We start from the raw sequence: 144179 nt of genomic DNA on the forward strand, positions 1-144179 counted from the left end.
ATGTTAAGTGATATATCTAGTTTTGAAATCATTCTCCATGGGTAGGAACAGGACTTTCCTTATTTTCTTGCCACAATGGGAAGCAAAAGAGCTAATTCAATTTCAGGCTAGAAAAAAAGAAAATAACTGTGTATATATTATAACACATACCAGTAGGTAGAAGAGATACTTAAGAAAAGGAGAACTGTGCTTATAACCACAAAACTTAGGTGTTAGCATAAGTATTGGAAATACACTCCAAATTTTAAAAGTCATGAAGCAATTACTGTAGTATCTATTAGAATGTATGCTTTAACTACTCCTGTACCTACAATGATCACTTACAAACTTGTACTGTTACTTACACATCACAGTGGTTTTGGAACTGAAGCCATGATGATTTTTTGCCTTTTCTTTTATACCCCTGTTATACCTTTTTTACAGCTTCTGTATTCTTAGTGCTTTTTCCCTACATTCCTGGACTCGCTTGTTCAGCTAGGAGACTAAACATTTTAGAAGCTTCGTAGCTAGGGATCAGTGTGCCCCAGACCCCAAGATCCTCTCCAGAACACATTCTGTAAATGAAGATAGAACCAGCCAGGGGAAGATTCCTTGGGGAGGGGGGCTCATTCGAGCTTCTCATTGGGGAATTTTTGATAGATATGCTAATTAGTAAAACCTATAATGTTATACCAGATCTTTTGGGGGTGCATTGTGGTGTGCATTTTGGTGCATTTGAGCTGGATGTAGTGCACCTAAGGATCCTTAAAATAAATACCAGCGTAAAATCCCTTTTTCCCTTCTAACCATGTTTGACTCTTGATTTTAAGACCAAGGAAAGGTATCAGAACGATCACAATAAAACTAAATAAATAATTATTCAGGAAGGCACATACACTACTCTACTGATATGAATGGAGCTATTAATTATAAAAACCTGTCCTGATTTTAATATTCCTCTCATACACTGAACCATCCAACCTGAAACTGAACTGAAAGGTATTCCTCTGTACAGATTGGCAATTATTGAAACCTTACCACGATAAAAAAGGTTTGGGAGCAGATGTTTCAAAACTGGTTTGCTGGGCTTAAAGACTTTTCTAAACAATGGTGATGGGTTACCTGAGTTGGAGCACTCCTACACCAGCAGCTCCAGCTGATCCCTGCTGTGTCACTGCTTTGTGCCTCAGAGATCACCCCTTGGCAGCCTGTGTGATTTGCAGCCTTGGCTGCAAGAATACAACCAGCACTGGAACCTGCTCTTCAGGTTCAGCACGTAAAATCAGGGCCAAGGCAAGGCAGCTGGCTTGGAGGAGGGGTCCAGAGGCTTTATATAGGCTTAAGAGTACAATAGCATTGGCCAGGCAGCTGTGTCTGAATGAAAGTGCACAAAGAGAAGGCAGGACCTTTGTGGCGGTGCTCTGGCTTTATGGGGTGTCAGAAGAAAGGTGACAAGAACAGGAGAGAGATGTTAGACTGCCATTTCACACAGCCTGCATGAAACTGGAACAACCAGGTTTAAAAATAAAAGCCACCTGGTAAAAGAAAACATTGGAGGCCAATTTAGGGATACAGGTTAAAGGGTATTTGTTCAAAACAAGTCATAAACCAGTTCTATACTGAGTTGGTCAAGCGGGTAACTGAAAGGAAAGAGTCCAAGAAAACCTCTAATCTTACGTCCACAAAAAAAAAATATATATATTTTAAAATTGTCATTACAAGCTATGTAAGTGCAGGTATTTTTATAGCTAATTAAGAGTCCAAAAAACTCAGGAAGAAATTTTGCCCAGAAGTTGAAATTGATTTCTGAAAATGCAGTTCTGTGGGCCCGAATGTGAATGATTCCACCATCTACTTAGTGTAAAATTTCCTGTGTGTTTATACTCCCTTCCAATTATCACTTGTATTGATCACTGTGATTTCAATTCTTGGAGGGACCAATATAAAGCACCCAGTCATGATTTTTAAATTAACAGTATATCTGAAAAGCATGTACATGGATCTCTATTAAAGCAGTGCTCAGAACAATATTGGTGTTCAATTTAAACAGCTGCTGAGTGCAAATCAGTGATGTCAGCACTAGCATGTTATACTGCTCTAGCAGTATAGAACCTGAGAAGTTGTTTCCCGCTACGTTTATGAGTCCTGATAATCAATACAAAAGAGATCCTGAGATTAGCTTAGTTGTTTAGAGCATGGTGCTCATAACACCAAGGTCATGGCCTTGTATGGGCCATTCACTTAAGCGTTGGAATTGATGATCCCTGCGAGTCCCTGCCAACTCAGAATACTCTGTGACTGGGAAAATCACACCTGAAACCTCCATCTGCCTTACTGCTACAGCTCCATATTACAGTGCTTGCTTACTGAAATGAAATTATTAATTGGGACAGTGGAAATAAAGAATCCAACTAGCACAAACAGATTTTAATCTCCTTCCCAATTTGAAAAGCAAAAATACATAAGAAGGACAGTGGTGTAAGAACTGGTAGATTTTGTTACCCAGACTTCTGATTACGACCCATTTTCTACCACTCTTCCCTTTAATTTAAAGAAAATTATATACAGAAATTTTCTTTTTCCAAACTCTTGAAATCCAAATAGCGTGTCTCCTGACTTTTGTTAGTTTTCTGCTAAATTTCTGCCAGAGAGCATTGTTTGTTCTTTGTTTGAAATTATCAGCATCTTTTAGCCAAGTCTATCAACTGCAAGGAAATCTCTCAAGTTTTGAGCAATTTCTCTTCCACAAGCCATCTTCTATTAGGCAAAAAAACTTGCTGGGATAATTCCAAACTCCCTCTTCATCCCTCTGGGATGTTTCTTAAATTTCTGCACCAGGTCCTCAACAAAGAAATGAGCTCTTTCTTTTGGGATCAACAAGAATAAAGTGTTTAGTTTCTTAATTACTAGGCTAGGCTCTCTCCAAAAGTGTCTAAGTTTGGAATTCTTTTTCTGGCTACTTTTTCTAATCAAGAGCCAAGCATTTTCTGCTCCCTGGTTGGGAACATAATTATTTTCATTTCTTTTGAGCTTTTACTGTCTTTACTTGCAGCTCAGAACTGCCTTATATTCAGGAATACTGAACTGCAGACAGATATGTAACAACATTGCAACAGCTACCTAGAGAGGACTCTGATAATTACCAGCGCTTTTTACATTAGCAAAAAAAGCAAAAGTACAAAAATGGGCTCTGTAAAAGCAGTGGATAATAGAACACTAGAAAAGTAAAAAATTGTTATTTTTATGTTCTAGCATTTATAGTCTTCACCAAGACTTTAAGCATTTAATTTGCAGCCTCCAAACTCCACACCAATCAAGCTCAATTTATTCAAGTGCAAATCCCACAGCAACTTTCAGCATTGCATAAAAGTAATTTCCCATACAGAAGCCGCAAGTGACTAGGATCAACTTGGAAATTTAAATACAATCTAGTTCATAAAAATCCTTTCTTCACCAATTCAAATCCTTTTTGCTGTTCCTCTGTCAAAAGTCACTCAATTATTTGTACTACAATGGCATTGCCCGGGCATCCAGACTGTGTACAAGCGTCTTCTCTGAAAACCATGAATTTCCTCCCCTCCTGAAGAAGTTTCTGAGTCCTTTCTAAGAGTTGGTTCTGGGATTTGAGGTGCAGTAGCACAAATGACATTACTTTATACTTGCTTCATCTTCCTGTATGTTAAAGAGTGAACTCTAAATTGAAAACACTCATTTGGATACCTTTAGAATGTTTCCAGTTCCTGCCAAATACACTCTATTCCATATAAAGAGTTGGAACAGTTTAAGTACTTGAGAAATCTTCTATTCCCCAAGATTTGGGATATATCACTTACTGCTCTCTGATAATCCAGAGCATTCCACAGTGACCTTTTCCTCACTTTAATTACAGTCCAAACAATATATTTTATATATTTTGTTCCCAGTGTTTTACATTGTCTGCTACAGGGGAAAGCTATGAACTCTCTTGACCTACCAGTGGGATCAGAATTAACACGTCCTCCAGTTTTGGTCATACTTGTAAAAAATTATTACTGTAAAGGATGTCAAATCAGCTGATTGTTTAGTTTCTTTTATCTTTAGGTGATACACCATAAAATCCTACAGGCTGACTTTCTGTCAATAACATGCTATGGCTTGTCCTAATACTGCACCACATCAAATCTCTCAAGTTTTCAATTAGTTACGATTGATGCTTCCTGCTTTTTTGGCTTGCAAAACATCCTCTAGATCTTTGACTCACATGAGCTTCACAGCTCTTGTTTGGTGATTACCTTTACAGAATAAGCTGCAATGAACCCAGGATCCTTGGTCTGTTTTCTGACTGGCTGCATCTTGGTCAGCCTCAGTATTGTCAACCATACATTCCTCAGGAGTAGAGCTCTCCTGTATGGAGCAAAGATTTTACTTTCATGCCGGTGCATTCACTGCCTCAATTCAACACTAGTCCTATGCACTTGCATTTTTGTTTCATTTAATTTGCTCTTAGAAATCTTATCTAGTGATGACCTTTTCCATATGTTGTCCCACTGACTTTACAGGATCATTTTGCCATAATTAATCAGAATACTCTATGTGTAAATGCTGCAGAATTCAGCCCTCACATGCTCACCGTGTCCTTCCTACCTCATGCCATGTTTTCCTTTATTCCTTGCACACCCTGTAAGCAACTGAGCTTCCAGACAGGGCAAAAAAAAGGTCAGCACAAATATTTCACATATACTTACAGCTTTTAAAAGGCTTCAACATCACAAAACAGTATCCCAAATTATAAGATATTTGGACAGAATTGATGAATTTAGAACTAGGTAGGACAGACAAATTACATCTACATGAAAGCAACCACTAGATAAATCTAAAGCTAAGTGCCTTAGCTAGGCAATTTCACATCATTGCTGTTATTTGACTTAATGAGATCTGAAACAATATCAGCCAAGAGTTGAAGGACAATACAAAATTTATATTCCTTTCACTAAAATGAAAATTTCTACTAATTTCTCTTCTAGAAAGCTTTCATGCTTAGACTAACCAGATTCTTAGAAATGTGGAAAAAAATTCTCATTCCAAAACTTCATCAGTGTACTGTTTTTATAAAGATCTTGGAGGAACACATGTCAAACACTTGGTTTAGGTGAGTTAGAACCAGTAAGAGTGTGCTCTGCCAAAGGAAGACATTTTGACCATCAAAAATGAAAACATTTACAAGGTCCTAAGGGATTTTTAGGAAGTTTTTTCTTGAAAAATGAAGTTGATTTGAAAACTTAATTTTGTATGAAAAACAAATATGACCAAAACTACTTGATCACTTTTGTCTCAAAGCATGGCAACAAGTAATGAATCTATTTCCAAAGACTTCTGACTTACTGTGCTGCTGCCTTGTTCATCAAAACTGCAGATATCCACTAACTAATAAATCTAGGCAAAATTTTAACATACATTAATTTTAAAAAGTAATTTAAGTTCTAGTGTGCTTGGTGCTGCACAAACTTTAACAAAAATAAGTTCCCTTCACAGTCCTACAGTCTCATAATTTGGATAAGATCCTAAGAATACAATTCCCATTTAATTCAATGGTAAGCACATAACTAAAACCCCGTGCAAGGCATTGAAAATTTAGCACAGTATTCACTAAGTAGATCCAGATGATGGGCCAAATCCAGCTCTGATGTAGGTGGGCAAAATGCCATTTAAATCATTTGAGTTGCAACACTAGAGCTGAATTTGACCTTATATTTTTTGAACATGATGCCAAATGACTGCAAAAACAATGTAGTTTTTACTCAAGTGCAAATGAATGCGGTGGTTTCATCCTAGACCCTGGAGGACATGTATTCAGAGCACAAAAGCATCACACAGTTTGGCACAGCTTGTAACTGCTTTTCCACAAAGATCCAGGACTAGAGTGTTTAGGGCGTTGCAGGTCATGAGCAAAGGAGGCAAAGCAGCATAGCCGCATGGACATGGCTGCACACTGTCTGCCTCTTGCTAACCTCTGGCCAGCACTCGCTTCCTCATTTTCACCATTCACTTTAGTGTTTCAAGAACAACATCAATTTGAATGATTCTGAAGTCTCAGAGGATGGGCATTGTTCCTCCCCAGGGTATACTGAAAGGCAACTCCATAGATTTGTATTTATGCTGATAAAACCACAAACTGAATTTGTCTTAGTGTGGTTATTAACACCTGGCCTGTGTAATGTTTTACTTTTAAATATGTGAAGGATCTTTTCAAAGGAAAATTTTCAGAAGGCAGTGATAAATAGGAGTAGCATTTATAATACATGTACAAGCTAGTTCATATTTTCATATTTAGACTTTGGCTTCCAGAATTAGCAAGAATAAGCGAAGTTTATCAGTTTCCTCTAGAACTATATTCCTCTATATTTAGCACAAATAAGCACACAACAAAAAAACAAAACAAAACAAAACAAAACAAAACAAAATCTAGATAGTCCACAAAAAGGCTGCCTGAATCATGAGATTCAGCAACTTATCCCACCACTTTTTGAGGATATTGAGTCCATTTGGCATCAACATCCCCTTACTGCTTATTTTCTTATTTACCTTTTCAGTCTTGAGGTAATAAAAAAGAGAAAGCTTGCCATAGAAAAAGGAGGAAAAGGCACAAAAACATAGTCTGGTGAAAAATTCCTCATTTTGAATGTGTGTACATGTAAGAAACCGTTGTCCAACAAGTTGAATATATAACAGAAGAAAAAGCAAGTCTTCTAATTTTGCTGGTATTTCACAAGAACAACTTTTGTTCTCTGCTCTTTGTTCATCTCATCTGTAATCTTTTGAACTGTACTGTCACCAAAGACAGTTTCCTGAAAGAAATCAGAAGGATAATACCCCAGGACCAGAGAATAGCCAAAGAAATAATCTGCAGTAGTACTTTACTCACATAGAAAATGAGAAAGATAATTTGTTTCTGACAGCCTTCACCTTCACTCTCATAGCAGTTTTTATCACCAGTTTAATTCTTCCTTGCAGCATTCTCTGATCTATTCAAACGAGAGACCATAGCAGTGTTGGTTTTGCAGCTGTGTGGATCCCATACCACCCAACTCTGCAGACCAAAGCCAGCCAGCAAACTGGGCAAGCCCAAAGCAGACCATGCCAGTGTGAACTGAGCAGAAGAAACACTCAGGTGTAGCTAGACTGTAAAGCAGCAATTATGGCAAACCCAAATGGAGACTAAGAATTTATCAGGAACTCTTTTAAAAGCAAATTAAAAGTCTAAATTCATTAACCTGGTTTTGACAATCTTGACTTACTGCTATTCAGGCTTTTGATTTGGGATTTTTAAATCTAATTAGGAGTAGATGCAGTTCAGTGTTTTCCATTATATTCTAGATGACAAAGGTTCAAATCTCAAAATTCTTTTATACGTCTTTCAATTATTTTATTCAATCAATAGCATCTAATGTTGTTATATCTACATAAACTTACTTCATCTGGTAACAGTGACATCAGAATTAAATTCTTCAGAAAAAAATTGTAAACTGCTGCTGAGAAAACATTTTAAATTTATCTTCTGGTATGTGGCAAATATACTTTTTCTTATCCTTTCCCTCCAACAGATAGAAGGAAATTTAAAAAAAATAAAATTGTCTCCTACAAACCAAAACCAAGACTTTTCAAATAAAAAAAGGTGCAACATAGTTCTTTTCAAATCATGCTTTACAACCTTTTATTTCCTCCCTAACTCACTTTTCTTTTTCAGATGTGATGTCTGGAAAACTGTAGTAAACTGGCTTTCAATTCCAGTAAGCCCCCCTAGGAAAGCAGCTTTCAGTTCCAGGAGAAAATTTTTACTTAGTGGCTAAAAGACTTCCAAGTTCATGATCCAGAACAGGCCAAGAGCACTTATAAGTCAACAACATCATAAATTAACTAAGTAAAACTAAAGTACTGAAATATCTGAAGTTAATTTCAGGGATATCAAATCGGAACTTAACTCAGACTTCCAAACCCTGCTTAATTTGCATAGAGAATTTCTGTCTCAAAAAGCCAGTCTATACCAAAATACTACGTCCCACAAAACCCACCACTGAAACCTTGAACAGGCTTTTTCATTACAAGTGCCAGACATTTTTTTCCCCCTTGACCAACTTTTTGCTAAATCAGACTTCAAATAGAGAGCTTTTCTTTTTTTTTCTTTTTTTTTTCTTTTTTTTTTAAAGACATTCACAAACTACCCCCATCTTAGATTGACTTTGACATTTTATAAGGACATTAGAGCTAAATCTAGCCAAATTTGGGTGGAAGACTTCCAACCCAGGATTCTGCGGCGAGTGGGGCTGTTGGATAGGTCACATTCTTTCTTTCAGCCATAGAAATTGATGTCCTAATATGGTGCTAGGTGGCATTATTCTGTGAACAGATTCTTTTCCTAATAAAATAACTCTTCATTACCAAATACCACTGTACTGTTTGACAAAATTGTGCCATTAACCCATTCTTTAGCAACTCCAGAGCACGAGCTATCTTAGTCCCAAAGTAGTTTCAACCACTCTGTTTTGGTTCAGTTCATAAATCAAGCTTCTTGTACTTCTGCTGTTAGAGAGGATATAGGTATTCATGTATATTTTGAAGATGCTTTTGCTTTCAAAGTAGGATCACATTAAAGTTAGTGAAACCTTTGAAAACGTTCAACAGAGAATTCATTTAGAAAAGCCCCATGGGTCCCTTAGAAGAAAGGCTCCAAATGGGTATGAAAATTGTTTAATGATACAAAATTTAAAGTCTTTGCTCTGTGCCATAGGTAATTCAGACTCATGCTGCCCTACTCCCTAATATACTGATTCCTTCAAAAATATATGGCTGATTCTTTCTTTGCAGGGCACCCTTTACACCTACCTTCTTCCCCTTTATTTGCAGGCATCACTGATGTACAAGGATCTAAGAACAAGAAATCACTGAGACAGGATACCTTTTGTTTATGGGACTGAAAGCCAGAAACTTGGACTATAGTCACACACTTACATTTTTTATCTGTGTACCTCAGTTTCATCTGAAAGAAATTATATGTCTTGGCATAACTAAACTGTGCATCCAACTGTCTCTTATAATCTGTTTCATAGATAAACAGAGTTTATACAGGCAAGAAGATCTGCTTTCCCAAAAAATGTAAAGCAGCAATGAGAGGGACAAAGATTCCACCCCTTTTCATGAGAAATTTCTTTTAGTGTCTTGGTGTTGCTCTTGCTTAATGTAATGTAACTTTCAAATGATACTTCCATCTGTAGTCACTTGTAATTACCATGTCAGCCCAGAATATGTTGGGGTTACTAATTTCTTGTATTTAGCTTTACTTGTTAACTGTAGCTGTAGTCCAAGATTTTTAAACATAGCAGCACTCACGACCTCTAATAAAAGAGAGTCTATTTTAGATTTATTTCTTGCCATTCATTTTACCAGCAATTTGATGACATTCCAAAAAGTTGTCATTAGGCATGCAATGTGATTAGTCTTATTAACAATGATGTTCTTAACTACTGCATGTTATTGAAAAAATCCTCTAATAATAGACAGCCAGTTTTCATGACAAGAAGGCTGTGGAAATCTGTAGATATTAAAGCTGTATTTTTGCAAGCATTTCAAGTTCAGCTTATTACAATAGGATATCTTTTTAAGCTGCATTCACAGGTTTACACTGTCTTTATAGGGAGTATAATACACTACAAAAGAAAGGTATCAGATTCATCATGAACACATTTCATAAAAATGAGCTCCCTTGTTATTAAGTACCAAATGAAACAAAGAAACAAAATCAGGAAAGTGGGGGAAGGGGTGAGGTCAGAGTGATTTTGTTTTGTCTTTTTTCCACACTCCCCATACTGCTGCTTTATAGATTGGCTGTTTACTTGTATATTTTGTCCTGCATAAAGGTATTTTTCATTCCACTTCCCTGGTCTCCAATTTGTCCATCTCACATGAGAGATAACATGAATGGGACAGGTAGCAAAGGCAGAGCTTGCTCTGGCTTAGACAGCACAAGAATTACCCATGCCTCCCCTCCACAGGACTGCAGCCTGAGCAACTTTGCCTCCGTTTTATATGGGCAGGTTATGGGCAGGAGGAGGGGCAGCCCCCAAGAGATTCACATTCACACTCCAGTCAATTCGCAGACATCAAATAGCTCCATGGGGTTGTTGTACTAACAACTATCCCATTTGTTGTTGTCTTAGGCTCTGTAGAAAACTTTTGAGTAATGCTGGGTTTACTTAGCTGCAGAAAGTTTGGCGAACTTCAGTTCATTCTGAGGCCTGTTAACAACAGGAAAAGTCCAGCCTATAGTTACAGAGGATTCACTGCTTGATGACACTAATAAGATCCAGATCCAAGAGGTAGAGACAGCTGTGATCTTCCATACTAACTCTGCCCTGCAGGATGAGTATGCTAAAGCTTTTCATCCTCTTATAATGTTCCCCCTGCCCACTCAAGTGCCTACGGTAAGGGGAAAACAGGAGAAATTAGTGCCCTGTTTTTGCATTAGTAAGAATTTTTAAGTCTCTGCCAACCAGATAAAGCTTAGAGACTTCTGTAAAGGTACTCCAGATTCAACAACTTTCGAACAGATATGCTCATTATGAATTAGAGAGAATTAGAAGCTATTTACAAGTAGCAAAACCTGGAGAAGATAAACGTATGCATAAGGAGGCTGACACAGGAAAGGTTCGTTTGAAAAAGTCAAGATAGAGGAAATACAAAACACAGCATAAAAACCCTGAGGATCAATCAAGCTCCAAACATGCTTCGTGAAGGTGTATTTTTTTGTATTAAAGTAAGAATGAGAATTTAATGAACTAACACAGATATTAACACAATTTTTAATAAAATGCCTTGGCATTTGTACAAAATACCAGCACCACAACTGAAAAATATAACAGAAGTGTCTGATGGTAAAAAAGCAATTGCCTCTTTAGCTTTTCTGCCTTTGTCTTTACATAAAATGCTTCCATTTCTAATGTGAACAATTACATTAAGGGCAATAGTTTGCTTAGTGTAAAATATCAGTTACACATGAGTTATAAAGGAAGTGACTGCATGCCACAAGCTAAATAATTTACATTCACTATTCCAAAAAACAGAGGTGGTCCTATTCTGAAAATCATGGCTTATGGGTAAGAACCCTTCACTGATAGTATTTCTTTGAGCAGAGGTTGGCAGGATCAAGTCCTACTCTGTGCACCTGACATCACACCATCAAGAAAACTCTGCAGATGTTTATCTTAAAACTTAACAGCAACACACACAAACTGCATCAAGGAAAACACAAAAGCCCTTTTGAACTGTATTTATTATTGTCAGGAAATACATACCTTTCATCTCGTGTAACGGGATATTTTGGTTTATTAAATCTAACTTGAACAGGTGAAGCAGTAAGAAATAGTTCAGTTAATAACTTATCTTTTAAATTCAGATGGCATTGCTATAATTAAAGGGAGTATCAGTAGAAGGCACAAAAGATAGAATGAACAGAAGTCATAAGAGACTGAAAGACATATTTGTTACTGCATTAGACCAGTAGCTTCCAGCAAAATGTTTCTTTGCTTATTGGCAGATAAAAAACTAATATCACTAGTACCTTCTTAGTCATGAGTTGTTTTACTATCCTTATAAAAAGAATTAGTTATCAAGCTCCAAAATAATACGGAGATTTGTATGTACTACAGAGATTTAACTGTATAAAACTTGAGTTCAGGAGGAACAATTTTCTCTAAACAAGTATACCATCTGCGATTTTTTGTCTCTCTTCTACAGTTCTCACATTTCCAAAATGTGCATGACCTACAGGAAGTTTCAGCAGTTGTCTGGTTCAGAGTTGCTATCCATGCTTGGCCTTGACTTTAGTCTCGGTTGTATGCATGTATCATGCCATAGAGGAGGGATCTAATTTAGGTGCTGCATTGTCAGCATTGGTAAAAAAACAAATTGCCTTCAGAAAAATCAAAAGAATAAAAAAAGCATTTTAACATGCAGAAAGTTCAAATGTTGCAGATGGTTCCTATCAAATGACAGATATCTGGATATAGCTTTATTGGAAAGCTAAATATTTATAAAATAATTTGGGCTTGGATTTAAAGGTCATCTAATTAAGCAAATAAGTAACATTAAATTAGTCACAAATGTTCTTAAAATATGGGTTTTGCCATTTACAATTAGTCAGTAGAAAGTTGACTCACACTTCTCACATCTGACAAAGTGTTACTTTTGACTTTTAAAGCAATAAGAGGTTTTAAGCTGTATCAGACTACTAATATTTAAATACAAATTGAAAATTGGCTTTGAGTCATATTTGGCATGATCTCCCACTTTTCTTCCCAATGGTAAAAATTATTACTGAATTTCTCAGTAATTCTCATAGCAATGTTCTTTGGACAGAATTGGAGAAATTCTACAAAGATTTATACTCTGGAATCCCAAACGGAGTCAGTAGACATGCAAATCATGGCCCAGAAGCTATCTGCCAAAAGGTGACATGCTGTGATGTGTCTGTTTGCCATCAGGATACTGCTGTGGTAAAAACTAATATTAGAGTTATCCCAAACACCTTTTCAAAGCCACTGCTCTTACTTTGAACATTTTGGTGGTGTTTACTTCAGAGAAACACTAATCTGAATGTATGGAGAGGTTTTGATCCCTGTAATTTAGCACTTTTTTAGTGGAGCATTTGTAAAGGAACAGATAACTGTGGTTTCAGAGGAAGGTTTTTAATGAGACAGGGAGATGCCTTTTTGGTTTTTAGAGGATGGAACTAGTTGTATCTAACCACTGTACTATCCACTATCCTTCTGTTGGTGTTGACAATGGCTGTTTCAGCTTTATTTGATACCTTCTTGATTTTTGTCTGCAGGAAGGGTGATTACACATAGTCCTGCACTTAAATGTTCACCCATTTGCTGTATGATGGGAAATTAATTAATGAATACATATTAACTAAAGTGTTTCCCTAACTCTAACAAGCCACCAAACTAATAGAAGTTCTTAGCCTAATACCATGGTCCTGGAAGGATTACACATGCCAGTTTCAATTGCTGCAGAATTATTTTTACTTCAAAGTAGTTTATGCTTAGAGTACATTCAGCTTTAGTTTGCAATGCTCAAATCTATGATCTACAGCAGGTTTTGTTTTGATCTAAACTTCCTTCAGTCTGAAGATTGTTTTTCATCATAATAGAGAATCAATGATTTCTCAATTTTAATTGATTCCTCTTTTCCATTTTGAGCATAGCTCTGCTCCTGAAAAAAAAAAAAAAAACTAGACAACAAGGATGTACAACATATGCCCAAATCTTATTCTGTAGCACATGCCAAATAGTAAAACATGGATTCTAGTTCCTGCTCCAGTGATAGTCTGCAGCATAAATCCCATGGGTAGAAAACCACATTGTGTCACGTCCTCTTGACACAATGTATAACAGTATCCAGCAAGCTTAATATCCTTGAATATATTTCAACAGCAGAGCCACAATTATTTTTAGACATCTAATTCTTTAAGCCTTTCTGTGTTATTGTAGGGAATTTTGGCCATCCCCTGCACCGCCAAAGTAAGCTTGAATAATTTCTGTCAAGAGTTCAGAACTCACAACAGAGCAGGCTGGGAGATTGCCATCAGCCCCAAGAGTACAGAATTCTGCCCACTAGTGACACAGAGAAAGAGGCTGAGATTTTCAATTTTGTACAAACTTAATAGCCTTAAAATATTTGCAAAGGCTGTAATTCATGTATTTAATAGATATTTAAATTCATGTCAGAGAGCAAAATATGCCTTCCTATTAAGGCTGTGTATTTTCCCAAGGATTTCAGTCCTTCCCTAATTAAAGGAAATTGCAAAACCCCTGTCCATTTCCCTAGAAGGAGAATCAAATCCTCTCATATCTTGACCAGGGACTACACCCTGTGATGTTTTAACATAAGAATCATCAATATCCAAATGTATTTTTGCAATGGAATTAACACAAAAAATGAGGCCTCTATCACAAAATCCAGAGCAGAGTCAGTACTGCTTGCTCAAACCCTAGCATTTGGACATCTTATTTAGTCCCAACAGGCTAGTTATAATCCATCTCACAGGCTTCAGGATTCAGGAGATATCCAACGGTCAACAAGAGCTGGCTGAAAAAATAACAAATGTGCAAGTGGAGTAGGGCATCCCACTTGTTTCATTAAAAGCCTTAAGCATACACATTCTTGACTGTCATGCATGATCACACCCTAGGACATTGCAGTAAGCAAAGCAGCTCTCACTGCAGTTGCTTCATCCCTTATCAGACTGTGCTGTCTCTTCTGACCAGTGAAAACAGTCAAAATATCTGCTTAGATATATTTTACAAAACACTAAAATCTCGGTATACAACCTTTTCTAACACTTCCATAATTAGCTTGAGCTGCGGCTTGGAGGGTGTTGAGGAAGGAGCAGGAGGAAAGAAAAAGCTGCGTGTTAAATATTGTTAAGACTTCCGCTGTTTTATATGTAACATCAGAAAGAGAGAACTTCTGCATAAGGTCGTTCTCATGGTTTTCATTATCGCATATAGTTAATTAAAAACACTTCAACCCCAGGCAACCAACACACTGCAAAGAGAATATTAAGAGGGTATAAAAGCATCCTACTCACTTGGAAACTAATTAAATTGGTTAAAAATGAAACAGTTTTTTAAAAAGTACTGTAGTGTCAGGAAGGGCTTGTTGATACCTCAGATTTACTATGTGTGCGCAGAAATGAAAGGCAATTTTGCTTCTGTTGAAGGTAATGGCAAAAGTCCGTCTCTGGGGCAGGCAGATCAGGCCTTTAGCATTAGACTTAAATGTTGAAATAAATAGGATTGCTATATAGTGTTAAAAATAGGCTTTAGGTGCCTGATGCTAGTTTGAGAACAATTTAGGCATTGAATTCCAAAATAATAGCCCTGAAAATCTTTCTTCAACACCATCTTTAATTTTGCAGAACCTCTATTATTGTGAATATCTATCTGCACTTTGGAATAGATTAAAGAGCTTCTTTCTTAAGTGTTATGTATTGATGCCTACTTAACTTACCACTTTTCCATGGCCAGATAGAGACTGGAGCCAAAACTCTTCCACTGAGCTGTGGGGGTTTACAACACAGGTGCCCCATTCTGACATTGCCATCAGGAATATTTCTATGGTCAAGGGAGATCGTGTCACTATAGGTAAAAGAGTTCAGGCAAAACTTACCTTCTCCCAAGGTTTGCTCAGAACTATGGTATAAATTCTACTCACTCTTTTGTCAACAAGACACTTACTTCAGACATTGATGCTTAGAGATAGGTAAAAGAACTCTATGGATTCGGGGTCACTCTTCCTATTTCTGTTAGCAAGCATTCATTCTCTGAGCATGTCTACTGAACACCAGTGGAAGCAGCACCTTCGTAAAATGCAGTAGGAAGCCTTTCATTTAAAAGATGTCTGGTATAGCTGCCTTCTCTTTTACTCTCAGAGATCAGAGCACAGATGCAGATTATGAAAAAATAATTTTCTATCCACGCCAAAATCCTCCAGGTATTGGCTAGTCTGATGATGATGCTAGATAAAGAATTGATGGTTTCTTAATGAAGACCCTCTTAATGAAGCTGCTCCAATGAACAAACAAATCAAAACCAGAAATTTATTGAGTTGGATGAATACAGCAAGAAGCAACATGGTGTGCAAATCCCTAGTCTCCTGAGCAGACTCCAGGAGCAAGCCAATGCACCCTTTCTTTTCTGCAGAAGATTTGCCTCTCAGCACAACCCACATCCCCACCTCTCATGAGATGGCCATGCCTGAGTGTCGCACCCACTGGGCACTCCACAAGCTTTTCAAATTGAGATCCGTTTCTGAAATACTAACTATAATACCTAAAGCATCCAAGACCAGAACAAAGATACTACAGTCAACAGCACTTTATTCAGCACATTTCACCTAGACTAGCTTAGGTGACTCTAATAAGCTGGTTTGGATTCCATCTTGAGTTTTTTTGCCGTATGGAACCAATATTAATTCCGGATTATCTTTCAGGCACCTGTTTGATAAGAAGAATGCAGCTTCCTTAATATGTGCTCAGCCTCTGCCAATTTTAGGCCTGACCTTGCAATGAAAGTCTGCTGTTTATGCCCTGTATCTATACAGGAAGCCAATGAAATTCTCAGCAAGTGCTTTAGTATGTTATAGGAGCTTCTGAAGAATGGAGGCCATAATTTTAAATTTTCCCTTGCTGACACAGACTAAAATAAGAACAGGCGACTGAATAAATATTTATTTTTAAAAATTGGCATCAAGTCCTACGTTACAGGATTATTAGACATAGCATCACAATTATTTAAACAAGGATCACAAACAGTACGTAATAGGTCAGAAGTCTAAAATTGTTACTGATGCTTATTGCATACTAGGATATTTTAAGTGTTATTCTGTTGCACTGATTAATAATAGAGCACATGACAGTGGTTTTCGTTACTCAGCTTTCTCTCACATGAAACTAATCCACACATACATTATTGATAAATAACGCACACCTCTCCTGTTCACATCATCTAAATTATGCAGAATTAGGAACAGCTGACAAACTAATACACATAACTGTTTATCCTAATAGACATCACTGAAGTTGTAGCCAGCATACTTGGTGAACTGCAATTTTGGGTAAAACATGAAGTTTATATAAATGGAGTATATAAATGAAGTATAAAGTATATATAAATTGAGTTTACCCATAAATGTCAGAAAATTTGGCTTTCAGCCCTTTCTCCTTAATTTTTTTCAGAAAAAAAATGCAAAAAGAAACACTTGAAATAATGCAGCCTTATAAAAATAAAAATTGTTGCAGTATTTTGAAAACATATCAGTAATACGTTGCACTGTAGTTGTCCCATCAACAATAAATAACCTTCTACCAATGTTCATTCCTGCCTTGCTTTTACCAAGCAGTGCCTATTTTCATCTAGGAATGAAACACATCATTATCAAGCAACATCTCTCAACAGTCATGAAATAGCACAATATTCACCTGAGAGCATCACCTAGTACAGATTTTCAAAGCAATAATCTTAGGTTACATTTGCATTGGGTTTCCAAGAGGAAGTATGAGTTTTCCTATGCAGATACACAAGGGCAAATTCACCTCATCAGTTCACTTAATTTACAACAGAAATGAATTTGGGCTATTTGCAACCACCTGAAAATACTGACGGTGACAGGATCATTAGCCTAACAGAAATGCAGCTACACCAGCTCACATAGCATGGATAAGAAGCAGGAGTCATTGTGCAGCAGGAAAAATATTACATAGTTGCAATCATGAAAAAGTGGTGGTAAGACTTGCACAGCTGGGATGCTCTATTAGAGGGCTATCCTTCAACTGTGTTGAGTCATATTTGCATCTTCAGCTTTATCTAGATGAAAATAATTGCCTGAGAAAAGCCTCACAGTATATTTATTGTTTAATAATGCAGTTTTACAGAGAAATAAGCAAAATTTGGCATGAGGGTCATTATATACTATATGTTCTGTCAGTTATGACTGGACAGCTCAGGTGAGCAATTCATAGGGCCAATGACGTACATTGTGGGGTCTGAGGCTTTTTTGATCACTGGGGCAATACAAGTACGAGACAAAAGCATAAAACCCTAAAAGCAAGCCATTCTTCAAATACTGAAATCTAAATCCCATTTTATTATGCTGTCAATGAACTGCCGAGATTCTCCTTTGCTTGTTAACATGATAGCAGACAGATGAGAAGAAATAAAAAGTACTGGCGTGTGAAAGGCAAATCAAAAGGGGAGATTGAAGGGATTTCTCGAGTTACTCAGGTGAGTCTTTAAGCCCCAGCCAGTGACCCAGCCCATGGTCAGAACGGTGCAGGTTCCGTTTGGTTGCTCCGAACGCTCAGACACGGTATCCAACTGTCTGCCCAAAAGGCTGAGAATTTGCAGTTTCTTTGTAAGCTTACTGCACAATTAACAAAAGAAGGGAATTTGATACTAACTAAACAGAGAATGAATAGTCAATAACATTGTATAAACTTTTTCAAGTCACAAATCTTTATGCAGCAGGAGTGACTTTGCATGTTACTGCAAAGATTGCTTCTTTTTGTTCTCTACACTCATGTTTTAGTTGTTAAATATATTTTTCTAAAACAGGACCCTCACCTGTTGGCAGATAATGGCATCAAACCCCTAACATAAAAAGAAAGATAAACCACAGACTAAACAAGTTGCAGTAAATGAATAAAATGAAGAACACTATGATAGTGTTTAAGATAGATCCTAAATATTCCGCAGAACTGCAAAATAATTACTTTATTACTTTCAACATGGCTAGCATAATATTTATGAAAGAAATTATTCCAGTAAATAAAAAGTATATTTTTTCACTGCCAGATTTCTAATTCTTAAACTTAAAAAAGATTTCAAAGTACCTCAACCAATATTCTGAATCAAAAAATAAAACATGAAACAAATTCCATTCTATCATAACTCAATAACTATGAAATGAAGTGGCACATGAAGAAGAAATGAAGTGGCACATGAAGAAGAAATGCAGCAGACAAAATGCAAATACAAGGATATTTGTAAAACAAGTTTAAATGCAGTTAACTAGAGTTTATAAACCTCAACCTCAATACTCTTACAGTGGAAACATTATTGTTTGCATGTTGGTGTACATTTCTCAGAATGGACTAGTTGTCAAATTTAAGTAATACTTTACATACCCTTTTTGTAACTGCACAATTAGCTTTATGAAACCCAGCTGTTCAAAATAAAGCCTGGACCAGCAGTGCCATCTAGCATCTTTTAAAAAACAACAACAAGATCTCTGTGCACTTACAGAATTGGTTGATTAGCATTTATTAAGACTATCAATCTTTGTAATAGATCTATGCATCAAGTCATAACCCTCAACTGAGCAACAAGACATGTTTTGATAATCAGTGTATTACCAAATATAACATCTGTACACGTCACAAACCATCTGGACAGTAAAAGTGTCAGACAAAATTCTTTAGCCTTTGAAAGAGCTCAACTGAGACTGGGAAGAAGGGGACTGCATTTATTCCTTCAGTGTTGGATTATAATACATGGATAGTGTGAAACTGTGACAAAAATGGGAAGAAGGAACAGTAAAGTTTTCTTTTGGGAACAGAGGCCAAATATGCAAACTGGACTCATTTCTTAGGGAAGATTATGGACTGTCTGGGGCTCAGGTTAAAGATGTGAAAGAAATCTTCCTTCTCCGGGACCATTCTCTAATTATTGTCCATTTTTCTGTTTAGAAGTGCCTTTATTCTTGCATTTGCAGGGATTGATGAGAGAAAAATCAGGGAGACACAGCAGATCAATACCTGTCTCTGAGCCTGGTGTAGCCAGCAGAATTTTGGGGGGTTTTATCCCAGGTCAGTCCATGTGGCACTAAGCCTCGCAACAGGAGGGCCACACCTGTCTCAAAGGGGAAAAGGATCTTTGTGCAGGAGTTAGTAGGGCTCGCTGAAAGAGCTTTAAAGTAGATTTGAACAGTGAAAGGGATAAAATCAGGCTCCCTAGAGTAAGCCTGAGAGTGGCATGCCAATGCTAGAGGACAGCATGCTAGCAAAGTCCTTCAATCCTGCTGTTTCAGTGGAGAGAGAGGGGGTGGAGATCCATGCAACAGCAAAGATGCAAGGGTTATTGATCTGTTAGAAACCATGCAACTACCTGAAAATGGTGACAAAGGAATTAGGGCTTCTAACTCCAAAAAGATGTTGGGATCAATAGCCCAACAGAAGTGCAGCTACACCAGCGCACATAGCGTGGACAAAATGCAGGAGCCATTGAGAAGCAGGAAAACTATCACACAGTTGCCGTCATGAAAAAGTGGTGGGAAGGCTTGCACAACTGGGGTGCTCTAATAGGGATCTAAACTCTTCAGAGGGAATAGGCAAGGAAGAAGAGACAGTGGGGTAGCCCTACATGTTAGGGAGTGTTTTGATTATCTAGAGCTTAATGACGGTGACAGTAGGGTTGAGTGTTTATGGGTAAGGATTGGAGGAAGGCCAACAAGGCAGATATCCTGGTAGGAATCTATTATGGAGAACCCAGCCAGGATGGAGATAAAGAAAAAATATTCTATAAACAGCTGGGAGAAGTATCACAATCACTAGCCCTTATTCTCATGGGGGACTTCAGCTTAGCAGGTTCTGCTAAAAATATAAAACAAAGGAACAAAGGTAACAGCCTAGAAGGTTCTTGCAGCATGTGGAAGAGAAGCTCCTGTCACGGTTTAACCCAGTCGGATGGTTTAGACTGGGATATATAACTTTATCAATGATTTGAACAAGGAGATCAAGTGCACCCTTAGTAAGTTCATCAACAACATCTGAGCTGGGTGGGAGTGGGTGGGAGTGCTGATCTGCTGGAGGGATCAGCCTCAGGCTCTGCAGAGGGATCTGGACAGGGTGGATCCACAGGCTGAGGCCAGTGGTGTGAGGTTCAACAAGGCCAAGTGCTGGGCCCTGCCCACGGGTAACAAAAACCCCAGGCAGCGGCACAGGCTGGGACAGAGGGGCTGGAAAGGACCTGGGGGTGCCGGTGACAGCAGCTGGACATGAGCCAGGGTGTGCCCAGGTGGCCAAGGAGGCCAAGGGCATCCTGGCCTGGATCAGCAATAGTGTGGCCAGCAGGACTAGGGAAGTGAATCCTGTATTCAATTTTGGAAGGAAGACATTGAGGTGCTGGAGTGAGTCCAGGGAAGGGCAGTGGAGCTGGGGAAGGGTCTGGAACACAAGTCTGAAGAGGAGCAGCTGAGGGAGCTGGGGGTGTTTAGCCTGGAGAAAAGGAGGCTCCTTAATGCTGGAGGTCTTTGAAAGACTCATAGATGTGGCACACAGGGACACAGTTTAGTGGTGGGCTCATCAATGTTAGGTTTACAGTTAGACTAGATGATATTAAAGTTCTTTTCTAATCTAAATAATTTTATGACTCTATGATTCCACAATTTCTTAAGCAATATAAAATATATAGAATGTTTCAGATGACCCAAAAAATATTTTCTTGTGCCAGTAAACAGAAACATCTGCTTTTCATGGTTTAATAAATTAACTCCTCATTCTGACATCTGACAGACTTCTGCTTTTCACAGGTACATATCGACATGTAACGATACATGTGACATATATTCATTTGCTCCTTTCTATATGGAGTTAAAAGAGTTCAGATTTGCAAAAGTGTAACAGTGAGCAAAATTTCACCCACTTTCATTGTTTGTTGAACAGAATGAATTGCTTGGCATTGCATAAGACAAAACATGAAAACAAATACTGCCTCTCAGACCCTACAGTGTAGAAGACAGGCTCTGAAATGACAGGATATACTGGGAAGCCTTGAAACACATTCATTAATTATTGTCATTGTTAGTAGCAAGCCTTTAGAAAGAACTTGAGTGCAAACAAGGATGGGAACACTGTAGCATATGAAGCTCAGAGAAAGAGAAGTGAGATATTATTCCAAGTTCAACCACAGTAGCTCATTGGCACTACACTATATAGACAGAGATATAACCACACATCTTAGCCCTATAGCTAAGGATAATTTCTATATTGCATAAATCAGATTAATTAATTACATTATAGAAATTATAATGAGATTATTGATCTTTCAGTTAAAGCCTCTGAAGAATCATTACATTCTGAAAAATAATGTCTTGGTGACTTTTAAACAGATTTCACCTACCACTATTTTCCCTGTTCCTGTGCATTTTTGTGTGGATGTTCCCTGAGAAAGGTTTTGTTGATACAAAACTCTAAATTTAAGATAAGTGAAATACCATAGCTTGAAATACCATAGGTTATTCTGCTCATGAAGGAAAATTCTCTCTGCACCCCAGCAGAGTTTTGTTGGGATAGAAATAAAAAATACAATGCAAAGATTTAAACAAATATCTTTGGAACAAAAATAACCCCATCAATTATAGATGCTCAGTAACCGAGTTCAGACAACCAGTGTGATCAGTCTGTGAGACATCACCAGCAAACTTTGTCTCTGAAGAAAAACATACAAAACAAACCAATCAAGACAGCTTAATATACATTCTGGTTCACATCTCAGAAATAAAATTATGTAAATGTAACGTGGTGGCCACTGTAATATCCTCTCCAACTATCTCAAAAACTCTTTTAGAAGGCCTAGTAGAAAAATTCAGTGGCTATATAAATACACATTAAGTTTCTTTTCTTTCAAGGAACAAGTATTTTTTCAGCCACACTTCACTATTATCTACATATTACAGCTGGTATTATGTAAGGTTTTGTGAGCTTCAGCTATGGCTGAGCATTCAGTGGAGTAAAGACTCAAACACTAAATATATGTGATGTTCTCATTTTTTGTGTTAACACTTGGACTGTTTGTTTATTTTCCAAAATACATTTTTTCCCAAAGGGAAATCTTCTCTGTAAGGAGAGTTATTTTTAAAATGTAATGTATTTTCAAAAAGACCAGCATGCCGTATACAGAGAAGTGAAGCAACAGACTGTCAACACAACAGTCTGATGTTTTTACCTCTGTAAAGAAAAAAATAAAATGGTGGCAGCATGCTATGTGGTTTTCAGTATAATCACCCTAACCCTGGACCATTTTTGCCATTTTCTAAGAAACTTTTATTTTCCCTTCTTATTTTGTTTCTGTTAGAGCATACTGGTGTGATTGTAAATTCATACCCACTGTGTGAGTCTCTGTTTCCAGACTTAGGGAGCAAGACAAGGTCCCTTGTATACACTAGAGGAGCAATTTATGCAGCTTTCATCAGTTTATTCACATCATATCCCTGCTTGATATGAGTGTGCTCCCACTTGTCAAGCATCATCCCTTTAATTATTAAAAGTAAGAATGTTTACAAAGGAAACAAGTAGAGATTAAAATGGGGGGAAGAGGCATGCTACATTCAAGCTAGTCTCTCACACACAACTAACCCACTGGTGCAAAACTGATTAGCTGCCTAAGGCCACTGAGAGCGTAGGCACAGGATGTTTTCCTAAAGGGAGGAGGGGCAAGCTTGACCTTTAAATTTATAAAGGGAAACCACACACCCAGGTGTTGCAGCTCTGCTCACAAAGAACAATTAGGACATAATCTGGGTTGTTTATTTTGTTGGGTTCAGAGGTCCATGCTGAAAGATCAAAAAGGTCTTACAGTCATTCAGTAAGCTCCACGCATGTGATGTTTTTCAACAGCCTTTTGTGTTGGTACTATTTAGTTATTTGTTTGTTTGGAAAGAAAAAACAGTCTCTTTAAGTAGAAAATCCCACTTGAGCTACAACAAGACAAATTGCCCCATTCATGTTAAAGCTGGATTTTAAAGGAAAAGAACAGCTTCCTCAGGAGGGGAAGTGGAGGGGCAGGCACTGATCTCTTCTCTCTGGTTATCAGTATGCGGGAATGGTGTGAATTGTGTGTCAGGTGAGGTTTAGGTTGATTATCACCCAGAGGGTGGTTGGGCACTGGAACAAGCTCCCCAGGGAAGTGATCACAGCACCAGCTTGAAAGAGTTCAAGAATTTTTGGGCAGCGCTCTCAGGCACATGGTAGGATTCTGTGGGGTCCCTTGCAGCTCAACATATTCTATGAGATTCTATGAGAGTCTTTGATAAAAGAAAGCACATAGGCATCAATTACAACAGGTACTTTAAGGGACTCTTCTGGGCAACAGTGACACCAAGTTGCACAATTACCTCTGCAGCTTTCTCATAAGGAAAGAGTCAAGCTTGCATGGCTCTTCTGACCCAAACTGTGCCAGCAGGACAAAGTTGGACAGTGTTTCAAAAAAAACAATAAAAATATATTTCTCAGGCTGTCAGCACAGAACAAATAGTGAGAGAAATAGGAAATACTGCAGCGTACCCAACCTCTGGGATGTTGAATCTCACTGAAGATTTAGAGGTGCTCTCCTAAAACGACTGCCTATTAGCAGGGTCTCAGGTTTCTTTAAAACAGTCCTGCATCGAAGACATCAACAGTAGACCCCTTGGCCATGATACTGGTTCAGGGATAAATCTGACTGTAACAGCTTGTGTTACCCATTTGTTTTTTATAAATGGAGGTGTAATAGAGTACTTCAAAGATAATTTCTTCTGTCAACCTCCCAGGAAATCACAGTCCCTCAGCAGGACTGTCATTTTTTATATAGATACACAAACTTTAGCATAATGTAATGCATTGGACTATCTTCTAGCATGAAAGAGATTCTTCCCCTCTACTGAAGTGCTTGGTAGTTGATCTGTCATCAACCACCCACAAGAGAGTAGGCGGGTAAAAATAGACATTCTTCACAACAAATTCCTTTTCAAATCTTTCAGATTGCCTGTCAATGCCTTTTCTGTGGCTGCTGTTCTTGCAGCTACCGGGAACTTTGGCCAACCGGATGGCAGGCCAGCCATACACTGGAAACTCTCAGAAATCTTGAAAATGGCACAGAAAGATGTCAAAACTCACCATCAGAGTTACTTTACTGCAACAAATAACCGGCTGGGATACCACAATCTCCCAAGGCTGGGTCACTACTCTTGCAAAGAACCTCAAGTTACACACTGATTCAGAATACACACATAAGAATGGAGACATTTTTCCAGCTGATGTAACAGGCTGTAGGTTCAGAAATTGTAAACAGCCTTTTGTCTGACTACCATTTCTTTCCGTGTATGAATTTAAATCAAAAAGTTTATGACAGCAGCACTTTCCTGGGAAGGTTGGTATATGGCATCCAAAAGCATTAGAAATGAATTAATACTCGGTGCATTTTTTTCTTGCGATATTTGGTTTATTTCTAATGGTTGCTGACATTTAAACTTAACAACAAGAAACTTTAAATTAAGACAAACTGGCTGTTTGGTCTTGTCTTTGCTATAAAGAAACTTCCTCTCTAGCGTTTTCATAGGGAGAAAATAAAACCGAAGCCTAACATCTCAAGCGTCCAGAACAAGCAATAAGCCTGTAAATGTCTGTTTCCTCTCTTTCTGTTTTTTTTCCTTTTCCCACAAAATTGGAGCAAGTAAGTTTTTCCAAAGAAAATGGCATATAAAAAACATTAGCATTGTAAGATCTGATCTAGTGCAACATTTTGACTAACACAAAGACCAGTGAGGTAGAGATGTGAGGGCTCACTTTATCTGACCTTAATATTTTCCACAGGTTTGATGCTCTAAGACAAAACTTACAATTGAATCGGTTTTTTTATCTTTAGCTTTACTGAAGAAAATCTACAGCATTCTGTAGGATTAGAACTAATCTTTCTTTCATCAGAGTTTAAAACTAATTTTCCAGGACACAAAGAGCAAATAGAGATAAAATCTGTTTATGAATGCATCTGCTGGTTATGAACACAAATTCAGCTTTTTGTTCTTTTTAAGTGATGGAGAAGATTAAATTGTCAAAAATACAGCAAGAGCAGAAAATAAAATATGAAAGTTTCTACATTTTATCCAAAAATAAATGTTCTGAACTTAGATACCAATTTTACTTTCAAGTAAAAAGTTTGCTTACCAATTTTACTTTTAAACAATTACCAATTTTCAATTTAAGTAACTGGAACATATTTTCTTTGTATAAATGTTCATTTTTGCGGGGTAAAGCTATTGTACAGATTCATAAATTTCTAGTCCAGAGGACAGTGGATGTCATATTCAAAGCATGTTCCTTCTTATAATGTTGACTTGACTCCACTATTGGAGGCTTTTGCAAAGTTCCTTTTAACCACAAGTTATTAGATGTAGGAATTATGTGGAAGATAGATACAAGAAAGAGGAACTTTCTCCAGCATATGTTAAAACACAAGATTGAACTGATAGCCATGATAGTTACTCTTGGCTCTAGTATTTATGAAAAAAACGGAAGCTTTATCAATACTGGATGTAAATTTGTTACCATATTTTAAAGAAGGCCTACCATGTACAAAGCTACAGACTTACAAGGCTGGTAGTAATTTAAAAAGAAATATGTAGTTGAGAAATAGAAAAGCAAATTCAATGGTTTATTTCTTAAAATTTTAGACTACATCAGATAAGCAAAAGAGCAATGAACAAATACACAGATGAGCAAAATTTTATTTTGTCGGATATTTTACAATTCCAAGTAAGTGGACACCATATGGGAAGAAAGAATGTGCAGCATAGATGAAGTAGCAGACTTAGATTCTGGAGATTTTGCTCTTACTTCTGTTACTGGCCTTCTGAGTTGCCTCAGCAAGCATAGCTTGTAGCTCAATTTCATAGCATGTAGCATAGATTTCCTCTGAGAAGTATTTTAGTGATGTCTTGGTAATGCTGTCATAGTTCAATTGTATTGTTTATATCTTTTACTGTGATCTTACCCTTTGTAAAGACAAAATATAGTTTGGGCATGTGGGAGACAATTTATCCCCACCATACTCCCCTTGGGCAAATAATGTTAAGCCAGGGTTATTTGCAGAATTCAAAATGGGATTTAAGGCAGATTTAGTAATCCAATCAGTTGAACTTTTGAAAGCCTTTGCTCAAAAATTGTTTAATGCTTCTAGGAGCATCAGGCTTCAAAAAAGGTGCATTGGCACCTACAGATCAACTTCTAGTGTGTTAAAATGCACCTGAGCACTTAAAACTGGACAGGACCAAGGAACTATGCACACTAGTACATACATATCGTACATACATATATATCATGGTGTCAGCACATGTCCTGCTGGAGTTCTAACACTAAATCTCCTTATTTCCATGAGATATTCAATCCATTGAGTGTTAACAACCAAACAAATTGATTGAAAATTAAGACACTTTGAATATCAATGCCTGCTTGAACTGCTGCTGATTCATTTTTCATTAGGTAGTCATAAAATGCCTGACCATACCATGGAGCAATAACTGGAACCCAGATCTTCTAGAGGAAAGGTTTAGCCTTAGGCCACAGCTGGTGTTTTTCTGTACATATGCACATAAAGTAGAAAAATTACATTAGAATTGATTCAGAAGAGAGATTTCACCTAACGTGATTTAAGCCCTTTTTTTGTACTGTAGATGCTTTAGGAAGAAGGATTTGAAACAAAAAGTCCTATCACATTAGTAAGAACTGTGGGCAAAAAGTGATGACCACTTCTGTTTTCAGATCTGTTTCAAGTTATTGCTTCCTACTTAATTTGAACAAAGATTTACCTGAAGTGCCTATGAATTCAAATGAGAAGAAGGGATCTTCCTGTACAGAAACAGCACCTTGGCCTCCTACAGAGGGGTAACTGCAACAGAATGCTTTCTCTTATCTATACAGACAACAAATTAGATGCATCAAGCTGTAGCTTCTTCTAGGGGAACCGAGCATCTGATACTTAGGGACTGTGATGACGAACATGACAAGTGCTGAAACCCTTTACTATGAACAGATGCTCACAGTAGCTGCATTGCACAGAAACAGAGCTCACTCTTGACATGAAGGTGCCTCCAGATACCATGTAATTTTCGGCAGTTCTTGCAGTGTTTCAGCTCAGATTCCAACTTTGTAGTTCATACATTTTCTCATAAAATGAATGTTTTATGTATCTTACCAGTAAGAAATGACATTCTGACAGTCAAGTTATAATCCACAACTAATCTGAGTCAAACATTGTATGTGTCTAGTTCAGGTCCTTAGTACCTTAATCTGCTGTCACACTTATTACAGCTAATTCCTAGAAAGTTGCAAAAAGCTACTGCTAGGAGGGGTGGGGAGTGAGGGTGTATGTATGCACAAACACTCCTGAAGAGTTTGATTCAGTATAAATTGCAGCTTCCTGAGATTTTATTATTGAATTATTTGTTTAAATGCTGGATATCTGATTATGCGATCCTTGGTGTAATTCTCTGTTTCTCATATCCATTATCTTCATAGAAAATAGCACAAAAATCTGGCTCAATACCATTAGCACGGTCAAATTTTTGACACAGTTCAAACCCGCAGAGGTTCTATGAGCAAAGAGGCTTCAGAACTGGTCTTGAATGACTTACAGGACCTGGATTGGTAATGTGCCTTCAGTAAGAGTGGCAAATAAACAGCATCATGACATGAGAAGCCACTCCGAGTAAGATAGCATGTTGATATCTTGGAGATAGTGACTAATTATCCCCTTTCTATGAAGGCTAATAATATCACCAGCAAAAGATTCCTCCTCTAGCTCAGTACTAGGGGAGTTAAAGGAACTTAGGCTACCTACTATTATCTGCTACCACCACCCCCAGCTAAATACCTTGGTGCATCACACACAGCTCAACTTATGCTGTCACAGCAGACCCATGCCCAAGGCAGCAGAACAAGAGTAGTTGATGAGGTTCTCTTTTTCTCAGCTCTAAGGATGCATTCTTCAGACTAATTGGTTACAAATGTTCACTTAACAAGCAAAGTTATTCATATGATACAGTAATGCAATAGTTAGTCTTGAGGACTTTAAATGTTGTTCACTTGTCTTTCTAAATCAAAATCACACAGAAAGTATTATGGAAAAAACCAGTACTTAAAGCAAATGTCATTTTTAATCTAGGGGAAATTCATGTCCTAGAATTTAATGGATTGTTAGCATTCTTTCCTTTTTTTTTTTTTTTTACCAGTGAGCAAACCCTTACTTAGCTAGAAAAAACCCCAAGGATTAGAAATAAAAAAATAGAAGCCTTTTCCTGTTACAGTATTGATCTTTTTCACTAAGATGTGATCAAACACTCATACTGTCTCACAAGTATTCAGCGTACTGTGTAAAACAAAATGCTAAATCAAATTCTTAGTGGATGTGCACACATGACACAATTATACGACACTGGAAAAAATGCAATTCTAGTGAAAAAAAGAATCAGCATACATTGAATGAGCAATAGTTACTGTCTTCCTTAGTCAGTACTGGGAATTTCCAGGGAATTTCTAGAATTGCCACACACTGATGTATCTTCTGCAGTTTGGTCAGTGCAGGAAAACCACACAGAATCTGTTGAAGTCATCTGCCCAGCATCAACTGAAATTTGAGTCCTGTTTATTCTCCAAGTTTAGCAGAATTAAGAGTTTTAGAGAGAGGATCCTAATGAGAAGAAATGGAAAATAAATTATTGTGAAAGGATGAGAGAGCTTGTTCGGTTCTTCCTTGGGCTGTAGTTTTGCAGGAGCTGTCACTTAGTAATGCAAGCATTTTGTTAAGCTTTTAACTGAAATCTATTTGTTTTTTTCAAAATCGGAAAAACTATAGATAAAGAATCCAGCAATCATTTAAACAGGTCCTTACACCAGATCAGGTCAACCTAGAACAACCCAACAAATTCCTTTCTAACTTCCTTTTGAAACTTCCTATGAAAATGATCATACAACCTACTAGTTCTTTCCAATGCTCTCCAAAATAATTGAACACTGAGCACGTAATAATGAATTTCTCCTGAGAGGATACATATAATGGCTAATTTGATACCATTCTTTCCAGTTATGAAAATGTTAGTGTCTTTCAGACTTGAAAAAGTGCTTCTCAAAAAAAAATTTTCTGAGTCTTTCATTTTGGGTAATTTTTGCTATCTTAAAAGTCTTTATCAACTCACTCCTGATACCCAGACTTCTGGAAAAAGAATTCAGCATCTGAGAAACTTTTTACAGGCTAGCTGGAAGTATGAGTAGGAAATTATGAATAAATCTGCCCTAAGAGTACTTAACTGCACATGTAGCTTTGAAAATGGGTGCTATCATGTTGAAATTTACTGGAATATGCAGCTGCTTAAGGACAGGCATAAGAACCACAAAGAATCTCAGAATGAGTAAGGTTGCAAGGGACCATGGTGGGTCACCTGGTCCAACCTCCCTGCTATACTTACAACATGTTACTCAGGGTTTTGTCCAGAGGGTTCTTGAGTATCTCCAATGAGGGAGACTCCAGAACCTCTACAGGCAACCTGTTCCAGTGTGTGGTCACCTGCACAGTAAAGAAGTTCTTCCTCATGTTCAGGTGGAACTTCCTGCGCATCAGTTTCTGCCATTGTATCTTGTGCCCTCAGACACTGCTGAGCAGAGCCTGGTCCCTCCTCTGGCCCCTCCCTGCAGACACTGACAGACATTGATGAGGTCCCTTCTCTGTCACATCTTCTCGAGGCTGAACAGGCCCAGCTCCCACACCTTTTTCTCATAAGAGAGATGCTCCAGGCCCTTGATCATCTTTGCAGCTCTCTCCCGGACTCACTCCAGGAGTTTCAAGTCTCTCTCATTCTGAGGAGCCTAGAGCTGGACACAGCACTCCAGACATGGCCTCACAAGGGCGGAACAGAGCAGCAGGATCACCTTCTTTGAGCTGCTGTCAATGTTCTTCCTAATGCACCCCAGGATCCCACTGGTCTTCTTGGCCGCAAGGACACACTGCTGGCTCAGGGACAGCTTGTTGTCCACCAGGACCCCCAAGTCCTTCTCTGAAGACCTTTCCAGCAGGTCAGCCCCCAGCCTGTACTGGTGCATGGGGTTATTCCTTGCCCATGTGCAGGACCCTGCATTTGCCTCTGTTCAGATAGTTCTCTGCCCCTGTCTCCAACCTGCTGAGGTCCTTCTGAAGGGCTGCACAGCTCTCCAGGGTACCAGCCACTCCTCCCAGTTTTGTATCATCTAAGAAATTTTCTAGAAGGCTAGCAAAGATCTCAAAGTTTTGCAGGGCCAAGCCCAGTTTTGGCTAAAGATTTCTAACAGATTAGAGGACCTTATTTATATCTTCTATGTCATGATTTCGTGAGTTGACTTGTATTTACTTTTCTGACATCAGTCCCAATAGTGACCTCTTCATAGATATGGCTTGTATACAACACTTGCTCCTGTTGTAGAGGACAATACGTTTTACACATTAGCTGATGTTGACTGATTTGCTTTTGTGAGAAGTCTAGTCTGGATGTAGTCAATCTAGGTGGCAGGCCACTCTGTGCTCCTGGCTCTATTCAGTGTTCTGAAATGGCATCTACATGTGTCATTCATCAATCAAAATATTGGGAGACAACATCCCAGCCTCCATTTCTCTGCCAACATTTCATGACAGGAATAGGATAGGCTGTTTTCAGGGTCCACAATACTGTGAGTTTCTAAACATGTCTTCAAAGACAATTTTGGAGGATGCATGGCTACTCCCTAGCTCCCATCTGATGATATTAAACAATTGCAAGACATTTCTTCTGAAGGCCACCAGGGAACACTACAGTTATGCACAAGCTACCTGTCTTAGACTTCTGGAGGAGCACAATTTACTGCAAACCACAGAGAAACAAAGAGCTTTAGTTCCCTCTTGTCCTTTTCCTCAGAAAGATGACTTCTGGTGGTTTATCTGATGACATGATTTCTTGACAAAATCATATGCATGTCCATAGGAGGCCATGATTAGAAAGATTTTTTGGTAATCAAATTTTAGGGTTTGAATCAATACATTATTTGTAAATGCTTTTAATTTTTTTTAATTGCCATTTAATAACCTTGAACCTAGCTAGTTCTCTCTCATGCCTAGAGTTTTTAGTAGGAAATTAATCTGTCACTTTACTAGCTAACTAACTAAGTAACTAATAGAATTGTTAATTAGCTGAAGTGTTTTCTGCCTTTTGATGTATATCTGACACAAGCACCAACAAGCAAAGCCAAGCTGAGGCAGTCTGAAGCAAGGGTCACCACTGTTTTGTTAAACTGTTTGTACAACAGACTCACAGAAGTTCAGAACACATTAAAAGCACTGGTCTTAGATGCCTCAGAAGCTAAGCAAATCTTTTTACCCATATTTAATCTGTGGATGTTGTAAATTAGCCTACCTATTCAGTCCTTCCATATGCTCTCTGCTTAGAAAGGATTTTGAATGTAAGTAGTGCTTTTTGTAATCAACAGTGAACATTTGCCACAACTAAATAACTTGCCCTTTTCTGTTTATATCATTTAGATAGATAGAAATGGCTCCAAGATTACATTCTTTTCATAGCAATCACATGAGTAGGAGAACTTGATGATTCAGAGCTGGAGGGAATATGAGAGGCAAGGCAGCATCACAAGCAGAGAAGAGAAAGAATGAATGTAAACCCTCCTTCTTTGACGTTCTCGGTTCTCTGGGTGCATGAAGTTCTCGCACACTTTTGAAAGCTACTCAGAATGAGTTTATACTCTATATACAGGTTTCTATTGCTTGTTATGATCATTAATGTCTCTTGGTATTACAAATCCCAGTCTGCTTTAGGGGATACATATCTCTGAGATGTACCAAAAATGAAAAAAAAAACCAAAAACCAAACCAAACCACCAAAACCAACCCAACCAACCAAACAACAAAAGACCAAAAAACCAACCAAGCAAACAAAAAAACACCAAAAGAGAAAAACTGCAGCAGTATTGTTTGTATTTAGAAATATCCAGGGAAGGTATTTTACCAATTATTGGCATGCAAAAAAAAAAGTTTGTCATTTTCAAAGTTCCTTGCTTTGAACTACAAGTAGGATACATGATATATTATGTCAATTTTACTGAACCTGGGATTTAGGAGCAAATCATTATCATCAGTAACTGGCAACATGGTAAGATCTGCAATGATTTGGATCTGTGTGGCCAGTTGTTACCCATATGCCATAAAGAAAAATAATCTCCTTAAGCCTTGAAGAATGGATGACTGCTCTTCAGAGAGTTGCTTAAATCTTTAACATGCTGCAAACATTTTAAATAATGCTAGAAAGAAGATACCATATTGTCATCCTCTGTCTCTATGTTTGATCTTAATAAAAAGTTAAATAATCTGCTAATAAATACAGAACTAATTAAGCTGCATTTTCAAAACTATAATCAGCAGTTGGAGAGTACCTCATAACAGACAAAAATCATCTTTTAAAAGATCACAACTCAGCAATAAACTGACTTTGGGGGACTCATTCTTTGATACAGAGCCTGGAAAGCAGCAGAGTCTGGCTACCCTTTTTGAAATCCAGGACTAAATAATAAGAGTGTATCTAGCTGGGCAATTATATCTGAGTCATCATGTTCTTACAAACAGTATTAGGGGTACTGGTATGTCCTAAGCTGCAAAGCTTTCAGGAAAAAATCCCATATGTTCAAGCTGACTCCACTTTTGGTTCTTCCATGTTACCTTTGGTGAGACACATTTGTCACTTATATGTGAAAAGGTATAGTTTTCAGAGAGGTGGCGTCCAACTCTGCACAGGAATTTTGTGGAAATGCAGGTGGAATGTACCATGTGAGAGACCCTGTGCTACACATCTCCTGGGTGATGCCATGCTCGGGAAAGCTGACACCTGCCCAGCCTGGCTGAGCAGCAGCTCCGCGGGAGCCACAGGGAGCTGTCCCTTCCTTCTCGGCCATGCCCCAGTCTTCTCTGCTAGCCAAGGGCTTGCTTCCATCTCCCTTCCTCACGCTGAGAGGTGCTTACTCACAGAAGTTATCCCAGTGACTGCTACAAATTAACTGACAAAGAAGAGGCAATGTGTGAGCTCCCCCTGCAATGTGTGAGCTATTAACCAGCTCAGAGGGAGCCCAGCTGGCTACCCTGGTCGCCTGTGGTGAGGCAAGCGTGTTCAGCTGTTGGGCTGATGTTCCTAGCTGTCAGCTCTGTTTCAAATAGTTCCACGAGCAAAGCCTGGAAGTGACTTATTCACTCCCTTTCAGGAGCACTCGAGAAGGATGGAGCTGTGGAGTTTTAGTATGGCTTTGCTGCCTTTCTGAAAGGGGTTGTGGTTGGATCCAGGTAGAGTAGTGGACAGTTAGCACCTTTCAGGGTACATCCCCCTGTGTGTGAAAAAGTATGTGTAACTCTTTTGGTTTTATCTGTCACATCCTCCACAAAAAAAATCACCTTTTTTCCAGTAAACAGACACCACTCTAAGATCCAAAGATGATATTTGAGTACCAAATTATCTCTGTTTCTGGAAAGTTTTTTCCAGGGAATGGAAGCTTCAGTGTCACCAATGAGCTGACACCTTGTTTCAGCTGAATGAAGTTCCTTGATCCCGGACTAGTGAAAATGTTTACGGTGTATCTTGAGAAAAAGTTGTATAAATAATTAGATAAAACAGTAACAGGGAGGGGAGGGGAATCATTACCACTAACATTTTACATTACATTACATTACATAGAATATTCACAGGTGCGTAGATTTATGTGGAATGTATGTCAGAATGCAGGAATTATTTCCTCAAAGCTTTGGTAGGATTATCCATTGAAAATGTAGGCTTAGATGACACTGAGTGGGAGGAGAAAATAATTTGCCAAGGTCTAATGGACATTTGTCTCTTCTTGGCTGTTTCTGGCTGTTTTGTTATCAACTGCTCACATTTATATGAGAATCTAAGTGGTCCCCATTCATAGTAGTATGAAAACAGAAAAACAAGTCCTCTAAGATTAAAGTACCTCCTTGAAAATACTGCCTTTTTGATTATATTTGTGCCACAGAGAGGCAAAACTGGCTGCCAGCGGACCATTACTAAACACAGACATTGTCCAACCCACACACATAGCTATTTATGGTGCTGCAGCTCAGTGTCTGGGGGTCTGTAAACTCCTCTTGCTGACCTTCATAGAATGCATTTTTTACTTAGTCTTCTCTTAATAGCTGTATTTACCAAACAAAAATCATACAGTTATTTTCAAATGTCATACATCTCTTTGTAATTTTGGCAGACACTACGTAACTATAAATGTATTTTGAGGGAATAACTATAATAAGCATTTTAGAGAGACTAAACCCCTTTCTTAATTTTTTGCTTGAAGCACAGCATTCAGACAGTTTTGCCAATGCATCCATGAGAAAGACACACATACTATTAATCCAAGTAACGTGGCAAAGCCCTCCTGGTCCCACAATTTATATGTCTATTCACAAGATGATGACCTGTGTAGTCCTAAGGGCTGCTACCTTGTGTTTGTGTTTCTCAAAAGAAAAACATGGAACAGGGTATATTCCAGTTAATCATTACCTATCACCTGTGGAAGTGCCAGCCTAGCCAACTCTTTGTTCTTCCACCGGATCTCAGAGAGTGAGTAGTGTCTCACTCATATGATAGAGGACTCAGCCCTGGGCAGGGCACTCGGCCTTTCTCACCACTGACTCTAGGCTGGAACCAGCTCTGGCTGAACTACATTTTATCTCAGACACATTTTCCATATCTCTGTTACATCTGACCCAGAAACGCAAGTGGTTTTGAAATAAAAATGAAATGGTAAAACATTCATTTTATTAACTTTTGCTAAAGTCTGCTTGAGTTCTTCTCCAGTTTTGGATATCTGGTTGGAAAGGAGTGTACACAGAGGAGCCAGGGAGTATGCTCTCACTACCAAGTCCCACTACAGGCCGCTAAAATAGTATTCCGGTTTTATATGTCTTACTTCAGCTACAAACACACAGATGAGTTACACCACCTCCAGTCTTTATCTCTGACAACTTAAGAGTTTATCTGATCCCTCATTCTGTACATAATGTTGGAATAATACCAGTATTTTGACACTTTTTTAATGCCACAGAGGTACATAAAATGGTAACACATAGAGATTAAATTGTCATTTTGAAGATTTTTCAGAAGAAAAAATTTGGAATTATAATTTTTTCTCTCAAGCTTTAAGACATATTTTATCACGTAAAATGCAGTGGCCTTCAGTCCCTGTTGTTAGGGGGCATGAACTGCAGTGTAAATATTTCAGCAAGTAGCACTGTATGTCAAACCAAACAACTTGTCTTATTGATGGCTGGTGCCATCAATTTTCTTCATAATTCAGAGACTGAGTGCTACAGGCACAGGGCAGAGTGGCTGGAAAGTGGCCCAGAAGAAAAAACCCTGGGGGTGCTAGTTGACAGATGAGCCAGTTGTACCCAGGTGGTCAAGAAGGCCAATGGTATCCTGGCCTGGATCAGCAATAGTGTGGCCAGCAGGACCAGGGCAGGGATTGCCCCCTGTACTGGGCACTGGTGAGGCCACACCTCGAGTGCTGTGTCCAGTTCTGGGCCCCTCATTGCAAGAAGGACATTGAGGTACTGGAGTGAGTCCAGAGAAGGTCAGGGGAGCTGGGGAAGGGTCTGGAGCACAAGTCCTGTGAGGAGCAGCTGAGGGAGCTGGGGATGTTTAGCCTGGAGAAAAGGAGGCTCAGGGGAGACCTTATCACTCTGTACAATTGCCTGGCAGGAGGCTGTAGCCAGGTGGGGGTTATCTCTTCTCCCAAGTAACCAGTGACAAAAAGAGAGGACATGGCCTTAAGCTGTGCCAGGGGAGGTTTAGGTTGGGCTTCAGGAAGAATTTCTTCACAGAAAACGTGATTAAACATAGGGATGGGCTGCCCAGGGAGGTGATGGAGTCACCTGGAGGTGTTTAAGGAAAGGCTGGACGTGGAGCTCAGTGCCATGGTCTGGTTGACAAAGTGGTGTTCAGTCATGGGTTGGACTAGATGATCTCAGGGATCTTTTCCAACTTAACTGAATCTGCGATTCTGTGATTGTGTGTTTTACAGTAACATTGACTTCTGCAGTTTGGAATTGATGTACAGAGGGAGGCATCTGAGCCATCGATGGCATTTGGCATTCTACATCTTGTTTCTGGCACAGCTGCCTCTCTGGCAGTGGCAATCCTGGCCAAAATCCCTCTCAATGAAATCACTGGCATGTTTCCCAACACCTTGAATAAGAACAGGATTGGGTCCTATGACCCAATGCATGTGCATCTCTCATCATACTGTAAGCAGCAAATGTTCATGATTGCAATCTAGCAATCTAAACTGAGGGGCTGGTGACATCTGAGAGTGAGTTGATTATATTAACACTCAAAGACATACACAGAACTTATTTACATTGCAAAAAAAGATAAGGCCTTGGCTAAAGGAAATAATATTTATTCTAACTACATTAAAATATTCCTTGTCTGATTCAAGTCACCTACTGAGCAGGAAAAAAAACCCCAAAATCTAACCCAAAAAACCCCAAACATCCCTCCTTGCTGATCAAAAGACAAAATCATGACATAAACTACTGCCGTATTTTTTTTAAATTTTGCCTATTTTTCATTAATATTCACTTGTGCAACTCATTTCCCTGAACATTCTTTAGAAAGAAAACAGCTCAAAAAGAAAATTCTTAAAATATATTTTCTACTTTTTACAAAGTTTTTTAGAAAGTGTTTTCTTTATTTCATTCTAGATGGGTCAATTTAATTCATCTTTTATAAAACTGTAGTGCAGGAAATATTTCACAGAATTTTACAGTGGTAAAAGGCAAAACAGAAGCACTGTTTTTGAAGCAGCAGGTACCATTTCTAGTCCAGGGCTTGTACTGAAGGTAGCTGCTTTTCAAGCTTAGCAATGGAACAATTAATAAAGAAACCCATTAAGGTCTGATTGTTGCTGCTAAAAAGGAAGGTTGAATTTCAGGCCTTTGAAGTAACTGAGAATGATTCAGGCCTCATTACAGAGATATAATCTACATTCATACATTTATGTTAGTGATTCAAATCTATTGGGACAGATTGAATTCCGTTAAATAGTGCATCTTTCCTGTGGAACTTTTCTCAGGCTTTCTCAGGCTAACCTAAGAGGTGACCTGACAATACAAAGTAGTGGGGTATTTAGGGATTCAACTGTGCTATAAAAGAAAGGCTATACAGAAAGTAGAAAAAAGAATGAGATATAATCTAAAAAGCTATGTCAGCTTTTCATTTGGACTCCGTTTTGTAAATGCCCCCCTTGTCATCACACAGGATAAAAAAGGACTCTATGCATTGCAGTAGTTTCAAGTACTGCCCTGAATACTGCAGCTGGCAGAAGCAGATTTTATATGAAATTCTGCACATGTTGAACTTTCTGCTCTCAAGCACAAAATCTTACAACCAATATATACATAATCACGTTTAAGCAGAACGCTTCTTGAGTAAATTCAAGACAGTACCTATTTTTTCAGGGTTAATTATACCTGTTTAACCCCCAAACTATTTTTAACTCCCACCGGAGATCCTAAAATGCCAATTCACTTTATTTTCCAGCATGTGACAGGGAAAAAAGAAAAACAAAAAAAAAAGATGTCTTCAAACCTAAAATTTTAAGATATTATAGAAATTGTTTACAATTTAAGCTGTTGGAATCAAAGTAACTTCAATTTTAGAAATAACATGTTGTATCCAGGCAGGACTCAAACATTGACATAAGCTTTTTAGACACACATGTAAGCTGTCAGGCATTCACAGAAAGGAGGGGTTTGCTTTACATTTTGTTTTGTTTCTCTATTTTTTTTTTTAATTAATTACCAAAAGGAAAAGCCTTTGGCAAAAGGAAAGCCTAAATCGGATTTGCAAAAAAAAAAGATTTCTGAAATGCCTTGCACTCAGTGCAAATACATGCAGAATAAATACTCTGAAGTACCATAAACAACGTTGTAAAACATATTGATTCTAACAGTTAATGGTTTCATTTCTAAGGCTGTTTAAATGTCACCCCCAGCAGCTGAACACATAAATTTAGGAACCAACTCTCTCCAGAATAAACACCATAATTGGACAAAATAATTTCAAATTTCTGTTGTGAAGTTAACAATATATTTAACATCCTAATCTAATGAATCTGTCTAATTTTAGAACGGTTTGTTCTTTCCTGCATTTTCTGTTGTTTAAACTAAAATTTACTCCAAATGCCAAATGGAATAGCATAGGAGGTTTTCCATGAAATTCCACTGATCTGAATTATTTAACGGCCTCTATTTCAAAGAAGTTTTGGGTTTTCTTATTGAGCTACTCACTGTGTTTCTGTGCCTATTTCTCTGATTCTCCATTCTCTTAGCAAATGATCCATCCACTTGTGTTCCAAAACAGGTATTTAACAATGCTGAACACTGATTTAAATATAATATATTGCACGCTGGCCATATCCTGTCAGTTCCTGATGCTTTATTCTGGTGTTAAAAGATAATACGTCATATGGAACATGTTTGTTAATTACTGGGAAAGTTGACAGGTCAGTGATGGGCTAGAAATATGAATCTGTCATAACATTCAGTATGTGAAATGATACATCCACTAGAAGAGATGCAATCATAGGAAAAAGCAACAACATATGCCCCTCCAGGAAAATAATGGCTTGAAAAATTGCTTAAAATAGCCTTGAAAATGGAAAAATTGTTCCTTTCTGGCAAGGGAAACTGCATTAGTTTAAAAAAAAATTAAAAAGACAGAAAAATATTCAGGCAGATTTTATGGGGAAACCTTTGCAATGCCAATAAAATCCCTTTTGCTCTGAAGTCAGATGCGTGATTCAGTAAACGACTCATGTTAGCAATTAGAAAATGGTCATTTAGGGCCCTGATTTCTTTTGAGACAAGGAGAGTGAGGGTGGGGAAAGAGACACAATAAATCTTGAGAGGCTTAAAAGGAAGAGCAGGCTAAAGTGTGAACTTTTTATTTCAGCAACGGAAGCGAGAAATCAGTGATTCATTGAAGGAGGGAGAAAGACCTCCATGGAAGCTGGCAGAGAAGAAGGAAAAGGAGCTAATTATGTCTCTTCCCTTTTTACTCTCTCTGACCAGCATATAATCTGCTGTTCCAGGGTCTGCCTGTAGTATACTCCTTTCCAACCTCTCCACCCAACCCCTCCTCCAGCGGGGGGGGGGAGGGGGAGATCTAGCAGGCAACAAGCTCCAGGTGGCTTTCTCAATCACTTCTCTGCCAAAAAAAATAAAATAAAACCCTCTGCTAGAAAATAAATTGGGGTTTTGGGGGATTGGTTTTTGTTAGTTTGCAGAGGGGAGGTTTAGGGGAGAAGGTTAGTTGGTTGGGGGGCTTTTCTGGGGGGAGGGAGGGAGAGTGGGGGAAGAGTGAAGGGGGAGGGAAGCCGCCCTGGAGGGGATTGGTTCAACTTGGAAGACAGGGAAATTAGTAAAGCATGAGTCTCTAAGCCATGCTGGTGGCCGGCGCTCCGAGAAGGACGCCTTAGGAGCAATTAGCAGCCAGCCGAAGGCGGCGGCTGCCACGGCCGCCGCAGCCCGGGAGGAAGCGAGGGCAGCTCCCGGGGCTGCCTCCGCAGCAGGCACCGCTCGTTCCAGCTGCAAAAAGGTTTCAGATGTCCCACCGCTGCCTGACCCCCTGCAAATAAGGGCTGACCACCAGAGGCACATCCCACCTCTGACTTGTAATCGCTGACATTTAGGCTACAGCTTCCAACCTGTTTACAACCAAAGGGGGAGGGAAAGGAACGGAAAGGAAGGGCGGGGGGACAAGTTGGGATTTCTCCCTCTCTCTTTCTCTCGGGATTTTTTTTTTAATACTGTTCTGGAGAATTCAAAGCAAAACAAAGAAACTTCCTCCTCTGGGGTTGTCAGTGAGAAAAGGACGAGTTGTGCAACTGGTTTGGGATTTGCAAAAAGGCAAGAGGGTGGGGATCAGAAGAAGGTGCAAAGCCACAAAGTGTGAGTGCGTGTGTGTGTAAAGGTGTATGTGTGAAAAATTCACTCCAGCACCCCTATCTGCTGGTTATTATTTATCTTAGTTGTTATTTTTGTTGTTGTCATTGACTTTGCTGTCATCTATTTTTCAGACCTTTCTGCATCTAAGATGGTGAAGAAAGGAGTGAGGAAGAGAACAAAATAACTACTGGAAAGTCTCAAACCAGGTTGGGGAGTGTGTATGCATGTGGGGGGGTGGGGAAGGGAAAAAGGAAAGAGGATTAACCACAGCAACCCCCCCACCTAAAAAAAAACCAAAACAAACCAACAACCAGCAGCTCTTTTTTTCTGAGGGAGGACTCGAAGGATTAAAAGGCAGCAACTTCTGAGGCGATTTGTCCCCTGAGTTATGGATGTTGGTGCACTTACTTCAGGCCAGATCAGAGCTCAGAGGAATCTAACCAGAAGCAGCAACCACCGTCTCTCCACTTGCCTTTTACCAGGTTTTACCCTTCCAGTATGTTTCATTTGATAAGACATTTTCCAGCGCCCAGAGTTTCAGTACAATGTGCAAATGGATACTGACAAATGGTGCCTCAGCCTTTTCCCACCTGCCTTGTTGCTGCTTGCTGCTGGTCTTCTTGGTGTCTTCTGTGCCTGTCACCTGCCATGACCTCGGCCAGGACATGCTGTCCCCGGAGGCCACCAACTCCTCTTCTTCATCATCCTCCTCCTTCCCCTCGTCCTTCTCCTCTCCTTCCAGTGCGGGGAGACACGTGCGGAGCTACAATCACCTCCAAGGAGACGTGCGCAAGAGGAAGCTCTACTCTTACAACAAATACTTTCTCAAGATCGAGAAGAACGGCAAGGTCAGCGGCACCAAGAAGGAGAACTGCCCCTTCAGTAAGTACGGCTCTGCCGTCGCTCCGCCGAGCAGCGGCCGCTGCGCTCCCGGGCGCGGCTGCCCCGGTCCCGAGCGCCCGAGCCCCCGGCCGGGGAGGGAAGGGAAGGGAGAGGTGGCGCCGCGGAGGGGAGGGGGCGCAGGGCAGGGTCGGGTGGGCTCAGCTCGGCTCCTCGGGGACGCCGCTGCCCGCCAGCCCGCATCTGCGAATCTCTCCGGTTACATTTGTTTTGCAAATGGCCTTGCCGAGCACCGTTTGTTTCTTCGCCTAGCAGAGGAGCAAATTAGAAAGATTTGCAAGGAAGTGGCGCGGAGTGTGTGGGGGGACATTGTCTCCTGAATCTGAAAATCATTATCTCTTGTCATTAGAGTGCCTTGACGAGAGCGCTGCATTGGAACAATTAATCGATTGCCCGTGCGCGCTTCTGTCCCCGAGCCGCCCGCTCCGCGCTCCCTGCTCCCCGCTCCTGGAGCAGGGGTGTTTATTCCTGAGGGCCGAGGTCTTGCCCGGGTGCGCTCTCCGCAGCAGGGGTGCCCGGCGGCGCTGGGAGCCGGTGCGCGGCCGCGCTGCCGCCCGCGGTGTGGCGGAGGCGGTGCCGTGCTGCGCCCCGCCAGTGCCGGGCTGCAGCGACGCTATACCGCTACTCGCTCCATTGTAAACATCTGGGGCTGCCTTCCCACAGACCTCACACGCGTTTCATTGTCCTTGTCCCTCTTTCTTTCTTCTTTTTTTTTTTTTTAATAAATTATTTCAGAGCAAAAGTCATATGGCAGTCTCCACAGCTGAAGTTTCGAACTTTTCTCTAGAACTAATTAGACGCTTAGTAATAGCATGCTTCTGGTAATGTATTTTTGGCTGTTAGTGCTAGAAATGTAACCTTTACTTGGTTTTTCTGCCTGTGCAATCTCAAATTGAACTGTACTAAATCACAATATATTGCTTTCTCTTGAAAATCTTAAGTGACTATGTCTCACTATAGAAACATGCTGAGAAAGTAAGCTCTGTTATGCAACTCGAGGAAATCTCAGACTTTCCTTTGTGGTAAAGAACCACATTTTGGTTCTTGTGTTGTTTTACATAAATTCAGATAAACCTGGAATAAATCTGCTGTTAAATTAAAACAACTGAAAGTGAATTAAGCAGATCCCTTGTTGGGTAATGTATAAAATATGGAGTATTTCAGCAGGTTGCCATGATAGATATTGCTGTTAATTCAGCTGTATTTCTAGTAAATACTCATAATATAACCTTACAAACAGTGAGAAAGGGACTGGAGTATCATATGTTGCTGCTTCACTTGCTCCACCTTGCAACTTCATGGTTTATCATGCACTCTAATGTTTGTAAATGCTTTAGATGTCAAAGCAGCTGAATCTTACCACCTCCCTTTCTGTATTTCATAGAACAGCAAATTCTTTAAAAACAGAGCTGTGAGGTAGGCTTAACTTTGATGAATTTGTGTGGAATGAGGTCCTAGAACTACGTTTCTTAGATTACCTTTGGATTTGGAGGAGAATGGCACCCGTAAGATGGGATTCTGAAAGCTTTGTGTGCATCTCTGAGACCACCAAACCATTCTATGTAGAACACTGCTGCCAAAAAGGGTAAGGTGCCCACTCTGACAGCACTGTACTCAGGGAAGAAACTACGCATCTGGGCAGTCCCACTTAGCCAGCAGAGTTGCTCAGTGGGTAATCTTGTTCACATGCTTGAACTTTTGCAAAATCTTGCCAAGAAGAGGTAGAGTACACTGAAATGCACACAGACATCCTTGTACCTTTTCAGGCTACATGCAAGAAAAACCCCCTGCAACTATGGGAGGGGTTGTGCATGTTGTGTCCTGGTTTTCCAGTCAGTGCAACAGAAAAAGAGTTGGCCTTCTCAGTGATGTCATGGTTATTCTCACATCTGCAGAGTGTCTGCTGAAAGAGAGGAGAATGTCATTTGTTTCATATAAAAGCAAAACAATGCCTTTTTTATACATAATTGTATCCTATCACTGAAGATGATGTGCAGTGAAGAAAGGACTGCTGTCATCTTAAAACCTGTAGCTTCCCTACTGCATTTACATCACAAAGGCAGACCTAGTGCACATCCTCCAGTACAAAACAATTACCATCCAGTTGACAGAAGTCAGAGTTCTGTGTTGTTGATTAATAGTCATTGTAATATGCAGTGTGAAATTTTGTTTTCTGTAAAAACAGTCTGAGACCATTTAAAAATATATTTATTGTGCCTTTATTCAAGGCTGTTTGTGTAGCAACATGTTGTAAGTGAATTCACTAAATCTATGTTTTTCATAGCATCACATGCAGCAGTGCTGTCATAATACTGCTATTCTCCCCAGCTGGACTGATTCCATGCAAAGATACTGTATCTTTCATATGGTCTGAAATAAGCAATTACATGTGAATAGATTTCTGCCATGCATAGAGTTAGCCAGACAGGCCACTAAATCGTAGTCTGTTTAAATTACAGGCTATTTAATCTCTAAAATTAGTTTCTCTTTCCGAAACCATGTTTTCCTAAACAAATATGTGACTATTGGTGCACAAGACTGAAATATTCTAATTTGGAGGCTAATTTTCCCATATGCTAATGTTTAAAATCCATTTATGCTGCAGTAAAGCCTTATCAGTAGGTCTGTAAGATTGTGATATGTTGTGTGATTAGACAACAGCTTTCATGGCTCACTGCCAATTAAGCACTGTCAAGTAAAAAGAACAGTTGAAGAAAGGCAGAATAAACATCAGAAAACAGAATTTAGTCTCCAGCCATTAAATGGCTCAAGCAACATTCATAGATTTGCTCTATAAATATTGTGTAGAGTGCACTAAATTAAAGTTTACTCTGGCAGCTGTATTTCAGCTTGAATCCTTGGAACTATTCCATCATCCTTTTTCTACCTGTAGACTACCAGGTGTCTCCTGACTGTTGTATCAGAACACTGGTGGAACTTGAAGCACTTGGCATAACTGGAGGGTGTCTGTCACTAGATAGATGCAGGACTCTTTATTTTATTGTTCCTTACATCTGGAAGTTGGTCCTCAAAATACAACTACTACCTTGTCCTGCAGCATCACAGCTGTGAAGTCCCTTGCCCATGTTCTTGACAGAGTCATTTGCAAGCACAAATAAAGACAGCTGTAGTGTTTTCTGGAGGCTTATATACTAGCTGGGGGAAAAACAAATCCAAAAATCCTCCAAAGAGCAATTACAAAAGCTTTCACTATTGCTTGAGCTATGGGATCACCAAGAGAAGTTTATGCCATATATTAAAATTGGAAGGGAACTGTGTGTGTGTGCAGATTCTGATTTTGCTCTCACACAGACAGTTCTTTTGATTAAGATAGAGAAACTCTGGGATTAATGGATGGCATGCATTAAAGCTACATGATATATGATAAACTGGTTCAAGAAAACTTGAACGTACGTCTCAGTGCTACACACTTTTCAGCTGACTTCTAAGGCAAATGTTCACAGTACTATAAAGCACACAAACTTCAAATTTGCAGGACAGACCTTATTAGTTGAAGAACAATAACAAAATACACGATACTTCGTTAGTAGCAGTTAACCTGCAGTCTGTGGAGGGAGTTCTACCTGAGCAAAGATTGCAGGATCAGGCCCTTGCTTAGGTACGTGTTTAGGGAGTGCAGTCTGTGTCACTGAGCCTGAGGATGAGTGGGAAGAATTGCTGGAGGGATTACTGCGGGCTTTGGACCAAGCAGTGCTGTTCAAAACCTACAGTAGATGGCGGCACAGCCACTGCCTGGTGTCACCTCTGCTCCAACGAGTTGGACAGGAAGGGTCTGCATCCTCAACTGTATAAGCGGATTTAGTTTGAGCAAAGCCAAAAGGGCTTGCACCAGCAGATATTCTATTAATTTGCGTTCTGACCAACCTAAGGGGACTAATTCAAGCAAAGGCACTCCATTGCAGAATAAAAGTGTATGTCAGAGGAGCTAGCAAGAAATAATTAGGTACTTCCCACAAGCTAACCTATTACGGGCTTTTCTTCTGACTATTCAATTATCTTTTTTACAAAGCACTAAGGACTCTCGAAGTCCCTGATAGACTTTGGTTTTGCTTTAGTTAGCGTGGGATAAGCTTAACAACATAGTGAGTGAGAGCAAGAAAGTTTTGAGCCTCATTCTTTAGCCCAAAAGATTGTAAACAACCACTCTTAACTACTAGAAATGCTGAACATTACTAATGAGGATTTTAATTGTGCCCATATATACATGATATATAAATAGAGATTTGTATTATAGATTGGGCTATATGCAGAAAAATAGCATTAAATGTGTTTTGCTAGAGTAAACTTCGTTTGATACTCATTTTTTTCATCATACCTCAGGTGCAGGAAAAAAATAAAGTGCCATAGGTACCTTAACATCAGTTATGAAGCTCCAAGCAGATTAGAATAATTGGTAAAATACATTCTTTTGCTACTGTATATTTTTTAAAGTAACTGTTTGGGATTATTGACTCTTTATCGTACGTGTTTGTAAATTAATGTGAGAGCTTTTCACTGCTTTTCTGAAGACTGATTAATGTTTTGTTGATTTACTCTCCAAAGAGTTCTGTTTTATGGCTTTATCAATCAAAATACTTAAAATAGCAAATTATAATGAGTGAAGTAATTTGAAACATAGGTTCCTTACTGTGAAATGTATATGTTGTTAAGGTCATGATTTCTCACTTTCAGTTTTTTCTTTCTTTTTTTTTTTTAATTGTCTGTAGGACTCAGTTATATAATTTATAACCAGCAGTATAAAACCATAGGCACTTAGGATTTATGAATGTGGAAAGAATTGTACTATTTAATGTCTACATGACACTCTCCTGTTACCGTTACTGCATTCCTGCCTTGTGGACCCTCCATGCTGATACTGTAGCCCTGTCATAAATCTTTTCAAAATACACAGTTGTAAGAAGTCTTTTTGTCTTCATAAATCTAACTTATAGCCACTTCGAAAAAAAAAATTGAAAGAGTTAGGAGCAACTGGAAGTTTGTTCTTAAAATCCCAGAAGAAAGAAAACAAGGGGCATACAGGTTTATAGATGCCATGCTTCTGTTTTAATGGGAGGGTTCACAGGTAGTGGCTCGGTCAAAACTTCCCTTGAAGATGGCATTAGCTGAGTGAGCACTATAGAATGTGCTTACACTTCTGAAACATCTTGGATGCATTCACTCATAGGATAAGATCCTCTGTTTTGAAATAAGGCATTTTAAGATGACTTTCAGATGTCTTTGAACTGTGTGTGAATAGGGGCCTTTTCACTTCAAATGAGAATCAGATCAGATCCTGCAGTAGGGGAGTATTCATTTATTGAAGAGAGCCTTTCATTTTAAAAAAAGAAAAACCTTTCTATGTGCAAATCTTGTTAACAAGTGTCTTAAGTTAAAAATTACAGGTACCTGTATGAACATAGAGCAACAACTCATGTGGTGTGGATTGCTGACTCCTCCTCTGAAAAAGTAATATAATTGCACAAGGGAGATTCTAAATAGGAAAAAAATGTATATGTAAATAATGTCATTTTCTGGTTTTAGGCTTAGTATTTGGGCTGATAGGAATAGTGTCAACAAAGCAGAGAAATTATGTGGTCAGCTTGGGATTTCTTATATGCTCCCTTCTTGACATTGATATGCCATAACAAAACATTGTTTCCTGTTTTGTGGAGAGCTTTCTGAATCAAGCTCTTACAGTCTCTTGTTCCCTGAAGTAGCACAAAGTTGAAATTTCAGTTTGCTCATTTTAAACACTTGCTTCTACTGCTTGCAATTGCATGCATCACTGAACTACCTTATTCTAATATTCTGGGGTTTATCACCTAATCACCTCTTCATCACTTGGAACAACACCAATAGTTTGTGTATCAGCATTGCCAACCAGTGTCAGCTTGATGAGGCTGCATGGAAAAGTAACCCTTGCTTGCTTTGGGCTGTGGATACCAATCTACCAGATCAGAACTGGAGGACAGGTTTAGTTAACCTTAGCACATGTTTGTTTCCCAGTTGGTAGGTGTATTAGTGCCACCAGTCTAACTGTGTGTACCTGTCAAACAAATTTCCTTTCTTTTGCTTTGACAATTTATTCTGATGTGATATTTTGCTGTCTTGCATCCTTCCATTGCTCAGATTCTTTAACATGGAAAAGTAGTCAATGGTGCTCGCAACGTTGGTTCTGTTAACTAGAAGGATCCTTTCCTAGCTCCCCTAATTGCTTCTGTTTCTTGTGCCAATTTGTTGTAAAACATCTCTGTTGGTGACAACATAGTAAAAAGGAGACAGGAAACAGTGTTTCATGAAGTTTTGAAAAGTCACCCTGGGAAAGCTCTCTGTGTTTATGAAGAGAATTAAAATCTTCAAGAGTATGAGTTAGGAGGAAGTGGCTAAATCTTTAATCACTGAATGGATTTTAAAACTGAATTCATTAGTTGTGCAGATTGATAAAATTGATTTTGGTGCTTTGTGAGTACAGTGCAACAAATGGAAGTTGCAGGGGAAAGAAATGGTTACGAGTAAGCCAAGTCTCATACTAAATAGTGGCTTTAAAGGCACTGTTTTTAAATTAGGTCACTTGTGTTCTTTCTTTGAACATTCAGTTCTAATTGCAACAGTAAATCAAAGAATACACTCAAAGTAGATTCCCATGTAAGGTGGACAACTGGACAGTGCCTTTTTACTGCTACTAACACGTGCATCCAATTACTGGGTTGATATACTCACAATGTCAGCTGTAAAGCATTCCCTATTTTATAGTTAGCCTAAAGAATTATTAGCCTGTCCCCTTTCACATTTACCTCTAAATAATCTGTCAGTAGTGTATATCTTCTACAGTTAAAGAGGAATTTTCACACACATTGAAGCTGACTTTCAAGAAAAAAGGAAATGTTAAAATTACAACAAAAAGTTTTATTTCTTTTCTCTTTCCCCTCTTCCATAATTTTTGGTGTTGTGCAAGAGAATAAAAGGTTACAGATAGTAGAAAAATGAATTATTATGAATGTTATATAAAAATAAAGATCTTTCATAAATCTAGATTTAGGAAAGCAATATGATGCCTGCTCCTTTCATGGTGGAAAGCATATGTGAAGGACAGTAAGTTTAGTTGGTTTTTGCAGTTCCTGACTCGTCTTCCTTCATGGGGAGCAGAAGTGAAAATGAGGGGGTTGCAGAGGGGGAATTGTGAGGAGTCTCATTGCTCTTCTTTCTTCTGCCACTGATACTAGATGTTCGAACATTGCATAGAAATAAATGAAATGTGCGTTTTCTTTTAGGTTCCTGACACACAGCTGTGCAGCTGTAGTCAGCATGTGTGGGAGTTGGGGAGGGAATGCTGAAGCATTTTGGAATCGTTCAGGATGTTATTTAATTGGAATTAAGGCACAGTGCTAAGTGGAGGCTGGGTATAAATCAATGATATTGTGCCCGCATTAGAGGAAGTGGGTGGGACGTGTGACAAGTACCAGATCAGTACTAGAAAGGATGACAAGAAAGAAATAGGGGCAGCATATGTCATGAGTGGGAGAGAAGTGGGGAGAGGGGGAGCATGGCTGACCCCTTTTGGCAGCTGTGAACTGCCAGTGATGTTGAATTGTGTTGTCTGATCTTGTTGTAACATCTGTTTGCTCACAGACTGAAGCTATGAAGACAATAAGGTACCTTTTGAATTTGTATAAAAGTGTGTTAGGGTACGAACTTTCCACTCCCAATTTCATTGTGTCTTCTCTGATCCTATTCTGTAGATATTAGGTACTATTTGGTACCTGCTCTAGGGTTTTCTTCTACATTTTATCCTCTTCAAGAGGATTAATAACTTGCTTTATTCTTAATATCAAATTCAGTATGGACAACTTGCAAGCAAAAGGGTGGGTGAATTGGCCCTTGAAAGCAATAAACTATTTGAAAAAGCTGCAAGTTCTGTATTAAAGAAAAAAAAAAGAGTTGGGGTTTTGTTTGGTTGGTTTTCTTAAATTTTTCACTATTCTAATACTATGCACTATATTTGTTAAGAGAAACAAATACCTGAAGGATACCAAGGTATCCTAGAATTCCAAGTGGTTTGATTTTTGGAGAATAGAATAGGGTGGAATAGGATGTTTTGTTTGGTTGCTGGTATGTTTAGTGTTATCAAATATTTCATATTTTGAGAGGTCATCATTAAGATTTGAAGCAGCTACATAGTTACAAATTTGGTGCTACAATGAGCAAGGGAAAATGTGTGCTCTGTAATGGAATAGGAGATGACTGCATTTAACATGATTAACATTTTACAGGACTGCAGGTTTAGTGTCTTCACAATTTTTTTATTACATTTTAGGGGATGCTAAAGCTTCTGATGTTCTCTGAAGCAATCTTTCAACTTTAACAGACCAAAGTTTTTTTCTCATTTATTTCCCAGAGACTTACTTTTTCTCTATGTTTTTTCCTGAGTGTAAACACCAAATTTATAAACCATGTCATAAAGCCATAGAACTGTATAATATCCTGAGTTGGAAGGATCTCACAACAACTATTGTGTCCAGCTTCTGATCCCGCACAGGGCAATCTGGAAGTTGATCTGGAAGTACCTCTCTTATCCACATGAATTATCTTAGTACCTGTGGCACGTTTCCCTTGGAGACAAGCTAATGAAAACCTTCCCCTGAACTGTAACCTGGGCTCATGACTCTGCCCCTCTGCCCTGTCTCAGAGGAAGCAGGATGGTGCATGTGGTTCACATTCTGATGACAGGACACCTTTCCCTTGTCAAAACACTAGTGCTAATAACTGCAACACAGAAATTCTGTGCTCACTGAGGATCTGTAACTGCAAAACTAATGGTAACATGAAAAGAAGAAGAAGAGTCTAGAGCCTACCTCATCATCCAAGCTGGGGTTGCTGTCTGTTAACCTGCTTCGGTGTCTAGGCCTGGTTACTCTGTCTCTTCTGATGCTGAAAAGATAACCTGCCATACAAGATACATGTGTGGTTTTGGTGTTACCCTTACAAGTAGATGGGTGAATAATTCATACTTTGGCTGAAGGGCTGAGTCAAGGCACCACCATGTGTAAACTGGAGCAGAAAATTGTCACAAACCTAGTTTCACTGGCCGTTCTGACATTCAGACCATTGCAAGCTCTTTAAATTTTCGCTTCACTAGTTCTGGCAGAAATACCTTAGAAAGCAAGTAGCATGTAAGAAATGGAAGGAAATTATGACTGTTGCAGCTTCTTAGAGGTGAGGATGCTGATGAAAGCACGAGCAAGTACAGTTCTTATGAATGGTCACATTTAATGTCATGTCTGATAGCTTTTATTGATAAAGCAGCATGACCTCTGCTTCCAAACACTCATGAGCACACATAAGGAATGACTCACTTCTTAGTCCAATGAGTTGTTTATACCACTTAAGCAGCTAATAGAAGATTCAGTAAGGTAAGTACTGGGAGGTAAAAGTTATGCCCTTTCTGAGGCTTAAAAGTAGAATCAATGTAAGCAGTTTTGCTGCTTCTCTTGGATTTTCCTTTTTCAGCAGCCCTAGTCTGAGGCCAAGAATGATGGAGGGAGATGCTGAAATCATGCAGACTGGTGATTTGATCCACCCTGGAAATGATGATGTTTCCTATTGCCAGCACATGATGGGAAATACTGCAGGACAGGGAAAAGGTGACAAGGCTAAAAAAAAAAAAAAAAAGATCAGTGCTCCAGGTGCTAGGAACAGACCATTTCATTCACAGCTTCCTGTGTCTGAATATCTGGAGAAGTGGCAACTGGAACCCAGCCTATACATCCCATGGCATTTAAACTACATAGCAACTCTGTATTAGTTATTACTTGGTACTTCCTTTACTCATGACATAAACCAGTCAAAAATAGTGACTGCTGATTACTTCAAAGCTGATGATTATTTTATATTAAGGAGCTACAAGACTGAATGCACTGACATACTGAAAATATTTTAAGAACACTCTATGGAAGGCAGAAAGATTATTGTCAGTAAATGTAGTGTGTAAAATACCTTGCTGTAGGGCTTTGGATGATAAAATGTTTTTTATCTGAATGATATACCTCACAGAGCAGCTACTCAGTTGAGTTTGGTTGGCAAAGAAAAGATCAACCATCTTGCTTTATAGAAGTGGTTGCAGGGTATTTGAACATTAGAGAGATTCTTAATGACCATGGTGGATTTTTGTCTCAAAACTGGACTGAAACAGATAGGGGCTGGAGTGGTGATGTAAGATTGTGGGAATGATTGTCCTTCACCATGTGCTGTGAAGATACTGAGGGAATAAAGGAAGCTGAGGGACTCTTTGGAGTTCCTCACGGTCCTCATGGTGATTGTCAGGTAGCATAGAGGAGGAATCTGCTTCAGGGGAGAGGATACAAGACTGGACAACTTGGCACAAGGATAGTCTACATGAATCAGTCTTTGAGTGTAAGAAATGCTGTAAAGTATTAGGAAATAATAGGTCCTATATGTTTGTCATCCACTGTACATAAAAATTTCTAAGAGTATTTGAGTCTAATTTCTCCTTGGCTCTTTGCTGCCTATAAAATGAGGTTAGCAATACTTCTGTATGAGGAAGGGTGTTATGAAAGCCAATTATTTGTGAAACACACCAGTAACACTGTGATGTGTGCCAGGAAAAAAAAAAACCACCCAGAGGGTAATCATCCTCTTCACTGAAAGGTTTGGATATAAGGAATAGTAAGGGCAGTTTTGTCTTCCTATAGGCTACTTCTTAATTCTGTCAGACTAAGGTATTTTTGTCTGTCAACAGGAAAGAAGTTTAAAAAAAAAATTGCTCTATAACCCTTCTTGCAAGCATTCTGTCAAGATTACCCAACAGATTTTTTTGCATAGCATAGAACAAAAATTAATGTCCACATAGCTCCTAACCAAATAGCATGAGTGGAGGCACATACTGGATCTGTCCTGTCAAACTGAGCTCTAGATCTTGTTCCACCGCACGAACATTATAATCACAAGCAATGTTAAAATTTCTTTTGCTTTGAAGGTGTGAACATTAGGGTGTTTCAGCTCAAGGATCAGGCCTATCAGTAAAAGAAATTTGAGCATGATATCCTCCTAATATTTATTTTATTAATGTATTAAATATTTCTGGAAGTTCCTTAAGTTCCCCGAAATGCTGTCAATGTACTGGAGTTAATCTACTAGAATTATTTGTTCGCGTTTTATTTTTTTTCTACCATCTTTTAAATTATTGATACTTCCCCTTTAGTGTCACAGACATTATTCTTTCAGTTTAATTTATTACAATTACTTTTACATGTCACAATTTTGCTTTGAAATGACAGCCATCCAAGCTAAAGTCTTTTCAACTTTAGTGAAAACACTTATAATGAGGCTGACACTTGGCTCATGTGGAATTAATCTGGTCTCTTGGTCATTTCTTCAGTTTCTCCTGCTGCAGTCAGCTCTCAAAAAGACATATCTGCAGCTGGGGAGTACATAAGATTAACTTCCGCCTCTCTGTGGCTTCTTGCCTCAGACCACACACCAAATAATTCCTCAAAGCATTACCCAGATTTGCTCAAAATTCACCATGCTTGCTTTATTCCTTTAGTTCTGCCACACATGCATTTGTGGACTCTGCTTACAGCTGATTCTGTTTATGAAACAGGAAACATTTTGCAAAGATGAGTATTTAGAGACAAACACTATTGTAAAATATCTATATTAATTTTTCTACAGAACTCTTCCTTTTTTTGGTTTCATTAGTTTTATACATGTACACAGTAGACCATAAAGTTCAGCAAGACATAGCCTTTTTGTTTCCAATTGTAGTAAGGACATCATAAAGACTGATACAGCTTTTCAGTACAGACTGACTCATAATAACTCTTTCACCCAAAATGAAATTTAAAAAAAACCAAAACACAGTGCTTATATTCCTGAAGAACTTTAGTGCCATCTGAACTATTAAGTTCAATAATGCTATAAAAAATTGTCACTGGAGGAAGTGGAGTCAGGTCTCTAATCCAGGGACCTCCAAACCTTAATCACAGTTCAAAATCTTTAAAATGGGGTCACAGATGTGAGGTGTACATACACGTGCTCACACAGCAGTGCAGACTCAAAAAGTATCTAATGATTAGCAGAAAAAACAGTAGATAAAAACAATAATTCTCTCTATTACTTTGTGCTTCATGCAAGAAGTTCTAGATGAGGTTACCAGACTCTTTTCATTAAACCCATAATGGGGAAGGGAACTTAGTTTCTGTGTTTGAGTCAATTGCAGTCTGGCATTTTCTAGTACTTTTACTGTTGGGTTTTCAACTAAATATTTTTTCATGGAGGTTTCAGAATGTTTCTGCTTTCCAAAGAGCCAGTTATGAATATATATATATATATTTGTATATATAAACTCTTCATTTACAGATGTGTTTTGTGTGCTAAGCTATAGAAGTTCTATGTGCAAAATACCTCCTTTTACAGATCTACTAACAATGCAAAGGTAGATTGCAGGACAATGCAACTAATGTAGCACGTAAGATGAAGTTTCCAAAGAATCTGTAGAGGCCTGACTGAAGAGCACACTTATATTTTGCCCCAGCACAAGAAAGAGATTTAGGTCTTGGAATGAGTCCAGAGGAGAGCCTCTAAGTTGATCCCAGGCCCAAGACACCTCTTGAGAGTAAGTAGAAATATCTGCCATGGTTGCAGTATTTGAACACATGAATACCTTCAGAAGGACTGTAACAGATGCTTTACCTAGAAAAGAATGACAAATGTGAGAGACTTCTAGACATCTAATAACAATTTCAGAGTTTATGTCAGTTAAAGAACTTATCTGTTCTTCAGTTCTCTTGTTCTGCTGGTAATGAGTCCTAGTCAGCATGACCTTGTAGCACAGTTTGTTGCTGTTGCTATTTTTTTTCCTTCTTCTTTTTTTTTTTTTTTTTTTTGCATTCCTTATCCAAATGGTAGATTTGTTTTCTGATTCTGAAGGAGAGCTAATACTCACAAGTCATTTGTCACAAGCCACTAAAAGTGTCAAAGTCTTACAGCAGGTCCTTGGTGGCTTGTTAATCTCTCCTTTTTTACCCCCCTCCTTTTTTTAAAGGAAACAGACTAATTCACTTAAGCATAATGAGAGCCATGCTTGCTATAGCCTACTTGGTCCTACCAGCCCAAGTAAAATCTGCCTTGTTTCTTCATGTCCCTTTCTTGGCTCCAACAATTAAACACAAAGCTGAAAAGCACAGGCTTTTGTGGCAGAGCTGTTTCATATGTCAAATGAAAAATTGAGGCTGCCGTTTTCATAACAGAAAAATATACAAATGTGCTTTTCCTTTATGCCCCCTCCCTTCTAAATTATCATCAGCAACATGTAAAAGATAAACCTCTATGTTAAATAGGGAGACCAGATGTATGTTTAACCTCTCACCCTCATTTTTCTAACTGGCTTCCATTAGGAACAAAAAGTTAATATATTCTAAACAAAAATAACTGATATGGTAAGGTGAACTTTTCAACTGGGTAAGAGTTCTTTAGAAAGAGACAATATTAAAGAGTCCTGTGTTAGGCTAACAGTCTGTTTTACTTTAGTGATATTCAGAACAATAACCCCGTGGTTACTCTTGATAAGTAGTAGTAGCTGAAAGTTTGTTGAGTTGCAGCAAAAACAATTGTAACAAGTACTTAAATTCTAATGTGTTACAGAAAATCTAACAATATGTTATAGATCCCAGGTCCACTATTCCATATTAGATTTTTTCATCTCTACAGTCATTCCCTAATCCAAACTTGAAATATGGCTGTGTTATTTTCCTCTTCTTTGGAGACAGGGACCGAGGCAGAGAGTTTAAAGATCAGTATTTTTCTCTATTTTATCTTCACTCAAACTTATTCCACCGTAAATCCATAGACTGATGATTCTACTCTGTTTATTATTTTGTGTTCACAATACAAAGGATGATGTTCTCATTCTTAGTAGAAAGGGGAATTAAAAGATAAATACTCTTCATTTTGTATAGCAGAATATTTCTCCAACCTAGATGTACATGTATGACAGACTAGATGACAAATTCAACACTAATTAAAGATATAGAATATAGAAGAAAAGTCTACAAAAGTAATTAGAGAAAATAGACAATTCTGTTTAAATGCAGTGGTTTTGGAAAGTGTTGTCTCTTGGTAAAAATGCCCATCAGACAGTAGAGTAAATAAAGTTGGCAATGTCTGATAATTAGGTGTTCTTAATGAGCAAAGTTAGGATCTGCGTGTAACCCGTACGGTATCCTATGGAAGACTTTGGGAGCTGAGTTAATTATCAGGGAAGATATATGTTTATAGTGCTGTTGAAATACTCACTACAGATACCACCTGTAGAGGGTCTGTCTTTTTGAAATTAGTCCGAAAACCAGCAGATTTTGCATATGGATTCTAATCATAGTTTTAATTGCTTTCTTTTCATACTGTTAACCTTGTATAGGTAGGGTAATGTTTAAGAGAGATGTAATAGAAGAAAAGATATTCACCCAGGAATCAAGGAGAATTGCCTACAGAAAGACAGGAGAAACAGGTCTGAAGAGAGACTGTTGCAATCAGGAAATCATTACCAGAAGTGAGTAGAGGAGAAGCCCTCCAGCAACTCGTTCTGACTCCTCAGCTGGAGGTTACTAAATCTCACCAGCTCATGTTAGCATTTCAAATCTTCCCACAAGCAAAATCACACATCTTAGCTTTACTGGCATAAATACAAGATTTCAGCCATTCTGAATTATATTACCTAAAGCAAGAATACATTGGAGTGTTTGCAGAACAGCTAAGCTCCATCTGGGGAAATAGCATAAAGAGTGGCTGGTATAGATTTTTTTTCCCTTTAGGCATGATTTATAAAGGGGATGTGAGATGTTCTAAAAGGAAAAAAAAAGTAAAGTGACATTTGAAATAAAATTACCAAAATCATTTACACTCTGAACAGAGAGGATGGTGTTTTGACCCAGTCCAGAAACTCAGGATTTCAGTTACACATTTCTAGTGTTTCTCTGAAGTTGGCAGTGTAAAGTAGTCAATTTATTCCCACAATTTCTATCAAGAGTATCATTTCAACACCTTACAATACCACCTTAGAACCTAGTCTAGGAGTAAATATCCAGTTGATTTCATGAGTTGTGCCAGTCCTGGAAAAAGTTGCAGATGTCAGCTTTGCAGAAAGCTGAAATAGCCAAAGGAAAAGGTCACTTGTGGGATAAAAAGCAAAAGGAAATTAAAAAATAATTCTTTGTGCTGCAAGATACAATGAGGAGGTAGGAATACTCTGAATTCGTACAATAAACTCCTCAATTTTTTGCTCCTTCCAGCTACTGTAGAAACTCTGTCTTCTCATTATCTGCATAAATTTCAAAGGCAAAACCGTATTGGAACCATTCTTATTGGATAGTTCCAGCAGGCAGTTTCTGTGGAACAGTATGCACAGTACCAATTGCCTCTTTACCACATTTCCAGGATGCACTGTCATCCACAAGATGGGCACTCCCAGATGGCCTCTCCCACCTACAAACATCTGTCTGTGGCTATTTGGGAGCTGTGGGTAGGTGGGAAGTGGTTTCTGGCTCTTGCTCTAGAAAAGGGAAGTTCTGCAAAGCCATGTAATAGGTTACCAGTGAATTTACCATATGAAAAACAATCTTTGCTTATCTTTCCCTCACTTCTTGTAACATCAGCTTTTAGTGGATCACTTCAAAGTAGCCAGGCAGGCGTTGTGTCCCAGGATCAGGAAGGAAACAGCATTGCTCTGTGATTTATGATGATTGGGGAGCTCTGTTGCAGGAACAGCCTTGACATGGGGATTTGTTATACTTCATAACTGTGTGTCTGTTAACTAAAAATGTGTCAAATCACAGAAAAGGAGGACCAAATAAAACCTCCTGGAAACCTTAAGAAAAGCTCCTGTTATGACCAGTGTTCATTTTATAAATTTGTTGAGAAGTTTAACAAATTCAGTCAACGCTGGGTAGCTTTGCTCATCATGTTCCTTGGATATAGGCTGTTCCACACTCTCAGTCCTCTAAGGGCTACGAATAATTTTAACTTTCAACCAAAATACTGTCAGCACGACAAGAGGAAATGGCCTCAGGTAGAACATCAGGAAGAATTCCTTCTCTGAAATGTTTGTTAAACATTGGAATGGGCTGCCCAAGGAGGTGCTGAATTCACCATCCCTGGAAGAGTTCATGAAAAGACAGAACATCACACTTAGTGCTACAGTTTAGCTGACAAGATGTTCAGTCAAATGTTGGACTCAATGACCTCGGAGGTCTTTTCCAGCCTTGATTCTACGATTCTTTGATAATCAGAGCTGCCCTTTCAGTTCTTTTGCCCAAGTAGCGTCTTTAATTGACCCAAAGACTTTATTCTTTACAGTTTACTATCAAATGTACATGTAGGAGGCAGTTGCATTCTCTCCTTTTCCTTTGCTAAATTTAATACTCTAAGCTCATTACTAAACAGAGAAGAGTGTGCTAAGATACAGCCCCCTGTCCTGACCCTGAGCTTAGCTCTGTGGGTCAGAGCACAGTGCTAATAACACCCAGGTTATGGGTTCAATTCCTGTATGGGCCATTCACTTAACAGTTGGACTTGATGATCCTTGTGGGTCCCTTTGAACTCAGAATATTCTGTTATTCTGTGATCTTCCTGTTGGTTCTGAATGCAAAGCAAGGTAGCATTCACATAGGCTAATAAGCTATGTGTCTTGTTGGAGCATTTTAATTACTATGTGGCACCCTGAAAACATAGACGTCTTGTTTTCCAATCCCAGGTTTAACAGCTTTTCTGGAGCAATTTCATTTGAAGTATTTCTTGTTGATCTTCTGGCTGGCTCTGTCTAGACATACTCTTTTCTTGTGAAGTAATGCTTTCATTTCATGTCTTTCAAGAGATGCTTCTAGGTGCCTGGCCTTAAACTAGAACTGTGCACCATGTCCCAGACCTAAAAGAAGAATACCAAGATTGGCAAAACTAGTAAGCCTCTGAAACAGACCTCATTTCTGCCACTTCATAACAGCTACTTTCTGCCCAATTAGTAAACTAAGTATGGCCCAGACCTGGTTTACAGTATATTTGACAGGGCAAAATGTTGAAAAGGTTGAAGTACTCTGTCAAGATTGATGGTCAGAACACAGTGGTGTAGACAAATGAGTGATGTAGACAAAAGTGAATTTAAGGCATTTATTGTGTAATGTCAAAAATGTAAATATCATTGATTTGCATATAAAACCACTTGAAATTTGAAAGGACTATGTTAGTTAATGGATATTTTGGGGAAATAACTTATTTTCCCCACTTTCTTAAATCTATTGAAATGCCAAAGCATTTTCCAAATAGAGTAAATAATAGATATTGAGAAACATTTTCTTACAAAATCAAAGTCCAAAGTAATGTCAGTTTAGATGAAGCATGACATTTTCTGGGAATTAGTTAGAAATATATAATGAAAACTGTCCAAATTAATTTTTTTTCTCTATCATAAGTTTGACAAGATGTTTCTCTGTTTGTTTTAGAAATATAAAAAATTAATTTTATCATATTATTTAGAAAGTTGAATCGCAAATTTGTTTGAAGCCCATTACTTCTATGGGGAAATGAGATTAATTTAGTGATATTTTCAAACGAAATAATGTTTGGTTATAAAAGTTCCATGTACAGCTTATTAATTCAAAAGAGGAAAATAATGGAAGAAAAAAATAAATGCTCAGAAGACAGTTGTAGTATTCTTTGCCAAAATAATCAAGCTCTTCACTGACATAATGCTAAAGGCAGAGAATGACTTTGTTGTGTTTTGCACAGGCCTGTGTCCAAGTTCTTGGTCCAGGCAAGAAGTTTCACAGTTTATAAAATGCCTAAGTCAGTACTTGAGGTTCAAGGCACAGATGCCTGTATGACTGAAGGAGTAGACATTTCCAGCCAGTGCTTAGGTAGCTTCTGTCTCTAGAGGTTATTGAATTAGAAATACTAGAGAATTGCAGCACATACCCATAATGGCTTAACACGGTACACAGAATTGTTGATTTTCTTGCAGAAACCTCCTGTGGGTCATTCTCTCTCTGTCCCACATGTAGAAGGGAACAGGCAGAGCTCTACCTTTACTTCCTTTACTTCCTTAGCTTCATTCCTCCTACTAAATCAATGGATTTAGTACAAACATTAAGAAATACGCTTGCTTGCTCCTCCCCAAGCAAAGCATTGTTTTTCCTGACTTTTTTTTTCAGGAGAAGCAAAGACAACTGCCTTTTATTCTGGATATAGTGCAAGCTGAGCAACCAGGATGATTTTTCGTGAATTTGTATCTTTTCTATGGTAGAAACAGATCTGTATTTATTAAAGAACTTTAGGAAACAGTGTACTTGGTGTAGTTGTGTGTTTGCATGTGACATAATGCAGGTCTCTTGCTTGTGTGTTGATGAAGGGAGAGAAGAATACATCGACCGTTGTGGGTTTTTCCATATTGTGACAAAAAATTTTATTTCCTGAAGTCTTTAGGTATAATTTCACCTGTTCCTGTCATTCTAAGATGGATATATCAGCCAAAGCTATTCTTAGTCCTCCCCTGATGCATCAGGATGTCGCAGAAGAAGTGTGGACTGTTGCAGCTGATACATAGAGATAATGGGCACCACATGACTATTTTCTTTTTCTTCTGTTTTCCTTTTCTTTTACTGTCTGTATGTCTGGCTTTAATCAGTCAGTTCTCTGTGAAATGTTTCAACTGGGCCTGAACAAACTCTTCGCTCTTCTGTGATATGGACCTGTGGATTATAGGTGAAACTACATTAAGAGGCTGCAGAGGTTAATTACGCCTGAAAGTTTCCAGTGCTCTCCACATCAGTTGACACTCTCAGCACACTACATAAACAATCTGGGATAAGCTATCATTAGCAAAGCATGAGAGCTGCACTTGCCCAGCCCCTGCACTTGCATTTGGAAGCTTTCATACATGCTTGTACATTTTGCATGACTCATTTATGCATAGAAATAAATTTGTAGGTCAGCTGCATAGCCTCTCTGTGATATTTCCTTCATCTATATAAGCAAAAAGATTCCTACCTGTCCTACAAACATTTAACAGCTAAGCAGTCCTTTTTAAAAAGTTCATTTTTATTTAAAGTACTTAATCTTTCTTTCTTAAATAAAAGCTTGTAGTAAATTTGGTAGAACACCTGCATATACTGTTCTTGTCAAGAACTTTTGAGGTTCTGTAGGCCCATTTTTTTCAAGTTTAAGAAATTTTTTTTCTTTGTTTAGCTGAAGGCTAAATTTCATTGGGAAAATATTAAAACTGTTTAAACAGAAGTGTTGTCAAGAGTGTGGTGCAAACATCCTGATAAACCATCGCTTTCTTTCTAATAGAATACATGTAGATGTTATGTTAAAAACAGCATAAGGTTTTCAAACAAACACAGTCCTCAGGAGGATCGTGTATCATTTAAGATTACTTTAGTTCAGACCAAACTCCAGTTAAATCAGTTATCTCTTATGCAAAACAAAGAAATGAAAGGGCAAGTAGCCGCTTCCCTTTATCTCTTGTTATAATGTTTTCTTACATTCCAACACCATTTTCTTTACTGTTTTTGAAGAGAGGAGGCAGTTTTATGCTTTGGAGTGTGCAGGAACAAGTTGAGGAAGGGTTGGAAGGTCAGCCAGTGGGCTCAAAGTGTGGCAATTCACTTCTGTCTCACCTCATTCTTGCTTCTTCAGAGCAGCAGCACAATAATCTTTTAAATCTGTTTGATATGGCTTGTATGCTTGAAGCAACTTGGACACTGCTGGCATAGGAGCTGTCTTGAATTTGCCTATATGAGGTCACAGAAAAAAGAATCATAGAACACTCAAGGAATTCTCCAGGTTGTTAGATTTAATTACCAGAATTTCTAAGGAATTCTTTTGTACCAAAAAATGATTGGATCATCATTTTTTTAAGTGGATTAGATACAAAAATATAATGTAAAACAGCCATTACCGTGAGGTATGATGTGGGACATTTTTAGCTGTCAAAATGTGCTTAGAAATGTATAACAAATGCCAACATGATACTGTGAATTGTGAAAAGAAAAAGACATGAGTTCTGCTGTTTGCTGTTGCCAGTAAATGTCTACTTTTGTTTGGACACTATTACTACAAAAGCCAAGATAAGATTTTGATTTGCCAATTGTTGCATTGTGCTGTCCAACTCTGGTTTTGAATTAAAATACACATACGCCAAAAATTATGTTTATAAAATTTAGTATGTTGTGTAATAAAAGAGTGTTAGGTAGTCCAGTTAATGAAATTATTAAATTTTGGCAGAGTGTTGTTAAATTAAGTTTATATTTAATATTCTTTTAGGAGAGTGGGTGGAAGGACAGTTGAATTCTATTTCATATTAATTGAAACTGACTAAGCTGTTGATATAATATTGCCTGTAAATAGCAATTAACTAGATTGTGACACTAGTTTTTTCTCAGAGGGCAACATGGAAAGTGCATGCTTTGAAATAGAACAGTCTTAAGTGGAGCTTTTATTCCCTGTAAGCAAGAGCCTGTGTAGCCAACATCCCTTTTGGACGTGTTAGATGTTGCTGGTCCCAGGGGAACCACATACTGGGGAAAAGGTCTTATAACTCATAATGCAAGCCAAAAAGGAGAGTTAAATATTCAGTGCTAGAAGCTGGCCTGTGGGATGTAGCACACCTTATTATCATATATCAAATGAAGTCTTGATTCTCAAAATGAGTGCGGTCTTTTCTGGTTTTTTAAGTAGAGGACATGTACAATTTTAAGGATCACATTCTTTATATCAAGACCCTATTGTAGTTGCTTGGATAGTTTTCTTGAGTTTGAATATTAATTGGATGAAGGAGTTTGCAGGATCAGCTTGCATTTCTTTGTGAGTTGCCCAAGCACTTTCAGTTGAACAAAATCTGTACCCCCCAACTTTTATGAGTTGTTTGTTGTTTATTTTTCCATTATCAAGATGACCAGTTATATGTTTCATAAGTAGGTTTAAGAGTGTGGCAAACTAGCTCCGGTCGTCCCTTGTTTGGTTTGACACACTTCATGGACACTAACACTTAATTAGTCATTGTCTGATCCAAAGAATTTGAGTAGCTTGTTGGTTTTGTTTGTTTACTCCATTCCATCCTTTCAGTAAGTAGAGAAGTGTAAAACATATCTGGAAACAAAATTATGTGAAATGTCCATGCTGAATAATTTCTCATCATAGGTAACAAAAGCTTGACCATTGGACCATTCTTAAATTCATGTTCATTGTGCAATGAGAGATGACGTTTGCAAAATACGTATCAGAAAAAGCTAGGGAAAGACTGCAGTTGTAGTTACGAATATAACAGAAAACTGAAAGTGAAATTAGATACTTACCTAGGCAAAAAGAAAGTCAAAATTTGAAAATGTAATCTACTTAAGATAGATTGAAATAAAGTTCTCTGGAAATCAGCATTAGGACTTCCAAACGCTTTGTGCTGTCAGTTGAGACATATACTAGTCTTTCTTCTAAACAGGTTTTTTTTTCTAGTTTGGGTTTTACTGAATAAAAATGTTAAAAATATTTCCATACAGACAAAAATGCCAGCTCCATTCCTTTTTGAAAGACTTGTATAAACACTTGCAACAACTCAGTCCCAGGATGTTCATTAAAGTCAACGTCTGCTAAGCCTCAAAATTTCTGGCTTTACTGTGAATATTTCCATTTGTTGCAAACTAGGTAATTATGGGGTTTTTTCCCTTTTAACATAGCATATTTTGCTTTAGCAATAAGCAAAGAGGCAGGTAAAGAAGTTTTAAAGTATCATTTTTTGATCAATCCAAGCCAAACCTTTACAGTTTGTATTTGTATGAAACCTTTCCCTTCATATTTATTTTAAATTAAAAGAAATTTGAAACCTTTGATGCTAGACACTAAGTCTTTGGGTATATGCTGATAATGCCATGTCCAAATGTGCATATCTTAATACCTTAAACAAAAATATCACCACTGACATACAGATCATGAACATTTGCTTAGCAGAAATATTTATATAAGATGACCAGGTCTTACTGCCCAGCTGTAGGAGGGCATTAGGTGCCTTGTAGTGTTACGGGTGTAGAGAAACCAAGAGAACTGAAAAAAGTTGAGGGGGGGTGCAAGATATCTTACACAAGGTGGTTTACTTCAAAATAAGAGGGTTTTTGGCTTTTTCTGCGTTGTGTCAGGGGATTTTTTGGTTGGTTTGTTTTTCATTTCAGTTTGGTTTTGTTTTGATTTGGTTTTCTTTTTCATTTAGGTGTTGTTATCTAGCTGCCTGGTTTTGTTCTCCTGGCTGCAGTTGTTTTTCCCAGATACACACATGCATGAACATATATTACAGGGAATTTGGAGGAAGGATTTACAGTAATTTACAGAGTTAGCCACATGAAATAAAAGCAGGGTCATTTCTGTTAGAAACCTGGCTTCAACTAGTGTCTGCCTAACCACCGTTGAGTCTAATGAATAGCAATGGAGCCTGGTATTACGAAGTGCAGGGAATCATCAAAGGTAAAAAAACTGAGATCAGACCAAAGCAGCATCTGGGAGTGAAGTTTTAAGTAGCAGACAGGAATGTGTACTAATTATTGCATTGTTAATATGTTGCATGTGTTGGTTGAATAGAGATGGTGTGACTAAGAGCAGGCAGTAGCACAGCCAGTAGCCCTGGATTTTATCCATCACAGATTCCATATTAAATCTCCAGCTGCTTTATAACTTTCCTAATGCGACATATTCCCATGCAAAACCTGTCTGTCCAACTGAGCACACCACTTCTTTCAGATGTCACCAAATTTATGTAGCAGCCTCGGACCACTTGGCTTCCTGCTAAACTGGATTGAAAACTTAGAAGAGACAGCTGGACAATGTTTCACTGCTACTAAAATATTTGCATTGTATACATCAGACACTCAAGTTCACCAAAGAGCTCTGATGGCTCCTTTCCTATATATACAGGAGGAACATTTAGTTGTGATGATGCTGCAGCACTGGATTCAAACACAGCATTCCAAAATGTCTTTTATCCTTGAGAAGATTGTTCTTTCTCTATATAAATCATGAGGCTTTGGAAAAAGTATTGTTTTCTTCCTGGCATAAGGTGTGCCAAAAAAATACAAAACAGGCACACTACACCAATCAAAAAAAATCCTCTTTATCCTGAATTTTACATGTCTATTATTTGAAATATCAAAACTGTGAAATTAAATTTAATACCCATCAACCTGTCGAAGACAGTAATATATAGTAATTGTACTTCAAATTTTCAAAGCCATAGCAGCATAAGCTAATTAATGTTCTGGAAGCACAGGAAGCAATAAAAATCCTGTAGTGCTTTGAATATAATGTAGCAGGATAACATAATCAGGTTTCTCATGTCTGCACGAGAAATAGTCTTGAGTATTAGCTGAAGTAATAGTGTGGCAAGTGTAGTCATCATTTAACTCTGTGTAGTCTTCCAAATTTCAGGCTTTTGCCATCTCTGCTGTTTAAAATGCTTAAAACTCACCTGTTTATAAGTATTCTGAAATGGAGTTTGTTTATCAAGGGCCTTTGTAAAATGAGGTATTGAATACTCCACTGTCAGTCTACTAATGTAGTTGGAAATCTATGATGAAAACTTTTGTTTAGAGTTATGGAAAAGTAGAAAGGCACTGAAGGAGCTCCCATCACCATTTCTTTGACCCAGGAATGGAATTGCATCTATGATTTGATCAAGAGCACACATCAGAGCAGTTAGATTTTTTGTGGGTCCAGTCACAGAGCCATCAGGAAAGAAGGCAGCAGGGCATAGGCCACCAGCTTGATTATGGTGCTCTGGATCTGTTCAGTGATATTCAGTCCCAAACGATCCAATGACCAGATCCTATCACACTAAAGAACTTACAGTTGAGAAGAGAAAGGGGAAGTGTGGTGTGGTTCTTCTGGGCTTTGTTCAATCCCCTGTATGCTGTTTTTGCCAGTCTGTCAGGACTGCAATAAGATGTTCCCTATCCAAGTTTTCTTCTCTGATTCTAGGGGCAGAGAAAGTCTTACATTCAATTAATTTTTTTCCCGAACTCTCTAGATTTTGAAACCTATCTTGTTACTATGTATTTTGCTCTGTACCATATGTTACTTTGGACACAAATGCACACCTACCTGTTATCAGTGGTAGCAGTAGCTTGGTCAGCCTCCATGGTGCAGAATGGGAACATTTTGGAAATCTGGAAGTGTTTCCTGGGCTAGAGAGATGGTTTCCCACCCAGCTCTCACTAGCAGTCACATATTTATCCATGGAATCCCCATATGGCTTTGTGGGTGGTAATGTGTGTAGAGGGCAGATTTCCCACCACAGCAGTTTCCCTCAATACAGTTTTATTTCTCTTTTGCTCTGCAGAGTTTTCAGTCTTAATCACTGCTAAACTTAGGCCTGGTGTTTGTATTAGCTGTATGATGAAATAGTCTGTATTGAAACTTACAGCTCTTCGGATACCCATTTGTTACTTTTGTCTTTAAAATTGGATAATTATTTTGAAAGTTTCCTCATCCTGACTAGAGGGAGAATAGAATGTACAAAATCCTGGCACCAAGACTTTATTTAGAAGCTCCAGCCTGGAGGCAAATTGGTGACTCTGAGGGTTGAAAACCTTAGCCATGCAGAAAGAAAAGAACCAACAAAAACAGAGTCCTCTGGCTGACTCCTGCAGATGAGAGCGCTGCACTGCTCTGTGTACATAGCGGGGGGCAGAGAGCAGTCAGCTTTTGGCTTCTCTGTCAGCTCTGAAGTCAGCACTCCTCAGAAATTCATGGCACAGAAATATTAGAGCAATGGGGTCATCCTGAAACTGATAAATACCAGTTTGAAAATGTCTTACATTTTATTATGATTGGCCAGAGCCAGCCTGAGTGTGACATATTTTGCGGTGTTAACTTGTAAGCTGAATCCAGGAATTTTAGATGTGTACCTGACTTTTGCTATTAATATACTTCAAGGGGCTGAGAAGTTTTTTGCTTCCAGTCCAGTACAAACAGATCTTAGCTCAGTTAGAAGATAACTTTCTGGCAAATATTGTTTATTCTCTTATTTTGAGGAAATACTGCTATTAAATTGTTGTGGAAAAGCAAAAGAATAAGGAAGGCATGGTTCATTTGAGACCTAGGATGCAAGAGGCCTTTAATACACACTGTGACTTTGCTTGTGGCCTGGTCCAAAGGTAGATGCCCTGGCTGGAGATAGCAGGTGACCTCCTCTTCCCTTGCAGGGTGCATGGACTACTGTTATCCCACTCTTATCATATTCATGGGGCCCAAGTAAATCATAGGCATTGCTGTGCTAGGAGTTTTTCTCCATTTCATGGAGCTCACGGGAGGTTTCTTACCCACAGGCCAAAATGTTTTTTAAACCAGTAGCTTTTGACAACATTGTATGATTTAATATAAAATATAAAAGCTGTTACAGCTATTGGTGTCCATGCAGAAACCTCACAGTGGTACACCAATGTGCATCATCTAGCTCAATTCTGAGTTTTTGCTTTTAAGACTGCTTTCAAAGCATTCTCTTCCCTAAGTGCTTAAAATTACATGAACATTGTCATCATCTCACTGTGCTGTATTATTCCACAAGTGCTACTGCACGGCAAAACACTTGTTGACTACCTCAGCCTTCTCCTCATCTGTTCTTACCAGTTTTCCAGCATTGTTTATCAGAGGGGGTTACACCTTCTTTCACCTTCCTTTTCTGGGTCACATAGCTGCAGAAGCCCTGTTATTCCTTGCATCTCTTTCCAGCTTCAGTTCCAGCTTGTCCTCGGCTTTCCTCACCCCATCCCTATGTAATCGAACTCCGTCTCTGTATCCTCCCTGCACTGTCAGTCCTGGCTTCAGCTATTTATGCATTTGCTTCTTCCTCTAGTCTGACCAGCAGTTCCCACTCAGCCATATCAGTCCCTTGCCTTCTTTGCCTGGTTTCTTGCCCCTGGGGTTGTTAGTTCTTGCACTCTACAGAAGGTCCTTTCACTTGAGACATGGCAGAAGAGGCCAACTCTCCCCTGGCCACAACCTCTTTTCAGGCAGTTGTAGAGAGAGATGAGGTCCCCTCAGAGCCTCCTTTTCTCCAAACTAAACAATCTCAATTCCCTCATCTGCTCCTCATAGGACATGTTTTCTAGACTCTTCTATTGCCCCCTGGACATGCTGCAGCATTTCAATGCCCTTCACTGGAGTGAAGGCCCCAAAACTGGACACAACACTCAAAGGTGTGGCCTTACCTGTGCCCAGCAAAAGGAGACAACCCCTGCCCTGGTCTGCTGGCCACACTATTGCTGATCCAGGCCAGGATGCCATTGTCCTTCTTGGCCACCTTGACCACAAATGTCACTGGGTGATTTCCGGCCACTCTTCCGCATGCCTGTAGCACGGTTTGGAGTTGTTGTGACAGGAGTGCAGGACTCAGCACTTCACCTTGCTGAACCCTGGCCTCAGCGCATGGATCCAGCCTGTCCAGATCCCTCTGCAGAGCCTTCCTGCCCCCCAGCAGGTCAACACTCACACCTAATATATAATCAAGCAGCTAAGGCATGCAACTTCCTTCTTCCTAAGAGAACAACTTGTAAAAGAATCTGATTTTCAGCTTGTGCAATTAAAAGAAAGATTTCCCTGAATTATGTATGTTTTGTAATTTAAAGACATGAGATAGTTCTCCTCTATAGTGGCGTTATACTGATTCAGTCTTCTCATTAAAAGAAATAGTGAATATTTTTGAAAGGACACTGAAAAGAGGTCAGGCTGTCCTTTCATGATTTCTAGTTGTTTATAGTGATTTGGGGCAATTTTCTTTTTATGAAGAAGCTGGATTCTGGGACCACAAGGGCTGGTTTTTGAAGTGCTGTACAAGCACTAACAAAAAACCACATTTTCAGTACAAGTCTTCCACCTGTGTCTTTAGATACAGCAAGGACAAGAGCAGGAAGAGGACATGTCATGAACTCTTTTCAGACTGGTGATTTCAAGATTTGTTGTAATAATTGTAGGACCTTAACCTTACAAAATGAGGCATTTGCTCCTATTTTAGGAGTAAAACATTTCCTTCTCCAGTTTTAAGTTTAGTGTAAGAGAAGATTGAGTAGAACAACTGCAACATGCTCTGAAGTAAGCTGAGCCCAAAGCACTTTTGCCAAGTTTGTTGAAAGGGATAAGAGGAGGCTAGTTCTTGATGAGAACTCAGAAAATTAGATCAAATGAAGGGAGCTGAGCACTGAAAAGCAGTAGAAAGAGCCCTTGACCCTCTGTTTGCTTGAGTAACTTAGTGGCGGTATATTAAATATTACAACTGACTGCAAGGGAAGCAGAAAGTTCAGCAGTTCATGCATGTTAGTGCCTTTCATTTAGAAAAAAAAATTCAGAATAAACCTTAAAAGAGAAAGCAATAAGCATAATTCTGATTGTTTCTTTGGTGAAAAGCACTAGAACACTTCTAGAACATCTTCTTAAATCCAAGACAAACATTTTCTTTGTAATGTAAATTAAAGTTGTCTTTCCATGACACTGTGATGCAATATCTTATCAGTGATAGAGTAACAAAATAAACTCTTTTCATTTTCTTTCCTAAGTTGGCAAAAGTTAGTTTTTTGACAGAGACAAAGTCATTATCATGTCATCAGCAAATTCTATGCATCTGTTTGCTGTATTACACCACAGTAAGAAAGTAGCAGCTGGAATTGCAGGAGCTGATAATGTTCTCTTTCAAGCCGGTTGTAGTTTTGCTATTGACTTCATTGGGATTAAGGCCAGTTTACATTTCTCTAGAGTGTAAACCACTGATTTCTGGAGAAGAATGGCACTTCTAAAGCAACATTTGAACTACCTTTCACAATCTTCAAGTGTTAAAGAGTGTCACGCAGATTTTATCTCATACAAAATAACCAGTTGAAGAAATGGTGCTCTCGATGGTCACTGACAGAGGCATTCCCAAGGGTGGTCTTTGAGCATAGCAGATCTCAATAGAGATTACATCATCAGCAGCAACGAAAACATTAACTTTTTTGTCTTACAGTGATATTTTATTTTAAGCAGCTACTGCAATAGTGTAGCAATGTGCAAACTGACAAATATGAGACTGATTCTTACATGCCTTGGTTTCAGGCTCACTTATCTCTTTTGAAGTTGCTGAAACCATTTGTATGTGTATGTGTGTTTTAAGTAGCCTCTAAATTTGGTGTCGTAGAAATAAAGAAGAAAAACATTTTCAGGACGTTAGTTCTCTGTGGACTGCTAGCAATGTTCAACAAGTGACAGAAGCCCTGAGCATACATAATTGAAAGTCACTAAATCACAGAAATTCCAGAAATCAAATACTTCATTATTCTGTTATGATCCAACAATGCCTTTACACATCATCATGCTCACAAAGTCCAAACGACCTCATATTCAAGAAACTTTTTATACTACCCACATAACATTAAAAAATGGTGTAAAGCCTATAGTGACATAAAAGAGGATCCTCCACTGATTCCAAGGGAGCAGCTTTGATATCAAGTAGATGAGGTTTTGATGCCTTTATTTTACCAAGTTACTTAAGTTTTTGCTTGTCTTTGTGAGTGAGAAGTATTTTGCTATTTGGTTTTTGGTATTCAAATATTTCCTTTTTAGAGGTCAAATAGGAAGTGTCCTCTTGTATATGTTTGCTGAGAGCTGTTGATAGAGTGATTATAATTTTTTTCTTTGAAGAAAATATGTCCTTCACTGTAGATTGATTAAAAACAACTGTTGACTGCATTTGGCACAGACATAGTTGATCATCAACGTACATTAATACATAATTTTGCTATGTTTTATCTTACAGACATTTTCTGTGTTGTGTGTATATTTTCAGATTGTGATAAAGTAATATATATCTAATTAAGAGTTGAGTTTGAGTTGCAAGGAAATGGACTTCACTGAGATATGTGCCACTAAAGGATCCAGACTGAAGTTCATGGAAACTTTTCCACTGGCTCCAATGAACTTTAAATCTGATACCTAATGAATTTCTAATTAAAATTGCCTTATTTTCTTAGATTACTCAGAAATACTGTCCTATAGTTTTTGGTTGGAGAATACCAACATTTAGCTTAAGCACTTGAATTTCGATTCTCCTGTGTAAAACATTATTTTATATGAGAGAGGTTTATTCCTACATTGATAATGTGATATTAAAAAGCAGGTACTTCTTTCTGACGTGGGGAGATGGGAAAATATTTTGTAGAGCTGACTTCTATTTTGTTTGACCTTTGAGCCTTTTGTCTTCAAGAGCTTCTTTAACTTTTAAATGGGACTTTTAAAATCACATTTAAATGCAGCTCCAGATAAATCAACTTCTAGCATGGCTGTCTTGGCAGAATACCTGTTTTAAGTACAGTTTTCATAGAGTACCCCAGATGTATGAGTGTGTATCCTCTTTAAATGATCAAATTATATCCCACCTCTCCACTCACCAGTCTCATAAAATGCTTCCTGTATTCTACAACTGCTTTTTTTTCATTAGAGTTGTCATTGCACTTCTCTTTCAAATATTTCCCCACCTCAGCTGGGTTCTGAATTTGTTCAGGGGGGAAATTCCAGGCTATTGGGTCAGAGAATTCCTTCAGGGTTTGGCCCATATCCTCCCATTCCCCACACCACTCAGGATTTTCCACTCCTGGGTCAGGTGTCTCATCAGCCACCCTGGAAATCTCAGCCCTGATTCTAGGCAAGCTGCAAGCCACATAGAGGAAGCCTACCAGATAAAATACCGGGAAGGTGGTCTCTTTAACATCCAGGGGAACATTCTCGAAAGGTGACGTACCATATTTAAAGGGGAAGAAGACGAAAGGCTGGGAAACCCCATCCCCTCCTTCTTCTGTAACAAACTGGGTGCAATTACTGATAAACCCCCAAAACAGGCTACTGAAACTAGGACAGAGACTAGGATGGGAAAACAATAGATCATACAGATTTTGAGCAACCCCCAGTACCTCTTTCTAGAAATCATTACTACAGAGCACAGCAATATAGAAATCTGGATTCTGCCCCTGCTCAGTAAAAGTTACGTACCAGGGACAAAATTGAAGCTATCTGTGGATAGGCAAACAAGCCTAGGGACTAGAAGGACAGTAGTACCTCAAAGAGGCCTAGGGACCCAAAAGACATTAGTATATCAAACCAGAGAGACATTATGAACTCAACCAACATGGTGACTACTTTACCCTAGTACAAAGTAATTAAAACCAAAATGTAATTATCACAGTTTTTCACTTTCCTCTGCCCCCACATTGGGTACCAAATTTATTTGTCCTGGTTTGAGACAAATTTGGAGGAAAAACGTCCAAAATGAACATCCTTCTGTTAGAAGGCCGATTTCAGCAACCCCTCCCCCACAAGGTTCGTAAAGAAATTCCTCAGAGGAAGGTGAAAAAAACCCTATTTATTTAACAAGCAAAGTGCACACAGGCACAGAAATAAGAATGATGTTAAATAATAAAGCCTCTCGCTGTGGAGAAAACCTGGTAAATTCAGAGTCCTTTGTAGGCATTGCTCTGCTCTCTCTCCGGAGCTGGGGTTCGACATGGGCCCCTCTGGGCCACGGTATGGGGCCTCCCGGTGATGTTCTGGTGTTGCTGAACAGCCCAGAAGAGAAGAAGAAGCCAAAGTCACTAGGAAAAAACTTTCTTGCCTCAGCTAGCAGGCTAACTAAAAAAAAACGAAGTTTAACTCTCCTTCTCTCTCCTGAGAAACAGAGACGAAAGCTGGCTAAAAGCAGGGAGGTGCTTCCTCCACTCTGCCTCAGGAATGCAGGGGAGTGTGTGTCCTTGAGCTCTGAAAAATTCACCTGGCTTCTCTCCCCCTCTCCTGAGAAACAGCTTAAAAACACAGAAAGGCACAGAATTTATGTCTGACATAGAGCAGATGATAGGGGATACACCACCATAAAGTCACCCCGAGACATTATGTATGCCATTTTTCAATGTCTCACAACCAAATTTAATTTGTTGTTGTTCAGGTTACTACTGAAAGCATGGAAAATGTATCAACTCTCCTGAACTCCAGCTAGATAGATTGTATCCCATTTATTTTCCTTCTCCAAAAAAAAAAACCAACCATCATCAAAGTCATCAAAGGAAGTTGTCAGATTACTTTGACATTATACGCTTTTGGAAAAAGCATGTTAAATTTTTATGCCATTTTCCATTTATTTCCATGCATTTTAAGTGAATGTAGAAGAGGAGAATAACTTTATACCATGATTTTTGTGTTATGTCAGCATTTCTAAGAGTAGTCTTCTTACAGAAGTAAATCCCAACACTGCTGGGTGGCTTTTTTTCTTGCTAATATCCAGTGGTAAAGCATTCCATTTATATTTTTATTCCACTCAGTACAGAATATGTAAATGACAGGTGTGGCCAGCTACCTACAAAAATTGTCCTACACAAGCACACAGGCACTGTAAAGAGTCACAGTCTGTCCTTGTTTATCAACAGATGGAAGTCAAATTACAACCTTGCTGTCTTCATGCAACCCAAATGTGCATGTAAATGCATAAGTAGGGGATGAATATACTAACTGAAAAAATAAAGAGACAAAATTATTCCTCTTACCTTGTAATTATGCATCATCTGAACTTAATATATACAAGGATTTCTGCAATTCCTCCAGATGTCAGAGACCAAAATCTTTGAGGACAGCCATTTGTCCAGAAGGACCCTTTGAGATAAAACTCAAAGTTCAGATTAAAATGCTGGCAAGGTTGAGTTCAAAGTCATGTCGAAATTGCTATCTAAGATCATTTTTCAGGAGGATGTATGCTTGTCTCTAAGGCAAAGCAAGAAATTTGATGCTTTGTCATCTATCCCAAGCATACAATAATTTTTATGGTTCATTAAATCTTGGAAACACAGAATGGGAATCTTCTGGGGTATTCTAAGAAACAGGGATATGACCATCTCATCTTTTCAGCTTTTTTTTTGCAAGCTAAACCACATTTTAATTCTTAGCTGTCCTCTTTAAATGTACTCTGCATACCATTATGGGCTAGGAACAAGAATATTTGTTATAGACAACTACTGGTTAATCTGAAAGCAGGATTTCAGCATACATCTACATCAGAGAATGAATAAGAATGCAGCCATGAAAAATATAAACACAGACTTGTAGTGTTCTACATTACAGAGTTCCTGCAGAGGTAGAGCAGTTGTGGTTCCATTCTGCCACTCCTAAGAGCTCATCTGAAATTAAATGCATTATTTTAGCCAAAAAAAAAAAAAAAGGTAACTGAGGCAGACATGAAGCTGTGAATAGCTCTGTAATGGAGAGGCACAGTTTTAGCAGGAAGTCTGAAAAGAATTTACCTGTTTAACCAAGCAAAAGAAAGGTGAAAGAAGATTTAAGACTTCTCTGTTAATGTGTCCAAGCAAGAAGATAAAAAGGAGTAACCCCACAGATATTGAATGGGACAAGATGACTGTTTACACTAAGAGAAAGCAATGATACAGAAGAAAATGGATAAAAACTGACCCTTTAAAATTTTTGCTGGAATTTTTATTTTTTAACTGTACCTACAGGGGATTGAAATACACTTTCAACAAAAACGTAAGCAGGAATTACTTTTTATCAGTTTATAAAATTACTGTATGATGTGGCTGCTTCACACAAGTAACTTAACTCAGGTTTACTACCACTAGTTCCTTCTACAACTATGATTTAAAGCATCCAACAGGAACGTGTAATCTAAAAAAAAATCATTTTTCTTTTGTTGGTTTTAGTAATTTTGTTGGCTCTTAGTGTTTGGTACTATTTAACACTCTTTTTGCTAACCACAAAGTATCTGCAGATTTGTATATGCATAGTTATATGACTTCATGAACAGCTACTCAGATTCATAATTTTTCATTTCTGGTTTTGTTAGAAAATGGTGGATGATAAGTTAGTTATTTGCAAGATAATCATTTACTTATGGCTTTTGTCAAGCCACATTTGGAAAGAAATCAGCATGTGACTAAAAAATTCAAACCCAACAATTTAACATTGTTTTGTTAGTTAAATTGCTTTAAATGACATTATGTTGGATGCATAAGAAGTACGTTCTATTGGAAGCATAAAAATTTGTCAAAAATTGCTTTGCATTTAACTAACTAATTTATTAAGCAAAAGAAGAGCAAGCAGATAGTTACTAAACTAGCTGATTCTAGTTACAATTCCTTTTTTTTTTCTTAAGTAGTAGAACTCATCTTCTGACACCTTATTTCTTATTTTTAGTCATGGATTTCTTTTCTGTTACAAATTCCACTATTTTTCAAAATCCCAATCACTTCTTAAATTTGAATGGATGACTTACTGTCATGAATAAGTTGAATAAACCATAATGAAGTTATTTTCTCTGCTAAAATTCTGATCTAAGGTATTTCATGCACGTCCTTTACTGCTTAAGTGTTTGACACCTAACTTTATTAGCAGGTGCATTGCTCCATTTAATATCATGATTTTAGTTTCAGTCTTAGTATGTTGTCATACAACTAAACTTTCTTACTAAATAATAGAATCATAGGGCTACTTAAACAACTTCCATTAATTACTTCATAGAATTAGTTAAGCAACTTTGATGATTCAAAAGCTCCACACAGCTACTTGATCACTCCCTCCCCCAGTGGGATGGGGGAGAGAATCAGAGGGGTAAAACCAACTAACTGATGCCCAGCCAGACCCTGAACAATGGCAGCCCTGGCCAAACACCCTCCCCAACCCAGTTTTATTGTTGTGCATGGCACCATGTGGTGGAATATCCCTGTCATCAGTTGGAGTCTGCTGTCCCAGCTGTGTCACCTTCAAATTTCCTGTGCTCTCCCATTTCCTCACTGGAGGGATGGTGTGAGGGGCAGAAAAGGCCTTGGCTCTGTAAGCCCTGCTCAGCAGTAGCTAAAACTGTGTCATCAGCACTGTTCTCACCTCTTACTCAAAACACAGCACCATACAAGCTACTATGAAGAAATTTAACTCCGTGTCAGCCAAAAAACAGTACAAAAAAGGCCAACATTGCATTTATTACACCCTACTACAATCAAAGTAGTATCTCTTGATGGACCTAGAAGCCAAATGCTCAGTCAGTAGATACCCAGGAGGCATAGTATTCTAAAGGGATAGAGCAATCCAGGGTTGAAAGGAGTACCACATTGATTTTAGTGGAAGCAGATTTAGCAAAGAATGAACTTTCTAGATTTAGACCAACCTTAAAAGTCATTGTGCGTTTATATGTCCACTCTAGTGGCAAAAATAAAATACTACTGCAAAAAATAAGGCAAAATAATGTTCCCTTGGAAACTGTAGGATGAACTGTAAGGGTTTTTGTGTACTATATTATGTAATAATTCTGCAATATTCACTAAACTTTTATTTTAATTATTCATGGTATTTTCAGGGCCCTCAGGCTTTTTTCAAGTAGATGTTTTCCAGGGTTTACAAGACATCCAGGCAAGTGAAAATATCTTATGAGGGAAGTCAGAGGACAAAGACGTTTAACTATAGCTGACACACCTCTACTAAAACTGCTGTCACCACTATATTTGTCAGCTGTGTTTATGGTTCACAGGAAGAAAATCAATAAATAGAGCCATTATGTGCACCTGTTGTCAGATACTGCCCTTAATTATTACATTTCACCGTTCCCTTTAAGCAAAGCAAGCCCAAGGTTTCATTGTCATCTCTTTATTAATGGGGTGTCCCTTCTACAGACGTGTTTTTTGATGGTGCATTGGTGGTGTATTTGCAATTTGTCTGTGAGTATCCTGTGTCAATACACTTCAGCCCTGTGCCGCAGTGCACTCTGGAATATAGTCCAACAATTTCAGTTTTCATTATGTGTTCTCTGTTATGTCACTTAATGGTGTTTCTGCTTATTTACAATATACAGAAAAATCATGCACTGGGACATCTGACAGACAATTTCTGTGGTGTGGAGAAAGATACAAACACCTACATTAATGCGCTTAATATTCATAAAATAGATTATTAATAGTAGATATCAATCTCAGGGATATGTCAATGTAATCATATGTGTTATCTGATGTCACCAAAACCAAATCATGGTTCTCATAGATGCTTGCTAAAAGTTAGCTAAATACAACTAAGCTGAATAGATGCCCATAATTAGTGAAAAGCATGGAATACTTTCTGAAAGATATCATTCTCTCATTCTAGCTGTTATTGCTTTTGTTTGGCCTACTTCCAGATGGGAAATAGCTTAGACAAGATCTATCCATTAAACAACATTGACATCTGTCTTGTGGGTAGAAATATGAGAAGGGAAGATAAATGGTGTCTCATGCCTGTGCTGAAATATATCAAATTCTAAGGGAAACAAATTCACCCTGCGCCCTTGGATTACATGAAATATTTACAGTATGTCACTTATCATTTTGCTTGCATGTAGAATCCCTTAATGGTTCTTTTTCTACATCATTTTTTGTATCAAAAATATTAATTACTGGCTAGTTCATTTTATACAAGTTCAAACCAACTTGAGAGTATGAACAATTTGACAGCTATGTAGCAGTTTAGTTTCTGATGGGAAATATACCAGGGATTTTGCATCCAGGTAAATGTACTTCAGAGCTAAGGAGTATATTTAAATTAAATGTGAAATGCTCAATATGTGTGTGTTTATATATGTGCATATGTATATATGTCTTCATAAACAGTACATCAGTAGCCAACATTCATATCAGCAACACAATAAAGTACATTCATATACAATATTTAGTATGTTTATGCTTAGTACATATGCAAAAATACACATGTGAAAAAAACCCTTTTCCTTGATGCGATTTAATTCTGTGAACAATAAATGTAGACACTAGCAGGTGCATAGGTGAAGATATTACCTCTATCAGTTCAGTTTTATTGCTGAACTTAATTTGCTTTTTGGTGTCTTTCAAGTAAAGAGTAACGTAAAACTATTTGTGTCAACTTAGCCTTTACAGCCAGATGCCAGTCTACAAATGCTATCATTTATGACATGATAAGATAGGAACAGAAGTAGAAACATCATTGTTCAGCTGGACCAATGGCCCACACACACACAGAGAATAGAATTACTCAGACAGAAAGGGCAAGCCTTAGACTAGAGAAGAGACAAAGTATTTCTTCACTACAGTATTAAAAAGATTTTTAAGTTAGCATTAAACAAGCTAGCCTGAGAACTAGCAGCAATCAAGGCACAGGGCTGAATCCTTCTGCAGAGCTAACACAGTGGCATAATGAGCATTTAGAAATAATTGAATGGTCAGGGTTGGAAGGGACCTTAAAGATCATCCAGTTCCAATGCCCCATGGTGCTAATCCCTTTATGCTAAATGCAGTGCAAGTACAAAATACGAAACAGTTCCTCTGAAAAAAATGTGTTCTGTTACACAAAATAGACATAAATATATGTAATAAATACATTTAACCTATGCAAATAAGCATGTACATATTTATAAAGCGTATAAGATCAAACATATTATTTGCTTTTTTGGTGGAAGAGGTGTTTTTCAGATACAGTATAATCCCTAAATGCATTAAATTCAAGTTGAACTATTTAAATTAAGCAGTGTAGGCTCCTAGCCTGCATGGGGGTTTGTCACACAGGTAGGTTTGCTTTCTCAGATACTGAGATGACAAAGCCTGTTTTCTTTTAAAATATTCTCTTTACTGCCCCAGCTGTTGCATAATCTTTGTAGTTCTGTTTTAATTGTTCTGGTAAGTGATGTTGCCCAAGTTTCTCTAGTCCCAAACACTAATGAATTCCAAGGGTTACAGAAGATCTGTATTCTGTTTACGCTGTGATATTTTAATTTCTCTCTAGCAGGCAAACTCCTGCCTCAAATTTTTGTATATATTTCTACCCTTTCCAGAGTGCTGCCTGTATTTAGTAGTTCCCTCATGTATGTGCTATGGTATCACTTTCATGAGAAGCAATGATATTCAAATTTGGTTATAGATAAAACAGGTATTTTTATCTTGAACAAAATTTTTGTATGCTAGGTGTTTTCTGCTTTCTTCTGACTGGACTTTTTATTATGTTTAATTTATAGAACTGGATTTTTCACAGTGAATCCTACAGCCAGTGTACAGCCCGTATATTCCTGATGTCCCCGAGCATCTCTAGTTTCTTTCTACCATAGTGTGGAAAATAAATGAAGACCAATTAACAAAAAAAAGTTTAATAAACTTACCTCAGATATTGTACTATTTCTTATAATTGCTAAACTGTATGTGGCAGCTCAAAGATGCTAGAAAGCTTCTGTTACAATTCAGCTTTTTTATTCTATGTTTTCTTTGAACTTGCACTGCAATGGGGAAGATGAGGAGAAGGCTCTACTGATGTTTGAAACACATCAGTGGTTTAAGAAACTAAACATGCAAGACAGATGCTTTTGTTAATGTCTGCTGTATCTCATTTCACAATCTTTAGCAGCATATACAGCTTCATGATTTCACACAATTACTGTTTTCCTGCTTATTAATGTGAGAATTTGTTAGAGTAAGAAACACTTGTTTCAGTATGAAATTCTGAATTTTTTACAAGAATTATTGCTTAAACATGCAACGTTGGAAGAAAAGAAAAAATGCAATAAATAGATAAAAAATTGCTAGTATAAGGCAAATCTTAAGGTTCTTCATTGTATGAAAAAATCAATAGGATCTTGTCTGACAGTTCATATATTGCAGCCTATTGCCTTTAACACTATAAAAGAGAATAGAAACATACACATTTAGCATCGTTAATATATGGCTAATCATATAGCCAGATAAGCATTAATCTTGGGTTATACGTCAGTATTTAGAAAAACTTCATTTTTTGTTTGTTAGGTGGTACCAAATCCCAATCTTAATGAGCTTCCGTGACTTCAGCCTCTACAATTCAGTCTCTGCTGAGTGTCTAGTATTTTATATTAGGCAGTCAACTTTTTTTTTTTTTTAAATTAGCAGAAACCTCAGCACAGAAATAATTCTAGAAGTGAGCAGAGTTAGCCACTATGATTGTAAGAGCAAATCCTGTCTAACATAGGCCCAACTTTAGACATCAGTTCTGTAGTTTGAATTGGAAACTATAGAGGAAAGGGAGTTTGAGACTCCCCATTCCTTCATGTGGAAGGATGCCCCAGGTATGCTTCCCCTTGAACTCCTATATTATTAGCTTCTGATTTCTGATATCTCTTCTTGAAATAAAGTGATAATTATGGTCAAGATACTCTAATAAATTGACTAATTAATATGAAACAAATTGCCTAATGAATGCAGCCCTCTACTGCAACAATCCTAAGGATGTGCATAGGTCCTGTTTACAATTATAAGTTCAAGTGGTAGAGAGGTCTCTTTCAGCAGAAAGAGCTGGGTACTATCTTCACTTCTGCTTTGTAACCACAAATTTGTTGCAGTACTTCACACATACTGCTTTCCATTTGTAGACCTCATTGAAAATACTCATCTGTAAATATTCCCAGCTTTCCTCCTCATTCAGAATATGATATACCACTGGGATTTCCTTATCTTGTTTAAATTGAAAATGGGCATGGAGTAAGACTGTCAGGTTTGGTTTATTCCATTATAGTTAAAGTAGCAGCCTTTAATCATTACCAGCAATATTAGTGCCACAACAGTGTTTACATCTCAAATATGCTTCTAATTTTCCCAGTCAAAGGCAAATTGTTGGTGATATCTTAATGTTTTTTTAGGTAGCTAATGCCAAAATGCAAGGTTATGATCTTGATCTGAATATTTCCCAGATGTGTGGTAAGGTGAAAGGTGGAACAGCTAACAGAACTTGACTTCCTATCTGTGTTAGTCTAAGTTAAGTGAATTCTAAGTCAGGCATAATTAGAGAATGAGACCCCTAGAAGCCTTCACCTTCACAACTGTTTGAGATGAAAGCTTAGCTCTTGGGTGAGTGTAACATAATCCACATGTTGGAAGAGAAATCAGAATCAGCTGTCACTGTCCTCTGCATATGTTTTACAGTGCCCCATTAGCCACCTTCTTGTCAAATGTCAGTGATCTTCTCTGAGCTTAATGTTTCTAATTCATTTACAGTGGAATCAGGACCAGATTCTAAATCTGATGCCAGTTTCAACACATTGCCTTCAACTGAGGTTTCAGTTCACATATGAGATCCAGTTTGGAAAGATACAGTTGATAGAGATAGATTCTAATGATCGTCAGTCACAGGAGTCACTTTTTTTCAAGACAGCCACATCAGATATAACATAGATAATAAAAACAAGAAATAGAACAACATATGAAAATTTTGAATTTGGCCCCTGGGGTTTTGACCAGAAGACCTTCAAAAGCTTTTTCAACCTGGAGTGTTGTCTGAATTGAAAAGGCATCTAGAAATCTCTGCTATGTCCAAGAACACTGGAATTGTTAAGCTGGGATTCAGAGATTGATATTCAAATCATTTGAAATAAATAGGAAAATTTGGTTTTATTAATTATTGTAGGGTCACCACATGAAACGCTGACATAGATCTCAGGTAGCAGAGTGCCTTTTTCAGGCTTTGCTATTATTCTGCTAGGTCACTGAAGCAAAGCAATCAATCAGCCCTCTGAATCAACTGTTGTGAAAGGAGACCCACAAACTTATCTTACTGGCTTTGATTGCTAACGATCCTGCAATGAGGGTCGCGCGCTTTTCGGGTGTGGTAATATGTATGCTAATATGTGAAAAATAAGTCGAAATGGCATTCAGGGACATGTCTGTTAACACTTACAGAGGTAATGGCTTGTTTTTAATGTACATGATAAAAACCTTTTTATGAGGGTAAAGTGGGAAGACATCATAGAGTGGTCCCATAACAAATCCATCAGTGATTTTCCTTTGCTGCTTGTTACTGAGAGATAAGCCATGTTTCTTGAAGAAGTGAAGTTTAAGTATTAGTTGGCTTCTCCTAATAACTGTCACTTATGCTGGAAATTTTTATTCAGTTTTGTTAATGAATAGCTCAGTTTGTGTATAAATGAAGATGTAGCTCCTGTGAGAAACTAGGCAAGAAATCCAAGAAGTTACAAATTTTTAGTTCTGTGCTAAGAAAAATGGTAGATTTTAATCCACCACAGGCTACAGATGTGCAAGAAGGTATTTTGTATAGTTTTCAAAACTATGTATGTTTTGTTAGAAGTAGCACAGAAATCAGGAATTGCTGAAGTATCAGCTGCAAATTATATTGCAGTATAATCTGTGATAGTACTGATTGCTGGCTTTACGTGTTACACGTCTAAGAAGAGATAAGGCTGTATAAAACAGAGCATACTGCCCATTAAAATCTTCCTATTTCTGGGCATGGGATTTAAAATATTTTTGAGCAAACAATGGCAAAACAGCTGAGAACGGTGACTGACTGGTCACTTACAATTCATCTGATATGTCCTGTTGAAATGGGATTTGAACAGGAAGAGTAAATCTGGCATAAGTTTTTATCACCCTTTGGAAATTCACCATCTTCTTGACTGTGGGTAGCTTGTGTCTCTTTGGGAACGTGGCCACACATCTCCCTTTTAGGTGCACCATTAGCACTGGAATTGTTGCTTTTGACATCAGAGATTGATATTTAAAGATGTAAGATCAGTTAGAATGGATTTCTGAGGTCAGTGGATGCTGGATCTTGTCAGCTGATATTTTAGCACTGGCGCTGGAAGCTTTGAGATACTTCAGGCAACATGATAGATCCCCTTGCACCAGAACTGTTCCACTTTAATACCAGAGAGCTGCAAAGGTGGTTTGTCAACTGGAATTTCATCATTAAAGATTTTACAGAGCATTTGCTGTTGCTCACTATGTTAGCGAAACACATGGGACCTGGAAATTAAAAGTTACCACAAATAGTGTCAAATGATGCTACACTATTGTTGTAACAAAGAAGATACTTGGAATACAGTTTTTTACTCTGATACGACAATTTATTTCATCTTTCCCACCAGATTTTTATCTTCTTCTCTCTCTGAAGGCTTTTGTGTTTTCATAGACAGCTGAGAATGTAACTGGTGGGACTGAGTGGGGTCAGGCAGTTCAATTGCTTTGCAGTTGCATGGAAGTGAATTACGATTGAGCAGATGCATGACAATAGATTCAGGAGTGTTGTAACTGTTGTTTATTGTGTTAGTTTAAAAACAGCAAGGAGCTCCCAAAGCATGGTCTTGGCACAAAATTTTTCAAACAGCAAAATATGTAAAGTAAATAAATAGACTGAGAGATTAAAGCCACTGTGATCCTTAGTCATGTGTTTCAACTTACTTTTTTTCCATCAAGTTCTTTTGTTAGTGTCTACAAGGAAAGGGGAGGAGATTACAGTGTGGGCTTGAGGATAAAAAGAGGCACTGGAAAGTAAAGAATAAAAAAAAAATTCAGTAGAGGCAGGCAGAAAAATGTGGATATTAAGAATCAAATTCTCATACATGGTATCTTTGTGCTTTGCCTTGTAGGATACTTGCTGTCTGTGAGCCTGATTTGTGAAAGGAGACCCACAAATTTGTAGTTTTTGTAGGAACTACAGCTGGGAGTGATGCCTTAGGATTTTAGCTTTTATATTTTTCATATCCTGTAATTCTTTAGTGTATAATTCTAAACTCCATATAGACTGTTAGTTACTGTTCTCCCATTTTGGTCAGACAAAATGATTCCTCTCTAGGCCTGAAATTCAAGGACACCTTAGTCCTTGACTGTCTCAGGCCCTGAGAAGTGTAAACAGAAGTGGGTTAGGGGGAGCAGACTTGGGGTAAGTGACTTTACTACCTAAAGCTGTAGTTGGAGGATTATCCCCCAATACGCAAATGGACCAAACTTATAAAAGTATGAAAACCCGTGACGCCATTGTCCATTTTGGGTGTAGCCCCTGGGACTTTGACTGCCCTAATGTACCTTGAAGGCCCTTCAAGAAATATAACCGCTTTTATTCTGTTAATTTTGTGTAGCCTCTCTTTTTAGGTAGCCCATCAAGGCGTCAGGAGTCTAGTTTTCATGTACTGAATCACAAGTTCTGTAGGATTTACCAATATTCAAACACATGTTTTTTATTTTGTTTTTAAGTACAAGTCCCTTCACATTTCAGTCTAACAGTGCTAGTACAGTTCTCAATCATTACTCATTTACAGAAATCAATGTCTCATGTATAAACAGCTCTGACTGCAGTGTTTGAATGGTTTCTAATAAAGCAAAAAGGAAATATGGTTAGTGTTGCATTTGATCAGATCAATAAGCACAAAATAAGCAAATGAAGAACATGGGGATGAGGGACATAAAGTTCACAATTTAGAGGGAAGTATCCAAAGTATATGTAATCTCTAAAGGCAATGCAATCTGAAACCATTATGGTGTTGAATTTTTTTGCGAGCATAATACAAATGATCACACTCCTATTATTGCCTGGGACTGCCACATATCTGAACTGTCTTCTGCTGCTGCCTGGTCCTTTTAATGTTTCTTTGCTCTTCTGGAATTCCACTGCACTAGTCACAAATACCATACAGGAGTTCTGATTAGTTTCTTTGTAGCCAAAAATCAGCAGCACACCATGCACACTGTAAGTACATTGAAGTGCAAATCCTGCACAAAATACTGCTCTGCAATGTAGTAAGTCCAACATTTTCAGAAATAATTGATTGACTTCCTGTGTGTGAAAACACAGTTTTATGGGCTTGGAAGCATTCTCAAGAGATCATGTGGTACATCCCCTTGTCCCACAACATATCGATCATCAACTCAGCTGGACACTTTTATCACCTGCTCTTAAAGTCTACACACACTCCAAAACATCTTTAATAAATAAGGAGAGTTTTTATCACCCTTATTAAAATCTTACTATTCTTAACATCCTCTCTTACTCTTCTGTGTACTTGAGCCCATTATTTCTGGTATCTCTTGCATGGAATATTCCATCCTCTTCCCAGAAATTTTTAAGTATTTGAAAGTTACTGTTACACTTTTTCTTTCCAATTCTCCTCTGCCTAAGATAAATAGGATAACTTTATTTAACTTTCAGTTACAAATCATTTTTTTATATGCCTATCACTATGCTGGTTGCCCTCCTTAAACATATCTTGAAATGAGCATAGAGCTCAGATGAATTCTTGCAAATTCTGGATTATATGGAAAGATTTTCTTTTGCATTTTCAACACATTTAGATCTTCTAGGAAGCTATTCACTTTTCATGTTGCTCCCTCAAGGCCACAGTGTACACCAGTTTCTGCAAAATAGTTACCTTGTTCTTCTTCATCTTGTATTTGCAGTTCCTCTACACTTCATTCCATTTTTGCAGTGAATCATTGGCAACAATTCTCTAAATACAGTTTTCTAGCCTGTTTTTCATCCTACTTAAAATAAATTTATATTAAACTAGTGTATTTATGATAATGTAATGTGATTGTGTCAAAAGCCAGCTACATAACCCTTTTCATGACGTGACCTGTTACGCTGTTATAAAATCAGATTAGATTTAATGGAATTTGCTCTTGACAGGTCTTTGCTGGCTGCTTCTCTGCTTTCTTTCATTTCTCTGTATGGGGTGATGTATATGTAAGAATTAAAGGGTGACTCCACTGCTTCAGACGAAAGGTCAGTCTGGTTTCCTGTCTCTGACAGGAGCAGTAGGAGAAGCCCAAAGAGGAGAAGAGCAAGCAAGCAGTGCTAACTGCCTTCTATACTTCGCTAGTGTGCATCAGAATGCAACTCAGAGACTAATGATGGTATTGATTTATTTTTCTTAGAAGCATAGTTTTGGAATTAATTGCTCGGATTGATTCTCGGTTCAGGTAAACTGACATCCTACCAGTGACTGCTGTAACCTAACAAGTGTGAAAAAATCACTTCTTTTGTTTTAAACATTGAATTGTTGCTTTCTGGCCAATAATTTCATTTAAGGTTCAGTGCATAGTAGCTCCTTCTCCAATTTCTCAGTTACCTCCAGCTTTGTTGATTTTCCCTACCAAAACCATTTCTGTTCCACCCTGGTAAAGTCCAGTGGTTTAGTTATTCTTCAAATAATAGTTAATCCTTATTTCTGATCATGCATGTTACTCTTTCCTGTAGCTTTTCCAGTTCTGTTCTATCTTTCATGAGACAAGAGACAAGGGTAGCATTTGTGCTCAAAATGCAATCATGGATGGATTTAAACTTTGTGGCTGTATTTTTCATTACCTAAACATTCCCTACTCCTCTCCAGTAAATTCCTTATTTTTTTTAGTATCTATTATAAGACCAAGAACTAGCAGCTGGGCCATAGGCCATTCTGTAACACATTCAATCTTTATAAGCCTAATGTTATTTTTCCTCTGTGCATCACTTTTTACAACATTCACCTACACTGAATTTTTTGTGGCATTTTATTACCTTATCAGCTTGGGTTCTGAGAGTCTTTTGCAATTATTCCAAATTCCTTCAGATTTAGTACCCTGAATAATTTATTATAATCAGCAGGGTTTGTCATGGCAATACTGTGAATAATTAATGAATATGCTGAGCACAGAAAATACCAGGACTTTGTTGATTACTTTCCCAAGAAAAATTACTTTTTTTTCCCCTATTTTTAACCCACAGCTTATTTATTTATTGTCTTCTATACACCAGCTACACAACGTGTATAGAAAATTGATGCTACCTGGAATACAATAGTGGAGCTGGTCATGCACAAGCAATGAGACATTGTAGATAGTTTTACATTTAATGCCTATGCAGAGGCTGTACAAGAAGTGTGCTCACCATTGACCTGACATTCTCAGGTGTTTCTGTACCCACATGCAAAATCCCTCTGTATGGCAGCTCTGTTCTTCAGCTGCTTATCTCCGTCGCTGTCTGCAGGTCTACACTATCAAATAACATATTTCCCTAGATGACTATTGGATCTAGCACTCCTGTTTTACACTGCACATGTTAGTTCACACTTAGCTTTATTTGACATGAACTATTTTCTTCTGGGATCAACTTCCATAAAATTTTCAAGATAATTCACTGCAGGGACCATACAGACAAGCCAGTCTTAGTTCCTTTGGTTTTTAACAGTTTGATGCCAGGCATCAGATGCAGCATCTACATGACCTTGCCATCAGACTAGGCAAACAGCAAACTGATGGGCTACCACACAATCTTCACAATATGTCAGACACTCAGAACAGGAAATCCACAGATGTGTCTGACCTCTGGGTAAAGTCTCTAGAGGAAGGAAGGAGGAAGATTGAACCAAGCCCTCTCAGGAGCACACCAGACCAACCCTAGAAGGTGTGAATATGCTTGTCAGGCAGTTTCCACCAAGTGGCCTCAGGACAGGTTCTCTTTGTAGTGTTAGACAGTGGTATAAGCAAAGGTACCTCTGAACCTGACACAGAAGTATGTAGAGAAGACGGAACATTCTTTGCCTGCCTTCTACACATTTCCTGACATGGATTCTGCATGACAGCAGAAATCACACTCACTGTCATCTGAGTGGTTGATTGGCGTTGGTTGGCTGAGCATGATTTGTGTTGTTAAATTACAGAATGTTGAGCAGAAAAGCTGGAAATAATGTATCAAACCTTCTGGATTGTGTTTTAAGTGTCTCAAGCATAGTTTTGTGAGTACTTGTGCAAGACACACAGTTCAAGGAAAAGGAACCCCAAAAAGGTTTTAGCAGTCCAGGCTAGGGAACCATAGTTCTTATAAAACAACAAGACTTGAGTTGCAAGCACGTGCAAATAGATCACATAATCCTGTGTGCAAAACGTGCTTGTTAGCTGCTATCTGAGGATGTCAGCAGGGAAGATGGAAACAATATAGAAGGAGACTTGAAGATAATGAAAGCAGAAGGGTGTGAAGTGATTGTGCTCTTCAGATCAGCCTTTTAAGTTTCTGTGCAAGATTGACGATTTTGTCATCCTGCTTTTTTATGAGGTGTTGAATGAATGCTTAAGAAGACAGCACTTATCAGTGCTCATCAAAGTTTAAAAAGAACTGTTTGTACTAGCAGTCTGAAGATACCAGGTCTAACAAGGTTAGAGACGATCAAGTATTAAAGATGAAAACACTGTGAAAGACATATATCAGGTGCTTGCAGTGTAGCAGGCCATAGTTTACACGTGTAAACGTGTAGAGTACAGACCTTGTTACATGCTTTTACTGCATACCTTTGATGAAGAAAAAAATGCACAGAATAGGTAAGACAAAGTATAAATCTAGCATTAAAAAATAGAGAAGCGGGTCACATAGCATTGTAAGAAGAATAATAGAGTTATTGAATGGTGTCTTTTTGATTGGCCGTCTTTTAGGATTAATTAAGTACACAAAATTACTTATGTCAGAGAAAGCAAAACAATTAATGGATAAAGCAGTGAACTGGTGATCACAGGTCACTGAGTTCTTTTCAGCTGCTAAACTGCTGGCCTTAGTATCTTCTCACATAATAACAACTTGCAATTAATTTCTCTTTCTTTTCTCCAAGGCTGTCGAATAACAAGTGTTATAACAATTGTCTCTTTCAATAAATATTTTGTCTGAAAAAGTTTAGACAGTAGTTTGTTTGCAAAGTATCCACCAGGTTATGAGCTACTCAAAACCACCCATCAAATCATATACAACATTGTCCTAAGCTATATAAGTATTAAGGTCAGAGGCCTGCCTTTTATTTGATCATATCCAGGCTGGTTAAGAAAAAAATTTCTCGAGAAAAAAAGCTACAAGGGACAAAAAAAGATAGGAATTTTAAGGAATTTTTAGATATAATGAAATACTGTTTGTATTCATTTTCTTAATATTGATTACCTATACCATACAGCTGCCCTAATCTACACTTCTCAGATGTTCATTCTGTTCCCAGAGTCCTTATAAAGTTTTCTTGCAAAAGTGATTATTATAACCAAGTAACATTAGGAATATTTGTGGCATTGCAGAAGAAAACTGCTGAAAGTGTTGATGAGTAACTACCACCAAATATAATTATGTGAAAAAGAATGATCATTATAGCTGTCCAGGGGTAATCTTTCATTATAAACATGTGGATCCCATATTTTAAAATACCATGGATTCCTTTTTCCTGTGTGAGGCAAAGACAGACATAAACCATTAGAACCAACAACTAATTGATGTTGTGGATTAGTGTGTTTGGCAACATTCTGATTTGCAGGGAAAACACTAAAACATGCTTTTTTTCCCAGAGAAACATAGCAGTAGAAGAATACTACTAGAAACTGTTCTTAGTCGTGGTATTTTAAAGAGGAGCCTGTAGAATTTTGTGATTTTTTCTATTTTACCCCATCACTAGGTCATGATGTCCATAGAGATTCAGGAGAGGATCCTACCTGCCACAGGTAGTGCAATGCTTTGTGACCGTTATGCAAGTAGTTATGCTTCTGTCTCCTACTTTCCACAAGAAGATAAGTGTTTGAGATGAGGAGATCACAGACTATATTTTTCCAGTCCTGTTTTCTTTCACAAAGGGAAGTCAGGATCCATCATAAGGACAAATGAGGTCCAAAATGAAGCAAAACTGATGAAAGAGAACTGTTGTCCCACTTAGCTGTTTTTCTAGCAGCCTTAGCTAGAACAACAGCCACAGTATGTGTCAGACAGTCTCAGTAGCAGACAACAAATTTGTCATTTGGATAAAGATTGTTGGTAGACACATTGCAGACGACATCTGCAGCACAACGAGTTTCCTGTCCCATGACATCTATATAATGCCTCATAGGAGTTTTTTTCATCTGTTTGTGCATACTCTGACCACTTTAGCACCAAGGCTCACTCCCATCTGCTTATACTTGTCAGTGTCTAAATAGTGATTGGCTCCATTTAATTGTCATTTGCGCCCCATTTGCAAATATGTGTATTGGATCTGCTACCTAATTTCTGCCCATTAGTTCCTTTGCCATTACATTCCACCCAGCTAGAAGCTCCTCCCTTCCCCAGGAGTATACAGATACTTCTGTCAGTAGCCATGCATTTGGACTGTTTCTTCTGCAGTGCAGCTTTGTGTTATCCCTCCCTAATCTGTTAGGATGGATGTTGAATGGAATAGCCTTACCTCTATTCAGTTTCTTCCAGTTAAAGTTATTCACTTCGAATCTTATACAAGTGGTGAAATGCAAGAGGTGAATATAATAATCATTAATGTGAAAGATAACTTGGGATTTCATGCAGGTTGAAATAGGCAGGTCCACACAGCCCTTGGAAAATTTACTGTGCTGTACTACTCACTTATGAGCTTTCCATTCTCCTGCATGTTTCTGTAGAGACGTGGAAATTTAAGATTTGGCAGAAATCCTGAGTGCCTGGTCCTGTCTACAAAATGGAAACATACATGGACTGCCAAGTTTCGATTAGGATTTGGATTAGGATCCAAGTTTCCTTATAAACACATGAAGTAATCATTCCGCTCAAGTCAGTACCCATCAGGCCTTAGTTAGAACATTGGTCCAGTCTTGGGCACCTCACTTCAAAAAAATTAGCCAAATGGAAAGAGACCAAAAGGAGAGCGATAGGAGGTCTAGAAAATATATACTACTAAAACTGACTGAAAAAACTTGGGTTGTTTAGTCCTTAGGGGTTTAGGTTGATTTGTTTTCTATTGAGTTATTTCCAAGCCAGATCGTTCCAATGATTTTGTTTATAGTGCTGTTCCACAAGCAGTTACATTTGAAGGGTTGGTGAACTTCAGCACAGAGGCAGGAAAAAGTATCAGGGGGAAGGGAGGGCTGAAACTCCTTAAGCCATCTTTGTCAAGAGATCTAATCAGATAACTACAACCCTGCATCTAATCATATGTACTATACTGTGGTGGTGGTTTGTTTTCTATTTTTTCTCTTGGCATCACTACTCTTCCTTGGTTAGTAGGACCTGTCACTTACAGCTCCTCTGTCCCAAAACCAGATTAGATAATGTATTCCTACGCTCTCCGTGTCTAATCTAAAAGTTACCAAATGTTGCAGTGTTGGGGTCAAGCAGGCTGAGATGCTCAGACACCAGCATTTTCCATCAAAATTCACTCAGCTGTTTTTATGTCTTCCCATCTTGGCTCGAAACACACAGTTCAAGAAATCTGAGCTCTGATTAACAGAACTAGGTACAATTGGCTCTACGTGTAGCCATCCCATCTCAACAAGAACGAAATTCATCTGAAGGAAGCAAACATGTTTATATTCCCTAGCACTTCGGCTAAATCTGATTACATGCTTGTGTGTTAGTGATGAAAGTGTCCTTGAGGGAACATCTGAGCTCGTCATAACTGACAACATAGATGTGTCCTCAAAGTCACTTCCAGCATTTCCTTTGCTTCAGTTTAACCCATCTAGCTTTGGAAACTTAAGAGAGGGAGTGGCGGTGTTTAGAACTGTCCTTTGAAGTTGCCTGTCTTCACTGACAAGAGGGAAAAATGTAGGCTGACTGTGATCTTGAACTAATTGTTTCTGTTACATATCGGGATGTATACTAGCTAAATTGATTCCTGCCAGTTTTGTAGCTAAACCTAAACTCCCCCTTTGCTAACCAGCAGCTCTCACTATTGATCACTAAGAGGTTCTCTCTCATCCCAGGTGCCCGACTGCTGTCACCCTTCCATTTGCTTGGTCTACATAGAACCATCAGTGGAGTTTTCTGTGCTCTGCTCTGAAATTAAAGCCATAAAAGCAGTAGAAGATGAAAAGGGAATTGGTACAGACTCTGCAGATCTGAGAATGGGCTCCAACCATTAGTGTTTTATGTGATTTTTATGTACTGTGGAGATTTTTACATCTTATGCTGATACTATGCTGATGTAAGAAGGCTCAGAGGTTTGGTTACCATAATCTTTCAGAAGTTTGGAGACATATCTCAGGCTTATCCAAATGCATTTTATGTGGGAACTGGACAAGAAAGTTCATGGGACATGAATATTTTGGCTATAGTTGATCTAAATATGACATATTAGCAGATAGCTTTGTAGTCTTTCAGTGCATTAACTTCTGATTTAGAGTAGGAACTATGGCAGTCTCGAAAATATTAAGCATTAGTAAAAACCACTGAACTAGTTTTAATTCCAATAAAGTTTTATTTTTAAGTCAAAGCTTAGGTTATGGTTCAGATTGGTTATTATTTGAGATTTCTGCCCATAATTGTGGCATTGTGGGTTGTGAGGTTTGGATCTTAGGCTTCCTTTCAAAGTCAAGCACAGAGTCTGTAAGACTGCCTTTTAGTGGAACTACTTTGGTTCACTGAAAAAGCTTTCAAAGGCAAGACTTGCTTGCCATCTTCAGTTTCCTAGGTTTGTTTTATCTATTAATCCATCATCTTCTTTTTTCTGTTATCACTAAATACAGATAAAATATAGGAATATCAGTATAACTTGTCATTTCGGTATATTTTCAACTTGCTTTGCACAGGTGTAATTGTTGAAACAGAGTGGAAACAGAGGCAGTGGCCTCAACACCTTAGCACTTCACTCTTCCATGACTACATCCAACAAATCTATTTGCTTCAAAACACCATTTTTCAAGCCACCTTCTAAGAACAGGTCTTTGAACTACCATGTCTTCAATGTTACGCCTGAACACCAATTTGTTTTGACTCAAGCCAGTGGCAGTCAAAGGTACTCCTTCAGAGAAACTCCCAGTAGGGCACAAAAGCCAAAGTTTTGAAAAGTCATTTTAGTCTCACCTGCAGTGGCACCAAGCCCTGTCTTGTCCAGTTACCTACCAAGAGCTGCAGCTTCCTCCATGAGCCCAGCAGCTTCTTGTCGCCATTTGGGAAACCAAAAACTTTCAGAAGCTGTCAGTCATTATCACTTTCTATCCAGCTGAACTCACTCTTCATCTGCAATATTTTTGCAAACAGAAGAAAACACAAAGGCAGGAGGGACTATTTGTGGATTGTTGCATATACAAGATAATCTCTGAAATGTGTAGGAAGATGCAAGGTGGTCCCGTCCTTCTATGTTGAGAGGACTGCAACTAGTGTTGGAGATGTTTTAAATGTGTTTATAAGAACTCCTTAAACAAATGACACAACTACAGAAAAATGATCACTGCCTCACACTGCAAAGAAGTTGAACTTGGTCCCAGAATCAAGTGTTTCTTGTTGCAGAGTATGTTTGCATCCATTGCACTACTGCCTTGACAATAGATCTGATATTCTGTCAAATTGTCTTTCCTAAGAATTTCTTGACATAATTTCACCCAGTTTCTAGGATATTTTTTAATTTTTTGGCTTCATATTATCAGCCTTTTTACAAAATATAGGATATTTTTGATTAATATGCCTAATCATGTAAGTGCAATTTTCACTTGTATTTTTTACAGGCCCTCTGTGCAAAGCAAGAAGACAAACAGGTTTCTGTTGCCTCGTAATATGTATAATGATCACTTTTATAAACTATTAAAATACAGTTTATTTAAGTTAAATACGTTTGGGTTCTATTGGGAATATGTTTAAAGCCTTCAGGACCTGTAAAGAGAGCACATGCATAGCTACAGGGCACATCTCAAGTTGATATTTGAAATCTTTCTAATTATAAAGATTTGGAAATGGTTTGGATATTGAAAGCTATACTTTTACAGTGGATGTGGTCAATGGGGATTAGTTGTAATTGCTGGAGTTTACAGAGTTATGGCTGTAAAATAATAATGTGCTATCTGGTTTAAAACCATAATAGAGGCTAGAGAGTTTGGTTTTTTGTAATTAATTTGTTTTCATTTCCAAGTTCCTAAGAAGCATGAAACCAGGATGAATAACTCCTAAGACTTTTACCCCAATAACAATAATCTTTTTGTGCTGCTTTTTATCAAGAATACTTACAAGTTACATTATATCATAGAAATTATTTACACATCTTCTTAGAGTGAAGTCTTAAGGTATGGAGATACCTAAGCTCAAGCAACGGTATAAAATCAGATACAAGAAGCATGCAAGGAAGCATGTTGAAATGCCTTTTTTGTTTCAGTCTTAGAGAAAAAAAAAGAGCTCCAAAGAAAAATTAACAATGATGGGAATAGAATTAGAAATTCAAAAAAAAAAAAAAGGGAAGGGAAAAGGGGAAAACACTGTAGTTTTAAGCTTCATATTGTATGTTTCAATTTCCTTTTTTAATATATTCCTGCTGAATTTAATAATGCTTCAAGAATAATCAAATGTGTATTTTTGCCCTTACATCAAAAGCATTTTGCTTATTTTTATTCAAATTCAATTGTTTCAAAGTTCTAGAAAGTTCCTAGGTCTTATTGCAGATTCATATCAGATGAGTAGATGTTCTCCTGCTGACCTTTGAAATTTGTCTACATCACTGAAACCAATGAAAGATTCCTATTGCCTTCAAAAGACTTCTATCAAATTAGAGCTTCTCCTGGGAAAATCTATAAATAATGCTGAATAATTTTCAATCTAGACAGAAATCTAGATTATAACTGTGCTTGTAACTAGCAGGTAACTCCAGCGAAGTCTTGGGGGAGTACAGAAAGTCACAAAATATCAAATTAGGTCCCTATTACCCACGGGTTAACAAATCATGATTAAATTCATTTGAAAGAAAAACATCCATTAAAACTTCCACTTGCCCCAAAAGAAGTACTGTGGAGGATAGAATATGAAAAATTCTCAATGAAAATTACGCATTTTTCAACTTTCAAGTACACAGAACACACTCAGTGAGAATAACTCCAGGATCATTGGTGATGATAGTATCAACCTGATTTGGAAGCATTCTGCTATATTTGGCTACAAATAAATAGCTTAACTAGGTATAATCAAGCTAGTTGTGGAAGATACAATGTAAATGTAGTAACATTTCTCTTCATGACCTCCTTACAGTTGGTCCAACAGGAATATAATGGATTGTGAGATTGCAAACAAACTTTACTAGAAAAACCAGACTATATTTTCATTAATTTTAGGAATACTTGTGTTACTTTTATTTAAATATTTTACTGAAAAGCAGTGATGTCCATCATTCAAGTGAAAGACACTTAAAATTGGTTAATTATGTAAAAGTTTCTTATTTAAGCAGTGTTTTCCTTCAGCTGTTAGTGAAATAGTTAATTGAAATAGTCTAATATGTTATTGTTTCAAGGATTGTATGGCAAGATCTATATCAGTTTAGTGCCTTTCAACATAAAAATTACAATAGCATGTGTTATGCCAGTATTATTTTTGTTTCTTTGTTTGTGGTGTGGTTTGGTTTGGTTTGGTTTTTCGTCTTGTTACTGCTGTTAGAAATGGACCCAGACAGTTCAGGCTACTGCAATGCAATTCTGTAGAAAGAATTAACTGAATTCTTCTCATCACTTTTTGGCACGGAAAACGCAAAAAAAATGTGTCACTCATGGCGTTGTAGCACTTGCCCTCTAATAGTTTGCCATCCACAAGTTAGTCCACTTAACTCTGATTTTGAGCACAATTATTTTAGCAGATGTCACTTGGGAGAGCTGCTCAGTTCTCTATAACAATGCTCTCTCAGAAGATCAAGAAGGCAACTTTGGCTTTTCTTTGCTGTGAAAATGAGCAACATTTTAAGAATAATATAAAGATAACAGACCTTGGCAGGTATGGACTCACTGATATTCCTCTATCAATGGCATGACCCTGGTATATGTAAGCTATCACAACCTAAATAAGGAGGGCAGTTTTGGTACACCCTTCATGTACCACACTGAGTTAGCTGGGCTATTGATCCAACTGTTACTACATAAATGTCAGGAGAACAGGAGAAATGTTGGAGCCAGGTATGAGGTCTCCTGCTCCCAAATCAGTATGCTCCTGGGCAGAAAACAGAGATGAAAAGATGTATTTCCCATTACTGGTCCCTTGAACCATCCAGTGTCCCAAGAAGAATCTGTTTTAAAGGTGGAAAAAAAATCATATTTATTACAAACAGAGGAAAATGTTTCTGGTATCTGGAAGACAAAGATAGTGTGGCCATTACTGTTGGTCTTATTATTTCCCACATTGTCAACACACTTGACAAAAGTGAATTTATCAGCTGAGTGCAACCAAGATATTTAGTTTCTCTAAATGTCCTAGAAGGAATAAATTGTGTACCAAAGGTTTTGAAGATTGGGGGAAATCTAATATTCTATTGACATATGCTATGTATTTAATTTGATGCTGTGGTTTCAATGTCTTTTCTGATAAATTTTAGTGAAATCTGTGCTAAGAAGAATGGAGTTGTTTCAGTATCTATGGGGTTTAAAATGCAGGGTTAGCAAAAGAAACATGTTAATTGAAAAAATATTTGTGTATATTCTTGCAGTGCTTTAAAGAATACTTTTGCTGAAATTTTTGGTCAGTTGGTGCTAAATATTACAAGTTTAATTAATTTAATTTTTACAGGTTTATTATCTTTTCCACAGTGAGAAAATCCTGTAACAAAGTGATTAAATAGCTCAATTTTTATTTTTTAGGCATATTGGAGATAACATCTGTAGAAATTGGTGTTGTGGCAGTTAAGTCTGTTAAGAGCAACTACTATTTAGCCATGAACAAAAAAGGAAAAGTCTACGGCTCTGTAAGTACCTTTTTACATTCCAAATGGATTTCAGTAGTCAGCACAGTTCCCTGTCTTGCCTATTGAAAACACTGCTTGTCTGTGTATTGCTACTAATTAGAGATGAAATGAGCTGTTCATCAAAATTTCATCCTCTGATAAACCAGGATCACCCCACTGCACAAGCTTCCTGTTGCTTGCTAAGCTCATGTCAAACCAACACAGCTGCTGGGATTTAGCATGTTTACTGCCTCAGTCACACCGCTTATTAAGGAGTGTTCAATAGAGAGGGTCCTACAAAATGTAATGTTTAAGGCTTGTTTTCCCTGTTTTTTCTACAGTGCAGTCACACTGAGCAGTAATTCAAGGGTGGGGGGAAGGGGGATAAAGTGTACCTGAAATCACAGAAACTTGAGCTGATGGAGTAAACACTCCAAGTCATCAGATTAAAACCTTGAAGAAGATTCCTAGAGTAGAAGCTTTTAAATTGACTATATTGATAAATGAGTAAGATTATGGACAGTACAGAGAGACATGACCTTAAATATCAGTGGATAAGCTTTGTCTGAGCAGAATTCAGGTAACATTTGAAAGTTGTCCATATATACTTTATTAGTATTTGTGTAAGTTTGAGGTTATTGATACTTTCAGGGGGAAAAAATCCAAACACCAAAACACAAAGGTAATCAACCAAACAAAAACAAAGCAACCTGAGAAAACTCAGTAACTATCCAAATATTTTTAATGGAAAGCAATATGATGTATAAATCCTTAAACTAAACTCAAATATATCCTCACACATTCCCATGATTACACAACCACCAGATTGTTCTGGTATTACATCTGGTTGGGTTTGCAATTTTGCAATATTGTGCCTGTTCCTGGAAAGGTTATGAACCAATCTGCAGGTTGCTTAATGTTCATATCATCCATATGTTTTATACAAAAAGGTTGCAGGTAGGAACTGGGTTTATTGTTAAGCAATGTAGCTAGGCCTCCTATTTCTGCTGAAAACAATGAAGTTATGATAATCTCAAGTGAGACTCAAGGGCTTCCAGTCATTTGGCCCTCTTTTTTAAGGAAACACTTCTACAGGGTATGTTTAGTTCATACAAACTATGTAAATGGTCCTCCCCCATCTGCACTATGGCAAGTCACTCCTGGTTCAACAACATAATTCTGATTTTCTAAACTCTGTGACAGTGTCAAAGAATCACATTAAGGAAACACCAGAACAAAGAAATTTTTCTTAAACTCCTGTAAATGTAGATTTTAATTTTTAGATTTACACTGGTCAAAAATACAGGATGATCAGTGCTTACTGAGAGATAAAACTGTGTACGGTTACTCAGTACAGTCATTGGTCATGGGTGTGCTTCTGTTCATAGGTGAAGGTTTTAACATAAATCACCATCTTCAATTCACACATCTCAGTTTACAGTGTGCATCATTTGTGATTGTCCATCCCAAAACCCAAGACGGGCTTTCCTATCCAAGTTGTTGCCTTGGCTGGTGTGGTGAGAGTCTATCCCAAAACTATACATGTACAAAAGATGTCAAAGCAGCTTTCATGTACCATACATGGAAACTGCTGCCATAGGATTCAGTAATTCATACTGTATTAGAAATAGTGTTGACAGGAAGATATGAATGTGGGAAACCTTTTTTTTAATTCCAGCTGAGATAATTTTTCAATATTCACATCATAAAATCACAACATAATGATTTATCAAAACCTATTCCATAATACTTTAGCGATTTCAAGAATGCTTCTGTTATTATTTTTCCCATAATCCCAGGATTTGCAGTTAGCCTCATATTACTACAGTGTGGCAGCTTGCAGATGGATATGAATACCAGAACCAATATAAATTGTAAAAACACCCTTGAGCATGTGCACAATAGACACTGGTGCAGGCTTATGCTGAAATTTGTTTGAAATGAGCAAAGCAGTCCTGCGTAGCATTCAGACCCCTGCCAGTAAGACTTCTTAAGCACATCACAACATCATCTTTTCTCTATTATCTAAGAATAGAATTAAAAGTTGGATTTGAGAACAATTCCGCAATCTGGGAAAACAAGTAAAGCCACTTCTATGTTAATCAAATACCTTTCCATTTGACTGATTTCAGTTAAAATGAGGGAAAGAAGACTCACTATTAGGTTTCTTTAACAAAATAAACTTCTTTAATCTACTTTAACAAATTGGCAGATAGGAGAAGTTACTGTGGTGTGTAGAACTGTGATTGATAAGCACCTGCCTTTTTTAATATCCTGACGCCGGAGGTGACATATTACAGAAAATAACTGGTAAATTATCTATATACAGCTTTTTGAGGCAATGTCAATAGTGGTTTTGTAAAGAGTCTTGCCTTAATAATGTTTTCCTTACTGACCATTGTTCAAATAACTACCAATCGTAAAATCAAAGAGCATTTTAATTTAGTTACATTTTAAACACTGCACTTTTAAAAGCCTTCTAAATTGAATATGAGTAGTTTGTTAAAATTGGATGGGTTTATATGTAGGAATGACTTGTTTATGAAAAGAAGTATTCTTCGCTTCAGTATAGAAAAGTGTATCTGTGTAAAAGTACATTTAACAGTATAGAAAAAAGTAGTCTCCCCTACATGCTTCCACAGGCTTGTATTTTTTATTCCTTCTAACAGCCTGATGACTGGTTCTCCTTTAAAAATAGAAAACCTTAATCCCTGGTACTGTACACAAAATTACTTCCAACGTTGTTTAGTCAATAAGATACAAGGTCATATATGATTCCTTTTTAGGCTAAGCCTCTCTTCAGGTCAGCTGAATGAATAGGCCTCACATCAATTGTGATAGCAGCATAACAGTGATTTGCACCTATCCAAAAAAAGCCCTTTTTCATGTCCCATGTGGTCTAAAGATTCTTACTTTAAATAAGAAATAGACCTATTCCACACATATTTGTTTAACATATGGTATCAATAATCTCATTCAAGATATTTAAGAGTTATATTTGTTAGAACTGAAATGTGATTAATGATTCCAAGATTGCTTCCTCATACTTTTGGGTTTATGACCAAGAATTTGATTTAGTATTGTTGCCATATTCCACACTGCTATATCTATGCATTGAATAATTAATTATATCTTTTGTTATTGCAGTTTAACTGATGTTGCTTTATATGCTGTGGACACAGTGAAACTTTCATTTAAATATACTGTAGAATCCTAAGAGTGTCACATAGAGAACACTACAAGTTTTGAAACATTTTTAAAAAGTATTTGCCTTCAGTATGCTGAAATATTATGTTTGTTCTCAATTTGTGGGGTTTTTTTCTTCTTTTAACAGAAGGAGTTTAATAGCGATTGCAAATTGAAGGAAAGAATAGAAGAAAATGGATATAACACATACGCATCCTTAAATTGGAAGCACAATGGAAGGCAAATGTTTGTGGCCCTGAATGGGAGGGGAACCACAAAGAGAGGACAGAAAACAAGAAGGAAAAACACTTCAGCTCACTTTCTTCCTATGGTAGTCATGTCATAGATGAACGAACTATTTTTTGATGCAGTTGAACCAAAGGCTGTTATGTCAAGAATATTTGGTAATTCTCTTAAAAGGTAGACTCAGAGAAGTAGCACAGACATCTGCATGTTTGAGATGAGAGCAGGGGAAGCCTTTGAAGGTTTTGTACTTATTGCTGGCACATGAAATACCTTTATTTAGTTCGTTGTTGTATCTTATAATCAAAATGCAAGCTGGATCAAAGGGGATGGAATTTATTGCCAGTGTGAATTTTTTTTTTTTTTTAAGTCACCGCAGCAGACCTTGATGGACATAAGACAATCTGTTGCGTGATCTTCATGGGGAATGCTATTTATGGAATACTAACTCATATCAAAGTCCTTAATTGCTCATTCAAGCCTGATGATTCAATGAACAGTTAGACACACAAGCATTTACTGGAAGCACTTGGGTCATATGCACAAATAATGACATTTCTGAAGAAGCCTTGTGGACAAATGGATAGGATATGCAAAGTAGTGTGTAACTGTTCTAACAAAATGAATAGTATGGTTTGCTTGTATGTCCTAAATTCATTTCTTTTTATTTCTCTCTAAGTTATTTATTTAATAGGATGTTAAATATCTTTTTTATTTGAAATGTTTCCTCATTTGCTTCTTTCTTATTTTCCCTTTTTCTTAGTACTTCACACAGAGGTTGATAGATTAAAATGTCAAAACCTCAGAAGTACTCAGAGAATAGGTATTAGACAAGGCTTTAAAGGCAGAATTTAGAGTGTATAATCCATTTTTTTCCTGAACTGTCTTGCACTTAAGCAAAAGACCAAACAAGCAGTGCTTGGATTTATGGTATTGGGTATCTTTATATCGGAGAAATATTTGTACTTATCAGCACTCAAGAACAAACTTCAAGAAATACTTTGTTCAAAGGGTCTTTCTGCTATTTTGAAATTGAGAGAAGGGGCCACATCTGTACTTGGGTGCCAATGCATCTGTGTATATTCATCTGACTTTGATTTCAGTTTGGAGCTAGGATCTAACACACTGCTATCAGTGTGATATTCTGCAGCACATGTTGGGCTGGAACCCTGATGTGGACAGCCCTGTTAAAATCACTGAGATTGCAAGTGGTAAAATAAAACTCTAGTATGTAATTCCTAAGTGTAACATTTGGCCTCTGAAAGGTAAGCAAGAAGGCAACACAGTCCTGCACTCCTTATTCAATTAATAGTCTCATTCAACCCATTTGCCATTGGTACCCAACTTGTAGAATCACAGGCATATAATGGGAGCAATAACTAAGGGCTGCAAGACAGGAGATCCAAAATCAGGCTCGTGCGTTTTTCAGAGATTATTACTCACGTGTATATTATATATGAGAGCCAACTGAAAAGCTGTGCTGGTTTTCAGCTTTAGCATGCCTTTCATAACCATCACAGTAACTGAAGGCTCAAAATACATAATATCCAGCACATTTTTATGAAGTGTTACTCGTCCCATGGCTTAACTTGAGCAACTGCAGTATAATAAAGTTAAGCATAATATGAAGTCTGTTCAATTAAAGGTACATAAGGTTTGTTTTATATTTTGCTTTACTCAGTAATTTTAGAGAGCTCTGGATAGCTCACCAGTGTAACCATATTGAGATTCATTTTGTTAGAGCAGATAAATAGGAAACAATACATCAAACAATTTGTACCACTGTCTTCACATTGTATTCCACTAAATAAATAAGCCTTTGCAGTGTCTTTAGTAAGAAACAAAAGTAGTGTAATATTATTTTGTTCTAAATACTTTAACTGATAACTATAAGATTATATTGATGCTGCAGTTTATCTTCAATATTTCTTGTTGTGAAAAAGTTGGTTTTATTTTTATTGTTTGGAGACTGTATTTTGGTACAAAGGAGAGCCTTGCTTAATGTGTCTTTTTGAGAATGTTTAACCTCTATAAAGGCTGGTGTTGTTGGAATCTTCTATAACTTATTTAAGTCAATGTTTAACCAGCACTTCAATCTTAATCTGTTATTTAAATATTAGCTGTTTTTTAAAAAAAAGCAAAAAAAAAAGCTTTCCCATAAAACACAGAATGGTCAGATTATATTTCCTGTCCTTACATAAAGTCAGCTGTTTTAAAACTAGGAATTCATTGAGAGACAAGATATTTTTAGTTGATAGCTGATGTATTTCATGGTACTTTATCTCCAGTTTTCTTCTTCACAAATGACATTTTTCTAGAAAGAGAAATAAGAATTTCAGATTCTAAATGTAATTGCAGCTCACAGCAAAACTTAACTACCATGATAAAAGCGAGTTTCTGTTTAAATTTGTAATCAGTAATTAAAACTGACAAGACATAATGGACCACCCATACTGAACCTTCAGTATGAGTTTGGATGAATGCAGTCTTGAATGACCACTTAAAGAACATTTAGGGTACAAATGAAATTCTCTTCTTACAGAATTACCTAGATGACTTGGTCAGGGGAGAATTATGCATAAATATTATCATAGTACTCAAAACACCATGCTGCTCAAATGACAAGATCAGGAAATATCACTTTCCCAAAGTGAGCCAGGAGCCATTTGTGACATGAGTAGTGGTTTCTGAAAACTCACCAAAATAAAAAACCCTTGAAGGAATCAATGATTCCTGTGTGTTTGGTATACTGTAACACCCACTGTAGTGGGAGCAAACTGCAGATATTAGAGTATCCCAGATCCTCAACCATAAGCTCTGTTTTCTGTCACCCTGAGCATAAGAGTCTCCTGAGTAAAAGGAAAACAGGGGGAGGGGTTTAGAAAATAAAAGGGATACCAAAATCACTGAGCAACAATGTATAGTATGTTATATTTAAATAAAAATAATAAAATGTGGGGATTAGAGAATAAAAGTATTGTCTTTGTTTTATTAACCTGAAATTGTACTGCACAATAAAAATAAAAAAGAAAAAGATCTGTTGTACTACGGGCTGTGATTTCATGCTGTATACCCCCTAAACAAATATCATTTGAACATTTCTAAGTATTTTTAATATTTTGCATGTGTGAGGCCACTGTCTCCATACTAATAACAACCAAATGCTTCAGATTTTTCCTGTATTTGAATCCATCTAGTTTTATACAGTGGAATAAAGCAATGAATTCAGAGCATGTTTGATGAAAGACTGAAGGGGTTTAGGAAGAAGAGCATGTTTTTTTAAAGTAAACTTCAGATATGGAAAAATAGTTACATTTTGTGTAAGAGTTCATTCAAGACATTTCAGGTTATGACATTCACTATCGGTTAGCAAGCTTTAGAAGTAGGAGCACAACTTTGTAGTTCATGCCCCTCCTGAAACTGGTTGTCTTTATTCACGCAAACAGTAACAAGGAGTTGTCTTGAAACTAATGTGTGAAAACAACCCTTCTTTTGAAGTACCAAGTATCATTATTTAGTCCATTAAGTTAGACTGTGGGACTGAATTAATCTCCCTGATTTCCCATTAAATTGGAGAAAGAAAAGTATAACACGTAACAAACACTTTCTGCTCCATCTAGTCAATGTGTCAATACTAATGGTATTTTTCAGAAAAAGATCCTGGACTCAAACAATTTCAGTGCAACCTCAAGTAACGAAGCAAAGAAAAGTTGTTTCCATGGCATTGTTAGCAAAATATAGAACAGGAGAAATTAATTAGTTTTCAACCTGTAAATTATGATTTATAGTTATACCTCCCAAACTTTTTGAATCTCATGTTTAGCTATATGGAGCTTTCTTGGAATAAGTTTAGGATTTTCTAGTGAAGCACAGTGCATCTCATACCTGATTGATGTATTTTCACTTATTAATCCCAGAAAAAAAAGTTGTATCTCCTTTGTCCTCTACAGCAGTTTATAAAAATATGCTCCTGCAAAAGACAAAATAAACAAATCATGACTAAACCTCAAGTAACTGATAAGGGAGTAGTGATTTCTGAGTTACTGCAGTACAAATGAAGAGAATTTCCACTCCTGAAATTCCTCAGCAGGACTTTTAGTGATGCCACTGTATGCTATTTTGTTAAAACAGAATAGAATCATAGAATGTTAAGGGTTGGAATGGACTGTAAAGATCATCTAGTCCCAACCACCCCTGCTATGGGTGGGGACACTAGACCAGGCTGCCCAAAGCTTTATCCAGCCTGGCCTTGAACACTTCCACTACTGGGGCAATCCACAATCTCTCTGGGCAACGTGTTCCACCACATTCATAGTAAAGAATTTTTTCCATACGTCTAACCTAAATTTCCCCTCTTGCAGTTTGTACCCATTGTTCCTTGCCCTATCACTGTAGTTCATGTCAAAGAGTCCCTCTCCAGCTTCCTTCCCTGTAGTCCCCCTTCAGATACTGGCAGGTTGCTATGAGGTCTCCACACAACCTTCTCATCTCCAGGCTGAACAGCCCCAACTTGCTCAGCCCATCTTTTTACGGGAGCTGCTCCAGTCCCGTTGTCAGCTTTGTGACTTCCTCTGGACTTGCTGCAGCAGTTCATGTCACTCTTATGCTGGGGACACCAGGGCTGGACACAGTGCTCCAGGTGGGGTAGCAGCAGAGCAGAGCAGAGGAGCAGAATCCCCTCCCTTGACCTGCTGGCCTCATTCCTTTGGATGCAGCCCAGCATTCCATTGGCTTTGTGGGCTGTGAGTGCACATTGCTGGGTCATTCAGTGAACGGATTGAAAAGTTAGTATCTCTGCTCCATTGTTTACATGATGCCCAGAAAATTTTTATACTTTCCTTCATTAGAAATACTCGAAGTTTCACTTGCCCGTGTTTTCAAAAATGTGCATCACTCTTTCACTGCTATGTGCAGTTTATTTCCTGTCCAGTTATGGTCATTTCCTATGATTTCTTCCTTTTTTTACATGTAACAGCAAGACTCCTAAATAGTTCACTGAGGGAACTTACACTGCTGATGTCTGCAGTACATTGTCATTAATATCACAAACAGAAGACTCTAATTTTTGGTTCTATGTAGAACATGACATAGAGAGCCTGTGACGCCGTAGTGTTTTGATAACCCTTTTCTCCCCTGAAACTTCACATACACTTACTAGTAAACATACAAATTAGGCTCAAAAGTATGCATTGAGGATAACTTGGTAATTTTAACAACCACTATACACAAGATACATTGCAAATGAAAATATATTTTCCACCTTCTTTCCTTTTCCATGGCTCTCTTGAGGAAAAGATATGACATCATTACTATTATTATAGTTGTTGTCGTTATTATTTTTACTACTACTTCTACTACAGTCTTCGTTGTTCTTACTAATTGGTAGCCAATGCATGACCTGTTGTGGTCTTTGACTGAATCTTGCTTCAGTGATGAAATAGGATAGAGATATCAGCAGTCTTGTAAAAGAAGGATCAATCTCTTTCTCTTCCTTATGGTCAGCAAATTCAACTTACTGAGTGCTACTGATATAGCACGCAGTTTGTGCTCACTTAAATATAACTTGAGCTGTATGATTCCAGCATTGGAAGAAGAGATATGGCTCTGTTTATCATGTTAAATGAGTACTGTATCCCTTGCCTGACGGAGATGGATAAGATTTAACCCATTTATTTATTTAACTGATTGCTTCTTAAATGCTATGAAGTGAACGATACAGTGTGAGAGAAAAGTCTTGCTGATACCCATAATTATTACATTTCTGCGGTAATTGGGAGATGCAGTGGGAAGGTACAGTGTCAGAATTGTTAAAGTGCTTTAATACAAACTCCTGCAGCAAGGTTCAGCCGATATTCACACTGAAAGCCACCATCAAGTTGCAGATGAATGCCTGGGTGTTGAGATTGAGGAATACAGAAGCTCTGATTGGCCCTGTACGCTAGTGTCTTAACCATTCTCCACATCAAAGTCACAACAAACTTGAATCTGATCACATGTACAGATGTAGAATGTGAAGGTAATTCTACTGACAGTCAGAAAGTGGCAGTGGCCAAGTTTAAGCGACCTGCAGCAATCTTTTGTTTCTTTCCCCCTCATTCTGTAACATTTAACATTTTCCTTGGACTTTTGTCTGAGGCCTGACACACAGTTTTCCTCATTGCAGATGAAATGCAATACAGCATGAGGTTTCTAACAATACATCCTATGTGTACCAACTAAGGATGAAAACTGACATGAAAAACAGCAAATTAAAACCCTCAGGTAGAATCTTGCAAACAAGCTGTTGCTGAAAACTGCCTGTGACACACAGGACTGAATGTAAAAGCAGACCAGTCCTCAGCATTCACGTGACAGGCATTATGCTTGGTGTTAAGACTTGCTTGTATTAGATTTTCCTCAAACTTTTCATCTGTTTTGTTATGAAGGACGTCAGTAAGATTCAGACAGTCATATGAGCTTGTCTACTGAGGATGTTTAATACTAGACACAAGGTTTTGGCACAAGAAGTACTTGAGCTTCTTAGTGCTGGACTTTGGAAGTGTACATTAAGGAAATACAATAAAATTTCTCCATTCTTCTGCTAATCCCTCCAGCTATAATTCTGTGCTCACTGTTGGAGACAAAACATTTTAGAAGCAAATTTTTTTGTCTCTGAACTAACAAGACATGGATTTGACAGATGGTCTGCTCAGCAGAAAAAAAAATTGTGGGATGGTTGCACTCAAAAGGCTGTGGAGAGCAGTTGTCCATATTGGGACTGCCACGTTTTGGCTCCTCTGTCAGTGACATGGACAGAGGGATTGAGGACACCCTCAGCAAGTTTGCTGATGACACTGAGCTGTGTGGGGTGGTTGACACAGGGAAGGGAAGGAGTGCCATCCACAGAGACCTGGACAGGCCTGAGAGATGGGACCATGCAAACCTCATGGAGTTCAGCAAGGCCAAGTGCAAGGTCCTTCACCTGGGTCAGGGCAATTCCAAGCACAAGTACAGACTGGGCAGAGAATGGATCAAGACCAGCCCAGGAGAAAAAGTTTTGGGCATGTTTGTGATCAAAAAGCTTAACATGACAGGACAATGCCTGCTTGCAACCCAGAAAGCCAACCACACCCTGAGTTTTATCAAGAATCCTGACCACAGGTCAAGGGAGGTGATTCTCCCCATTTACACCGCTCTCATGAGACACCACCTGGAGTACTCTGTCCAGCTCTGGGGTCCAAAACACAAGAAATATGTGGTTCTGCTGAAACAAATCCAGAGGATAGCCACTAAGCTGATCACAAAAATGAAACACCTCTACTGTTAAGACAGGATGAGAGATCTGGGGTTGTTCTGCCTGGAGAAGAGGACACTCCAGGGAGACCTCATTGCTGCCTTCCAGTACCTGAAGTGGGCTTACTAGAGGCTGGAGAGGGACATTTCACAAGGGGGAATTGTGAAAAGTTGAATTAAGTTGAAGGAGAATAGGTTTAAATAAGATATTAGAAAGAAATTTATAATCCTACAGAATGAGATCTTCTCAAAAACCACAATGCTTATGACCATCATATGAGATCATTTCCATATCATCATCTACCTGTAGCATCATCTGATTTTGAGGTAGGACCTCAAAACTACTGAGGAAACATTAGATTAAATTACTTCTTCAAATATGTTGAGACCAGTCAAAACTGGCATTGATTTTTGATGCACATTGAGCTGGCCATTTTAGTAGGTTGATAAGTAAAATTTTAACCACGGTTAATCTAAGAATAAAATTATCAAACTGAAGTAAGGGAAATTTAAGTCAAAGTATTTGGAAAAACCTTGTTAACACTAAGAGCTCTGAAGTAAACTGATTAGGGTAGTTGTACAACTTACAGAGTTTTAGGCACGTAAGAGCTGTCAGGAATGGTTTACCTTGCTGATTCTGCCTCAGAGAGGAGCATGGAGTAGATCACTTGCAAAGTTCCTTACAGTGATATTTTGTATGATCCAATTAACCATCTACTGAACCTATATAAAACACAAGACAATTAGCAGCAGGCATAAATTCCAGTCACTACCAACATTTTCAAACTCAAGCCAGTAATATGTAGAGATCCTCTAAAAATTATCCAGAGCCATACAGCTGCCCAATTACTTCACACAAGCGTGTTGCAACAGGAAAGAAACACTAGTAGTTAAAGTCTTTCTAAGTAAAAGAAATCAGAGTGACTAAAAGCAGACAAAGAACAAGTTTTTTCAACAGGGCACACACTTCCGGGAAATGTTGGCAAGCTGGTGTTTGGTCCCATCTTACTAACCTTTGTAGAGAGATGCAATCTGCATCTGACTCAAGCTTCCATTGCAGGAGACAACACTGGCACAAGCAGTTACAACACGAAAAGGTCAGTGCCCACCTCCTTTCAACACTCAGTAACTTGCACAGAAAGCAAAAGAGAATTTTCATAGATAATTGCTGTATTTTTCAGTGGTTCTTGCAAGAATAATGCCACAATGAATAAAACCCTTCATTAACCTACTCCCCCTCAAAATGCATGTCCTAATAGGAGTTGACTTACGGATATTTTTCAAGAAAATTGACTTATTTCAGCTTTAACTAACAGTACTATAAATAAACCTGTAAATAGAATCACAGAACAACAAAATGGTTCAAGTTGGAAGGGAACTTAAAGATCATCTAATTCCCACCCTCCCTGTCATGAGAAATGAGAAGAGACACCTCCAACTAGACCAGATTGCTTGATGCCCTGTCCAGCTTGGCCTTCAACACTTCCAGACATGGGTCATCCACACCTTCTCTGGAAAACCTGTTCCAGTGCCTCACCACACTCACAATGAAGATTTCTTCCACAAATCTTTCATATTTAATGTAAGTTTTGATTTGATGGCAGCTTAATAATTTGTAAAGTTCATTTCATGTTGTTTTCTTCTGTTAATTTTAAACAGGGTGTTGTAGTTGATCAAATAACAGACTGACCCTGCATTCTATAGAGCCCTCTATTTTTACTGGGAAGAGCTCAGCCCCTTACAGTTTCTTCTGCTGACACACTGTATCACCATCTTATATGCAGGGTGAAAAGGTCTGTTCTAGGAAAGAGGGAAAATACACAGTGGTCATGACTATTCTGTTACTGCAAGCATGGCAAGGATTCTGCATAACTACAATACAGTGAGAAGAGGGCAAAATTATTCTTCCAGTTATTGTAGCACTAACAGATATGGATATATCATGAAATATATATTATGCTGCACGTTCTATTGCCATATTCTTGAATTAATTCTATGTTTATATATATAACATGTAATAATAGCATGTAATAATATTTATATCCAACAGTTATAAATAACACACACAAGCACAGAGGCTTGTACCATTGGTAGTTTCCTGCCAAACTCATTCTATTGTTTTCATTTCTTTAGCTCTGGAGGAACACTGATGTTATTCACTGCTGTTGCTTTTACAACTTAGGTAGGAAGTTTGCTTAATCAGCAACCTTCAGAGATAACGCCCATCTCTAAAGTTCACAGCCCTTACAACTCCATCTGACAGTTTTGTACCTCAAAATCATTAAGGCAGGTGTTCTCATTTCACTATTTGACAGCTATCAGTTTGCTGTTCATCGTAGAAATACAATTGTTAGCTACAGCTGCTCCTGTTATCAAAACTCCATTGGTTTAGATGCCAAAAAATAAAAGACAATACACATTAACGATTCAGTATGATTACTTATCTCTTGTTTGATATGGTGGCGTATGACAGAGAACAATAAATAAATGAGAGTGTCATCATCAAAGTATTATTATGCATACTTCTAAGATACATTTTAAGGAGGTTAGGCTGATGCTCCTTACTGAAGAGATAGAATTCAAGGAGTAATTTATTAGAAAATAAAGTAAAAATTATACAGGTTTTCATTTGGAGATTTTGTTTTCTTAGTCCAAAGGAAAGAACACAAACAAAACCCCTGCAGACATATCAAAATTCAGAAGCATAAATCACAGCTAATATCTCAAGACCATGTAAGTCACGTAAGACCTATCAGGGAAAATCCTCTTCTTTATGGGTGGGCAAAGACAGAAAGACAATTATTGAGTGCCAAGCCCTGTGACAGAAGAAAGATTTGAGCAGCTGCATCCTTAATACTCATAATAAGGGGACTCAGTGCAGCTGGCATCTGAGCCAAATAGCAATAGAGTATAGTCCTTGAAGTATGTCACCATGTTGATATTTCACCACACAGCACATCTTTCTTACTCAAAAGTTCAAGGAAGGAATTAGAAGTAAATTAATATTTACTCATTTGGAATATAGTATCTAGACAAGACTCCATTATTTTAATTCAGTAAACAAAGTTAGGGAGAAAAACATAGTAATTGTCTATTGTGCTTTGGAAGAAAATACTGCATGTATTCCAGAGAAGTGTAACATGAACATTGCCAGTGCACTGTAATGACCAACATAAATGCTCAGTGTTGTTGAGAAGTGGCAGGATCATCTATGTCAACAAAGAGCTGCAGAAAGGGGAGAGTGGATGAATCTAGAGACAGACAAAACTTTCACTGAAAATATTTTACCACAAGTTACTTCTTATTTAAGAAAATTGCTAGCTCAGAGCTATAATGCATGAGAATAATAGGGATTGCAACAACACTGTAGAGCCAAATTAGAGCCTTAATCTTTTACTTAGAAGGTATGCCCTAAGCATAGTAAGATGATATATGGAGTTTTATGAATAGGAGATCACTGCAAAAAACAGCTAGGCCAGGACAGGCATCGTACCACGAAAGCAACAGAAAAATTTAAATGTGACTAGACGAGGAACACAGCAGTGATAATAAGTAGTATTTGGAAGTATGAGTTAAATTAAGTTTGCAGAACCTCACAGCAAAGTTTCAATGTAAGTTTTGGGCAGTGTCTGGGCCCTAGGAAGAAGTTGAAACTGTCTTCAAAATCAATCCTAGAAGCAAGCTGCTGTTGGCTTCTAAATATTAAATTAAATGTGATTTTGTTTGTTTCAAGCCCTCACACACTGTCCATGTTGTAAACATTTTCCTGGTAACATTATTGTGTTTTGTGTAAATATGGAGAATTTTCTTAACTTGAGCCAGATTACATTTTAAACAAGCACCATGTAATGAGGATGGCCCTAATTAAACGGAGGACTGCTGGCAGTACTATTGCAATACATAGAAATCTTGTGCCATTTCCTGTCTTTTTTCTATTGAGCATGAAATCCACAACAGATTTCCTGCCACCTAGGTAGAACTGAACAAGGCACACTCTCACTCTTAGTCTTCCCTGCAAATGCATAAGCCAGTACTGTACAAAGTCACAGCATTGGCTGTGGGTCTGTGCAGCAATCTGTGCTTACCTGGGTACATGACAGAGCCTGTGCCAATCCAGGTGCTTCTACAGAGAACATTCAGACAGTTTAGCATGCATTATAAACCATATCTCTAATATTGAACAGACTTAGAAAATCCAGGGACTTTCTGAGGGAAGAGGTTCTTCACTTTGGCAGCTGTTGCCACACAACATCAGACTTCACTTTTTGGAAGAATGGCAACTTTAACCGACAGTTAACAAGGTGCAAACAGGGAAAATAGATCTGATATAGTCAGTGTTTTGTATGACATGTTCAGGTAAGCCCCTCACTCTGCTCTAAACAGTGCTTCCTAGAAAGACCAGTAAGAGCAAGAGAAGTGTAAAAATCAGAAACAAATAATGAAGTCAAGACAAAAGAGAAGAGTTGAAATAGAAAATGCAAGAAGCTGGCTGCACAGTGGGCTACCAGACTTGGTTTTGTGCAATTATCTGTACTTTAACTTACTGTCTGCAGTGATCATGAGAACTCCATCTGTACAATTATTCCGTGGAAACACTTCACACTGAATGAACCACTGCTTCCAGACTCCCACAACTGTTGTGCCTTTGATCATGAGTATCTGAACAACAGCTTTTTATACGTATTCAGTTAAAGAACTTTTCAGTAATTGCACTTTCAAACAAGACAATTATCTTCTTATCTTTCTTCACATATCCAAAAAGCATGAAACTAGAGTGGAATATCATTTCATCTTCACAAATTTCTCTGTCATGGCTGTATTTTCTCAACCAGTTTTTAAGTGACTATTGCCTAACTTGTGCTCGACTAAAGTATATCCACTTGAAAATGATCTTATCTCTACAGGAGTATTTGAAGAGAGAGCAAGTCCAGTTTTGTCAGTTTTATTATTTGAAATTGTGTTTTTCTGGTTTAATGCAAATCTTAGTTTCAGCTTTCCTTTTTTTTTCACTGTAGCTAAAAGGAGGAGATAGCTAGTGTTTTACTCTCTTTGAAGGATCAAAATCAAGTCACTCCCTATGTTTCTGAATAGTAAAAATTCTTCCAGTTGCTCAGCATAAGGCACATTCCTCCTCCTCTGATAGAGTTTATTTCTCTTTTTTTTTTGGTGACAGCATCTGCAGTATTCTACCACGAAGATGCAAATCAAAAATCCTAGTTTTTTACCCCTACTTATAAGTTGGAGCATTACATTAGTTCACCTTTTGCCAAAGAATGCTTTTCATGAAGTTAGTTTGTATAGATATGTAAGAAATTGGTGTTTATGTCCAGGGCAATGATTAAAATATTAATATTAATATTAATATATTAAAATAGGGAACTCCTGTCTTTTCAGTTGTTTTTTTCTGATTACTACCTTTTGCTAATGGGTATATTATTTAACATGTGTTTTACTGCTACTTCATAATTTAGATCTTTTTTAACTGCAATAAGATATCATGCCTAATGGAAAATTTATAAAATATAGTATATCTACACATTACTTTTATCTGTCAAACTTGTTCTCTTATTAAAGAAAATCTCATTTACTTCATAAGGTCTAAATTTCCACTGAGTCCTATTAGCTACTACAATACTTTCATTCTCTGGTTCACAAATCTTGTTGCAGAAATTATATAATGCTGGATGGTTTATATACCATGGAGTTGTCCTACATGCCTTTCAGAAGATAATTGCAATTTTGTAATTTGCTTTGTACCAGGGACATGATTTAATTCAATAATTTCGAATATAGCCTGTGTAGGTAGTTCCCAAAGAATCCAAAGGATTAAGAAAAACAAACCTAGCATCAATATGTGTAATTTGCTGAATATAAGTTCACATCTTCATTTATATTGAATCTGCAAATGGCTAAGAATGATTCATCTAATCATTGACAAAAGTTTGCTGCAGGAACATAGCAAGTAAGAAAATTCATGCTGGTTTTGTTGCTTATGAATCACTTACTAATGAGTCACATGCAAAATTTGGCAGTACCCAGTAAAAGAACCAAGCAATTAATTACTGAATCTCTCTGGAAATTGACAGGTAATTTTCTATTTGCCTAGTACTTATTACTACTAATATTGTTTCATCAGTGAGCTGGAGATATAACCCTGACTCTATTCCAGACCTTTTTTTCCAAGGTATAATCCATACCTAGACCATCTCTGACAGAAGTTCATCCAACAGTTTAACATACCTACTTATGGAAATTCTGCTGCTTTTTCAAGTAGCTTGCTTGTGTGTTAATCTGGCCCTTTGAGTGAAAGTTTTTCTTAGTATCTAATATAAATGGTCCCTGCTACCAATTAATCTAACTAATTCACATTCTGTCTATTACAGAGATGAAAACACTTGATCACCATCCTCTCTGCAATAACCTTTTATGCATTTGAAGCTTGTTATCATAGCCCTTCTTCATTTTTCTCTTTACCAGACTAAACAAATGAAATTCTTTCATACCTGCCTTGGAAGTCATGTTTTCTAAATTGCTTATCATTTGTATTATTTATGACAAGTTATCTCCAATTTCTGTGTCTTTCAGCAAAAGTGTCCCCTCTTCTAAAAGTGCTCATCAGTATAAGGTAGCATGAAATAAACACATCTTAAATCTAATGAGATACATGCTTTTAATAACTATCTGAAATGTCATTTGCCTCTTTTATCAATGACATTCAGTTGCATATGTAGCTCCAGCTTCTTTCCTGCATTTTCCAAGCCAGTCCTTGCACATTTCCTATTCATGTAGTCAGTGAACAATAGGTAAGACAACTTTCAACCATCAGTGACCTCACTTTATATCAGTTTCATTGACAACCGTAAGTCCTCGACTTGATTGATCATGGAACAGAGGGTTGCATGGAAAGCATCTATACAGTACAGATAAATATTAATCCAGACTCAGAGCCAAAATTTTTATGAACTAAGAATTTCCTCTCTCTGCCCTCCAACATTACTCACTACAGACTTGTAGCTATGTCCTATCCTATTCCTTCTCTAACAGTTTAGTTAACACATCTGCTTCCTGAGATCCAGAAAGTACGTCAAGCTAAATTGCCTCAATTTTCATATAAACCTCATATAGACAAGTGTTTAATTTAGTTAGCTTACTCTAACATATAACACATGTAACATGTTTATGTTACTCTAACACTTGCCAAGCCAAGCCAAGCTAACAGAGAGCTAACTGCATCTATAATAATCTAGAGCTATCTTACAAATCCCAGATATTGTTTTAAATATCCCTAAATAAGTAGTTAGCCTGTCTGTTGAAACAGGCCATTTTCTGAACGTTACTCCTAATATTATATAATAAAAAACCTCCAGGAATATTTTTTATCATTATGAGCAGATAGTTAGTTGAGGTCAGCTTTAGAAAGCCTTTAAGGTTTTTGTTTCTCTGCCTTAGGACAGGACTGATGGAATATGTCCCTGAAATGCTCACTATTCAATTGGATACTAGAGACAATTTCTTCACTGAAAGGGTTTCCAATCTTGAGATTGGAATGGGATGTGCAGGGAACTGGTTGAGTCACCACCCTGCACAAGTTTGAAGGGTGTGTAGCTGTGGCACTTAGGGACATGGTTAAGTGGTAGATATGGCAATGTTGGGTTTATGGTTGGACTAGATGATCTAAAAGGTGTTCTCCAAGCTAAATGATGGTATGAGTCTGGAATATTTTAAGGAAAATTAATGTCACATTTTAGGATACTTATCTTGAACTCCACAGAGGAGAAAAATAAAAAGAATTTTCATAATTGTGTGCCACCCAAAAGTTTTCTGCTAATTATTTTTCAAATGGCAAATTAACTTTCATTTGACTTAGTGAACAAAAAGCCAGATTTCAAAAGTGATAAATAATACTGTTCAAACAATATTCATCATTAAAACTCACTATTGTTAAATGATATGACAGCGGCTTACTCTGAACAATTCTAGAACCAATATGCTTTGAAAAGAGATGTGAAGGTTGACAAGAAGTTTGAATTTCATTCTGTTATTTTCCTTGTGATGATATGTCCAACTTGAGAGATATTGAGTGATTCTAATGCCTACATCCAGCTGCTTTTTAATGTAGAGAGTGTCCTGAGTCTAAGGAACAGAGCCTAGGACTCTGTCCTTTACTACATCCTCATCACATTGATGTGCAGACCATCAAGAATACCACTTCAATTCTTCCCCTTAATTTTGAGGGAACTAATATTCTTCATTCAGGATTTTAACTGTACTTGCTAGACTACATACCAAGAAATTGCCTTAATTACCTATCATTTATTTAACTGTCACTATGCATTTAGCAGGTAGGTTTTATAAGTAATGTTTTACTTGGCTTTCTCTTCTTTAAGATCACATACCATGCACTTCTACACCTACACCCTGCAGTGTTAATTCCACGTATGAAAAATCAGACCATCAGTATCCAAAAAAATTTCTTCATTTTCTTCTTTCACCTATTCCAATTATGGAATGGTTGATTCCATTAACCTATTGAAAAAAAGCAGCAAGTCTTCAGCTGCAAGGTCTGTAACACTGCAAAATTTATAGCTAAAAAGAAGACATCCTTCAGTTTTGCAACACATCTTTTAGAAAACATTGTAAATATGCCTGCTATCACTTCTGCTACATGCAGTCTGGGATGTTCTCCATGCCATTGTTCCAGTGAAACAAAAGGTTAAAATACTCATGACACAGGTCGGAAGAGAATGGAAGAGAGAAAGATCTCTAAAACACATTGGGTTGTGTTTAGGTGATAAATGAGCAGTATGAAGATTAGCTTATCTTTAGATAAGCTCTGATATTATGGTGCATGCTGAGAACAGGCTGCTGAATGTAAACAGTGTCTTACTGAAACCTGCTTGATGCTGAAACTAAGATGTAAAGACTGGTGCCCTGATATGATTTAAATCTGTTTCTTTAATTACAGAATTACTTGTTGGGTTTTCAATTATTTAATTCTGAACTTAGAGTCTCAGAAAAGCTTGTTTTTAAACCATATTTCAGCACTGGTTTTGAGTGGTATGAGCACTGAAATATTAAGGAACCTCAAATGATGAAAGCAGGTTAAAAAATATAAAAGTGCTATCTTATTTGGCTTTGACAGAGTGAAACTGAAGCTACGGAGAATGGGGAAAGCCCATATTAAACACATTATTGCAGCCTTACCCTCCACTTCTGAAGGGCAACTGTTGAGTGCTAAATCCTCATGTCACCTCAAACCAAAAGCTATCCCTCTTTGAAGTGTTTACTGTAGAAGAAAGGAAATATGTTTGCAATCTTAAACATAAACCAAACTTTTCAAAAGATGTCTCTAGTGTGTAAGCATAAAGATAATCTTGTGAGTAAGGCACTGGACTGGAATTCTGACCTCAAATCTCAGCTGCCAGTGGCTATAAAGGACCTTGGAAAGATAGGTAGAGACAAATATAAATAAAAATGCCTATGGAAAAGATTCAAAACTGTATATGTGGCAGATATGATGGCTGCACCAAAGTTTGTAATCTTATTTACCTGCTTTTCAGAAACACCTTGTAGTTAGAAGGTGGGTTTTATAAGAAATGTATTACTCAGCTTTCTTTTCTTTGTCACACACCATGCACTTCTACACTTTCAATCTGACAACTTTTATTTGTTTATTGCTTAAATCCCATAGGCACTTTACTCTTTTTGGTCAGGATTCCCAACTCTCTATGTGTTGTACCTCTTACAGTGATCCACTATCTAAGCTTCAAGCTGCCTCCTAAGCATGTCTTCCTTCTGTGTGATGTACTCACAGGAGCTGAGGATTTGGACAGCTAATCTTACATCAGCAAAAACAAATCAACAAAATATATATGGCAATTGTGATGTGACAGAGAGTGGAAGTTTCTCCCACAAGGGTGGATGAATCCCTGAAAAGGTCATCCTTACCAGAGTTCTGAGAACACATTTCTGAGTGATAGATAAGGAAAACAACTCTGCCAGTCACTGTGTTGTGGAAGACAGCAGATGTATTTGAGGCAACAAATAAGAATAAGGTGTTGTCATTAAAAGTTATGAGTTCTCTAAGTTTAGGCATTATTTTAAGCAATCAATTTTAACATCAAAAAGCAATAATTGACATTTTCTACTCTTTGCCCTCTACAGAAAGAAAGTAGTTGCTTGTTTGTTATTTCTTCAGTCAAACTGGACTCAATGGCATGAATTAAGTCCTCAGATCAAGATGAGATTGGTCTGTTTAAAGGCAGTTAAGCATATTTCATTAATCTCATACTGAAGCCCTGAAGTGCAGCTCCTTCATTCTGACCCCAAGGAAGTCTGTATGGGGTTTATAAGTTCTTGTGTTTTACGAGCCTGTCTTTAAATGCTCTGTTTGATGCTGTTGTTCAATGCTTAGGATCAGAACATTGTTCCTGGATGTTCATCCCAAATCAAAACACCACGGCATTAAACATTTTCAGTCGAATATAACATCTAGAGAATGTTTCACATGTTTGGCGGACAGAGAACAGCTTATAACACTATTGCAATTACATCCTCTACAGATGGCACATGCTGTATGGATTACAATGTTGCTTGTTCTGTTGCTGTGGACTCAGTTTGAATTGTCTGCGAAACATTTGAACCATAAATCAATTCTTCTCTCTCTCAAATTAAAATAAAAACGTATTTCAAAGGGAATTTTGCGCAAAATGGCAAGAGTCAGGGGTCTAGGGTAACCTTTCAGTTTGTATCAAGGACAACGGGCCTGCTGAATAAAAAAAAGAGGAAGCGGCCTCTTTTATTTAACAATTTTTTTCTCCTGACCTCATACACCAGAAAGAAAATCTTCATTGGAACAAACTATAATGGAAGACAGACTATGTTCAACCATGTCTTGCATAGATCTCCAGGACTGGCAATTGTTCCCAAGAACTTTTCCATCAGTGGAAAACTGAGCCAAACTCCTGCTCTTAAAGCCAAACTGTTCATGGCTAGAAGAACTGTAAAATGTTATAACAAAATGGTTTTCAAACGGAGCATTGAGCCAGATGACAAGGTGATGTCATGGCTTGATCAAGCCTTATATAACTGTTTAGGTATGTGGCAACATTAACTGTCAGTTGCTCTCACTCACATTTACCGTTACCCATGAACTGATCATCAGAATTACTGTATTTAGAGAAACCCTTTAGATAAAAATGTCAAATGATTTTTGAAAAAAATCTATCTTCTAATGTTGATCTTGTGTTGCAATTACTCCCAGACCTTATTGTGGTTTCCTGCACAGAATTATATCCTTAAGCACACCAGTCCAGCATTTAATACAGACACAGGACAATAAAAAGTCAGCAGCAGGAGACAATATGTTTTATATGTGCAGTTAACTTTACACAGTGCTGGAAAATATTGGCAAGTGGCACTTAATTATGTTACCCCTGGATTCTTAAAACGTATCACAAAGAACAAAAGGCACAAAGCACTTATTTACTGTAATTGGGTTTATGAATGTTTTTCAGAGGTACAGACTTTACACATTAGAATACAACATCAATATGTTCTAATTTTGCTAATACAATTATACTTTCTTGCTTGTGTTCTTTGCTTACTCTTAAATAATTTTCAATTAATAATTCTATAAAAAGTGTTTTCATTTGAGACATTGGAGAAATTATTCCAGTCTTATTTATTCCCAATGTTTTTACTGTGTTGGCTCCGGATATGAAGTAGAGGAAGGCAGAGGATTTTCTGCTCCATTGCACAATGCCTAGATCTGGAGATAGTATCAGTAATGGAAAGAACCCTATAAAACAAAAGGCAGTCTACAGGTATATCACCAGCAGGACATTTTGCTTTGCAGCCTACTAAGACTACATGCTAACATGAAATTGCTGGAAATGCTGAGTTGAAGGTTTACAGTAAAAAAAAAAAAAAAAAAAAAAGAAGAAATTATCTGATGGTCAAACCTTTGCATTTTCTACTTAATGGTACACTCAGTTCCCAATGATTTATTCCCATCTAGGTAATATTGACCAAGTATGTACGCAGAAACCATATCTCATTTATTTTATGTCTTGATAAAATGTTTTAACAAGAAATTAAACTGGCTTAGCACAGTCATATCCCTAACTTAATGCAACAAGAGCAAAACAGACCACCTGACAGTAATTGTCTGATTTAGTAGCTTGTGCAAGAGTAATTTTATATATTAACATAAAGAAAAATACTTTGAACAATAAGCACCATCTGAAAATTGTAACTACTATGTGCACTGTGCAATCCCTCCTGTCTGAAAAAGACTAGTTCAGGATCTGATTCAAAGGTGTCTGCAAGCATTAAAAGAAATTCTGAAAATATTTGATCAGAAAATTTCAGTTTAAGGTGAAAATGGTAAAAAGAGATAACTGTGAAATACCTTATTTTAATTTTTTTTAAAATGCCTGCCCCCTACAAAAATTCTCCGCAGGTATTTACTTACTTTTTCATCAGTGGTAGACCAGCATTTACTTAGTTTTGTGATTGCATTTTACTAGGAAAATAAATCTGTAATATGTTAATTCCACATGAATTCCACAGAGCCTGAAAATGCTGTACTTTCAATATTGTGAATATGTCTTAAGAAATGCTGCCTTTACTTTCACTGAGTGCAACAGACAGCATAACTCTGTTCCATAAAAAAACACTTTTGTTGCTACTCTGGCAGAAGTGTTATTGAGTTATTGTTGGATTCAATATTGTTAACTTTTGAGTCACACATTTTTTCTTACCAGACCCATATTTTGACTTTATTGAGAACATTCTAGTTTTGCCAGCTTGATTTTAAAATACTGACAATTTTCTCGTTGCAAAATCTTCAGAAAAACAGCCATTCCTGCCATTCTTTTTTTAATTTTCTTATTACTACCAGGACTGCACATAGCCACAAAATTGCTGTTGGCAATTTGTACGCACATGTGGAGATATGGAGTGTGCATGACACAAGGTCATGTTCAAGGGTCTACAGTTCTCTTAACCACTCCTTCTGAATCCATTCTGACTAGCAGAATAAAAAATTCTGGGCTTATTTTTGTGTTCAGATTTGTTTAGAACATTTACATTTGGTTTCAGTTCTAAAGGAAACCACAGAGAAACCTTTGATTAGACCCCTCTCTGACATGAGATAGTGTTCCACTCACTTCTGTGGCATCTCTGCTGCCTTAAAGCTGTTTAGGATCTGTGTCAGCATGTCTGTGTTAACTCCAAGGTACTACCTGAATCTCTGTTGAGTTCTCCTGCACAGTGAAAGCTGCAAAATGAGCTAAACGAAAAAGACACTGCATTGTGAGAAACTGGTATGTTTTCCCTCTGAGCTTCACTCAAGGAAAAATGGCTATTGTCTCTGAAAACCTGAAGGTGCTTTTAAATTTCAAAATGTAATTCACAGAAAATGAAGACAGCACAGACTTAGTCACATAAACCAAACAACTTTTATAATGTTTAGATTTGTCATTCAGAAAAAGCACTGAATCTCTCATACAGGAGAATTCCTGTATGACAAGCTTGCACTAAAAAATTGGGAGAAAAGAAAGGAATTCTGCCTTGTATCAGCCTGCTTGAAACCTCTCTGTGTGTAGCTGTACTCAGAGGTCTGGCTTGAATAAAATTCACGGTTTTTTATCTTCAGTCTCCTTCATATAAAAAGAAAAAGAAAAAAAAGGATATAATTATGCCAAAGGGCATTCCCTGTCCTCATAAAGTAAATAGTACATGTTGATCCAGGTATTTTACAAAGAATTTGCAGTTAGGCTAGCAGCCCAGAAGATGAATCCTTGTTTTCTATATATTAGTTTAGTAGATGATGACACATTAAAATGAATTATTTATTTTGTTTATATTCTTGTAAAAATGAATTACAATTCGAGAACACATACATACATTTCTTAAGACACTTAGGAGTATCATTGCAATGCAACAATTTACTGTAATTTCACACCACTGGAAAAGCAGGATGCAAATGTTGATCCTTACCATATCAATTATCTTAGACTGACTAGGATTTGCTCATGACATCTGGAAGAATGCTATCATTCTTTGTAGGAATGGTACTGTAATGCTGTGGGTTTACCTTAATTTCATTACAATGGACAGTCTGTCAAACCACAAAGATGTAAATAATTATACTTGACTTTGATCCTTTAACATCATTCTATCTCATTCAGCAGATACATTTGCAGTTTTCACTGCCTTTTCAGAGATAGTATATCTTTGTTTTCCATATATTTTATTTATACAAAAAATGTGCTAAGTAGGAAACTCCTTCCTGAAGTACATTTTTAAACTTGCTGGTTCAGAGGATATAGATAGCTTTGTAAAATATATGTTTATCTGGTTTTTCTCCAGCCATCCAAATGGCAACAGGGATCCTTCTTTATTCAGAGTACAAAGTAACATTTTAGGATGATATAAGCCGATCGCCAAAGGTAACAACTTCCTACCATTGACCATCGGGGTACTCACTCAGACTACGAGAACAGGTGAGGAAAATATCACCCTTAGTTTTGCAACAGAATGAAATACATACTTTCAGATATACCAACAGGCATTCTTTGGACACATGACACTTTGTAGCCACAAAAAAAAAAACAAACCAGAAACCAAACACAAAACAAAAGACACTAAAATCAAGTGATATGTGGTACTACTCTGCAGTTTCTCTGGGAAGTATTTTGTAGAAATAATATACGAAATTTATGGGTTTTTGACTGAGGGAGATTACAAAATACCTTTGGTATGATTACACATGGATATCCCGGTGGAAGTCACTTCTAAGCAAATATCTATTCTGAAAACTAAAATCTTGTTACTACTCTTCTTGCATAGTGTTATCGAGAACTGGAGACCTGAGAGGAGTTCTATTCTGCCCATGGAAAGGTACACAGCATTTGAACAAACCACATACTTTCAATGAGTTAAATCTACTGGAACATTTGAAACCCCGTACAAGATTTTTGAGTTAAGCCATTTTAAATCTCTATCATTTACTGACATGCAACATCGAGCCCATAAGAGGAGTGAGCATTAACAGATAGTTAAATTTACACAAGCAAAAGCTAAAGCAGGTCTCTTCAAAAATCCGTATTAGTTGCTGCTTTTTAAAATTTTCTTTTTATAATAGCAGTTGCATCTTAAACTACTTAAACCACTCTATATTCTATATACACTTACATACTATATATATTTTCAGTTATTCTTTTATTGATCTTTATTGTTCAAAGTGAAAAGACACAATACATGAAACTCTACAGTGAAATATGTTAACTTGCAAGCTGCATGTAAGACAAATTAATCATGATGTACAGGAATTTTCTAATGTTCTGATTTTGTCTAGAATAATTTTCCTCAAAGTAGCCAGTACAGGGCTGTGTTTTGTATTTGTGCTGAGAGCAGTGTTGGCTATAAAGGGATCTTTTAGTCACACAGGGTCAAGGCCGTTTTTGCTCCTCACCCCACCCCACCAGTGAGGAGGCTGGGGGTGCACGAGATGATGGGAGTGACACATCCAAGGCAGCTGATCGCAGCTGACCATGGGGATATTCCATCCCGTAAGATGTCATGCTCAATATGTGAAGCTGGTGGAAGAAGGACAAAGGAGTGGATAATTGAAGTGATGATATTTGTCTTCCCAAGTTGCTGTTATGTATGAGGGATGCTACTTTCCAGGGGATGGCTGAATACCTGCCTGCCTGTGGGAAGTGGTGCATTAATTGTTTGTTTTGTTTTGCTTGTGCATGCAGATTTTTCTTTCCCTATTAAACTGTCTCTGTCCCAGCCCACAATTTTTCTCACTTTCACTCTTACAGTGCTCTCCCCTATTCCCCTGTGGGGGAGAGTGAGTGGCAGTGTGGGGCTTAGTTGCCAGCTGGAGTTAAATCATGAAGGCTATTAACCCACTTCTGAAGACACTGAAGTCTCTCAGACTTTGGTCTCCAGACTAACATCACATCCAAGAAGTATACCGGCAATCTGCTAATCTGCACCCCTGTTGTGGCTTATTATTATATGTCTCAGTGCAGCTTCCACATGTTCCAGTTTTAAAACTGCCTGACATTCCTGGTTGAGTATGTTGTGGCTAAACATGTGCAGGAGCAGTTTTTCCAAAATTATGCATTTAGTTATTTTAAAATGTTTATTTCTCTGAGTAGCCAAAAGTACCAGTCCACAACAACTACAGGGTGGATTGGAAGGTCTTCCAAAATTACATTTAAAAAAACAATGCAATGTTTGAGTTAAGAGAAGTGTGGAAGAACATCTGAAAGCTGTAACTTCCTTTTTCTTTCTTTTTAGTTTTATTTCTGTTTATTCATTTGCACTACTGTAATTTGAAAAAGAACCAAATGGGTTTTTCAAATATTATGAAAACAAATGTGCTGCTGGATTGAATACCTAAGTGTCAGGCTGGGAAAACATTTTTACAACCACATTATAATTCCCTGAAAGATATCAAATGTCTTATTACTGAGTAGGCAATAACTCAGGTTTTAAAGCAGTTCTATTCTCCTTTGCATGGTTGCATTCATGCCTACAGCTTCTGCACTTTGTTTGACTGTGCAAGAGGGCAAACATATTAAAATGTCATCATTGCTTGTAGAACTCTTGTGATCTGAATGGAAAAGAGTCTTTGGCTTTTGGGCAATTTTCTTTAATACCCCTCTCATATTTTAAGGCAGATTTGCTCAGCACTTTGAGAATGGAATGTTCAGTTTGTTTGTTTCTTATATTCTTCTTTTCTTTTCCATTTTTCATTTAGGCCACTCCTATTGAAAGGCTCTCTTTCCATTAGGGATCAAGCAGAACTAATTGATAGACAATAATAACCCCTACAAAATGTCTCACTTCTATCCTTATTCTCCTTCTACCGTAAGTGCTGCTTCACTTCAGGAAGTTTAATTACATACAGCCAACTGTTATTCTTATTATTCAACGTTTCTTTACTTACATGCAAAAAAACCCCATTTCCTCCCTTTTTACTTTACTTTCAGTCTTTATTGAAACCAAATTAAATCTGGACTGCCTGCCTCCTCACCTACTCCCCTTTATGGGGTCATTTGCACAGAAGTGTTTACACTATCAGACACAAGTGCCTCACAGCCACCCCAGTGAAGCTCCAATCGTATCAGTTGAGAAGGACTTTCCTGAACTGCTGTGGATCAAGACTGCACCAGACCACTGTGGCAATTGTTTGCCACAAAAAAAAGAAAGCATGCACCACGAGACAACCCATTACCAGCCTATTCTTTGCTTTAAAAATGAAGTATCCTTTTCCTCCTACTACCTAGACATGGTCTGCATACCATCTACCAATAGAGGTGACAGCTGATCCACAAGAGACATACATGAATCAAGACTGGAATCCATATATTTCTGGCTATCCCTCAGTCCATAAAACCTAAAAAGAGCACCACTCAATTCAGTATATGTTGAACGGATGTTCTGCAGGATTTGACCTGTCCACACAGGAATGGAAAAAAGAAATCAAACATAGTTGATTTTTGTGCAATAAACAAGCATTGTAATATTAAATTTCTAAGGAAATTATTTAAAGTTGCACTTAATGTGCCTAAAAATAGAAACAAAAAAATTTAGGAATAGAAAGTCTCTTACTTGTAGAATTAATAACTATTGGTCATGGCTCATTGTTTTAAATAAAGCACAATAATACTTTAATTTCATTCTGATCTATTAGAATTACAAAATCTGTCTGTGGTCTTAAAAATTAGGTCAATACTAAAAGGCAGACATGATTCTGACATTTAACATTGTTCAAATAATACAAAATGTAACCCAAAACCAGATTACAATATGCACTACAGAACATTCCAATTAATTTCCTGAAACCGAGCAGCTTAAAAGAGAAAAATATTTGGAGAATGGTAAAACATAAGCAGTGTTTGCATCTGTGTATGAAATTATATTTACATGAAGTATTTATGATTTGAGATACAAACCCTGGGGCACAACTCTCAACTTTGTTTAGAAGCCTTCAGGTACAGTCTGAAAGTCCTGATGGAGACTTCAAGTCTATGCCACTGCCAAAGCCAGTTTTTCCCTTTATCATTCTTGAATGATGCCTTTTGGACCCAATTTTTAAGGTGTTCAGTAATGGAGATCCCAGAATGAGCTCTAGACTTTATCCATCTTTATAAACTGCAGGATTTCTTTTTCTAGTTCACCTTAAATTTCCCATACTGTTGCACAAACACATCAATTTAAGAAATGAGTTTATTTTCTTAACTTCAGTAATCCTTCACATTTTTAGAAAACAAAATCTTTTATTTCTGCATTCTCTTCTAAGACTAATTAACAATGACTACTCAGTTCTTTCTAATGTAGCATTCCCAGGCTTGGGAATAGATACACATATACTGTGATCCATTACCTAAAGCTAACCAGTCATAGCACTGAATAATAGGGAACAACTCAGTGATATTAAATACTATTCTATTTTATACTGAGTTTAGCAGCTTTTACCAAAGCTTCCATCAAGTCCTATGGCAGTTTACAGTATTCTTGAGGTACTCTACATAGGATCATTTAAATTTAAAGCATATTATTTTGAATAAAAATATGAAGTCAGCATATCTTTTAGTTTTCAAAATATAGTGAACTGTGAAAACATATTTAACAGAATGCATGTAGATACAGACTGTAACTCATCACATTAAAATTTTTACATATTTTTGTCTTATTTCCTTATCTTGTAAAATTTCTTTGCCAAATTCAGTTACCCTGTATCTCCAGAGACTATATACTAAAGTGCAAGGAGAAAAACTTTACAGGCTGGTATGCAGTTGGTCCACCAAAAACTGCACACCAGATGGTCTACAAAATGTCTACCTGAGACTAAAGCTACAGAAGCAAAGGATGGTAATATTGCTTATGGAATGGCATGGCAGATTTTTGCCTAAGTTAAATTGTTGGATGACTCACTGTTGGTTTTACATCACATGGAATAATTTAATTCCTCAGGTCTGGCTAAATTAAAAGCCAAATGTCATGAAGTGACTTTAATGGGTCTCTACTTGCATAGAAGTTTTAAATTAAAGGAATAGATTTATTTCAGTTTCCTAAGAATCAATACACAATATTTATTGTAATAGCTAATCAGAAATTACCAACTTTACAGTATGTGAAAGAATAAGTTCATGATTTCCATTAATATTTTTCTTGTACTGAAAACAACTTTAGCTTTAATGTCTAATTAAGTAATTTTTTCTATCACTCTATGTCTACCTCCCACTGTGGAAGTAATAATAAAAAACCAGACCAAGTATGAAAAAAAAAAATTATTTGCAGAAGATTTAAACACCAAAACAGTGGAGCCTGGGATGGGAACGGAAAAGACTGTGATGCAAAAATATTAGGTTGGTAACCATTACTGTATCTGAAGACAGGCAGTGTTCAGTACTTCTGGCAAGTCTGAATGTTTCAAACAGCATAACCAAGATCAGTTAGTCCAGTACTTTGTGTTTTGTGAAAGGGTGGAAGGACTCCTTATTTAAATGTGAGGCCACCCAAACATTGTGGTTGTCATGTTTGTTTTCTTCCTAGGGGAATGAGAGAGGGAGACAATCCTGCTATGAAAGTGAATTTAAAATGACGCACAGAAAATGACACACAGAAAAACAAAACAAATATAATAAGACACAGAGCAAAGAAGGAACAAATGAAATTCAGATGGAAAACCAACAGGTGGAAGAAAAACAACTGGTAACAACAATCTGCTTATGCTGTCATAGGGATGCCACTGACACCTTATAATAAGCCCACGATTATTTTTACTTTAGCCAAAAACATCACACAGTTTTAACAGTAAGTTTTTTATGCACCTTCTAAAATGCCTAAATTTCCAGCATTTACTACCTCGAATAATCTAAGATACAAACAATAAAAGTGTTGCTCTTGCTTCCATTTGCCAGCTTTATACATTTGAACAGTGGGTCCATACAACTGAAGTAATTTTGCAGCTTGATTTGAAAACCATTTTTTTGTTTTGGCACACGATCAAGAAGCTGAATTTACATGCTGCTGTAAGGCTGTGCCTAAGCCACCTGCTTCCCTCTGTCATAATCTAAACTGACAAATACCAGAAAACAGTCTGTTCAAAACTAGCAGTGCTGAATGTGAGCATCTTTTAGACATGCCTAAGTCTGAGATGTTCTGACTCCCAATCCAGTGCCATAATCATGACTAACTTACTCTCAGAGAGTAGGTACATGTATATATATGCACCATATATATGTGTGATGTCTCTCTGTATATAACATCTCAAAATCCATTAATATTCAACTTGTAGCTTACTTCTCTGATACTTTAAAAATTAGCAGTTCAGAAAAAAATTACGGGATATACATTTTAATAACCTTAGACTTCAACTGGGATAAGTCAACCTTTAATTGATAAATCAGTTTTGTTGACTTATATTGGCCAAATTTGACTCTAAATATTTGTAAAATATAATATATAAAACCATAGAATAATAGAATTGTTAAGATTGGAATAGACCTCTAAGAACAAATCCAATATTCAACCTAGCAGCACCACCGTGACACCAAAAAACCATGTCCAAAAGTGCCATAACCTTTTTTTTTAAAATGCTTCCAGGGATGGTAACTCTACCACTTCTCTGGGAAGTCTATTCCAAAGTTTGACCACGATTTCCATGAAAAAAATTTCCTAGTATCTATTATAACCCTCTCTCAGAGCAACTTGAGGCCATTTTCTCTTGTCTTGTCACTGGTTGCCTGGCAGAAGAGACCAACCCCCATCTCACTACAGCCTCCGTTCAGGCAGTTGGAGACAGCGATGTATTCTCCCCTGAGTCTTCTTTCCTACAGGCTAAAGAATACTAAGTGCCTCCTCTTAAGACTTCTTCCTCCAGACCCTTCCCCAGCTCTGCCGCCTTTCTCTGGACTCCCTCCAGCACCTCAGTGTCTTTCTTGCAGTGAGGGGCCCAGAACTGGACACAGCACTCGAGGTGTGGCCTCACCAGTGCCCAGTACAGGAGGACAATCCCTGCCCTGGTCCTGCTGGCCGCACTATTGCTGATCCAGGCCAGGATGCCCTTGGCCTTCTTGGCCACCTGGGCACTGCTGGCTCATGTTGAGCTGCTGTCACTGGCACCCCCAGGTCCTTCCCAGCCTGTGACACTGCCTGGGGTTGTTGTGACCCAAGCACAGGACTCAGCATTTTGTTTTGATGAACCTCATATCATCGGCCCATTGGTCCAGCCTATCCAGATCCCTCTGCAGAGCTTTCCTATCCTCCAGCAGGTCAACATATTTCATCAATGAACTCTACAGTAATTTCTACGGCAAGAAATATTTCTACTGTAAGAAAAAAGCAATAAAGAGACATTATGATTATGTGTATATGGTCTAGATTTTAGATCTAAAAAGTTTATACTGTCAGTAGCCCACAAATCAATTAACGCCAATTAAGTCTGCAAACAGGGGCAGCTCTGACAGCCCCAAGTGTCACACAATGTGTCTTAGAGCATTGTTCAAATGCTTCTTGGACTCTGGCAGGCTTAGTGCACTGGCCTGTTCCAGTGCCCAACCACCTTCTGCGTGAAAAACCTTTTCCTGACATCTGACCTAAACCGCCCCTGACACAGCTTCACACTATTTCCTTGAATTCTGTCACTGGCCAGAAAGAAGAGAGCAGTGTCTGCCCCTCCTATTCCCCTCACAGTGAAGTTGTAACTGCAACGAGGTGTCCCCTCAGTCTCCTCCAGGCTGAACAGGTTAAGTGACCTCAGCTCCTCCTCATATGGCATCCCTTCCAGACCCTTCATTTTTGTTGCCCTCTTTTGAATGTTCTATAATAGTTTAGTATCTTTTTTATATTGTGGCACCCAAAGCTGCCCCAGCACTGGAGGTGAGGCTGCCCCAGTGCAGAGCAGAGCAGAGGGGACAATCCCCTCCCTTGCCTGGCTGGCGATGCTGTGCCTGATGCCCCCCAGGACACGCTTGGCCCTCCTGGCTGCCAGGGCACTGCTGGCTCATGTTCAACTTGCCACTGACCAAGACCTGTTGTGGTGAACCATGACCAACCCCAGGGTCAGCCAGATCAAGTGGACCAAAAGGTCCATTGGTTTGACACCTCCACAGCCCAAAAGCCTTGAAGTCACAGGCAGCACCCAAAAGGCTGTGAAAAATATCTAGATCTGAGCCTTACCATTAGCCACTTCTCCTCTCCCCTTATTTCTCGTATTTGGTTATCTTTCCAGAGAATTCTATGTTCCTCGGAAGTTAATTGGCCCTTGTTACTCCCCACCCACCTACTCCTTCTCCCATTAGCTGCAATTCCTTCTCCCCGCCTTTGTAGCGCCCCCTAGCCGGTGTATTATTGGTTACAGCGTGTTTTCTGCACCCACTCTGTCAGGGTATAAAACCCCATGTCAGCCCCATTTTTTCGGCTTCTCTGTGGTTTTCCTGTGTTCTTCAGTAAACCCTCTCCCCCACGAGAAGTTCCTCTGCTTCTTTCCTACCTCTGTGGTGCACGTTTGCCATCGGTGGGCAAGGCGAACCCAGGAAGGAGTTTTGCCTGCCCTCCTGCACTGTGATCGGCCCCTGTCCTCCCCTTCGGGGCAGGCAGAAGATTGCCCAGTGCCTGGGACGGCATGCTAGCCGGCAATGGCACCACAGCAAAGACCCCCAGGGTCCTTTCTCCAGCACCGCTCTCCAGCCTCTCATTCCCCAGTCTGTCTGTACATCCACCATTGGTGCATCCCATGTGCAGAATCCAGCATTAGCCCTTGTTGAACCTCATATCATTGGTGGTTAGCAAGCCCTCTATTATTCGTTGGGGTGTCCCTCTCCTTGTCATAAAAATAAATCAGATTTGATAAGCAGGATGTACTGGTTGTGACCAATGACTCTGTTGTCTTTCTGGTGTTTTTCAATACCTCCCAGAATAATCTTCTCCATAACTTTACAAGGTACTAAAGTAAGACTGACAGGCCTGTAGTTTCAAGGTCATTCTTCCTGCCTTTCTTGAAAACTGGGACAATGTTCACCAGATTCCAGTCAGTTGGGACCTCTCCAGATTCCCAAGACCATTCAAAATCATTGAGAGAGCTTGGACACAAAATCAGCCAGCTCTAGGAATCCTTGAATTAATCCCATCAGGCCCTATAGACTTACAGGGATCCAGCTCAAGCAGCTTTCAGTAAACGACAAAACTGAAAAGAATAAAAACAATAGGAAAATAGATTTCCTTGCAATCTGACACTTCCTACTTGTGATCTGAACAGAATTTCTAATTCAGACTTTTTAGGTAACCAGAGGTTACACACAGCACTCTCTGCCTCAGTTTTCACAAAAAGTTGTGAGGCAACACCTCCAAATTTAATAGAAACTTTTGAGGAGAAAATTTGTTCACATGGAACATTCTGTTCTTATGAAATGGACAGCTGTGTACCTTACTTGCCATTACAGTGGAAAGATGCAAAGTTAATTTTTTTGCAGCAGATTGAAACAGTGATTATATCAATAGTACACTTGTATGTCACAATGACAGATCATTTTTTCTTTACAGCTCTTCTAAAACAGAAGTGACTAAAATAAGTGTCTCTAAGTCATTTCTATGACTTCTGACCTAAAAAAAAATTTTAAAAAATCTATAACCAGTATGTTCTTGTTGAGCACAGCAGAGGCTCTTAAGATCTTGAATCCTCTCTGAACCTGCAAATCAGGTTATCTTACTTAGGTACTCTAGTAAGAAAGATCTGGTCTTATTGAAAAGCTCAGAGAAGGATCATAATACTTTTTTTTAATGCTTTGCATCATTTTGTCTGGAATATCTTGACTGCATTACTAAGTATGAATAAAGTTTTGTCTTTCTAACTTGCTAGACAATTGCCAAAATGTACAACCTATTCTAAATCAAAATGAAATTGTAAAATCTGCATGAGTTTAGAGCTATTCACTGTTTAGTTGTTTAGGTCACTTCCTCTCCCTTGCTCTTATTCTATATTAAAAGCTAAAATGAGCAATGCAAACGTCGAGACTGCTCCATATGTCAGAGAGTCTACAAAACCAGCAGAAATCTACCCTGCGTCTGTGTCAGCAGGCATGGGATTGGAAAGACAAATGTTGTCATGACCTCCACCCACTGGAATCTGGTTGTTGGTTTGGTTAACACATCCTCTGGCTATTTGAACTGGTCACCCAAGAAGTCAACAGTAAGTCAAGTTGTCATGCATTCCTTATTAGTCATTTCCTCCCACAGCTGGATCTTCTGCATTCATGTTTACAAATCAGCTGAAATCTTGTTTGTGCTTCGAGGATGAACTGAAGACATTAGAAGAGTATCTACAACTCCGCAAACTAAGAAGATTTAAGTTCTCCCGTACAAGCAATCTCTACCAACTTTCTGTCCACCAGCTGTCTTGCTGCTCCTGAATTGCATTGGTTTTACAGTATCTGGGATTTTAACAGTTAGTTAGTTAGTTGTTTGCTTGTCTGGGGTTTTTTGAAGGCGGAAGGGGCATGGGGGGCAGGGCACAGACAACACATCATCTGGGCCCTTCTACCTAAGTACCCAAGGGGGAATTTCAGCTATTTTCAGTGAAGAAAATACTTGAATAGTTTTCGCTTAATGTGGTAGCACTGAGAAGTTATGTTTGTTCACATAAAGAAAGATGTGCATATAATTACTTTTTAAAAATTTTATTAAACAGCTATTTCTGGACAATATTTCCAGCTAATTGGACAACATTGAGACTGCGAGTCAACATAACTGCTTACTCTTGCTTGTTTTAGAATAAAAATTCTACCTTTAGGAACTTCTTCACTTTATTGAATGCAGAACAGGCAAGGTATGAGAGAAAGAAAAAATGGGCATGATACAAAGGAGGAATCTGGAAAAGTTCTAGCCAAATCCAGCTCATTGTGAATGATATTTCTCTTGACTTAGTGCATTTTTTGGCAAAATAACTCTTTCGTTTCCCTCTAAAGAGTTACCTACCCTTACCCTGCCACATCTGACTTGTGTGTGAATCTTTTCTATGAAGATTAAACACAGAAGACTTCATCTTTCTTTTTTTTCCCCCTCAAGTATTCTTTGTAACTGAACCTATCTGGGATTTGACATTTAAAAAAAAAAATAGCTGTATTAAGAATTGCCTGGAAAGAGCACAGAACTGGCTGGAGAAAAGCAGGATAGGTTTGCATTAAAACAAAAGCAGAAAGAAATAAATATGTCCAACAGGTGAATTTTGTTAGTCTATTCTGAAAGGCACGCTGCTTATACACAGAACAATTTTATAAATATGTACTTTACATATTTAAAATCATTCTTTTAAATTAACTAATATCTAATCATCATCTTTTTGGAGATGTGCTTGTATCCTACATTTATTTTTTATTACATCCCATTTGCGAGAAATTAATAAAAAGAATACATGAGCTGTGAAGGCCAAACGTTGTCTACTGAGATGGAACAACTGAATCTAAGACTCACAGCCTTCTCTCTACAGTCCCCCACCCCAATCCTATCATTCACTGATAACAGATTTACCATTAACAGGTTCTATAAGCAAAGTGATACTGTAAGCAAAGAGATGCACACAGGCTCCTATCACTGCCCTGTCACTATCTCCATGGCCAGGACCCAACCACCAACGAATTGAAGGTAAGGTTTCTTTAACTATCATTGGGAAATTTTATGGATTGCCTGTCATTTAGCGGAAACAATTCAAGCTATTATTTTATGCTAAAGCTCCAGAAAATAGTCTTCCACAAGACTCTAATGCAATTTTAATTTTACTAGAGAGCCAGTTGACTGTTATGCACCACAGAGATGAAAAGTCATTCTTGCAAGTTTTCAAAAATGGTGAAAATTCTTATATAATGTTTAATGTATTTACTATCAGGCCTCTTAAATATTTTTTCATTAATAAGAAGTTCAATGCAAAATAATCCCATTGCTTGTATTAACGCAGTTGCAGCAAAATAGATGCCAGTTTCAATTATGAATATCATGAGAAAAGTACATTTTGCAAAAACATCTATTTGCTTTGTCAGGATGAGAACTATGTTCTCAGAGGTCATGTCACAGAAGCCATTTTCTTAATCCAGATAAAACTTGTCTTGAACCAATCATATATATATTATACAGCTATTAATCCACTTATATGAAGAAAAATTAACTGCTTGACAACGAATGATTTCTTGTGTGCTTGTTTTCAGCAATTAAATATCACAGCAGAAAAATGTGTCTTGGCACTAAAAAAATTTTTACCTTGACAGTAGAGGGTTGCACTCACACACACGACTTTGTAAAAATTCACATTTGTGCTAATATTTTACAACCCCTGCTGCTGCTTCTGCTGCTGTCCTTAAGCAGTTACCTTTCTTGTGGTCCACTGTACTATTGGGCTTATTTCCAAGAACTGATACAAACTGAGTTGTGGGATCATCTACTTAGCCAGCAGATGAAAACAAGCAGAAGGAGGAGGGATATATGGATTCCAATCTCTGTTTATGAGAACATCCTTCCTGTCATCAATATCCGCATTCCATTAACGTATGGTTTCAATTCTGCCTTTGCAATGTGGTTCAAACACAATAGTCAAAGCATATATGTTCCAGTCAAGCACATTTCACTTTATATTAAATCAAGTAAGAAGGGATACCATAGCAATTTCTGTGAAAACTCTAGCTGTTTAGTAACCTGCTGCTCCTAATTACTTTCAGTGGTACTGAAAAGCTTTTCCATTACATAAGAGCAAATGCAACCTCTGATAAAATATTATGGATAATATCCATGAAAAATAAGATGTACTCCAAAATGCTTATGGTTTTCATTATTTATCTAGTTGTTTAAAATTTATATTAGTTAAAATATTACTCTGTCAAAAACCTGTTTGAAAGAGCGCAAAATGAGAAAAGAAGCCTGAAAGAGGACAACTGATCATTAATAAATCAAAATCTATATATGTTTCTTCATTTCCATAGTATGTACACTATATTCAGGTTTATGGCCTGCAAATAGCCTTAGGAAAATGTCTGGAATGTGAGCTGATGCTGCAAAGGGACTGAAGAATCTCTTAAAAAGGTATTTGAAGGTATATAAAGCTATACTGTGGCTTGAATTGTTAGGGTCAACTCTAGGGTATGTACTAGAACCCCAGTGTCTGTGATACAAGTGTAACTAGAGTGTACATGCAGACACCTATATAAACCGATAAACCAGCTAAATCTAGGTGTCTCAATCTGAAAGATGAATTCCTCATCAAAGGTCTTAAAACCCAGTTTAACTCACCTGGAGATGCATCAAATAGATGGTTTTTATTTATGTCAACAAACTGCTGCCTGTATAATCCTAGAAACATTTACATAGCAGGGCAGGAATACTGGCAGGTACGTTTATTGCTTATATTAATTTTCCAGTATCAACTAGTTATATATTTTTGCAGAACATTGCATCACCACATGCATATATAACTGTCTCCAAATATGAGCTGAATCAGATTCAGGGACTGGATCTGCTAGATTTTTTTCCATGCCTTAAGTGTATGACATTGGCACAACCTGTGGACAAGGAAATAAAATCACCTTGATCTGCAGCTCTGGTATCTTTTCCGAGAATTAAACCTTCTTGAGTAATGTGTAAAATTTCAGTAGAAATTTTGTCAGAATCAGTATTATAACTGAATGAGTGGTTCCTGAACTTTGCACCAAATTTGTGACTGAATCCACTAGGCTACAACACACCAGCCTCTACTTTCAGGCAGCATAGATTCCACTGTAAGAAAAGGCTTGATATGGTTTGAATAACAGACAATTTCTCTTATGATGATAAGAATTACTGAAAATAAGACAATTTTAAGGTTGGGAAAGAATAATAGCATGCCACCTGTACCCGGGATCCATCTCCAATCTCTGTTATCTTTTCTGTGACTTCCCATGACTTCTGGAAATTTTGTTTCTTGCTAGAGGGATATAAAACAGGATCAGACTATTGGTATTGCAGAAACAGTATTTATAAGACTGCACCTGGATTCTGAAATGGTATTTTTCTTGCTTACACCAGGTGCTGTATCTAACTTAAATCTGCTTGTACGAATCATATAGTCATAGAATATCTTACATGTTTATTAAAATGCTTTCTCTAGTCGTTATGTATGTTAGATCTATTTTTCCTTCTTTAGAAATGAATAGAACCAAGATAAAGTCATTGGTTTCAGTAGAATTACTCCTGATTCACAAAGCTGAACTGCTCCTTAGCACAGACGTTGAACTATGTTATTGTGGGCATTGTCCAAATGCCTCTTAAACACTGACAGGGTGAGGGCACTGATCACCTCACTAGGAAGCCTGTTCCAAAGTTTGACTACCCTCTCAGTAAAGAAATGTTTCATAATGTCCAGTCTAAACATCCTCCAGCACAGCTTTGAATCATTCCCTCACATCCTGTAACTGCATACCAGGGAGAGGTGCTCAGCACCTCCCTGTGCCCTTCCCCTCCTCAGGAAGCTGCAGAGAGCAGCAAGGTCACCCCTCACTATTTTTCTCCAAACTAGACAAGCCCAGATCCCACCACCACTCTCGAGGACGTTTTCCAGCCTTCCCACCAGCTTTGTTTCCCTCCTCAGGATGTGCTGAAGGACCTTCCCATCCTTCTCCACCTGCAGAGCCCAGCAGGGCCCACGCTGAGGCTGCCCCAGGGCTGAGCCCAGCAGGACCATCCCCTCTCTGTGCCGGCTGTGCCGTGCTCGGTGCTCTGGGAGGGGGTTTGCCCTCAGGGCTGCCCGGGCACTGCTGACCCACACCGAGCCCAGCACCAGCCAGCCCCACATCCCCCTCTGCAGCTGTCCAGCCACTCCTCTGCCACTTCATGCCTGTGCCTGCTGTTACTCCATCCCAGGTGCAGAATCCAGCATTTGGACTTGTCAAATTTCATCCCATTAATGATTGTTCAATCCAATCTGCAAGGCCTCTTGTCCCTCCAGAGATTCAACAACACCTCCGAGTTTGGCATCAGCACGCTTGGTAACTGTGTATTCACCTGCTGCATCCAGATGGTGGATAAATCCACAGAACAGAACTGGGCCTGGAATGGAGCCCTGAGGAGCCCCACTGGTGTGACCAACCAGATGTAGCCCCATTCACTACAACCCTTGGGCTCAGTCCCTCAGCCAGTTCTTCACCCACCACACCACGAACCTGCTCGTCCCACAGCTGGACAACTTACACAGAAGAATGTTGTGAGGGATGGTATTGTTGAGGAACAGATTCAGTGCAGGTGGCTCTGGGTGCAGCTGCAGTGGAGCTGCAGGTTGAGCTCTGGGCGACAGAAACTCCAGGCAAGAGGCCCCGCATTGCTGACCTTTGCTTAACAAAGGGCATAGGGACCTGCAGCCACGGGACCAACACTCAGAGACATGGCAAGGGCTAAGGACCCCAGACACTTGAGAGCTTATACTCACGATAGTATAAAAGTCCAGGGTTTCCTGTGGTTGGGATCTCTTTGGAGGCACCCAGCATGAGCTGTGATTTTGTCATTTAGTTATTGCACCAAGATTAAATTATTTTAAGGACCAAGGTGTCTGAGATTCTACTTTGGAAAACATGGTGTCGAGTCAGTGAGGAAATCTTGTCTGATGGTATGAATATGGTGTGTGTACAGAGTTATCAGGGCACTTAGCAGCTCTGGAGCTGCTCACTGAAAGGGGCTTGAGTCCCAGCTCAGGTGGTGCGCGTGTGACTGCCAGAGTGGCTCCTGGGTGGCAGGGCAGGAAAGTTTCCTTAACAGTATCTAAAGCCCAACTAAAATCTGGGAAAACTACATCCCCTGCCTTCCCTTTGTCCACTAGATGGACCTTGTCATAGAAGGATAGCAAACTAATTAAGCAGGACTTTCCCTTTGTGCAACCGTGATGACTGCATCAGATGATTGCATTGCTTATTACATGCTTTTTATAAGTACCTAGAATAATCTTCTACATAATTTTTCCAGGAACTCAAATTAGGCTAGCGAGCAGGTCTGTAGTTCTGTCTTGGTTCTGGCCAGGACAGAGTTAATTTTTTCAGTAGTTGGGAGGGGGCATGCCTAGGACCCAGAGGTTATTCTATAACACCTCATTGCCAGGTGCAGGAGGAAAGGAGTCACCTTCCAGAAGAAATGGCTCTTTTCTTCTCGGGGCAACATGGCTGCAGTTGGGTCGTGGGCTCCACAATGTACATTTTGGCACATGACTCAATCTCTCTTTTGTACAGTTTTGTTATTAATTTTGTTGCTGTTACTGATTCTTTTATCTCATTGCTGTTTTCAGTAAATTGTTCTCACCTTAACCCATGAGCTTTACCTTTTGTGCCTTCAAATTCTCCACTCTACCCAGCTGGAACGGAGAGGGAAAGCGGAGGAGTGAGAGAGCAGACCATGATTTAGAGAGCCTCAATGGGGGCACTGAAGTTGAGAGTACCATGAGAGAACCACCCTGGCTCTTCCCTCACACCTTTTTTGTAAATTGGAATAACACTGGCTCGCTTACAGTCAGGAGGAACCTCCAAGACTTTAATAGACAATAAAGAGGAGTCCTGCCACAATATTCACTAGTTCCCTCAGTATTCTGTAACAAATCCCACAAAACCCCATGGACCTGAGAATATTCAGCTGATACAGTCCCTTCAGTGGGGGGACAGCTTCAGTGTCCACAAATGGAAATTCAGTTCCTGCGCTTGTGGTCCACTCACTCAGGGGTATTGGTAAGCCCCAGATCCACCCATATTATTAAAGACTGAGGCAAAAGCCGCATTGAACGCCTTCACTTTTTCTTCATCCCTAGCAGTCAGCTAACTATCTTCAACAAGTATTGGTCCTATGTTTCTTTAGACATAGTCTTTTTATTAACATACTTAAAAAAGCCTTTCTTGCTGTCTAACAGATCACTAGCCGGTCTCAACTCTGATTGAACTTCAGTCTTTTGTGTCTTCTCCCTGCAGATATGAACCACAGCTCTGTAACTTTCCTGCAAAGCTTGACCATATTTCCACAGGTCATATAGTTTTCTTTTTCTCTTGAGCTCCATGAGGATTTCCCTGTTGAGCCAAGGGGGTCTTTTGCCCCTCTTGCTTCACTTACACTGCAATGCGATTGCCTGCTCCTGTGCTTCTAAAAGGTGGTTCTTAAAGACAAGCCTGCACTCACAAACTTGTAAGCCCTCAAAAGCAAATTCTCAGGATAGTCTGCTAAATGGTTTCTTGAATATCTTAAAGTTAGGTCTCCTGAAGCCCAGGGTGGCAACCCTACTCTTCTTTTTATTCTTTACACTAAACACATTAAACCAAATCATTTCATGATCACTGTGGCCAAGCCACCTGCCATCACAGCCCCCACGAGTTCCTCTCTATTCACAAATAGCAAGCCTAAGAGGGCAACCTTCCTAGTTTGCTCACTTAGTATCTATGACAAGAAGCTATCTGCTGCAACCTTCAAGAATTTGAATAAACAGACATAAAAAGAGGAGGAGAAAATTATGTTTCCATTTATTAAGTTCATTTGTTGAAGAGAATCAAGCATTCCGGAATATAAACAAAACTGTTTTAAATAAGCACGTCATCTGAAAGTTTCTTGTGGGCAAAATAGCTATCATTTCCTGGAGTGGAGCCTAACTTTATTCTAATAAAAGTGTCTCCAATACTATGAGAAAGAACTGGAGACTGAAAATTTTAAAAAAAAAAAAAAAAATTTAATCACATTTCAATCTTGCGGTACAGAAGTGATGGGGAGACATAAAATTACCTGAAATCTTGCCAAAGCTTGCAGAGGAGCTGTCAGCTCCTAAAGAACAGGGTGTGCCTCAAAACCATTGCATGGTTCTTGTAGTAACCAAACAATGAAATTCATTTGTATGAACAAGGTATTCAGGGGCAGGGGGTGCTATTTCCACAGTTCAGATTCTTGGGATTGTAGCAATTGACCCCTAAAGAAAATGTTCCTGCAACGTGTGTCACAACTAAGAGTTTTATATTGGTACTATATTTGAGGATGTGTCATTTTCTATTAATTCTTAGGGTTCCCTCTGCATGCAGCTAAAAACACGTCTCTATTTTCTTGCAGGAATTCAGGTGTTGTGATTCAAACACCAATGACAACACAAAGAAACCACATTCCCAAGTTGTTTTGATTAATTTGAATATTGATTATGTTCCTAGTGGTAGCAGCAGTTAGAGTGCCTCAAAACAGGTCTTTGTTTATATTCATAAGTAAAAGAAAAAGTGAGTTTCAACAAACTCAAATTACTTTTACTGGATAAAATCTTGCTTCTGACACTGTGAAATCTCTCTGACAGTGCTTGAGTTGACGTAAGTTCATTTCATGGGAGCAGAGTGTTATGGGCACCAGGATATAGATGTGAGGACAGAGAAATTAGGAGTACATGGACCAGAGTTTGTGGACAACTGGGCAGTGGGTCACAGGGTTATGAATAATACCGATCATTAAAACTAGGGCAGGCAAAGCAGCTGTTGGAACTTCTACAGCTTCAGGGTTTCTTTTCACAGAGCCTCTTAGTTGGAAAGAATTAATTTGAGATAATAGAGTGCAACTGGCCTCTGAGGGATTTTGTAGGTTTGTAAATGATTGCAGTTTCATATCCATAACTAAAGCCCTTACTGCTTGTAGTACAGTAGGCTAGCTGAGAAAATCATACAGTAAGCAAGGCAAATTAAAGTGGACATGACCTTTGCTCCATTTCTTGCACTACAAGAGAAATGTGGAATGAAAGGTTGAACCCGAACAAATGCTCAATCCCACAGAAGTCCTTCCTATTCTTCTGGAATTGTAAGTCACAAAGAAAAGATAAATGCTGGAAGGCACTGGTATAAGAAATATGGCAAAAATACTACTAAGAGAAAAATGCAACCATTCTCAAGAAACTCTCAGACAGCAGAATGAAACCCTAGCAGTAAAATGGAGTATGTCACTCTAGCACCCATAGGAGCTAGCCCAAAGAATCCACAGCTGGATGTTGTGTGGATAGGGATACAACTAAAGGTCCTATTAATATTTCTAGAAGTGATAGCGAACCTTTCAAAGGGGGAGACTAATAAATTACTCCTCAATAATTCTTTCAGTCCTCCTACTGAAAAAAAAGAAGCCTAATACTGTTCAAAAAATACAGTTGACACAGTAGCTCTAGCCAGAGATTTATAAATGAGTAAAGTGAGTAATAAAGAACATTACATGCTCAAGGAGAGATCCAACCCAAAATCTAGGAAAAATATAAAATATTTGTTCTCTAGAATAAAGTTATTAACATCTCATTACCAATATTGAGCAACGAACTGAACAGAATCGCTGTCTGTCTTCGCTCCAAATTTCTTTCATTTGCTGAGATACAGATATTGCCCATAGTCAGAGAGGCCTGTTGACACTGGTCAGTGAACTGCTGATTTTCATAGACAGCTTTGCTGGCAGTAATGTTCTTCTCTGCCATATGCTGCTTTGGTGATGGTTCTTACTCCTCTCACTATCTTCTGTCCTTCCTTGGGCAATATACTGATGGACAGAGTATCCTTCAGACAGACTCAGTGGTATACGCTGGAGGCTGGTCACATGCTAAGCCGTCCTCCATCACTTGTGAAAAAACACAGCAACGTTAGCAGCTGGAAAAATGGCCTGATCCAGAAGATACTGAACTAAGAATATGAAATTTTTAATAGAATTCACAAATCAGTATGGGAATTATGAGGAGATTGATTAATCAATTGTATACTGTGTATACAATTAATTATTAATCAAGTGTATACTGTGGTTTATATCCTAAATAGAAATAAATAGAAAATAGGTGTTTATTTCTCCAAGAGAAACTGTAAAGTCACAATTTGGAACTTCTATTATGCCAACATTTTGTGAAGCCCTCACCAGGTACCTTATTTCAATTTTGCTTGTTTTTCCAAAAATATTACTTAACTGGTCTATATTTATAAGAGCAACATAAAAATCAAATAACTGTGTGACAGTCAAGACTGTTTATATCCTCAAAGGCTTTGAAGAACTTCCATTCAATCAATTTCCATGGAATTTTATGTACGTACAGAAAAAACTCTTAGCCAAGCAGAAACTGGTATTCAAAAGAGTAACTAAACTATTCAGATGAAGTAATATGCTCATTGTTTTTGCCTTGTCAGATATAGCAAAGAGGCCAATGTGCAGTGATGTTATGATTATGGTTATTCCATTATACAGGTCATATAAAAAAAGTCTCTGTAAAGCATATACTGTTTCTAATTTCTTGGGAAAGGAACCCAAGGGGATGGCTTCTTCTGAAACCCACAGCTGCAACTAAAATCCAGATGTAATCAATAAGGGTTTAGAAAAGGAAAAATCAGGTCTGTAAAAAAAACTTTTGTAATCTTACAAGGAACAATACTCACTGAAAATAGCTCATGTTTTTTTCTAGGATCTGTAGATGTATATTTAGAGAAGTACATTGCCAGGCTCTTACCACATCTATTAAGTATATTAGGCATCTACCTATCCCAATTATTGACTTCTAAGTCATAGAGAAACAACATTTAAATTCTTCTTCCAGTCAATGAAAAATAATAAAGTATTCATAGGGATGAGCATTAACAGATTCACGAGCTTGAGTTGTGCTCAATTACTTGAGCACAATTCTTATCCTTCTGAAAATGTTCAAAAATCATCTTTTCTGGGAAAAGCCATGGTACTTCACCAACTCTGAAAAAAGCCTTGGTATGTTTATCAGCTAGATACCAATAAACTAGACTCATTAATCCATTCCTAAATTCCACTGGTACTTCAAAGCCTATTAGATATTTATAAGTTTTTATGCTAAATTTCATTTAAACGTTGACTTTTAAAGCCTGGGTTTCATGCTAGCTGCTTACTTCATTCAAATATAAGATTCTCCCTACTGTGCAGTGTTCAGCAATCTTAAATCTAATCCTTAATGTTCTGAGGGAAAACTGGGCTCCTCTGAGAAAAGGTGATTAACCTCATTTATTTAATTTTGGACTTGTTTTTTCTTTTAACAGATGGTGACCTTCTCTAACTGCCAGGAATCCTCATGCACGTGCTGACCTGTAACTAGTCATTTATTCCAGGGAAAGTGTGCAATGGTTTGACTCTCCACTTTATCCTGGCTGACCTACAAGATTTTCCTAATGTTCTTACTCACAGCAAACTGGACTTTTCACCATATGACAGTGACCTCAGAAGCCAACCACATACTCTATTAGATAAACAATATGTTTTCAAGATAAACATAATAGTGGATCAAAGCAAGAGTTTTTCCAAAAAGGGGCATGTTAGCTTTATTATTTGTTATGCAATCATCCTCAGTTTGTTGCTTTGCTGATTTTCTTTCCCTTGCGTATTAATTTTCATCTGTATTTTACGTATCCATTAAAAACCACCATATACTCACTCCAGCAGAGATTAAATGTCTAAAAGATGGATTTAAGTTCACTATCTCTCCTATTTCTATGTAATTACATTGTCTTCCATGTTGCAGTACAGGTCTCAAAATAACTCCTCAGTTCCCCGCAATCAAAAGTCTCAAGCTGGTTCGAGTTCCAGGAATTCAGTCTACAGAGAGCTCAAACTAAACAGACTCTGGCCCAATGAAAATCAGGCACTTTTCCAAAAGGTGATAATGGATAGACACCAGATGGCCGATGGAGGGGAAAACAAATCTCCTGGTATGTGCCAAAAAAAAAAAAAAAAAAAAGAGGAGAAAACAACAGTAAAAAAGCAAAATGAAAAGTGGATTAAAAGATTGGCATCAAAGGAAAATAGCAAAATGTAGCAAAATGTAGCAAAGTGTAGCAAAATGCAGCAAAATGCAAGGTGAGGGTGCTGCCTGGCAGATAGAACAAGCCAGAAACAGGATGCAGGAGTTCTGGAGGACAAGGTCAGATTTCAGTGGCAGTCTGCAGCCCAACACACAGCTGAGAAGAGAAGCAGAAAATGTCCTCATGGCCCTGCCCTGACAGCAGAGACCCCAGCCTCTGGAATTTTCCAGAGGGAGTAGCCATGTTAGAGCTGGGCAGCCTGGCCAAGCTCCCGTGGGCACACTGTGGGTTGTCTGGGGAGGAGCAGGAGCAGGAGCAGGTGTAAAGCCAGCCCTGAGCAGAGAAAGGCCTTTCCCAGGGAAGAGGGCAGGCTGCATGGCAGCACTGCTGGCAGCACTGCAGGTGTCTGGACAGGGAACCAGATTGTAGCAAGCCATCCTTCCCCCTTGCCCCACAGGCAGACACAGCACCTGTGGGAAAGCACTGTCCCACCTGCACTATACTCTCCCTGCACAGCTGTGATTTTAAAAGCTTGCTGTTCCACGTTTTTTTTTAATTTCATGTTTTCAGTTTAAAACACAGCTTTGGAGTTTAAAGGATTCTATTTGATTTCGCTGGCTTTCAGGAAAATGTGACATGAGATACCTCGGAGTTTTACTCGACAGGGAATTCATTGGGGAAGAGAGGAGGCATCCTGTGAGGACAACACAAAAGCTCTACTGCAATAAACAAGATTGCTGGAAATATCACCCTTAGATCCACGCTAAAATACTCTGTCAATATCATTCAGAAAAAAAGCATAAGATACATGGGTTGAACTCACTCGCAGTGCAACTACAGATAAATTTCTTGGATTCAGTGGCATATCTGCAAAGGCAAATCATGTCCATTCCCACTTTAAACGTTCAAGAAAGTAAACAGAGTATCTGCAGAGTTGGGGTAAATCATTATCCCGGAAAATAATTGACTCTACCATTCTTAGAAACTCTGAAGTAGATACACTGTTGCAGGTATCTGTGCTGATTGGACAATCAAATTCTTTAAATAAATAGAAGACCAAGAAAGGACACAGATGGCACAAGCCATTGCATATTTCAGAGGATCTTCCTACTTTCATTAAGATTAAAGAATTTTAATGGAGTTAATGGATTTTTAAAAGAAAAGGCAAATTTGTCCCACATTTCTTCTGCTATTAGCGGTTCTAAAATTTTGAGCTTAGAAGCTGTACATTCATGTACCTTGGCTGCCACCTTAAACAAAGAAGACTGTAAGTTTTCATACTTCAAGCTACCCTAGAAACGCATATGTATAAAGACCTGTTCATTTAAATCAGTCAGTTTAAAATCTAAATATGATTACACTTCAGAATATAAAGGTGCCAAAGTAAAAAATTTCCACAGCTGTAAACAGTAAATACCTGAAGTGGGGAGAGTAAGAATGCATGAAACTTCTAGCTGAGTGTGTTTTGCATTAATGTACACAAATCAAATGTTTTGTGAACAATTTAAGTAAGTGGATGAAACATTAGGAATGAAGCAATATAATCCACTAAAGTAAAGCATGCATACCCTGAGGCGGAAGTGGTTTTAGTTTTCTTGTCATAGCACAGCATTTTGTTGTGTGTTTGTAATGAGGTAGGGGACACTTGAAATGAGGAGCTGAGCAAAAGTCTAGAAAGTCTTTGTAGATATTGCTGTTGCTAAAAGAACAGGTCTCTTTTTAGAGTCAACGCCCATGCACTTTGAAAAAGTTCTACTTTTTCTCACATAGGTTTTTACTTTTCTCTCTGTTCTAACCAGAAAAGTATTTCCCTGCCTTTTCCTGTATGCAAATATAATGCAGATTGCAGACAATGTATACTTGTAACATTGCTTGTTTATTGTTTACTGCCACACTCAAGAATCCATTTTCATTTGAAACCACATTTTTCTTCATTCTTTTGTCCTTAGGTCTGAGCTAAAGAATTTGGAAATGAGGCTGTAGTGTTCCCAGGGCTGGGAGTTATCC

The 144179-nt window shown here is 38.0% G+C and overlaps 1 protein-coding gene across 3 annotated transcripts; it reads left to right on the forward strand.

Annotated features, from left to right (window-relative positions):
* The first annotated feature begins 39824 nt into the window (after nt 1–39824).
* On the forward strand, nt 39825–101788 carry FGF10 (fibroblast growth factor 10). 3 transcript variants are annotated; one of them, XM_032096816.1, is made up of 4 exons: nt 39825–39990; nt 40472–41222; nt 95585–95688; nt 99002–101788. In XM_032096816.1, the coding sequence occupies exons 2-4, from the start codon at nt 40886–40888 to the stop codon at nt 99197–99199; spliced, it is 639 nt and encodes a 212-aa protein (XP_031952707.1). In that variant the 5' UTR covers nt 39825–39990; nt 40472–40885; the 3' UTR covers nt 99200–101788. The 3 variants fall into 3 exon arrangements, with proteins under 3 accessions (XP_031952707.1, XP_031952708.1, XP_031952706.1); XM_032096817.1 differs by lacking the exon at nt 39825–39990 and adding an exon at nt 40050–40066; XM_032096815.1 differs by lacking the exon at nt 39825–39990 and adding an exon at nt 40139–40343.
* The last annotated feature ends 42391 nt before the right edge of the window (nt 101789–144179 follow it).

The sequence above is a fragment of the Corvus moneduloides genome, chromosome Z, assembly GCF_009650955.1.
Source record: "Corvus moneduloides isolate bCorMon1 chromosome Z, bCorMon1.pri, whole genome shotgun sequence".
Taxonomy (NCBI): domain Eukaryota; kingdom Metazoa; phylum Chordata; class Aves; order Passeriformes; family Corvidae; genus Corvus; species Corvus moneduloides.

Coding starts and splice junctions, on each gene's coding strand:
- FGF10 (XM_032096816.1), top strand. CDS start 40,886: ATGTGCAAATGGATACTGACAAATGGTGCCTCAGCCTTTTCCCACCTG. Junction 41,223..95,584: donor GAAGGAGAACTGCCCCTTCA/GTAAGTACGGCT, acceptor TTTATTTTTTAG/GCATATTGGAGATAACATCT. Junction 95,689..99,001: donor AAGGAAAAGTCTACGGCTCT/GTAAGTACCTTT, acceptor TTCTTTTAACAG/AAGGAGTTTAATAGCGATTG.